The 125,395-nt window shown below is 35.0% G+C and overlaps 17 protein-coding genes, 4 long non-coding RNA genes and 1 pseudogene across 24 annotated transcripts; 13 read left to right on the plus strand and 9 right to left on the minus strand.

Annotated features, from left to right (window-relative positions):
• Window positions 1-5,635: 5,635 nt before the first annotated feature.
• On the plus strand, window positions 5,636-8,951 carry LOC131016839 (putative late blight resistance protein homolog R1B-23). The gene is made up of 2 exons (XM_057945608.1): window positions 5,636-5,998; window positions 6,719-8,951. Exons 1-2 carry the CDS (start codon window positions 5,639-5,641, stop codon window positions 8,774-8,776), a joined length of 2,418 nt encoding a protein of 805 aa, XP_057801591.1. The 5' UTR covers window positions 5,636-5,638; the 3' UTR covers window positions 8,777-8,951.
• Window positions 8,952-10,381: 1,430 nt separating this feature from the next.
• LOC131016955 (uncharacterized) lies at window positions 10,382-13,479 on the minus strand. Of its 4 annotated transcripts, XR_009099270.1 has the most exons (5): window positions 12,288-13,476; window positions 11,657-12,091; window positions 11,391-11,563; window positions 11,116-11,246; window positions 10,382-10,751 (listed from the first exon to the last, which is right to left on the minus strand). XR_009099270.1 is itself a non-coding variant. In XM_057945797.1 (3 exons), exons 1-2 carry the CDS (start codon window positions 12,668-12,670, stop codon window positions 11,893-11,895), a joined length of 582 nt encoding a protein of 193 aa, XP_057801780.1. In that variant the 5' UTR covers window positions 12,671-13,479; the 3' UTR covers window positions 10,382-10,751; window positions 11,391-11,892. The 4 variants fall into 4 exon arrangements, 1 of the variants encoding a protein (XP_057801780.1); XR_009099271.1 differs by lacking the exon at window positions 11,116-11,246 and having other exon boundaries at window positions 12,921-13,476; XR_009099269.1 differs by lacking the exon at window positions 11,116-11,246 and having other exon boundaries at window positions 12,288-13,475.
• Window positions 13,480-16,594: 3,115 nt separating this feature from the next.
• On the plus strand, window positions 16,595-23,085 carry LOC131018140 (receptor-like protein 7; annotated as a pseudogene).
• Window positions 23,086-31,547: 8,462 nt separating this feature from the next.
• On the plus strand, window positions 31,548-35,085 carry LOC131016884 (putative late blight resistance protein homolog R1A-4). The gene is made up of 2 exons (XM_057945668.1): window positions 31,548-32,099; window positions 32,180-35,085. Exons 1-2 carry the CDS (start codon window positions 31,812-31,814, stop codon window positions 33,251-33,253), a joined length of 1,362 nt encoding a protein of 453 aa, XP_057801651.1. The 5' UTR covers window positions 31,548-31,811; the 3' UTR covers window positions 33,254-35,085.
• A 2,599-nt stretch (window positions 35,086-37,684) lies between these two features.
• Window positions 37,685-38,883, minus strand: LOC131016911 (F-box/kelch-repeat protein At3g23880-like). The gene has a single exon (XM_057945713.1). It carries the CDS (start codon window positions 38,848-38,850, stop codon window positions 37,777-37,779), a length of 1,074 nt encoding a protein of 357 aa, XP_057801696.1. The 5' UTR covers window positions 38,851-38,883; the 3' UTR covers window positions 37,685-37,776.
• A 4,895-nt stretch (window positions 38,884-43,778) lies between these two features.
• On the minus strand, window positions 43,779-47,169 carry LOC131016902 (F-box/kelch-repeat protein At3g23880-like). The gene is made up of 3 exons (XM_057945703.1): window positions 46,996-47,169; window positions 45,748-46,916; window positions 43,779-44,017 (listed from the first exon to the last, which is right to left on the minus strand). The coding sequence occupies exon 2, from the start codon at window positions 46,914-46,916 to the stop codon at window positions 45,774-45,776; it is 1,143 nt and encodes a 380-aa protein (XP_057801686.1). The 5' UTR covers window positions 46,996-47,169; the 3' UTR covers window positions 43,779-44,017; window positions 45,748-45,773.
• Window positions 47,170-52,967: 5,798 nt separating this feature from the next.
• LOC131018141 (F-box/kelch-repeat protein At3g23880-like) lies at window positions 52,968-54,146 on the minus strand. The gene is made up of 2 exons (XM_057946860.1): window positions 54,132-54,146; window positions 52,968-53,795 (listed from the first exon to the last, which is right to left on the minus strand). The coding sequence occupies exons 1-2, from the start codon at window positions 54,144-54,146 to the stop codon at window positions 52,968-52,970; spliced, it is 843 nt and encodes a 280-aa protein (XP_057802843.1).
• A 2,638-nt stretch (window positions 54,147-56,784) lies between these two features.
• Window positions 56,785-58,581, minus strand: LOC131016957 (transcription initiation factor TFIID subunit 4b-like). The gene is made up of 5 exons (XM_057945799.1): window positions 58,566-58,581; window positions 58,308-58,448; window positions 58,156-58,221; window positions 57,821-58,079; window positions 56,785-57,252 (listed from the first exon to the last, which is right to left on the minus strand). Exons 2-5 carry the CDS (start codon window positions 58,383-58,385, stop codon window positions 57,086-57,088), a joined length of 570 nt encoding a protein of 189 aa, XP_057801782.1. The 5' UTR covers window positions 58,386-58,448; window positions 58,566-58,581; the 3' UTR covers window positions 56,785-57,085.
• Window positions 58,582-58,755: 174 nt separating this feature from the next.
• On the plus strand, window positions 58,756-67,381 carry LOC131018142 (uncharacterized). The gene is made up of 14 exons (XM_057946861.1): window positions 58,756-58,902; window positions 59,498-59,602; window positions 61,420-61,480; window positions 61,830-61,875; window positions 62,138-62,205; window positions 62,311-62,375; window positions 62,598-62,738; window positions 62,863-62,940; window positions 63,055-63,126; window positions 63,215-63,328; window positions 63,660-64,613; window positions 64,967-65,928; window positions 66,169-67,187; window positions 67,294-67,381. The coding sequence occupies exons 6-14, from the start codon at window positions 62,342-62,344 to the stop codon at window positions 67,379-67,381; spliced, it is 3,462 nt and encodes a 1,153-aa protein (XP_057802844.1). The 5' UTR covers window positions 58,756-58,902; window positions 59,498-59,602; window positions 61,420-61,480; window positions 61,830-61,875; window positions 62,138-62,205; window positions 62,311-62,341.
• LOC131016937 (uncharacterized) lies at window positions 67,321-68,295 on the plus strand. Its single transcript, XM_057945748.1, has one exon. It carries the CDS (start codon window positions 67,447-67,449, stop codon window positions 68,293-68,295), a length of 849 nt encoding a protein of 282 aa, XP_057801731.1. The 5' UTR covers window positions 67,321-67,446.
• Window positions 68,182-69,055, plus strand: LOC131016972 (replication factor A protein 1-like). The gene is made up of 3 exons (XM_057945826.1): window positions 68,182-68,325; window positions 68,509-68,666; window positions 68,761-69,055. Exons 2-3 carry the CDS (start codon window positions 68,520-68,522, stop codon window positions 69,037-69,039), a joined length of 426 nt encoding a protein of 141 aa, XP_057801809.1. The 5' UTR covers window positions 68,182-68,325; window positions 68,509-68,519; the 3' UTR covers window positions 69,040-69,055.
• Window positions 69,056-70,419: 1,364 nt separating this feature from the next.
• Window positions 70,420-72,768, plus strand: LOC131018143 (uncharacterized). The gene is made up of 10 exons (XM_057946862.1): window positions 70,420-70,591; window positions 70,668-70,715; window positions 70,835-70,924; window positions 70,990-71,049; window positions 71,128-71,223; window positions 71,412-71,489; window positions 71,747-71,803; window positions 72,167-72,241; window positions 72,318-72,410; window positions 72,521-72,768. The coding sequence occupies exons 1-10, from the start codon at window positions 70,420-70,422 to the stop codon at window positions 72,628-72,630; spliced, it is 879 nt and encodes a 292-aa protein (XP_057802845.1). The 3' UTR covers window positions 72,631-72,768.
• A 515-nt stretch (window positions 72,769-73,283) lies between these two features.
• On the minus strand, window positions 73,284-74,392 carry LOC131016912 (F-box/kelch-repeat protein At3g23880-like). Its single transcript, XM_057945714.1, has one exon. The coding sequence runs from the start codon at window positions 74,389-74,391 to the stop codon at window positions 73,327-73,329; it is 1,065 nt and encodes a 354-aa protein (XP_057801697.1). The 5' UTR covers window position 74,392; the 3' UTR covers window positions 73,284-73,326.
• Window positions 74,393-82,894: 8,502 nt separating this feature from the next.
• LOC131018144 (uncharacterized) lies at window positions 82,895-84,661 on the plus strand. The gene has a single exon (XM_057946863.1). The coding sequence runs from the start codon at window positions 82,895-82,897 to the stop codon at window positions 84,659-84,661; it is 1,767 nt and encodes a 588-aa protein (XP_057802846.1).
• Window positions 84,662-85,039: 378 nt separating this feature from the next.
• Window positions 85,040-87,330, plus strand: LOC131017043 (uncharacterized). The gene is made up of 4 exons (XR_009099360.1): window positions 85,040-85,174; window positions 85,316-85,405; window positions 86,462-86,533; window positions 87,046-87,330. It is a non-coding gene; the product is annotated as an uncharacterized LOC131017043 (long non-coding RNA).
• Window positions 87,331-87,534: 204 nt separating this feature from the next.
• LOC131018145 (uncharacterized) lies at window positions 87,535-88,896 on the plus strand. Its single transcript, XM_057946864.1, has one exon. The coding sequence runs from the start codon at window positions 87,535-87,537 to the stop codon at window positions 88,894-88,896; it is 1,362 nt and encodes a 453-aa protein (XP_057802847.1).
• A 269-nt stretch (window positions 88,897-89,165) lies between these two features.
• On the plus strand, window positions 89,166-90,711 carry LOC131018146 (replication protein A 70 kDa DNA-binding subunit B-like). The gene is made up of 7 exons (XM_057946865.1): window positions 89,166-89,321; window positions 89,416-89,650; window positions 89,784-89,880; window positions 89,970-90,094; window positions 90,180-90,258; window positions 90,342-90,471; window positions 90,541-90,711. The coding sequence occupies exons 1-7, from the start codon at window positions 89,175-89,177 to the stop codon at window positions 90,709-90,711; spliced, it is 984 nt and encodes a 327-aa protein (XP_057802848.1). The 5' UTR covers window positions 89,166-89,174.
• A 110-nt stretch (window positions 90,712-90,821) lies between these two features.
• LOC131017094 (uncharacterized) lies at window positions 90,822-91,500 on the plus strand. Its single transcript, XR_009099412.1, has 4 exons — window positions 90,822-90,902; window positions 90,977-91,163; window positions 91,240-91,287; window positions 91,420-91,500. It is a non-coding gene; the product is annotated as an uncharacterized LOC131017094 (long non-coding RNA).
• A 1,292-nt stretch (window positions 91,501-92,792) lies between these two features.
• Window positions 92,793-95,621, minus strand: LOC131017101 (uncharacterized). Its single transcript, XR_009099419.1, has 2 exons — window positions 95,276-95,621; window positions 92,793-93,106 (listed from the first exon to the last, which is right to left on the minus strand). It is a non-coding gene; the product is annotated as an uncharacterized LOC131017101 (long non-coding RNA).
• On the plus strand, window positions 94,135-95,271 carry LOC131016999 (uncharacterized). Its single transcript, XR_009099304.1, has 2 exons — window positions 94,135-94,691; window positions 95,052-95,271. It is a non-coding gene; the product is annotated as an uncharacterized LOC131016999 (long non-coding RNA).
• Window positions 95,622-100,856: 5,235 nt separating the features above from the next.
• On the minus strand, window positions 100,857-101,960 carry LOC131018148 (F-box/kelch-repeat protein At3g06240-like). The gene is made up of 2 exons (XM_057946866.1): window positions 101,830-101,960; window positions 100,857-101,730 (listed from the first exon to the last, which is right to left on the minus strand). Exons 1-2 carry the CDS (start codon window positions 101,958-101,960, stop codon window positions 100,857-100,859), a joined length of 1,005 nt encoding a protein of 334 aa, XP_057802849.1.
• A 14,605-nt stretch (window positions 101,961-116,565) lies between these two features.
• Window positions 116,566-117,743, minus strand: LOC131018149 (F-box/kelch-repeat protein At3g23880-like). The gene has a single exon (XM_057946867.1). It carries the CDS (start codon window positions 117,741-117,743, stop codon window positions 116,658-116,660), a length of 1,086 nt encoding a protein of 361 aa, XP_057802850.1. The 3' UTR covers window positions 116,566-116,657.
• Between the last annotated feature and the right edge of the window lie 7,652 nt (window positions 117,744-125,395).

Below are 125,395 nucleotides of genomic sequence, written 5' to 3' on the forward strand. Positions count from 1 at the left end.
AGTAAGAAACTTCCATATCATGTAGGTAAACATGTATCTTCTATGCCACTTCAATATGTACACTGTGATTTGTGGAGGCCATATAAGACCACCACAATAGGTGGAGGTTCTTATTTCATGTCTTTAATAGATGATTTCTCTAGGAAAGTCTGGGTTTATATTCTAAAACAAAAATCTGATGCATTTAACAAGTTTGTTGAGTGGTGTAGTGCTGTTGAAAATGAAAAGGGGTGTAAACTGAAATGTCTAAGGACTGATAATGGCTTAGAGTTTACCTCTGAGAAGTTCCAAGAGTTCTGTAAAGAAAGAGTCATAAAAAGACACAAGTCTGTACCTGGTAATCCCCAGTAGAATGGGGTAGTAGAGAGAATGAACCGACCACTTCTGGAGAGAGTTAGATGTATGCTAAACAGTTCAGGGATGCCACCTAAATTCTAGGGAGAAGTAGTGACTACTGCTTCTTACCTTATCAACAGATGTCCATCTGCAGCTATAGAGTTCAAAACTCCTGAGGAAAGGTGGAGTGGCAGGGTTGCTGACTATTCACATATAAGAAAGTTTGGATGCTTAGCTTATGTGCATATTAGGCAAGATAAGCTGGAACCCCGGGCCTTAAGATGTGTCATGTTGGGTTATCCAACAGGTGTAAAAGGATATAGACTCTGGTGTATAGAGTCTGGTAAAGGAAAAACTCTAGTCAGCAGAGATGTGGTGTTCAAAAAGAATGTCATGCCATTAAAAGCTCCATCCACCACCAGCAGTAAGAGTATAGAAGTTGAAGTAAATATGGAAAGGAATAAGACCAGTACAACTACTGATACTGAGATACCAAGAGCACCAGAAGCAGATGTAAAGCAGGAAGATGGTGATCAACATGACCTCAGTGAGTACCATTTAGCTCGAGATAGAGTTAGAAGAGTAATCAAGCCTCCAGCCAGATATTCTGAGGCAGACTAAGTGAGCTTTGCATTCACAGTAGCTGAAGAAATAAGCTATAAAGAACCAAGAAATTATAAAGAAGCTATTCAGAGTTCAGAAAGCAAACATTGGATCAAAGCTATAGAGGAAGAAATAAAATCATTGCTGAAAAATAAAACTTGGAAACCAGTGGATAAACCAAAGAATAAGAAGTGTGTAACTTGTAGATGGCTGTATAAGAAGAAGGTGGAGGTTCACAAAGGCATTGAGGTAATCAGGTATAAAGCCAGGTTAGTTGCTAGAGGTTTCTCTCAGCAAGAAAGTATAGATTTTAATGAAATTTTTTCTCTTGTTGTTAAACACTGTTCTATTAGACTTATACTTGCTCTAACTGCACACCTAGACTTAGAATTGCAACAGATGGATGTTAAGACAACTTTTCTAAATGGTGAGTTAGAGGAAACTATTTACATGAATCAACCAGAGGGTTTTGAGGTAGCTGGCTGTGAAGGTCAGGTATGTCTCTTGAAAAAATCCTTATATGAACTGAAACAGAGTCCAAGACAGTGGAATAAGAGGTTCGATGAATTCATGAGTATAGGTTTTAAAAGGACTTTGCATGATAGGTGTGTATACTTGAAAGAAGTTGCTAAGTTTGTGGTTGTTTACTTACTCTTATATGTTGATGATATGCTTATTGCTAGTAGTTCTAGTACTGAAATTGATAAAGTAAAGCAATCACTGAGTGCTGAATTTGATATGAAAGATCTAGGGGTTGCTAGAAGAATTCTTGGTATGGATATCAAGAGAGATAGGAAAAATATGAAACTTATGCTTGTTCAAACTGATTACTTGAAGAAATTATTGTTAAAATTCAATATGAATGAAGCAAAAGTTGCTCAGGTCCCTATAGCTCAACATGTTAAACTGTCTAGTAGTCAGTGTCCTGTTACTAGTGAAGAGCTTAAAGACATGAGTGTTATTCTTTATGCAAATGTGGTAGGAAGCATTATGTATTCTATGCTTTGTGCTCAGCCTGATTTGGCTCATGCTGTTAGTCTTGTAAGTAGATTTATGGCAAATCCAGGAAAACCACATTGGCTTGCATTAAAAGGAGTTTTAAGATACCTTAAAGCTACTATGAATAAAGGAATTGTATTTCAAGGTGGAGCTACTGATTTAAATCAAGCTCTAGTTGGCTTTACTGATTCTGATTATGCAGGAAGTATAGATACAAGGAAGTCCCAATCTGGATATGTATTTACACTTTATGGAACAACAGTGGTTGGAAATCTACACTACAATCTGTGGTAGCTCTTTCCGCTACAGAAGCCGAATTTATGGCTGTCACATAAGCAGTGAAAGAAGGCATATGGCTGAGAGGTATGCTATCTGAGTTAGGTATTAATCAACACGTAGTCTCTATTCTTTGTGATAACCAAAGTGCTATTCACCTTGTTAAACATCAATCTTTTCATGCGAGGTCTAAACATATACTCCCTCCGTCCCATTTATAATGGGGTTCGGCACAGAGATTAAGAAGAGTAGAATTAAGGGAATTAGATGTGTAGTGTTATTTTAATTAAAACACACACACAGTCACACACACTCGCTCTCTCTCTGCCTCACCGGTACACGGCGGCGCCGGCGCCGGCGAGTGCCGCCTCGTCGGCTCCTCTTCGTCCCCCCCGTCCTCTCTCTCCCTCTCTCCATGGCAGAAACCAAACAAAAATTAAAATTCTTCCTAAAATTGAAGAAATTGCAGAAACCAAATCGAAGAAACCAAACAAATTTTTCAGAAACCAAACAAATTTTTCAGAAACCAGATCAAAATTAATTCCAAACAAGTTTCGAAATTAAATCCCCAAATTAGAGCCCTATATTCCCAAATCCACGGCCTTCTCTCGAATCCACAACTCCACAAATCGGAGCCTGGAGGAGGGCGGCGCGCTGGAGAAAGGAGAAGATGAACGGCGGACGTGGACGACGTGGAAGGACGACGCGGGATGAAGGAGAAGATGAACGGCGCGCTGGAGGAAGGAGAAGATGAATGGTGCGCCTCTTCTTCTTGTCGGCGGCGCCGCCCTCCTTCGGCGATGCAGGTGCGGCCGGGTGGTGGGGGGCGCGAGGGCGATGGTGGCGGTGGAGACGACGGGCGGTGGTGTTTGAAGATAGAAGGGAGGCAAGCGGAGACTGGTAGGGCGGAGGAGAGAGAGAGAGAGTGAGAATAGAGATAGGCGGTGGAGTATGATTTATTTAAGGGTAATTAGGGAGTATTTTAATGCTTAATCCACCCCTTATTTTTTCCCAAAAAGGAAACGTGCCATGAATAATGGGACAACCCAAAAAGAAAAGTGTGCCATGAATAATGGGACGGAGGGAGTAGATGTTAGATTTCATTTTGTTAGGGATTTAGTTGAAAAAGGTGAAGTTGTGATAGAGAAAGTTTCAACTGATGATAATGCTTCTGATATGCTTACTAAAGCTTTACCAACTGTTAAGTTCCAAAAGTGTTGTTCTTTGATTGGTATGAGCTCTCTTGAGGAGAGCAAGTTGCTTGTGTAATTTGTGCAGGTACATGAAGGTGAGTTAGTGTGTTCTAACTGCATACAGATAAGGTGGAGAATTGTGAGTATAGGATCTATATGCAATTAGTTTATAGCTCAGGGGTTAGCAAATAAGTAAGAGTTAAGGGAGTCTTCTAAAACAAGCTGGTAAGATTGGTTAAAACAGATCTAACGGATCTATTCTGCAGTTTGAGAGGAACGGTTTCTCAGCTCTCTTCCAGCTGCATATCATCTCCTTTATAAGCTTAGTTTAGCTAGTTTTCTTGAGTTGGTATCTAGATTTTCATTACAGAATAGCATAGATAGAAAGTGAGGAATTATAGTAATCTTGATAGATTTGATAGCTATACACTTCATCTAGCTTGAGAATTCTCAATTTGTAATCTGTAAACAATCTTGAGTGTTGATAGTGAAATTGTTTCGTTTCTTCTCCGTGGATGTAGGATTGAAAAATCCGAACCACGTAAGTCTTGCTTGTATTCGTTTCTTTTCTATTCTTGATGTGTTGATTGTCTTCCCAAGCAATTACACAACAGAAAGAATTAATGATGTAATTACCTGAGTTGCTAGTATTTTCTTTGAGTTCTCTGCAATGACGGTTGAGCAGCTCCTCTTGCTGCCTCTTCAGGAATTCGGACAACTCCTGCAAAGCACCCCTGCAAGTACACTACACTCAATACGCCAAGTCTATCTCTATCTCTATGTCTGCTTACGTAATTTGAAAGAGGGATAAGTGCCGTAAATTACACAAAGTTTGGACGAATTTTGATTTTGCATACGACTTTTGAAATTTGAAATAAAATGCACCAAGTTTTAACTTTTTCCCGATTTTTCCTCTGATTTAAAATTTCCACAATTTTTTTCTTTTTAAAAAGTTGCTACTACAACCTAATACGGGAAGCTCATAACTCGTAGATATAATGCATTTAATGAACTCCGCAATTCAACAATTCAATATTAAAATAAAGCTTCGCTCGCAATCAAAACTTAATTCAAAATAAAATGAAAATATATTATAATAGTTTAAAATTTAGTGTATTTTATTTCAAATTTAAAAGTTTGTGAGTAAAATTAATATTTTTTTTCATGAATTAATGTTTGATTGCGAGAGAAAATTTTGTTTTCATATTGAACTCCAATGGTTTAAATTTAGGTGGATTTTTAAATTGGGGAAAAATTAAAACTTGGTGTATTTTATTTCAAAAGGTTGCGTGCAAGGCAATTTTCCCTTTCAAATATACCTGCTTTCTTCGAGTGCGTGTGATTGAGAGGCTGTGAGCAGACAAAGACCTTCAATGGCGGCCGTCTGCGCATTGAGAATCAGCTTCTGATTATCCAAATAAGTTGCTGTCAAATTCTCTGCTTTGTCGGAGGAAGACCACCAGGCGCCGCATGCGTGGTGGAGTTGCGATGACACAATTATGACAACTGCGATTACTACTCTCAGCAACTCCATTACTAACAAATATGTTCAATCAATTATTCCACTGCAATCATAAATAAGAATTTTAATCAGGAACAAAAAAAAAAAAATCGAAGAGAGCAAGATTAAAGATAAAGAGAAATTCTCTCAAGCAATTCGTCGAGCAAGTAATATGCACAACTTAAAAACTGGTTTCTAGCCATCATGAAGTGTGAAGAAGCTCACCAGCCAATACCACCAAATAAAAAATAAAAAAACCAAGATGAAGCTTTATGCGATTCTTGCTTACTCTTTATATAGAGTTGGCTTTTGTCATGAATGGAAATTTTTTGCCGTCAAATTGCTTTGAGTAAACGAAAGGCAACAAATTATTGATTCCAACCACAAAATATAAGTATAAATCTGTTGCTATAACAAGACCTTGTGAGAATGGAAATTTGAAGCCGTGAATTGAAGGTGTTCGCGTTCACTAAGGTAACAAATCTGCCGAAATCATGAAGATGATTTTCCTTAGTTGGAAAAAAAAAAATTATACATTGAGTAAAAAAAAAGGTAAATATTAATTAAATGAATAAAAAATATTTAGTTAAAAAAGGTAAAATATTAATTATTGATGTTTAGGTAACCTATATCAATATGACTCTATCTAGTTATAAAAGGAGGAACGTCTTGCCATTGAAGGAGATTAACAAAATTAGTTTAAAAGTTTTTGTATTTAAAAGTTTTTGAGATGGCGGAGGCTGCAGTGGAATTTTTGTTGGAGCAAGTGAAGGACGCGTTGAAGCAGTTGAAGAGCGACCTGGCTTTACTCAAGGGTTTCCTCAAGCAGATGGCGGAGAAGAAGCAAAAGGAAGATCCGTTGATTTTACTGGAGAGGCAGATGAGGGATGCGGTTTACATGGCGGAGGACACCATAGACACATGCTCGATCAACGCTATCGCCAACAAATCCATCCACAAGAATGTCAGACTCGCCAAGGAGGTGAAATCTATTAGAGAAGACAGAATCAAACCATTGCTTGATAAGTTTGCTACACTTGATTTCAAATCTGGAGGCGTCCAGGATTCATTGGCCGATTCAAAAGGCCGGGTAAATACGCATTCTCATACTATTAATTCTGAAATATGGCAAGTTTTACCCTGTTCTTTGGAACAGAACTGATCACCTACCCACCGTGGGCAAGCATAACGTGCCCACCACTGATGTGACAATTTTAAATCATGGTGGGTATGTTGTGCATGCCCACGGTGGGTAGGTGATCATTTGTTCGACAAAAAGTAATGTTAATTATTCATATGAATTTCCAACATGGTATGCCTCAATCGCAAGAAATTTTTATGCTGTATGATTATCTATACATTTAGGTACCATGGTTAAAATACGAATAGATAGATGTTATAAATGGTTAGATTATATACACAAGTCATGAACAGTATTCTCCATAAATCAGCAATTCCGTTGTTTGAGCATTAAGGGCATGCTTGTCAATTCATATAAAATGTTGTATATTTTATATGTTTTTAGTTTGGTGCTATATTTTTTCAAAATGAATATGTTTCACCATGAACCCTTTCTATTAAGTACATCATTGTGATTGAGCAACATCGATCTACTTTTATTCAATAACCACACATCAAGAAAACTTAAAACATCTATAAATTTTGCTTACGAGAATCATAAATTATATTCTATACATGCACAAAATCTTATCACTGAGGATCCGGCTTGCATGATATAGCTTATCCCTTGTTTGTTTCCATATTAAATTGGTGTTGTCGCCTATGCTTACATTTTGTAACATTCACACAGGATACACCAATCAGGCAAAACAAAGTAGTAGGATTTGACAAGGAGGAAGCTACCATTACTGGCTATCTCAAGGAAAAAACAGATAAGCTCGACGTTATCTCCATCGTGGGCATGCCTGGACTAGGGAAGACTACATTGGCACGGAAGATTTATCAGAGCAATGAAATCGGTTATCATTTCCCCATTCGTATTTGGGTTAACATCTCTCAAGTGTTCGACAACAGGGATGTGTTCCTCCAAATCCTGAAAAAATTCTTCCCTAGCCGAGACACGTCCAGCCTCAACTTGAACGACTTGGTTCAAACAGTTCGTGCGTGTTTAAAAAAAGAGAAATTCTTGTTAGTCTTGGACGACGTGTGGAGTGTAGTTGCATGGAACCAGATCAAGGAGGTTCTGCCAGTAGACAGTGCGGAGGGTAAAGTCCTCATCACCACCCGAGAAACAGACGTAGCAGAGAAATCTAGGGTTTACAAAGCTCCCCACAATCTGAAGTTCCTACAATATGAAGTGTTTGGTTTGGAAGACTGCCCGCCAGAATTGAGCACCGTTCGATCCACAGCTGCGAGTGAATGGGAGACGATGTCGCAGCGCATAAGAGAAGTTGTAGAGTTGAGCTACCAAAGGTTGCCTGATGACTTGAGAGAATGTTTTGTTTTCTTGGCTGTATTTCCAGAAGACTATGAGATTCCAGCTAAGATGTTGTGCGGGCTATGGATCTCAGAAGGATTTGTACTTCCCAGAAATGGAAGAAGCTTGGAGGAAAGCGCTGAAGATAATATGAATGATCTCATTTGCAGGAACTTGTTAAAGGCCGAGAAAAGAAATCACATGGGCAAAGTTAAAACGTGCCGGGTTCATGATATGGTACGTGCATTCTGCATAAAGATATCCAAGGACGAGAATTTATGTCACGAGATTAAAACATCCAAGACAGGCGCACTTGAAGCTCCAGTTTCTGAGATAAAAGACTCGCATCGTCTTTGTTTCCGCTCTGGTCTGTCTAAGTTCCTCGAGGAAAACCCATGTGGACCACACGTTCGTTCGTTTTTATGTTTCTACGAGCGGCCTGTCAAGTTGGAGCCACAATACGTTACAGTTATACCAGACGGCTTCAAAAAGCTTAGGATTCTGGAGTCCAGGTGCATCATATTCAACCAATTTCCAGCAAAGATTACCAAACTAATTCATCTCAGGTACCTCACCCTATATATTGAAACTCTGAAAATTATTCCGGAACCAATCACCCAGCTATGGAACCTACAATCCCTTGTAGTCGAGACCAAAACTCGTTCGATTACAATGAAAGCAAATATCTGGAATATGGTGCAGTTGAGGTATCTAGAGACAAGAGCAGCCATTGTCCTAGACAGTAAATGGAGTGGTGATGCAGGGCAGAACCTTCATACGTTGAATAGGTTGTCACCCGAATCTTGCACGGAGGTCGTCTCCAAAAAGCTTAAAAATCTCAAGACCTTGGGGATATCTGGCAAAGTGGCCACTGTTTTTGAAAATAAGTTCCTAGAAAATCTACATCATCTAGAAAAGTTGAAGTTGGTGAATAGTGTAGCTTATGAACAGACATCTGAAGATAAGCTGCACAGTCTCCTTCCACAGAATCGTTTCCCGCCATATCTCAAGAGGCTGACATTAACTAATACATTCCTGGATTGGCATCACATGTCCGTGTTGGCAATGATCAAAAGCCTCGAGGCCCTAAAGTTGAAAGACAATGCATTCGTTGGACTGCTATGGAATCTTGGTCTTGACAGCTTTCCTAATCTCCAACTCTTGCTCATTTTCTACACAGATCTAGTTCTCTGGGAGGCCTCAACCGACTCCTTTCCTAAGCTCAGGATTCTTGTGGTTAAGAACTGTGAAAACCTCAAAGAAATTCCAGAGTGTTTGGGAACACATCTTGAGAAATTGGAAATAGAACGCGTTCGCTTCTCTGCAGTTCAGTCTGCCAAGAAAATCGAGGAAGCAAAGAAGGGAGAACCAAAAGGCAAATTTGAGGTGCCATTCAATTTAATCGTGGGTCCTGCGTGTGATACCGAGTGATCGAGCTGGTAGCTACGCTTATGACGCAAGTTTTATTTTTTCGTATCAGCAATTTTGATTCAAAGCATGTGAAGTGTTTCAATTTTTGCAAAAGAGTTTCAACATTCTCTAACATTTTTGTCTTTATGCTTTGTGGTTCTGTGCTATGATGACTGAACAATCTAGTTTCACATCATTTCCGAAATTTTCTAGTGTTGTTTTCTTTGGTTTTCGATGAAAGCTAGTGCCTAAACTACCATCAATAAAGCACCCTAGCCTGAGGGGAAGTTGGAAGAATAATGGAGAACTATTCAGAGCTTGGCTCGAAAAAAGCTCGTTCAAGTTTGTTTAGAGAAGCTCGATAAATAAACAAACCAAACTTGAGCTTAGTAGTATTCGGCTCGTTAGCTCGTGAACATGTTCGTCAAGTGATTCAGTTTGAAAAATATAAATTATTAGTAGATACAACTTAGATTTATCCACTAAAATTAATAATAATTGTATTAAATCTTTTATTAACTTTATTTGTTATAAGAAAATAATTAATATATTTATTATTTTGAATAAAATAATTTAATTTTAAAATAAAATAATCAATATTTTGAATATAAATATAAGTTTAGAAAGTTCATATAGTCTCGTGAGCCTCAATTTAAAGGATTCGATCGATAAGTAAAGTTCGGGATTCGATTCGATACTAAACAAACCAAACTTGAGCAAATCACTATCCGGTTCGGCTCGGTTCGATTACACCCCTACCTATCATAATCTACACAAGGAATTAGACTATGACAAGATAAATTAAAATGATTCCTTGTAAAGCCAAGGTATGAAAAACAAACCATGTGTTTGAATACGACTACTTGAAGCATAAATTGCACTCAAATTCTTCTTTTCTCCATTCTTTCCGTTCGAGTCTTTCAACATCAGTTTCTCTAATTTCTGTATCTAAAATTCGAAGAAATTAAACTACATACATGCTGCCCCGACCACCACCAGCAAGCCACCGTCTATATACATTCAATTTTGGTAGTCTTTTTCCAAAATCAGAACTGAGGTGCAGTCCCACAACTGGGATATGGATGACGAAATAGATGTTCTTGGCTCTCATCAACTTGGACAGATTTTATTAAAATAGTTGCAAATAAGAAGGCAATGCACCCGAAAAGGTTTTTTCAATTAATTTTAAGGGTGATTGTGTAAATTTTATATTACATATTTAGAAGAATATATTAATTTATTAGATATTAAAATACTATAAAAAATATTTATTAATTGCATTGCCTTTCCAAAAAATATATTTGATGTATATTTGAAACTCTTTTTAGAATCCTAAAAATGATAAATATACTATAGAGGGGCTGGCGGCCGTCTTTTGCCGCCGGTATACGTGTCACCGACGAGCGAAATACCAGCGGTGAGGCGCCGCCGGTGATCATTATTTCGGCGGGATTACTATATTTACCAGCGGCAACTGCCGCCCGTAATCGCAATTTTTTTTGTAGCGAGTCCCTTTGTTCAAAAAGAATTATCCATTATTCTCAAAAAAAAAAAAAAAAGAATTATCCATTCTTCATTTAATCATTTTGAATTTCTTATAAGATTCCATGATCTTGTAAGTCCACATAATTTAACATGCACGTACACTACACATTCAAAATTGGAATTGAAAAGGTTTGAATTAAAAATAAACATAGTCATAACCTATACAGAGAGGCCGCTTGCTCTGCAGTTTTAAAAAAATAAAAACTACGGCGACAGGGCGGCATCGGCACAAAACTTGCCCACAACCAACAATATTATGAGTAGGGCGTAGAATACATAAGAGTTCAGCCCAGTCGGGCGGAAACCGACGGAAGCGCCACCCATGAAAAGCCGCAACGACGCTGGCTGACGTGTTGAGCGCAAGACTAACTATGCAGCGACGCTCTTGGAGTATTAATATGTAGCGGAAAGAGAGAAACCAAAAAATGTGGCAAATCAAGAAATTATTTCCCTGCAATCAATTAAATGAACAGTGTGTTAATTGTAAAAAAAAGTTTACATCAAAATTGAGTTGAAATTGTCAAAAAATATACTCCCTCCCACATTTATATCTTTTAGTATCTATATTTCTATTTTAGTCCATCATATATTTTGATACTTATTTTTATTTTTAGTAAAAGTAAGTGAAACTCTTACTCCACTTTAATCACTTTAACACTCTCATAAAAATTGAACTCTTAAGGCATTCTCAAATTAATACTAAAAGATAAGACTATATAGAGTTTTAAATCTTATGTTTTCTTCTTCGATTTGTTACTCATCTTAAGCATAACATACACGAGTATGCCCGGCCCATTTCAAACAAAAAGATCCACCTTCACATGTCATAAACCTCCTCTCATGCATTGTTGCCCTCTACCTATTCATGGGCCGGGGAGAGTAGGGATGTCTTTGATGTATGGCCCTTGAATAAGCTAAATAAATCCAGACCTTTATTGAAGCTTATCTGGAAAAAAAAACACAAAATAAAAAGGATCATCTTCTCCACATAAATGGACTTGGTTGCTCTAACAAGATATGCATAATAAAGACATAGGACAAAGACAAGACAATTATATATATATATATATATATATATATATATACATACCCTTTGTATGTCTCTGTTGTCAATCACTGGCATGTTCTCATTGTTCTGCAATATGTTGTCCCTAAAAAGATTTAAGTGTGACAAATCCTTTATGATGTGCCACTTTAAAGGAAAGCTTCCACTCCTTTTATCTAAATCCATATCTCTTTGGAAATCCACTTGGCCACTCATTTCTGTCATACCACACAACTGGCCAAACACATTAACAAGGGAAATAGCGATGAAAACATAATTATAATGTGAGAAAATAATGGTTATATACTGACAGAAAAGAAGAGGAAGATGGGGCAGCCAATTCTATGGACATCTTTGTATGCAGCATTAATCTTCTTGTTTCCATAGGGAGTGCATGACCACGCGTTATACTTAATACTCTTATGCACATCATCCTCACTATCTGACTTGATTAAGAAAAACTTTGTATTTGCATAGGGCATGTTCCCATCTGTCACAACCTGTAAGAAAAGAAGCACATATTTTTAATATCTTCAAACCAAATTTCCTAGGATATATCTTGACATAAAACAGTTACTCTATCATCAACGAGGTGCGTGGGAGCTAAGAAGATTGAACCAGAAAACAAATTTGAACAATAATACCTCCATAACGGAAATAATCTCCTCTCCTGATCCATACCAATAACGGCAAGGTATCTCCTCTCCTGCTCCTCCTCCAACTCTATATCATTAAGGACACGGAATCTGCAGACACACATGTTTAGTTAGTAAAAGAAACTATATAAGAGAAAGTTGCTTTTCATTATAAAACTAATCTAAAACACAGAGAGTATATTTATGCTACTTAACAAACTAACTTCATACAAACATAACACCATGGATATATGCATCACCTATACATTCAAAATTAGTTTCAATTGTAAAATGTCAGGAAACGTACCCATTAGCAGCAAAATCATCGAGATCTGCATCGCAGGCTTCATCGAAAGAGTGATACTCTTTCTCATAGTCATAAGGAGAAGTGTATATGCCTTGGCACTCATCCTCCTCGTCGTGTTCATCCTTGCCTAAATAAGGATAAGTAAAAACAGGGGATCCATTGATTGGCTTTCCACGGCGCATATAAACATTGCTCTCAACATAACAAAAAATCTCTATTGGATTGTGATAATTATAAATACCAAGTTCCTTGCACTCTTTCTTACTCCAATCATAAACTACTAGACGACAATTTTGGCCATCCCTTCCATGAAGAAACAAGAATCGGCCGTATTTCGTCCCCTCTACTCCATCTACAGCACCACCAAGAGAGACATTAAACATTGTATCCCAACACCCTTCTCTCCATACCCAAGCCTCAAAATAATAACCAGCTTCACTCCCCAAAATAATAACCAGCTTCCTCGTCGCCCACAGAAAACAATACCTAACAAATCTTCATCATAAAACTTGACAAGGCTAAAACGTACTAAGATATACGCCTCTCGTGGTAAAGGCAAGTAAGAGAAGCTTTCCTCACTATAATCGAACGATATAACTCTCGAGGCAGGCAAAGAAATCCAGTAACACTTACCTCTAACATAAGTAATATTACCAATAGCAGAATTGCAATCTCCTTCCAAGAATCGTTTCTCAACGAATACAACTCAAATGTTCGGATCGGGTAACAAGGCCTCGACGCGCAGTAATTACCATCCCAAATTCTTAGTATTTTGTAATCATCAGATTTGGAATCATAGCCAACACAAGCACCAGCCAAATAGGTCAGGTAATTTGGAATTGGAGAGGCTTCCTTGGGAGGAAAGATCTGAACCTGTTTGGTTGTGGGGTTGCAAAGATAACTATGGTCAGTGCGATCGATGAATAACAACAAACCCTCGCAACTGTTGGAACGAGTGGGTTGGTTTGGATCCAAAAAAGGGAGGTCGAAATTTTCTTCAGAGATTTCGGATAAATCTCGCGGAGAAAGAGGAGTTAAGTAACACATATCACGATTTACATTGCTACGTTTCACAAGAAGCCGTTTCTCGTCGGAATTATTCATCGTCGATCAAAAATTGATAGATTTAGAAGATGAAGAAGATGAAAGGGAATGAACCCTAAACTAACAGTCGTAGTGTTGAAAGAGACAAAAAATAGGAATGAGATTCACCATACCATATTTTATGTCCCATTTTGTGTTCCACTTTTAATTTTATTTATTTTTTTATATATTTTTTATTCAATTTCAACTTTCTATGCTGTAGTTTAATTTTGTGATTATTGAGTAGAGTTTATTCCATTAATTATTTTTTATCATTTAATTTCATTTTTATTAGCTAATAATATGTTGATAAATTCAAAGTCATGGTATATACTTTTAAAAAAAATTAATTTTTTGAAATAAAAATTATATATAATTCATAATATTATAATAAATTTTATTTTTATAAAAAATATTTTTAAAATAATAGATATATGCATGGGACATTGTGGGACACTGAATCTCATCCCAAAAAATAGCACATGAGATCCTCGGTACCCAAATATAGTGTGTACCACCGTGTACCACTCTGATTATGTTATAATTTTAAATTATTTTTGGTTCAATTTTAATTTATTATGCATTAAAATAATATAAAGATAATTAACAAGGGTTCACTCATTCAATTAGGATTTATAATTATTTTTTTTTATATTTATTTGAATTAATAATTATTATTTGGGTTCATTAATTCAATGTTAGAGTATATAATTATTTAAATTCCAAAATTTTAATGATAAATATTTATTAGAGTTCATAATATAATAATAATTTTTTATTTTTATAAAAGACAATTATAAAATAAAGAAATTAAGAGTGGTACACGATGGTACACACTATATTTGGGGAAAGAGGATCCCATCTGAAAAAATAGGGCTCCCAAAATATAGATTAATATAAGTATTTATATAATTATTGCAACCCTTATACTAATTTTTAAAGCGTGTAGTATAGCTTGGTGGTAAAGATATTTAATTTTGCTTGTTCTGGGTTCAACTCCTTCAGCAATTTTTCAGAGTTGTTGTCTTGTTGCCTAAATACGCGAACTTTAATTAATTTTGCTTTTTCCCACGAACTTTAACAATTGTCAAAAAAATACATAAATTTTGACTCATTTTATTTTTCCTACAAAATATACTGTTATGAAAAATTATTCAAATAATTATTTTATAATTAACTAGCTAGTTTAATTAATTTAATGAATGATAGACAACAATTATTCGTGACATGATTTTTTTTTAAATTATAAAATATAGTTCGTTTTCTGTTTTGAAGAAAATTTAAAATAAAAAAATATTTGGATAATTTTTAATAACAATATATTTCATAAGAAAAAATAAAATGAGCCAAAATTTGTATGTTAGTATATTAAATTCTAAGACCAATGACTTTGATTTTTTTTTTTTTTTTTTGGGGGGAACAACAATGACTTTGAAATTTGTAAGAGCATTTTAATGCAAAAGCCCTTGCATGTGGGCTGAATAGGGATGGCAATGGGCCAGATCTGGACCGGATCCTACTTGGTCCAGATTTAGATCCGCATTTTCTTACTTAGGCTCGGATCCGGTCCAGATCCGTTGGATCTAAAAAAATAGGATTCAGGTCCAGATCCATAAAGTCCACAGGGTCTCGGGTCCAGACCCAAATCCATATGTTTTTTTTCTTTTTAAAACATTTATAAATTTTAAATAAACTCAAATTAAAATTGAATTTGATCTAGACTTTCAACAATTATTAAAAATAAATAACTAAATCATAATCTATATAAAAAAATTACTATAAAAATTCATAATAAGTAAGAATATAATAATCAAGTACTAAATAATGAGATATACACTTATTGTAATTGTGTATGTAAAAAATGGTGAAATTTAATTATAACATCATTAAAATCAATTTCATCTCTATCTTCACCACAATATTTAGTAACAATGGAACAATGTGTCTTCTATTTTGACATTGAAAAAAGAATAATAATAATATCAATAATAATAATAATAACTAAAATTTAAATTAAGATATAAGTAAAATATTATCTTTAATAGAATTATATATTATTTATGAAAAGAGATGTATAGAATAGTAATAGATTTTATGGTAGAGTTCAATAACAATAAAATAAAATTATATATTTTTTATATATCACTGGATCCACGGGCCGGATCTGGACCGGATCTGGGTCTTAAAACTTTTGCTCCAGATCCAGATCCAGATCCGCAAATCCTAGGAGTGATCCGGTCCAAATCCATTGGGTCCATTTTTTACAAGGTCCGGATCCTTTAAAAAAGATCTGGATCCGCGGATTTGGACCGAGTCCAGGATCCATTGCCATCCCTAGGGCTGAACGGGGTGGACCTCTTCTTACAGCCACCCCTTTCACAATGAGGGGCATTATCGATTTTAATTTAATTATTTAAAAAATCAAATTCTAAATAAAGTAGATACCAAATTTTACAATCGAAAATTACAATAATTAAAATATAAAAAAAAAAGAAATTAAAAATTACAATTATAATGTGCAGTGTAGCATAAAAAGAGAAGCTACATTAATTTGATTTTGTATTAAGTCTTATATCGAAAAGTGTAGGCTTCTCTATAATGTATAGTGCACTATCAAAAGAAAAGCAAAAATAATTTGATTTTGTATTTGAAACTAGGGGTTATGAGTGCAGCTTAAATTAAAAATTATGAAAAAAATTAAATATAAAAGAAAAAATTGTGTTGAAATCTTTCTACCATATCTTGCATTGGCCTACATGTGAAATATATGGACATAAGATGACTCTGTTTTGTAGCAACTACCCAATCAACGCGCTAACATTAATGTGGGACGACCCAGACTTTGAAATTTTGATGCAAAGCATTGGAAAGTTTCTAGATAGGATAATATTGAAATAAAATAATATTTCCCCCGTCCCACTCCAATAGGCTCGTTTTCTTTTTTGGGATGTTCCACTCTAATAAGTTCGTTTTTCATTTTGAGTAAAAAATGTGTACTTAATTGGTGTGGACCACACTATTTTTCTACCACTTTCCTACTAAAAAATAAGTTTTCTTAATCTCCGTACTAAAAAAAATTAGCCTATTGGAATGGGACGGAGGGAGTACTAAAAAAGTTATTGAATTAAATATTAATATTAATTAGTCTTTCTTAATAAGACTTTTCAGTGGCAATATAAAGCTACATATCTCATTGCAGCAACTTAGTTCACAACACACTCACACAATGCTTCCAAAGCTATTCTTCATCATTTCTACACTAATTTCCTCCTTCATTTTCACTACTCATTCTTATAATACCCAATGCCTTCACCATCAAAAAACCTTGTTGCTTCAACTCAAGAATGAGTTGAACTTCGATTCTTCCGCTTCAACAAAACTTGTGCAATGGAATCAAAGTGATGAGTGCTGCAAGTGGCCCGGTGTGGAATGTGATCCTTCTGGCTACGTCGTTGGTTTGCAGCTCGATAATGAGTACATTTCTGGTGGAATCGAGGATTCATCGAGTCTGTTCAAACTTATGCACTTGCAGAAGCTAAATCTAGCCCACAATTATTTCGACACTCCCATTCCAAGAGGTATTCACAATCTGACTTATTTGACACACTTGAATTTGTCAAGTGCTGAATTTCGTGGGCAGGTTCCACTCCAACTTTCCTTCTTGAGGAGATTGGTTTGTCTCGATATCTCAGCCGAGTATCCGACAGCCCTCGGTCTTGAGCTCCCAAATTTGGAGATGCTTGTCCAAAGTCTAACACTGTCACGACCGGCCCTAATTAAGGATAATTAAGCCGGGGAAATCGTGACTAATGGAGGGAGATTAGAAGCGGGGTAGAAAGGGGATAATCAAACAAGGAAGGATCGCATTTCATCATTTAACAAAAGGGATATTTATAATATAACGGAGTTTTAGTCGTATAGACTCAAATAACTAGTAAGTTCGGATAACTCCGACTTATCCAAAATAGCATAAAACTTCTGAGTACGCAGCGGAATAAGGTTCTGATTACATGTATGAAGACATGTAACCCTAGAGTTCATTTATACATAATAAGACAAAAGAATCCCGCTCGTCACTTCATCACCATCGGCAGCTGCTCAACCTGCACATTTAGAAATATATGCAGGGCTTGAGTACAAAAGTACTCAGTGGGCACGTATGCCTAAGTATAAAAATACATGCTTCAAAACTGTAAATTGTCATGCCATAATAAACAGTACAGCAAGGGAGTTTTTCGCTAAAAGGCCCAAGCTTACTAAATTCATTTGTGATTCTTAAAGTTCGACTGCAGTCTAAGTTCTCTTGTAATCTATCATATCTGGAACTTTGTGCCGGAGAGGTGGCCACCTCTCACGGTCACTTGACCGGCCAACCCGCTAGATGACTCACGGTCACTGGTGTACACTAGCCCTGGCAGGATAGCTATCAACTGCTCAAGGCCCGAATTCGATTACATGATAAAAGTCACATCAGATAGATATCATACTGAAATTTAAATATTTTATGGCAAGACAATATTTGAAATAACTTCAATTAATTTAGTCATGAAATAACTTGCTTGAACGTAACATTTAAACTCATTTGATATATATGAAAGTAATGCCCACCTGCTAGCAAAGCTTTGCTACAGACTAGTGACTCCTTGACGAGCTCTTATTCTTGCGCTCGACCTTTAATCCGAGAAAATAACGTAAGACTTTAAATCCAGGGAAAATTCTCAATTAAATGAGAATGCGTAATTTAACTATGCATGAATCTCGTATGCATGAACTATTATTATGAGATAATAATCAGGGAATTTCTATTGTTAATCCAGGCTATCGGATTTAAACAAAAGCTAAGTCTCGTCTCATGAAGCCGGATAATTAACAAAAATTAATCCGTTCTCTTCGGGGTGTTCTAATCCGTCAATTAAATAAACCCCGTTCCTCGTAGTCAATAGAAAATAAATAAATATTTCAGCTTATTCGCTTTATAACCTCATAATTAATCGGGCTTAATAAGTAGGAACAAATAATGTTATAGGATTAAATAATTAAAAGGCTCAACATAAGGCAGCCTAATAATTAATTAAGTAGAAGTGGGCTTGAATAATTAACATGAGAGGCCCAATTGAAATAATTCATCGGCTCAAGTAATTAAATAAATCTTGTCCAATAAATAAATAATTTGATTAGCTGGGCTCAATTAAATAATTCAAACGAGGCCCATCTGAGTAAAATAAATAAGGCCCAACTGAAATAATATAACAAAGGCCCAAACTTCCCCAACAGTCGGCCCATTCGAATTACCTTAAAATCGGCCCAAGAAGAAGTATAACAAAAAGGCCCAAAGAAAATAAATAGGAGGCCCAATCGGAATAAAATAACAAAGCCCAATTTGAATAAATAACAAAGGCCCTAATGAATTAAACTAAAGCCCAAGGGAGGAGCCCAACTCTCAATAAAAAAATAGGAGCCAATCTTCTATATAGCACTCGGTTCTCTCTCTTCTCACAATTTCAGATCTCTCTCTCTCTTTTTCTTGGTTCTCGCCGAGAACTCGTCCCCGGCCCACCAAATTCGGCCAGCACGACATCACCACCTCCATCGTTCCCTCCGGCGGTGACACGACCGCTAGCTGCCTCTCCATCTCCCTCTGCTGGCAACGGCGAGGCGCCGCCGCCGCCGCCTTGTTCCCCTGTTCTCTCCCTCTCTTTCGGCCCTCCGGCTCAACTCCGGCAAAGCAGCCCCCAACGCTGCCTCCACCTCTCCCTTCTCCTCTTTCTCGCGCGACAGGTACCTCATGCGCCGGCCGGCCGCCACCGCTCCGATTTCGAACGGAGGCGCCGCTTGAGCCCTAGCCTAGTTCAGCCACCACTCCACCCGATTCACCTTTCCTTGCTCCGATTCCCGACGATAGCAGCTAAAAGCCAGCCACTGTCGCCTGAACTCCCTCTCCTTCATTCGTACCGGCGGACAGCAGCAGCAGATGAAGCAGACTGCCGCCATGGTTCTGCCGCCGTCTCACCGTCTGTGGAAGACCGGCGATTCAGCGTCGTTGTCCCATTCACGATGCTGCCGCCGCTGTCACCCGATTTCCGCCGAGCCTCGACGCCGCTGCTGCTACTGGAAGGCCGGCTTCGCCGTGCCGCTGCACTCCAGAATCGGCGAGATTCGCCGCGCTGCTACTTCAGAATCGGCGAGGACCATCGCTGAGGTCGGTAGTCTTCTACCTTTCACCGCTCGATGCCGCCCAGACGTCGTCTCTCGACCGGACTAAGCAGGGCAGCGCCCCTCTTTTCTAAAAGCTAAGTTCTTAACCTCCATTTTCTTTTCGTTGTTTATTAGAAATCAATATGCAAAGAGACTCCTTCAGGAGAAAATCTGAACTCATCGATCTAATAGTGAGCGTGCTATGGCTGTATTCGTTCATCTATTAGTGACAATGGTGAGCTAAAGTGGTTCCTTTCTATATGTTTGTGGAATCAGATTACAAATGTATAAACTGATCATGATCATGCTTTGATATGAATGCTCACTTGTATGAACAATAGGATAGCATGATTACCTCGAATGTTTTTGAACTGATTGCTTGCTGTTGGAGTTGAAAGAAATGTGTAATAACTTGAAGTATAACTGTTGGTTGGCTGTTGTGTTGCTATTGTAATCAGTGGGAAGAACTGAAATGAAAACTGGTTGTTTATTTTTTCCTCAATGAATGCAGGAGGAAACGGGGAGAGGTACTGGAAGAATCGAAGTTAAAGTTGAAGTTGGCAGGACACTGGATGAGGATTTCTCCTCCTCCAAAAGCTTCCAAGTGCAGAATGAGGAGGATAGTGAATTAGAGGCTGATTAGCATTGATTTACGTTGAATAATTGAGTGTAGTGGTGGGGATAGTTGGTGGAGTGGAAAGCAAAGTGTAGTGGTGGTAGTGGTGGTAGAAATGGGGAGCAAAGGTTGGTGGAAAGAAAAAGAAAGAAAAAAAATGTAGAGAAGGATTAATGATGTATTATCTAAGTCTCGGTGATTCTGTAACTGTAATAAAATACTGGCTTCGATTCTGCTTGATACTGTATATTTACATAAATCTCGATTTCGACATGTGATATCTCGCTAAAATCGATAAGTTATAAAATGAATCTAAATTAAATCCGCAGATTTAATTAACTCACGAGTCGGAAATAATCCACGACTTGAGTAAAAATAAATTCTAATTTCATCTCGCTTAAATAAATAACGTGACTTTGCTAACTCAGTTATAACTCTGAAATAATATCATTGACTGTTTTAACAATATAAATTCAGGATCATAAGCTGAATTCATATCAGGATAATAACCGTTTTCATTCACTGATGAACAAAAATAAACACTCATTACTGGATTTAAAATATATAAAAGAGCGGGTCATTACAAACACGGCTCACAGAGCTCTATCTTGGTCGTGTTAATGTTACTTCCTCTCATGAGAGGAGAAAATGGAGCCACATTATATCATCATATTTACCCAACCTCACCGCGTTGAGCTTGGCTGATTGTGGTTTATCTGGCCCTTTAGCTAAGTCCTTTTGGCAACCCCATTCCCTTTCCATCCTTCGACTAGATTTGAACGATCTTTCAACAGAAGTTCTGGACTCATTTGCCAATTTTCCAAGTTTGACCACCTTGAGTCTTCATGTCTGCCGTTTGAAGGGTTCGATTCCACCCACCTTTGCTAACCTAACCAACCTGATTCGTCTCGATTTGTCAGGTAATTCATTATCTGGGAACATAATTCCCCACTCTCTCTTTGCTCTTCCTTCATTGTTGGAACTTGATCTTAGCAACAATCAGTTTAATGGAACTTTGCAACTAGACAAATGTCAAAACCTTGCCAATCTAACCCGACTTGATCTATCTCACAATAGATTGTCAGTAGATGTTGGCAACCTCAATTCAACTTCATATGGAAGTCTCCAACTAAAAGTGTTAAGACTAACTTCTTGCAACCTGTCCCATTTTCCTAATTTCATCAAACATTTGGATATGGAAGAAGTGGATCTCTCAGACAATCGGATTGGTGGGGAGATACCTAGTTGGATTTGGGGAACACAGCTTCAGTATTTGAACCTCTCTTTCAATCTTCTAACACATCTGCAAAAGCCTTACCATATCCCTGCTTCTCTTGTATTCCTATACTTGCAGTCTAACCAGCTCAAGGGTGAGTTGTACCTGCCCATTCCACCTGCATCTCAACTCTTTTCCTTGTCTCTTGCTAATAACAGTTTAAGTGGATCAATTCCAACCTCCCTTTGCAGTGCCACAACTATCTCTGTTCTTGACTTTTCTCGCAATAAATTAAGTGGCGGCATACCCCCTTGCCTACTGCTACTTGAAAACATTTCAGAGTTAGATCTAAGCCAAAACAACATCAGCGGTAGCATTCCAGATAATTTTCCCATGGTTTATTGTAACCTAGAATATTTGGATCTTAACAATAATAGTTTACAAGGTAAAATCCCAAAGTCCCTTGAAAGATGCGAGTTGTTGGAGTTCATGAACGTTGGGAACAACAACATCAACGACACTTTCCCGTGCATGCTATCATCCAAGTTGCGCTTTCTTGTTTTGCGCTCCAACAAATTCCATGGAGAGGTGAGATGTCATGACATGAGCTGGCCAAAGCTTCAAATTCTAGATATATCTTCCAATCATTTCAGTGGAAATCTGGAATCAATTAACTTTTCTAGTTGGAAGACAATGATGCTACAGAGTGGTGAACAATTGAGGCAGGATAGTTCAATCTATTACTCACTATTGTGGAGTTCACCAAGCGTCACATTAATCATGAAGGGGATAAATTTAGAGTTTCAGAGGCCAGAGTTTTGTAACATTGATTTCTCTTGCAATAATTTCGGAGGAGAGATACCAACTGCCATCGGTAATCTTACCTTACTTCATCAGCTCAACTTCTCCCACAATGCCCTCAATGGAAGCATCCCAAACTCATTTGGTGAATTGAGGAACCTCGAATCTCTCGATCTCTCTGGAAACCGACTGACGGGGTTGATCCCCGTGGAGCTTGCAGGGCTCACATTTCTTCAAGTCCTGAATCTCTCCTACAATAAGTTGGATGGAGAGATCCCAAATGGGCGTCAGTTACAAACATTTTCAGCTGATTCCTTCAAAGGGAATGCGGGGTTGTGTGGTTTCAATCTCAACATAAGCTGCAGTCATAGTGATGGCAATGATCATTTGTCGCCACAAGGAGATAAAAATGAGGAAGAGAAGAGCGAGATCGAGTGGGAGTATGTATCTTCTGCGCTTGGTTATGTTGTGGGTTGGGAAGCATTGCGTGGACACTTTTATGCCAAAGAAGCTTCAGAGAAAGATATTTTGAGAAAATAGAAGAGATTGTTGACAAGATATTTTACGAGAGAGCGAGGAGAAGAAGACATGAAAGAAGAAGAAGAAGAAGAAGAAGAAGAAGAAGAGTAGAGATGAGGAATGAGGTTAGGAGACAACAGAGAAGTTGGTGATATGCAATTTAGATTCTTAAATAAACAAGGCTGTTTAGAGGTTAATGTAAGTTGAAGGTTTTGTTTTGCTTTTTTTTTTTTGACGTGTAATTTTCAAAATGACTAGAATTATAAAGTTGATGGAAGCAGCACTAGTTCAAATTGGTCTGCATTTTCTCAACTAAAGAAGTTGATCGAGCCTATCTTCCTGCAACCTACAAAGATTTCCCGATTTTCTAAAACAATCCAACTTGAACTTTTTGGACCTCTCACACAACCAAATAACAGGGGAAGTACCTAGTTGGATTTGGGAAATTGGAAATGGAGATGCTTAATTGACCAGCGAAATTAAGTCACAAATATTAATTATTGCCTTCTTAGACCTCCGAGCTTCTAAATACTCTTCATCATCAGAAGTTAGACCAACAGCAAATGAACTTATGACTGTCAATTAAACTCTAATTTCGTCAAAAGTCAAACTCATGTGAAAATTGCAACAAAAATATAAATTCATGTATTTTTTTTTTTTTGCTTAATTGACAATTCGGGTGAAAATTACAATTTTTTGGAAAGTTTGTGCATTTTTTTTTTGCCATATTCCCAATCTCTATTCAAGTTTAAATGATCATTATAAATCTTTATATATATAAAAAGCAAAGTAAATGTAATTTAGTTCAATTGCAAGGATATAATTGGAATTTATGGGAAACAAATACACCCACTACTCTAATTCAAACTGCCGAAAATATTGGAAAAAGAAAAACTAACAATAAAATTTATTTCTATGCATTTTTTTCGCTGTCATTTAAAAAACTTATAAAAACTGCCGATAGCTACTATCCTACAACACTGTCCAATTTTTTTAACTAATAACCAAGGCAAACAAAATAAAATGAGTTCGGTATTAGCAAAAATCAATCTTAAATGATTTGTGTGATTTTTTTTAATTATTGTCCCTTTCGAAAAGATAAATAAATATAAATATAAATATTAATAAATTGAACCTTTTTACTGTACTGTTAGCCTTTATCTCTCCAAATAAGTTAACTAATTCAATATTATTATTAAAATGCGATTATATAAAAAAGAAAAAGAGAACAAGAACCTAACAAATTCAATATTAAATAATCTTTTTACTAATTTAATTGAATATTAAATATTTAATTATTGATAAACACACTATCATGCGAATTCTTTTAACTACTTCCTACGTTTCACTATAATTGAGATTCTTTCTATTTTGGATGTCCCACCATAAGTGATACTCTTTTTTTTGGATAAAAGTTTTATTCTTTAAACACATTTTCACTTTTTCACCTATACACAAAATACACATTTCTTAATTTTTGTGCCCAAAAAGGGGTCTCACTTATAGTGGGACGGAGGGAGTATAAAATTTGAAGTATATTTACAGACTATACATAAGTTTTTAAAAGGGTTAATTGAAACATAAATACATTAATTTTGGACTAATTCTAATCTATATCTTTATATATATACAAGGAGAAGTGAGTGGAAATAAATTTAATTTGAAGAGTAAATTTGGAATTTAAAAAAAATGTATAATTTATTATTAAAAATATTGGTCCACTTCCAACAAAAAAAAAAAACTGCCGTGTATATTGAATTTTAATTTCTTTTAAAAAATTGTTTCTCATTTCTATTTCTTTTTTTATTTATGATAATTTGATTATTATATTTTTCATTTAAATTTATTTAATATATAAATTTTATTAATGGAACAAAATAATATTACTATCAAAAGACATCAAATTATAGTTTATTTTATGAAGGAAATTACAAAACGATGCATCATAAAAAGATTATGTTAACGTTCTTTAAAATAATATTAACAATAACAATAATATTATATAGTTTGTATTTTATTATTTATTATTATTTTAAATCTATAAATATTAAAAGTTAAATTTTAATATTGTTATATTTTAAATATATAATTCATATGGATCGTACAAATTATTTTGTTACTTATGGACTATTTAGATTCAATATACTTTTTTTTAATTTTCTTCTTTATGGTACAATTTTAATTTTTTTTTTGTATAATTTTCTTCATAATAAAATATGCAATATTTACTAATGTATCTTAAACAAAATATCATGAATAACCTTATTTTGATACATGAAAACTATAAATCAATTTAACGAGCAAGTTATGACCGTTTAAAATTTGTATATACTAATTTATCTATTTATTTTTAGTTTTTAATTAATTTTTTCCAATTTGAGACAACTGACATTCTTAAATATTTTTTTCTAAATATTGTTTGTTCATGGTTTTCTTATTTAATGACATTTCAATTTTCATAGTATGTAGTTCTATGTAGTTTTTTTTGAGCTCATGTAGTTCTATTTAGTTAACAACGAAAATTTGTTACAAGATATAATTTCACTATTATAAGAAGATAATATTATATATTAGTATAATTTATGTTAAGAAGGAAATAATAAAGTTGTCATGTTACAAAAGAATGTCTGCGAATATTTTAAAGATAATAATACGCATGGATCCTTTCTTATTGAATTGATTAATAATTTGTTTAAATCAATAAATATTAAAATAATTATAAGTTAATAAGTCAATAAAATTAATACATGCAATTAAATTTAAAAAATAAAAGAGTATTGATCAATTACTTAATTAGTAGATAATTTTTCAAAATAAGTTGATAACGAGTGAAGTTCAAAGTGAAATAAAGAAGGTTATGTGTTAATTATTATTAGTGTGATCTTTTTTGTCATTTTTGCACGTCCACAATAAGTGTAGTCATTCCATTTACAAAGATATATCATGATACTTTATCTCACTCACATACATTATTTACAAAAAAAACTCATTTCACGAACCATTTTATTTATTACCTAACAAAAAAATTCGGTGTGACCTTTCTCTACTTCATTCACATATACATCTCAATATTTTTTTAAATCTGTGTCCTTTCATCCACACCACATCACAATCACCGCGCATAGCGCGGGAGATACACTAGTTGAGATTTAAATTCAAATATTAATTATGTATTTGGATATTACATATAATAGCCTGGGTCAGGTTTATTAAATATTTAGGCCCAGCTCGGCTCAGGATAACCTTTATAGCGGGCCTTGGCTGGGCCCATGCTAGTGGATTGAAATGGGCATGTCCGTCCCTAGGTTCAACTTGGTTGAGTTTGGTGGGCTTCAAGTTGGTTTTTTATAGTTTTTTCTTTTACATTCTTTGGGGATAACACTGGTGTTAACTTGCTGTGTTTAAATGCACTCTTTTTATGAACTCTAGGGATGTATTTGACCAAGGTCGAGAATGGAGGTATACGTTCTAGGGGTGTCTAGTTTATGGGTGAATTTGTATATTAACCATTAACTTTAACTTTAATACATCATACCAAACAATAAATCTATATTTTATAAATTCCACAAGTAGGCCTAGATGATTGGGATTGGAAGAAAATGATAGAACTCAAATGTGGCTTTAACGTGTGGGGTACACAGTGTTGTCTGAGGTCCTTATTAAGTCCTTACTAAGAATTATTTGGAAAAAGCTTATAAGCTCGACCAATCAATCCTTATCTTAAATATTAGCATTAGAATATTAAATTGGTCTCCACATTAAGCGTATTAATGGGGTTAGCTGCTGATCAGACAAAACCATCTTTCACTATTTGTAATTTCAACATGCACACGTACACAACAGCGATATTTTCTTTTTCTTTTATTTTACTATTCAGATATTAATAAGTTTAATTTTCTGGTTGATAAGAATTTCCATAAATCATTTTATACTCAATCCTAAATATATTATCTTTTGCTTTTAATGCCAACCATTCAATGCATTGGGTTTCATTTGGTCCTGAGTTGTATGTATAATATATATACAACATTATATAAATTGTTTAATGATAGGCCTAAAGGCATAATATTTTTGAATGGTACTAGAGTCTCGAAGTGTGCATTCAGTTTTCAGTGCGATTTTTTTTAGGTGGTCTTGGGTATATCCGGGTTGATTCGTACCCAGATATTGACCTGCATCCTGATTCAAATCCGCATCCTGATTAAAATCGTGTAAATGATACTTTTTGTTATACAAATGACACTGTCTGTAATTGACACTATTATGTTATACAAATGACACTGCGTATAAATGACACTATAACATTGTAAACGACACTGTATAATTGACACTATTCAAAAATATAAATGACACTTCTTATAATTGACACTATAAAATTTTAAATAACACTATAAGATTGAAAATGACACTATAACATTTTAAAATGTTACAGTGTCATTTATATAATTGAATAGTGTCAATTATAAACAGTGTCATTTGTATAACATAATAGTATCATTTACACGATTTGGGTTAGAATGCGGGTTTCGATTAGCATACGAGTCAAGATCTTGGTACGGGTCAACCCGGGTGTATTGGAGATTTTATGTGTGTGTGTGTGTGTGTGTTTTTTTTTTTTTTTGCTAAGATCAAATCAAATTGAATTTATATTTAGTTTAAAAAAAACTATATATTTTGCAAAAAATCGTTCCATTAATTTTTTCTCATCAAGGAATCAACAAATTAATTGCCTACAACTCTACGTGATTTATTAGAGATGGAACTTTTTAGTCCACGGTTAGTACTTAAGTACAAAATGAGACACCAATTATGAACTAAACTATTAGTACTATATTTTTTTATAAATAAAATAACTGGATACATATATTAATATTATACACGAATTGCTTCGGTCTTCCAAGTCAACCATTTTTAAAAAAAGGTCTACCTCTCGTCACATCCACAAGCATATCAATTTCTTCTATTCCCCACTTTTTTTGTCTTTCTATATACTAATGTATTTCTCGCGCTATGCGCAGTGATTGTAATCTTAGACTCGTATAAATTGTGTATGTATTTTATATTTTCTTCGTCCACAAAAAATAGTCCTAGAAAGAGATGATACAGATTTTAATAAAAATGATTAGTGTATTGTAAAAGAATAAATGATCATACTTAAAAATTAATATAAATAATATTTAATTAATTATATTGTGAGTGAAGAAAAAGATCCATCATGTGATGCAAACTTTCCAAAACTATAATGAGACTATTTTTTTGTGGGCATCCTTAAATGGTAAAAATAGACTCACTACAAAAAAACATATCGGACACCGACGAAATTACCGACGGAAAATAATCCGTTGGTAATCACCAACGGAACAACGGCGAAATTCCAACGAAGACGTTTTCAAAATTTTACCGACGGAATTATTAGCGACGGAAAATAATCCGTCGTTACATTTTATTTATTATTTTTAATTTATATTTTGATTATTTTTTTAAATTTACCGACGGAAATAGCGATGGAATATTTTCCGTCGTTAAATATTATTTATTTATTTTTTTAATTTTTTTAATTTTTTTTAATTTTTTTAATTATTATTTTTAATTTTTTTAATTATTATTTTTAATTTACCGACGAAAATAGCGACGGAATTATTAACGACAGAACATATTCCGTCGTTAAATATTATTTATTTTTTAATTAATAATCCGTCGGTAATTCCGTCGGTAAATATTATTAATTTTTTTGTTATTTTTATTATTTTTTTAATATTTTTATTGTTTTTTAATTAATATTCTAATTTATTCTTATTTTTAAATTATTGAGAATATTTTAAATTTATTGTTATTTTCAACAATAATATATATTTTTTTAACTAACTATAATATTCATATTTTTTATTATTTTAAATTCGATCGTATATTTACCGTCATTCTTTCGTCGGCACCACAAGTTTTAGATATGACTTCAGCATATTCTAAGGTTATGAATAAATGATATTTTATATTGAAATAGAGTTTAAATGAATTAATACGTGATAGTTATATCAATAATACGCGTGTTCTGTACTGGTGACCATTCAAAAAGAACTTCAAGGTTAAGCGTGCTTGAATTAGAGCACAATTAAGATGGGTGACCCAATGGGAAGTTTGTTTTAACGTATGCAATTAAGTTCAAAATACATTAGAAATACCAAAATACTTGTGGAGAATAAAGCTAGATTGATATTTAAAATATATATATATATATATATATATATATATATATATTATTTTTTTCGTAAAAAAAATAGCGACGAATACCGACGGTCATTTTCGTCGCTATTTCCGTCGCTGGTCGTCGTGTGCTTACCTACGGACGATCCGTCGGTATTTTCGTCGGTAATTAGCGACGGATGCGAAATTCCGTCAGTAATTTTTTTATGACCACTTTTACAACGACACACGGCGGCCGTCGTTGATCCGTCGGTGATCGAAATTAGCGACGGAATTTTGGCGATTAGCAACGAAAAATTCCGTCGCTAATCGCCCAGTTTCTTGTTGTGACTGTTTTTGTGGGCGTAGAGAGTAATTATTAGTATAACCTAAAAATAATAATTTTATTATCAAATTTATTATTTGCAAATTGATCTAATATTTTAATATAATCATGTAATTTATGCAAAAATATAACATTTGTTTATATATAGATATAGTATCACTTATATAATAAGTTGCTAATGATATAAACCTGATTAACAACTACTTTCAGATTCAAAATTAATAGTCAAATCAAGTAATATATAATATAAAAAAATAAAAAGTTACTTCATTCAAATAATATATTACTTTAAATAATATATTAAATTTGATTTTTATTTGTTAACTCCTTATTTTTTTTAATTTAAATTTTATCCTTCCAATTAAATTTATTTCCACGCACTTTTCTTTATAATATATATATATATATATATATATATATATATATATATATATACCATTTTATGATAAATTACATATGTCCTATTAATAACTTTAAATACTATAAAATAAATAGGCATACATAATTTTAAAAAATTAAAATATTAGAATTAGAAAAACTATAGAAAATTACTGAATTTTAAAATATTGATTCTTGTTTCTAGAAAAATAATATAAATAGTTTAATATGTTAAAACTTTCATTTACTATAAGTTGCTCGTTTTAAATTCATTTTTTACATAGCATATATTAAATTAAGGGTTCTTTCATGATATTTTATATAACATGTATATTAGATATTTTATCCAAAATATAATTATATGAAAATAACAAAATAATATTTTATATTCAAAATGAGATAAATGGGAAGATAATTAAAATTTTAAACAACTTCTACAACACAAGCAACCAACAAATTAGTGGTGCAAAAAAAAAAAATCGGCAGTTCTAGTTAGGTAGTGGATATTTTTTTTTTCAATTCCAGTTATATTCTTCAAATTGAATTTAAATTGGAATATTAAATATGCTGAAGTGGTGAATATATATTTCCCATATTATTATCATTCTACAAACTATATATATATATATATATATATATATATATATACAATATTATTATTATTTTAAAGAATATTCACATAATTCTTTTATGATGCCATCGTTTTGTAATTTCCTTCATAAAATAAACTATAATTTATATTTTAATGTTTTTTAATAGTAATATTATTTTGTTCCATTAACAAAATATATGCATTAAATAAATCTAAATGCATAATATAATCAAAATATCATAAATAAAAAAAAAAGAAAGAGAAATAAGAAACAAAAAAGTTTTTTTTTTTTGAAGAAGAAACAAAAAAAGTTAAAAGAAATTAAAAAAGCAATATACACGGCAGTTTTCTTTTTGTTGGAAGTGGTCAACATTTTCAATAGTGGATGAAGCAATTTTTTTCCATAAATTCCAATTACACCTTGTAATTGAATTAAATTACATTTACTTTGCTTTTTATATATATAAAGATAAAGATTTACGATTACTAGCTACAAAAATCGTTACGCGGACTGGCCTACTTGTGGAATATATATATATATGTGGACAACTAAACTATCACCTAGACTTTGTAATCCTAATGCAACAACGACTTTTATTAGTTCGCAAAATCATTCAAAAAGACTAATTTTTAGTAATTACTCAACTCTCTTCCCAACTTTTAGCATCCAATTTTCCACTTTAGTTTGTCCCAAATTTTGTTATTCATTTTTATTTTTAATAAAAATAAGTGGAACCCTTAGTCCACTTTAATCACTTTAACACTGTCATAAAGGTGAGACCCTTATTCAACTTACAACACACTCAATTACTTTATTAAACTCGATGTCATTCTTAAATGAATACTAAAAGTTAGGACATAAGGAGTATTAAACTGAATTTTTGAGTGATGTTATGCAGCCAAAATATTGCTAACCATAAATTGTTCAAATAAAAAAAAACTCGATTCATTTAATTTTTGTTAAATAAAAAAAGGATTTTGCTATTTCACTATATTGTCTATAATTTAGCTATTTCTTAATTTTTTTTCCATAATTTTTTATTTAAAAAAATTGGTTGCAATGTAGATAATACAATAAAAAAACTAATTTTTTCTTATTTTAAAAATTATAAATAAAAACATCAATTAGATTCAAACAAAACAAATGGAACAAGACAACTTTCCCAACTTGCAATTTTTTTTTCTACAAAATTCAATATTTTATACAAATCTACCTATTCAGAAATTTCTAAGGTGAATACCAACCAAGTTGAACATCATTAATCATAGTTTATTCTTGGATGCATGAATTAGAACATGGAAATCCACATCGCTCACCTACACTACTCATATATTCTTATTTAAACACTTGAATCAGCGCATACATAAATGACTTCAAGAAAAGCACATGGTTTCTTCAATTAATTAATTACACAGAATACAGTGCTTTGGAGAGGATCGATACATCCATTATCATGTGCATAGCCATTTTACACATTGTTTCTGATAATAATTGAGGAGAGGAGATATAGCCATTTTACACATTGTTTTTGCTGAACCTAAACTAAGATTCCATCAAATTCTTTCTCAGAAAAATATACACTCGTTTTCCTTGGATCATGGCGGCATATGCAGCCATAGTTTCTGTTATACATATCATCGATACAATCGAGCATCACCATTCCCCTCCAATTTGTATCGACAAACAACAACTTGAATCTCTCACTCGAATTGTTACCTCTTTGCAGGAATTTCTTGAAGGTTATAAGTCCCTTGTTGCTGACGGAGATGAAGCTGATCCGCTGGAGATGCGTATTGTAGATGCAGCTCATGCTGTTGAAGATGTTATCGAATCACATATTGTGGATGTGATTAAACTGGGTAGATCTAGTCCCAATCCCAATGAAGTCAGTTTCATCAACTTGTATCAAGATCTACAACAAGTGATAGAAGAAATGAATCTCTAACTCAAATTTTTTACCTGCAGATATTTCTCCAAGGCTATGTTGTAGATGCAGTTCATGCGGCTGAAGAAGTGAATTCTGGAGAGGAAGTCAGTTGCATCGACTTCTATGAAGATCTACAGCAAGTGATAGAAGAAATGAATGTGATCAAGAAGGAAGCCATGGAGATTGCAGCCGAAACTCAGCTGCAGAGAAAGGTCTCCTCGACTCATGCTGGCTCCTTGACATCCTCTTCCAATGTGAAGGAAGGCATGATGGTGGGCTTTGACGACGTGCAACTTCAACTCTTGGATTGGCTCACTGGAGGGAACCGTAACCGCCAAATCCTCCCAATCACAGGGATGGGCGGGATTGGTAAGACCACTCTTGCCCGGCATATATTTGAGCATGCCCTTGTTAAGGAGCATTTTGATATTTGTGCGTGGACTACAATTTCTCAAACTTATAATATTAGAGAAACACTTGGTCAAGTTCTTAAACAAGTGACTGGAAATCTGGGTAGTGATGATTTGAGTGAGAACGAATTGGGAGAAAAGTTGTACAAGTATTTATGCGGTAGGAGATATATTTTTATATTGGATGATATGTGGAGTGTAGAGGTGTGGGACAAGATGAGGTTTTTCTTTCCCGATTACAATGATGGGAGTCGAGTAATAGTAACAACTAGGCTCTCAAACTTGGCTGCCGAGTTGACAGACTCTAACATCATTGGTATGAGATTTTTAGATGATGTTTGTAGCTGGAATTTGTTCTCCAAAACTGTATTTGGGGGTGACGGTTTTCCTCTTCAACTTGAGGAAATCGGAAAGAAAATCGTGGGTAAGTGTAAGGGACTTCCTTTGTCGATTGCTGTGATTGGGGGTCTTTTGGCAAAGTCCGAACTTACACTTGAATATTGGGAGCACATAGAGAAAAACTTAAGCACGATAGTGAATTCGAAAAATGATGAATATTGCTTGAGAGTATTGAAACTGAGCTATGACCATTTGCCTGCCTATCTGAAGCCTTGTTTTTTGTACATGGGGATGTTTGGGGAAGATGAGGAAATTAGGGTTGCAGAACTCATGAGGTTATGGGTTTCTTTCTTAAACCAATAATCAATAAAAGCTTGGAAACAATTGCCAATGAGTATCTGAAGGAGCTAGTTGATAGAAACCTTATTCTAGTTCATGAGTTGGGGGCAGTTGGGAATATAAAGCACTGCAAAATGCATGATTTACTGAGAGATGTATCATTTCAAGAAGCTGAAAAGCAGAGGTTTTATTATGTCTTAAGGCAACATTGTCCTCGAGGGATAAATAGCCATCGCCGCATTTTTATTCCCGAAAGCACTTCAAATAGGACATTCAAGAATGCCTTGGATACTATGTCACGTGCTCGTTCTTTCATATGTCATTGTTATAATGTACCAGAAAAATTTCAAAAGTTTGGATTTTTGAGGACATTGACTACAAAGTTTTCCAGCAAGTATTTAGAAGAAAATGTGTTTCAATTGGTGAACTTGAGGTACCTTTCAGCTGAATTTCGTGAGGGATTCCAAATCCCTTCTTCAATTAGTCTGCTCTGGAATCTACATACACTAATTGTTTCTTGTAGGGGTAAACCTACGACTGCACCAGTAGAAATTTGGAAAATGTATAAGCTTAAGCATGTCAAGTTCGGAAATAAAGGAATGTATCTCCCAGATCCTCGGAGCGGGCATAGTGATGTTATGATGGAGAATCTAGAGACGCTCAAAGGAGTGCTTGATTTCAACTTGAATGAAGAAGTGGTTAAGAGAATTCCCAATATCAAGAAACTGGCTATAAGATACCAGGATGAAGTAATGGACAGAGTGAAGTGCCTCAGCTATCTTCAATGTCTGAGTAAGCTGGAAAGCTTGTTGTGCCTTATTCGATATGGAAGTGAAGAGTATCCGCAGAGTATTAGCTTCCCGCGCTCACTCAAGAAGTTGTATCTTGGAGGCGTATACTTCGATTTGGAGGAAATTCTGGAAAAGATAGGTTCATTACCACTTCTTGAGAAGCTCCAACTGTTCGGTGGGCAGTTTGCAACACGCAGTTGGGAAATAGTTGAAGGCCAATTCCCCAGACTCAAATACTTGGAATTGTGGGAGTGTTGGGATATGGAATGTTGGACGTTAGAGGGCTCCTGCTTGCCACGCCTTGAGCAACTTAGTCTCTGCGTTATGAATTCGTTTGAGGAGTTCCCTTCAGAAATTGGAGAAATAGCAACACTCAAATTAATTAAGTTGTTCAAGTGCAGTGAATCAATGGTTGTGTCTTTGAAAAAGATAGTAGAGGAACAAGAGGAATTACAAGGGGACCCACCCTTTCATGTTCTAGTTAAGTTGAACAACGTCAACCAAGAACTGCAGAGCTTGGCAACTCCCAACTTTCGTGTAGTCAAATGGTAGTTTGATGTGATGAGGAATTAAATTGTGGGAATACTAATTTGAGTGATTAATTTTCAATATCTCTCTCTTCCTTCTTTTAAGTGCCGGATCAATTTAACCCGTCCCAAGGGTTGGTGGCCACATGGGATTGAGGCGATTAAAGAGCTTGTGGGGGTTCTCTTTACCTTTTGTGCGCGCCTGGTATGTGTGTTTGGTCTGCAATGGCGGCTGGCGGGTCACGTTTGTCTATGGGTTTGTGGTTGGGTGGTTGTCGTTGGGATGAGCCGAGGCGACTTGGGGGCGATGGTTAGGCCGGAGCTCCCGAAGTTGCTTCTTCCGCTCTCTCGGCGTTTATTTTTTGGACGTGGTTGTCTTTTACGAGTACTCTTTTTTCGATTTGTAATTTTCCCTTCGGGGTTTTCTTACAAAGCGGTTTTAATGAGGCTCAGCCCTTAGTTTGCTTCCGTGTGCTCTCAAGGGTTCCTTTTGGCTTTTTCTGTTTGGTTTATTAATAAAACGCTATTTCATTTCTAAGTGCCGGATCATGGCTTTCTTTTTATTTTACTAATAAATTAATTTATCACAAATATTTTCTATTCATCTTCTTAGTAACCTAAATAACTGGAGTTCAATCCTCAATTTTCTCGTCCTAAATCCAAAGAAAAAAAATATATACATAGATTTAATTTTTTTTCGCACGCTACCTCGCAAAAACACATGATTTTTACTTTTAACTTTGTATTTTTCTTATTTTTAATTATATTTATTTTTAGCAAGATAAATCATATGTTTAGTATCTATAATCTATACCTATTATAAAAGTGTCTTGTTTTTAAAAAATCTGCTAGACCTATGTTATTCAATCATCTCAAAAAACTAGTATGTTATTCAATTCAAGAGGAAATTTGATGAATATTTTGCAATTAATTAAATTTTAAGCAACTGCAAAGTCCAATGGGTTAGTTGCGCCTAAATACACAAACTTTCAACCAATTCTAGTTTTACACATAACTATATAAAATCTGCCTCCAAATACACATAACATAACTATATAATTCCTCTCATTTACCGCATTTAAAAGCCTTGAAGAGAGCCTTCACAGTGTTGTGGGGATTCCTTGAACCAACAACAATCATGACAAATTTGTAAATGAAAGAACATATGTTTTCTAAAGGACACAAAATGTAAATAAATTAGATATATTTTATTTAAACAAACAAAAATAAATAAATATATCCACTTCTAGAGGACAAGTTTTAATAAAGTAGTTAAATACTGTGACTGAGTGGATACATTTGTTTCTACTTAGGTTCCTTCAAGAAAAATATATGGGTCCTATTTGAATCTATCCTATATATGAAGTTATACTAATAGATAAATATATTACATATATGATTGAAATTTAGTGAGAATTACACATGCGCAAACTACTAAAATTCATTAATTTGAAATGAACTAATTAACGTGAGTACGAAACAATGTTTTTTTTTTTTTTTTCTTCTAATGCTGCAAATATATTGTAGATTAATTTTGGGTATATTTTGAAGAATGCGTCTACTGGATTGGAATGATGGGCCTATTTTTTGTTGAAAACTTTGGGCCCCTCGGCCCAATTAGCCCAATAGGTTGGATTAGTACGAAACGAACCGGGACAGATTGTGCCGTGCGTAGAATTGTGATCGTTAAAACATGGCTCAATCTTTTAAATGCTTTCAAAAAAATTATTAAAAACTAAAAACAGGATTTGTCTCGCTAAATGTATAAATAATTAAAATTAAGCAAAAATGAAATTGTGCCATGGGATGAAGATGTGAAGCTGTGAGATTGAACTTTAGGGGGCGTTTACTTTGCATAATTAATAAAATGGATGATTGAGTATTTTTATCCTCAACGATGGGATTACTCGAATCCCGCCTTTTTTTATAAGATAAAAATCAAACAAAATTAATTAATTTAAATGATAAAAATAAAGGGCTCAAAGTTTCAATCCAATAAAATAAAGTTTTTGACTGAGCTCGAATTATCTAAATAGAACATGAAAGGATGGATCTCCTCTTATTCCTCTACCATCTTTTTCAGCGATACAATCAGTGTTCATTGTCAGGAATTCGAGACACCGACAAGTCCTCTAAGAAGGCACGAAACACTGATGCATATGTTGTTTCGGTTTGCTTAACCGATCCTTCCCCAGGGAAAGGAGCGGTCAAGCTATCGAAAGCAACATACGCGCCGGTGCTTGTGCCTCCTTAGAGGACTTGCCGCCGGTGTCTCGATACCTAGCCATGGATATGGACATTTCTTCAATTTTGCCGGACGCTTCCATTTTCGTGTTTGCTATGCTCGAATAAAATAATTATGTTCTAAAAATTTACCCCAAAAGTCACGTCAAATTGATTCAATATAAACAATTAAATATTTAAAATAAATAGTGTAAATATGAGGATTTTTGTTAGATTTCTTATGGAGAATTATAATTCATGATACTCAAACAACATTAACTCAAGTTATTTTTCAGAAGACAAAATTATTAATTGCGTGCAATGTATATGTTAGATATTTGAATGACTTCAAATATTTTATTTATCAAAATCCAAAAACTAAGAATGTTAGGATGCAGTCAAATAAAGAGTATTTGCTATTTGATGGGCAACATAATATTCTTAGTTACCTAAGATATTATATTTCAAATTATAATTATTTGTCTTCATAAAAATAAATTAGTTATTATATTACACATCTGAATATATTGTGAATTAAATAAGGATCTAACTTTTATGAATTATGAGTATTATTAAAATAAGATTTTATTAAAAAGAAAAGAGAAAAGCAGAAGAACCTAAACCCTTGAAAGCACAGGAAAGCAAAGCAGACTAACCCTTGAAAGCACAGGAAAGCAGGAAAACAAAGCAGACTAAGGGCCGAGCCTCGTTAAAAGGAAAAAGAGTACTCGTCTATGAAGAGAAAAGTGTTGGAAGCGGAGATGGGAGAATCTCAGAAGCTCCGGCCGAACCATTTCTCCTAGATAAACTCGGCTTCCCGACGCAAGGAAAGAACGAGGAGGAAAGGAAACGCAAAAAAGAAAACAGAAAACCGAACAAGCAACTCAAAGGCGATCATAGAAAGAACCTCGGCCGGTAAGGCGATGATATATATATAGCATCGAAATAAAACACCTATCATCAAAAAAGCTATGAAACCGCTCACAATCATGTTCTAAGACTTGTTTCATAAATCTTCTGGCGAGACTAAACTTTCAACATAGACATCATGTGAAAATAAACCGACACAATCCTCGTGGCAGCTGATCCTAGTAACCTGATAACAGGGACAATAGCTGAGGTCACGGAACACGTTATCCCGACAATCGTAGACCCCCAAAATGGATCCACAATTTACCAAAATGTCTCCATTTAGACCTTTCACCAATGGTGGTTGAAGAAGCTCAAGAAGATGAGAAAGAGTCACCACTTTCTCCCAAGACTCCTTCATAACCCAAACTCGATAGCCTCTAATTTCATCATTAAAACATAGCACACAAAGGAAACCACCAAGCACACCCACAATGCCATACACCTCTTGATCAAAGGGAAGCTCAATCCTTCCAAACACCTCACTCTTCAAGTCCCAGAAAATAATAACTTTTTCAAATCCGTTCTTCAAGTAAAGCTTCCCACCTACAAACACATCTCTTGGCCAACAGCAATCTAAATCATCGCAGAGCTCAATTGTTTTCCATGATTTTGTCTTTGAACTATAAACTTTACCAAGGCTGGAGTTATAATCATCCACAATCACAAACACCATGTACTCATCAATCGATTCATCCCAACCAAATCCCAAATGATAAATAATGTCGGCATTAGAAATTTCTGTCAGTTTTTTGGAGATTCTAGTGGATGGGTTCCACAACTGAAATATATTTTCATCATTGACAATGCAGAGCAGCCCATTACAGCACCCTATAATTTCATATCCCGTCACTGTAGTATTTGTTGGATCAGCTAAAGGAGATAAAGGGATAGTATTTGTTGGTCCGCTCAAAATCGACAGCAGAGAACATTGCATAGGCCATTCATCTGAATTCTTCTGTGTAATGACCCTTTGTTGGGGGAAAGATGGGTTTTGCATCGAATTTTGATGATGGGTTTTGATGAATCGTTTGCTGCCAATTAAAGACCGCCATGATTTTGAAACGCACCTGAATCTCAACAATGATTTCACCGGCAGTCTTGGCAGTATTTCTCCAATGATTTCTTCCGGAAGATGGAGAGATGGCTGACTACTGCTTTCGATCTCCATACCCAAAGCTACGATGTATGTTTCCAAGTTTTTGTATACGAAGAGGCGAGGGTTTTTCTTTTTGTATTTATATCAATTAGTTTTATAGGTTTCACAAATCACAAAGATGGGCTCAATCTTAACGAGTAGGCACGGCCCCATAATATTTTAAACAAATAAATATAAATATTAAATCGAATATGAATTATTATTTATAAATAAAGTACTATCCTCTAATTACATAATAAAAAATTAAAATATAAAAATATATAAACACATCGATTTTTGTGGATCTGTTTTCCCCTCAATTTTTATGAGTCATTTTTCTCCACTTTAAACACATTTTTTAACTATTTATTTAAACTCATACCCTCATATTACAATATATACTCCCTCCGTCCATGAAAGAACTTCCTAGGAGCGAGTGACACAGGTTTTAAGAAAAAATATGGTTGAATGTATTGAGAGTTGATAAAAGGTAGTTGAGTGTATTGAGAGTGATGAAAAGATGTTATAATTAATATTGGGAGTTGTGAAAAGTGAAAAGTAAGAGGATTATAAGTGGTGGGGTATAGTCCAAAAATAGGTAGAAAGTTTTTTTGTGGACGTCTCAAAAAGGAAAGATAGGAAGTTCTTTCGTGGACGGAGGGAGTATATAGTAATTCTTATGGACGCTAATGACCCTTTGTTGTGGGAAAGATGGGTTTTTTTTATTGAATTTTGATGCTTGGGTTGAATGAAGTAGGGGTGTAAACGAACCAAGTCGCTCGCGAACTATTCGGAGCTCGACTTGAAAAAACCTCGTTCGAAATTCGTTTATTTTCTAAACGAGCTGAACCAAATCTTCACGAACCGAGCCAAAAATAAATTAATAAAAAAAAATTTAAAAATTATGTGGTGTTTAGCTTCATCACTTTTAAAACTGAAACTTGCATAAAGTAGCAACAGCATAGAAAAGGAAATATATGCAGTAGATCAGAGAACTCTACAGTGAGGTCTCTTGTAATGTTCTATGATAAGGAATTAAAGTGCTCTGTTTTATTCTCAAAAAGAAAGGAGAAGTTTTTGGCAGTTGTGGCGTTGAAAGATAGCAGGGTGGTGACGTTGGGATTGGCCGTGTCGGAGGCGGAGGAGTTGTCGTGTGCTAGATTTATGTTAGTTAACATTAACATTACCTATGGAAACGTCAGTCGACAAAAATTAATAAAAAAAATTAAAAAAATTACCGAATGTCGTTAAATCCATCGGTAAATCATTTCCGTTGGCATTTCCATTGTTGAAAGTGTTGACTTCATCCAAGCCAATCATTCGTGGTTAATACATCACTTTTTCGTCGGTAATCACTTATGAACGTGCGATCATCGGTATTCTATCGGTGTCCAACTGCATATCTTGTAGTGGATCTCAACTAATTATTAAAACGGATGCCCCCAAATTATAATACATTTTTTTATAGACGAAGATTAGTATTTTTTTTTTTCAATCAAATCTATCAAACAAAATAAACACCTTGAATTTTCTTTGCCGCCGGAACAAGACAAACTCTTGGATAAAGCAAACATTAACATTTTATTTGCAACAAGTCTCACCTAAATGTGACCAAGGTAAACTCGTGCTTCTGTATGTTAATCTTCAATTTTTAGATGATAAGATACACTTCTAAGAGCTGTCAAAGGAATCAAATGCGACAGATTCCCTGAAAAAGAGTTCTACAAAAGATATTAATATTTGCTTAATTAAATTCTGACAATTGTGGAGATTAATAAGGCATTGGATGTGACACGAAATAATCAAAACATGCCCCATCATAAGCCATGGACATAAATCACGTATTAAAAACGGGAATAAACATTATGATAAGGAATTAAAGTGCTCTCTTTTATTCTCAAAAAGAATATTAATGAAGTAGGGAGCTGAGGTTAAGAAGGAAATGAGCTACCTTTGCCACCAGTGTAGCTCCTTTCCTTCTTTAAGGAGTTGGGAGCTAGCTCCCTTCCATTGCAAATTGCCATGTTGGCTCAACTCCCTAAACCCAACTCCTACACATAGAACCCAACTCCATTCACATAAAGCAAGAAAATTGTGGGGCATGGCTGCAAATTATACTTTTGTTTCAGTTTTTTGTTTTTTTTTTTTTTTTTTTTTGTTTTTTCATGTTTTAAACTTTTGATTTATTTGATGAAATTATTGGCAAATTTGTGCTCCAATTGCATTTAATTTCTTTTTTTTTGTTTCAAATTTTTCATTTCATTTTTTTTAATGAGCATGCATTTCTATTTTTCTTTATAATGATATAATTTTGTTATTTCTACTTTTACCTATGTAATTTTCGTTTGAATTATGTATTTTCAATTATTAAAATTCTCCTTTAATTTTTAATTTTAAGTTGTGTTGATGAATAATATGCGCAAATATATGCTACTCATTAAATAAAATAAAATTAAATTTTAATAGAATTAAATTAAATAAAATTAAATTAAATTTTAATAGAATTAAATTAAATTAAATATATAATTATCCTGCATAATTTAAATGAAATACACATTTAAATTAATGATAATACATTTAAATCTTGCTAGAAGATTTATGAAACAACGGATTAGTCTATGCTGAAAGTTTCAGATCGAGTCTATGCTGAAAGTTTAGTCTTGCTAGAAGATTTATGAAACAACGCCTTGGAACATGATTGTGAGTGGTTTCGCACTACAAAAAAACTCACAATTAAAGACGGAAACGGATCCGTAGTTAAAAATGCAGCTTTAACGACGGATTAATGACGAATTGTCGACGAAATTTAATTCCGTCGTTAATCCGTCGTTAACTGGAGTATTTTAATTTAAAGTTAATTTTATTTTTATTATTTTCGTCGTTAATTTGTCATTAATTAATATTTTAATTTAGAATTAATTTATTTTATTATTTCCATCGTAAATCTGTCGTTAATTAATATTTTAATTTAAAGTTAATTTATTTTTATTATTCCCGTCGTTAATCCGTCGTTAATTAATATTTTTATAAATTTTTAATTATATAATTATTTTTATAATAATTTTTAATTTAAATAATATATATTTTTATTATTTCCGTCGTTAATTGTGTATTTATATATTTAAAAAAATACTTTTTATTTTCCTATTTATTTTAAAAATAAATTTATTTTTATTTTTGTTTTTTTTTTCTCTTATTTTTTGTATTTTTGAATGTTAAAACGATCTTTTTTGTAATTTAATAATATTTTTTTTGTTTATTTTAAAATTTATAATTAATTTGAAATCGATCATTATTAAAAATTAACAAGTTTTAGTTATACATGTCAACATATTTTAAGGTTTTGCATAAATGAAATTGTATATTGAAAGTGAATTTAAATGAATTTATAGGTACTATTTATAACAATTGTATGCCTTTTCTACACTGGTAATTACTCAAAAGAAACTTTAAAGTTAATCGTGTTTGTACTAGAGCATTATCAAGATGGGTGACCCACTGAGAAGTATACCAAAGTGTATACGACTGACTACAAAATACATTACAAAATTGAAAATAAAATTCATTCAATTGAAATTAATAAAATAAAAAATAAACTAAAATAATAATAAATAGTAAAAAATAATTAAAAATAAATAAAATTTTAAAAAAAATTAAAAAAATCGTCGAATTAACAACGGAAATTTCAGTCATTAATCCGTCGTTAAATTTAACGACGGGAATTTCCGTCATTAATTGAGTTAGCCAAGAAAGAATTACTTTCGGAACGGATCCGTCGTTAATCCGTTGATAATTATAATTAACGACGGAAAATAGTATTTTAGCGACGGAAAATTCCGTCGTTAATTGCGATATTTTTTGTAGTGTTCATACCTTTTTTGAGATCTTGTAGATCTTCGTATTTATGTATAATGTTAAACACAAATAATCCAAACACGAGGAAATTAAATTTCCTTATAAGCTATAGTTGTGGAAAGTCATGATATACTTTTTTTTTATTATCAGAAAAGGAAAAATAAGATAAAACTCCCCATGGGGTACCAGTGGTACCAAAGCGGCAAAGAGAACGTGATATACTATCACATGAGAATACATAAACCACATGAGGTTATAGAAGTCACATTATCAACTCGAAATATAATTTTCAATTTGGTCACGTTGTCGCTGTTTTAAAGTTTAAAAAGTATGAGTTTATGGATTTCAATGTATCGTACATAGTACATACTTATTTTACATTTGTATTATATAGCAAAGCAGTGAATATATTTGTGTTAAGGTTTACTTGGTTGCCGTTTCTCTGGTGGTTCTTCCTGGTATAATTCCGAGTGGTAGGCGCTTTCCATGTTTCGTTTCTGGGAGGATATTGCGGAGCTGCATTTTGGGGTGATGGTCAAGCCGGAGCTCCATGGTGTGGTTCTGCGATATCTACCATTTTTCATGACTTCTCGGCCAGGGCAATGGTTAGTCCGGCGCTCGTGTCGGTGCGGTCAGATTGCTCGTTTTCTTATCTTGTTCTTGGATTTGTTGTGGAAAACGGGTACTCTTTTTCCCGTTGGGTTTTTTCCTAACGGGCTTTCCATAAGGTAATTTTGATGAGGCTCGGCCCTTATTTTGCTCTCTGGTGCTCTCAAGGGTTTCTTAGATTTTCTTTTTTCTCTTTCAATAAAAACTTATTTTATATAATAGAAAAATAGTGAAATAGTGAAAATAGAAAATAGAAAGTGAACATTAATATGGGTTTTCTATTGAATTTAATTTGATGCTGGCTTTTGATGAAGCGTTTGCTGCCAAGAATAAACCTGATCAGCCAAACACTTATGTAAGACATGAACGCCTCTTTCATTCATAACCTAAAATCGAACTTGAATGCCTCTTTCACTATGACGATGGGATATCACAACATAATGAAACAGTAGGGGAAAAAAAAAAGAAGAAGAAGAAGAAGAAGAGCTAAACGCACGGTCGAATTTGGGGAGGCGAAATAGTTTTCATGCAGTACAAACACAAGAAGAGAAAAAAATACTAAATTAGGAATTAAAAGAAAATAGGCTAGAGCTCACAAGAAGACAAAATATCCAACAGAAATTATAAATTGAGAGAAAAGTCGCATAATGTAAATCAACTAAATTACTTCTTATTTAAGACCTTAGGAACTTTGACGTACGAATCTTCATAGTTGGAGCTACCAGTTATAGCATCCCTGCAATATCAAAAAGCCAGTTTATATTATAATTCAAAATTCTTTCGTTTTCATGCACAAATTTCACTACATATATATTATAAAATACAAGAGTCTAAGGTTCTTTATACACTTTCACAAGAAAGATAAAATAGAGCTAAAATTAAAAGAAAAAAAAGGATATTGTTCCGCCTACTATGTTTTTTGTAATCAAGGGAGAGAAAAGGTAGCATCATTAATTTTATATATAGTGGATGGTATCCATAAATGTTAGTAAAATGATATTTAACACATAATACCACCTGTTCAAATTGTATTATATTATAACCTATCAAAAACTGTAATTGGTCTACTAAAAAAAATATAAATTGCGGAGAAGATCTTCAAAGTTAGATTTGATTTCTAGGGATGTCAAAAAAACCTGAAACCGATGGGTCGACCCGAATAGACCGATAAAAAAAGAGGATTAGGGCTGAAAATTTTTAGCCCGAAAAAAATTTAGCCCGAATGGCCCGATTAACCGAACAATTTCTTAATAATTGATTTTTAAACTTTAATATTTTACTTTTTAATTCCATAATAACATTTTGATGCCTGTAGAATATGTTTTGATTTTTTTCAACGGTTAATAACAAGCATCTATGATATAAAAGTCAAATAAAGATAGTCATTTATGTTAAATCTATATACAATTTTTATCGAAAACGAAGTTAAAGTTAGACATTATGTAAATTTAAGTCAAACTAACACTATTTTTTGTATCTAAAATAAGACGAAATGTCTTGATTTAAAAAACACGACATATTTTTATTACAATAGTATGATTATCTATAATAAAAAATTAAACATATAAAAAAATCGTAAACTTGCGGGCCCGAATGGGCTAGCCCGAAACCGAGTGGGTTAGGGCTATTAGGGTTGAAAAAATTTAGCCCGAGAAATAAAAAAACCGACTAGCCCGAACTGAAAATAACCCAAAATCGAATGGGTTGGCCCGAAACCGAGTGGGTTGACCCGATTGACATCGCTATCTATATATGGTGTATCCCTGTCACATTCTTACATATATAACCTTAACACAAATATATTCAATCCTTCATGTACGATACATTGAAATCCATAAACTCATACTTTCTGAACTTTAAAACAGCGACAACATGATCAAATTGAAAATTATATTTCGAGTTGATAATGTGACTTCTATAACCTCATGTGGTTTATGTATTCTCACGTGATAGTATGTCATGACTTTCCACAACTATGGCTGATAAGGAAATTTAATTTCCTCATGTTTGGATTATTTGTGTTTAACATTATACATAAATACGAAGATCTAGAAGATCTCAAAATACATATATATATATAGGCCAAGGTTCAATGAAGAAGGCCTAAATGTAAGAAAGAAGAGAGAAGTAATCTCATCCGTTGATCTTATCTAATCTAACGGACATAATTTATTCACGCCATGTTCAACAGATTTTTTCGTTGAACATATGGGGGGTCGAAACCTAGAACCCCCAAAAATATTGTATATATTAACGAATGTTCAACGAAAAAATCCGTTGAACATGGCGTGAATAAATCATGTCCGTTAGATTAGATAAGATCAACGGATGAGATTACTTCTCTCTTCTTTCTTACATTTAAGCCTTTTTCATTGAACCTAACCCTATATATATATATATATATAAAAGCTTCAATTCTTAAGAAATAAACCACATATCATCAAGAAAAGGTATGAAACCACTCACAATAATGTTCTACGTACGACGTTGTTTCATAAATCTTCTGGCGAGAGTAAACTTTCAACATAGACACAATGTAGACGATACTTGTGGATGCAGAACCCAGTAACCCGCTGACAACAGGAACGATACTTGAGGCGGCGGAACACATTATCTCGACAATTATAAACCACCATAGTGGATCCACAATTTACCAAAATGTCTCCATATAGACCTTTCACCAATGGTGGTTGAAGAAGCTCAAGAAGATGAGAAAGAGTCACCACTTTCTCCCAAGACTCCTTCATAACCCAAACTCGAAAGCTTTTGATTTGATCATTAAAACATAGCACACAAAGGAAACCACCAAGCAAACCAATCTTTTCATACACCTCTTGATCAAAGGGAAGCTCAATCCTTCCAAACACCTCACTCTTCAAGTCCCAGAAAATAATAACTTTATCACGTTCGTTCATCCAGTAAAGCTTCCCACCTGCAAACACCCCTCCTAGCGAACAGTAAACTAAATCATAGGAGAGCTCAATTGTTTTCCACGATTTTGTCTTTGAACTATAAACTTTACCAACCTTGGAGTTATCATAATAATCAACCACAAGCACAAACACCTTATACTCATTAGTCGATTCAACCCAACCAAACCCAAAATTGCAAACATCAGAGTTGGGATTAGAAATTTCTGGCAGTTTCTTGGAGATTCTAGTGGATGGGTTCCACAACTGAAATATTATATTTTGATCATTGACAATGCAGAGCAGCCCATTACAGCTCCCCACAATTTGACATCCCGGCACAGTAGTATTCGTTGGAACAGTTAAAGGAGATAAAGGGATAGTATTTGTTGGTCCACTCAAAATCGACAACAGAGAACATTGCATAGGCCATTCAACCATATTCTTCTGTATAATAACCCTTTGTTGGGGGAAAGAAGGGTTGTTCAACGAATTTTGGTGGTGTTTTTTTATGAATCTTTCACTGCCAATTAAAGAGCCCCATGATTTCGAAACGCACCTTAATCTCAACAGTGATTTCACCGCAATTCTCGACAGTATTTCTTCGATGATTTGTTCTGGAAGATGGAAAGATTGCTGATTTCTTCTTCTTTGTCCTCTTCTTCTTCTTCTCCCGCCTATTCTAGCACTTCTTGAAAGAAATTGCTGAACTTTCTTCTCATTCATCTATGTTAAAGTTTCCATGACAATAATGAAATCAAAATAACGAAGAAGAATAGCAAATCAACTATTAGCTGGTGGTTACCTTAGCAAATCAAGGAAGATGATGGTATGGGTGTGGTGGCGTTGGATGGCGATGGACGGCGTCACTAGGGAGAAGCGGCAGTGCGGTTAAGTCTCTCTCTTAAAGAAAGGGTTACGCATGAGATTCAAAGGCATGGAACCAAAATAAACCCTAAAATTGATAAACTGCGGTGAAGTTCCCACGACTCTTTCGCCCCATAACATTATTGATACTATACTTTATGTTTTAAAATAGTAATAAATTTAATAAAAGACTAGTACATATTAAGGGGGTGTATTCGTTCAGGATTTTAATAGATTTATGCAAATTTTTAAAATATGGAAGTATTTATGGTTTGATCCCTAATTCTGCTAATTAAAGTCCACTACGAGATGTCAAGGCCCCTAAATTAATTTCCTAATCTAATTTACCAATAATTTATTGCAATACGACCTGTTCGTTTTCGTAAATTGGAAATTGTTGTCAAGTACACAGACACAAATGCATCACCTTTTGTACTTGATAATTTTGATGAGTATTTGTATCACTTTGACTTGGAATATTCTCAGTTTTATATTGAAAACATGTTGCTCATTTAATAAGTCTGCGACATTCGTTGTGAATTTGAGACATTTGGCAGTAAAATGGTTTTAGTTTTTAGATTTATTAGAAGTTGTGATGATCATTCTAGAGTTGAGAAATTATGCTTTAATTGATTGTGTCTTATTTATCGTTGCCAAAATTCTTTTTTATGTAAACGAATATGTTTATAAACAATTCTTGTTTCCGACTTCAGCGAGCAGTCTAACCTCGCTGGATATTAAATCTTATGAAGCCAGCGGTCGCTGGCACCCAGCGATCAATGGGCGCGGGGTCCAGCGCTCACTTAAAGCCAACGAGCGCTGGGATTTTTGGTTTCAAATCCGTAAAAATCACGTCAAATTCTTGTTAAAATCCGTCCAAAATCTGTGCAGTTTCCTGTTTAGAATTCCAAAATATATACATGAAAAATCTGTGTAATCTGTAGATTTTTAAAATCTAGAGATTTTAAAAATCTACAGAATTCCTGAACGAATACACCCCCTAAATCTCAAATAGTATATGAAAATTTATGATGGATACACTCTCAATATTCGTAATATTGTTACGTGCATCAATATTCAGGTGTGATACGTACATAATCTAAAAGATATGGATAGTAAATAATGGACCATTGTTAATTTATAAAAGGCTTTGATTTTTGAAGCAAACAATATATTAGGGTAATATAGGTATCTATCTCACACTTATCATGCATAGCAAAGCAGCCCTAAACATAAAACAAATGTTGCATGGACTTAAAAATAGAGTTGTAGTGTTAATTAGAGGTTGACTATATATTCATATAGGGTTTCTCTTAGAAGATGGAGATTTCTTTTGTTGTTTCGTAGACTAGTAGTGTGAATATATAGTTAAAACAAATATTTTTTTTTTTTATATAAATTACATAAGTAAATAAAGAAATTTATTATAGACCGCACGATGGTGGACTTGAACCCAGGCCTTGGGTGTTCAAAGCATATGACTGGAAATAGGAAGTTCCTACGCATATTCAGACTGTCACACAAGTATATATATATCTTTGTATCCCACAAGTATTTTTAGTGTATTTCTAATATATTTTGACCTTAATTGCATACCATTTGACGAACTTCCCAGTAGGTCACCCATCTTACTTGTGCTCTAAGTCAAGCACGCTTAACCTTGAAATTCCTTTCGAGTAGTCACCAGTACAGAACACTCGTATTATTAATATATATAGTACCTATTAATTCATTTAAGCTCTAATTCAATATAAAATATCATTAATCATTCGTAACCTTATAATATGTCGAGATAATAACTAAGATTTGTGGTGCCGGCGAAACATTGACGGTAAATATACGAATCGAATTTAAAATAATAAAAAATTAATATTATCGTAATTAAAAAAAAGAAAAGAAAATATGAGTATGAAAAATAACAATCAAATATACAATAAAATCAATATTAAATCAAATAATCAATATTAATAAAATTAATATTTTAAAAATAATTTTATTATTTTAAAATAATAAAATTATTAATATTTTTAAAATAATGAATCTAATAATTTATTATAATAAATCTAATAATTTATTATTATTTGCAAATAATATCACATTTTTATTAATAATCAATATTATCTATTTTTTTAGAATAATATTATGAAAATAACAATCATTTTAAAAATATTCTCTATTATTTGAAAATAATAATTAAATAGAAATTAATAAAAAATAATTAAATATTTATATATATAATCAAAAAATAAAAATAAAAATAAATATATATAATCAAAAAATAAAAATAAAAACGAAATTTAAAAATTTTAAAAATTGAAAAAATAATATTAACGACCGATTATTCGGTCGTTAATAAATAAAATAAATAAATAAAAAAATTAAAATAAATAAAAAATAAATAAATAAATAAATAAATAAATAAAAATAATTTTAACGACCGAAAAATTCGGTCTTTAAAAAAAATAATTAAAAAAATATTTTTTTATTTAAAAAATATTAAAAAAATATTTAAAAAAATTAAAAAAATAAAAAAAAACAAAAAAAATTAAAAAAATTAAAAAAATAATATTAACGACCTAGTAATTTGTTCGTTAACAAAATTTAATTTAAAAAAAAAAAAATATATTAACGACCGAATTTTCGGTCGTTAAAATTAAAAAAGTAATTAAAATATTAAAAAATAATTTGTACGACCGAAAATTCGGTCGTTAAGAAAAATAAAATATTAAAATAGAAAAAAAATAATTAGCGACCGAATTTTCGGTCGTTAAAAAAATAAAAAATAAATTCGGTCGTGAAACGGTCGTAAATCGGTCGTTAAGGCCGCAAAATTAACGACCGAAAATTTCGGTCGCTAAACGCGTGTTTTCTTGTAGTATAAGAATACATGTCTCAAAGTGCAAATCAACCTAAGCAAGACCTGGCACCAAAGACTTGGTCACACTAAGCCATTAGATGTTGATCGCTCATCAATGTTTAATCTTCGCGTATGGCGAATGAATTGGAGCGCCAGTTGGAGTTTGTTACAGCCACCATGGCTAGTCGCATTAAGCGTCAAGCTGCTCTTGAACCCCTTCAGCATTTATTTTGACAAGGGAGAGAAGTGTGTTGATAGTTAGATCTTTTCGCTTAGATCTTTTGCTTTTGTTAGTGTCGTTGTCGTTGGTTAGTTCTCTTTAGCTTAGCTCGTTGTTGCTTGGTGCTATTGTTTTCGATGAACTCCCTAACTTTGGTTTGTTCTTATGATGACATTATGTTCCGCTGCTCGTTGCTTTGATTGAGGGGAAGTTGTGTACATTAAGGGTAGGGCTGGTAAATCGGTTCCGGTTATCCGGTTAAAATCGTAATCGAACTGAAAAAACCGATTATCGGTTAACCGAAAATTAGATTTTACCGGTTCGGTTTGGTTACCAGTTAGTGTATTTTTCGTTAACCGGTTAAACCAATTAACCGGTTTAAGAATTAAATTAATTAATTACTCCCTCCGTCCACTAATTCAAGGCCTACATGAAAAAACACGGGTTTTAAAAAAAATGTATTTTTATTAGTTGAGTGGAGAAAGGGACCCACAAAATGTATTGTTTATTGATTGAATGGAGAAAGAGACCCACAAAATGTATTATTTATTAGTTGAGTGGAGAAAAAGTGTATTGATTATTGGGACCCACCAATTAAAATATAAATAAAAACTTACTAAAAATAGATAGGCCTTGAGTTGGTGGACGGACCAAAAAAGAAAGTAGACATTGAATTAGTGGACGGAGAGAGTAATTTGTATTTTAATATTATAATTTAAAAAATACTTAAAAATCACAATTACACAAACACAGCACCAGCACGCACCAGCCGCCTCCCACCAGCACCAGCACGCACCTCCCGCACGCCGTCGACTCCGGCAGCCTGAAGGTAAGTTTTTTTTTTCCAGTTCCATATAATTTACCTTTGTATCTTTTTTTTCTGAATCTTTATTGATCTCTATGGTTATTTCTTTGATGCAATTAGTATATTTTGTATGGAAATATAGAATGATTGTTTATGGGATTGGAGATGAGTTTTCATTAATTTCTCCGGCAGAACATATGGGGTTGTTTATGTTGATTCTCCCATGATATGAGCACTCTATTTTTATTTAAGCATTTATTTTTTGTGATGTTGTGCAAGTGATATCTTAGAAATTACTTGTTGATGCTTTTCATGTAGTAGTACGTATAATCACATCTTAGTAGCACTATAACTTGGCTCAATATACGTGACTTTAACAATTTTATTTGCAAATATTTCTAATTTGATTCAATCTATATATTCTTGTTTATAGTTTATAATGGTTTGAATAAGGGAATTTATGTCTTACAAAAACAGCCGGCCGGGGGTGAAAATAAATCTAGACCAAATAAAGTTTTTTGGATGTGAAATGCAAATATGTGTGTCCCAATTTTCTATTGTGGCTATATAGTTAATGATCACTCTTGAGACGTAGAAAAATTATTGCATCATATGCCTTATGTAATTAATTAAGATTCATGGCTTGGTATATCATGAGTTGAAGTAGAAACAGTAGGGAGTATACAGATTACTCTTTCATAACATATGTTTGTATTTAGAATCTTCTGCTGCACCTCTACATCAAAATCACTACCTCCTTGATTTTTTTATTAGATGGAGAGAGTTGAATATGGATCACAATCTATCACACAACAAGTTAGTAATAGGCTTGGAATTGAAGACGATGATATGTTTGAAGAGGTTGAAGTACGTGAACTAGAAGAAGACTCACGTGAAGAAGTTGAAGAACCAAAGGCAAAAAGAGCTCGGAAATCTTCAGGGACAAGGTCCACTTGTGTTACTTTATGTTTTAGATTATGTTTGTTGGTGGAGTTTAGACTAATTTCATTAAACTTTTTTATGGATTGAAAATAATTGACTTATTATTGTGGATTTTTGTTGTAATATGTGTTAGTTTGTTTACTTTAATTGTCGTTAATTGTTGCCTAGGTTGGGAATTCATTTATTAGAGGTGTTCTTTTTTTGTTTAATATAAAATTACAAGTCTCTATAAAACTTTTTTTTTGTTCTAAATAATTATAAGTTATAAGTTGGTGGAGTAGATAAGCCCTCATCCTTTCTTCCAAAGGTCAAGAGTTCAAATCTTATTGCTCACATTCAAAAAAATCGATTTTTTTAAATTACATAATCTGCCTCAATTAAACCGGTTAATTCGAACAAATTCAGAAATATAAAATTAATAGGAAACCGGTCCATTAACCGGTTCGATTACCGGTTAGGGAAATGTCAAATAATAATATTATTCAACATCACAAATAAATCATAAATTTCACAATTAAAACTCAAATATATCTTCAAATAAAAATTATATGAAACATATAAAAGTATAATCGGGGTGGGTTCGGGGCGGGTACCTATACCCCCGAACCCGACCCGAGTACAAGTTTCATACCCGCCCCCGAAATTTCACCCCCATACCCGACCCATTAGGGGCGGGTACCCGAACCCACGGGTATTATTGCCATCCTACACACATCTTTCATTCTTGGATCAATTTCTTTAGTCAAAAATCACATCGATCAATGATGTCGTTTTGCAGTTTGAGAAATAGGAAAAAACTGTATAAATCATCTTACTAATGCCGTTTGAACAAATAACTTTATATGTTTCAGAACTGTTAGATAGGCTATATCCTAATTAGAGATTGACTATATTCAATTAAAGTGCGTTTACTTTGTATGATTGATAAGATGTATGATTGAGATTTCTCCAATCACTTAAAAACAAAACGCAGCCATTTATGTAAAATCAAATCAAACTTTATATAACTGAAACATAATTGTCAATAAATAGCATGGTATGATTCTAATCACTCATCATCGTATCCTAAGATTTTGTTTCCATCTTTCATAAATCTTCAGGCGAGACTAAACTTTCAACATCAACGTAGACATGTACAGTACCGCAATGGTAAACCTCATGCTCGCGGAACACATTATCCTGACGATTGTAAGCTAACAAGATGGATCCACAATTGACCAAAATCTCTCCCTTATGATCCACCAGCAATGGTGATGGTTGAAGAAGCTCAACAAGATGAGCAAACGTCGCCACTCTCTTCCAAGCTTCTTCCTTCATAACCCAAACTCGAACGGCATTGCTATTAAGTTCAATATGACATAGCACACAAAGTAAGCCACCAAGCACATCCACAAACCAGTACCATTTCCTGCAAAACTCGTGATCAAAGGGAAGCTCAATCCTTCCAAACACCTCACTTTTCAAGTCCAAGAAATTAATATCTTGATATACACTACTCATCCAGTAAAGCTTCCCACCTGCAAACACGCCTCTTTCCCAACTTACAGGTAAATAACCGGTTGTTTTCCATGATTTTGTCTTTGAACTATAAACTTTACCAACCCAGTTATCAATCCCTCGATAATAATCATAATGAACCAAAAGCACAAACACCTTGTACTCATCACTCGATTCAACCCAACCGAATCCGTAACTACGAACATAGCCGGGACTAGAAATTTCTGGCAGTTTCTTGGAGGTCCGAGTCGATGGGTTCCACAAGTAAACTCTTTCTGGCCGTTCGCTGAGAACGCAGAACAGCCCATTACAGAATCCCCAAATTTGAAGTGGCAGCAATGTAGTAATCTCTAGTGAATATGGACTGATAGTAATCTCTAGTGAATATCGACTGATAGGTGGTTCACTCAGCAACGACTGCAAAGAACATTCCTCAAGCCTATCACACTTAGTCGTCTCTGTAATGAGCCTTTGATGGGGGAAAGATGGGTTTTTTAATGAATTTTGATGATGGGCTTGGATGAAGCGTTTGCTGCCTATTAAAGAGGCCCATGATTTCGAAACGCACCTCAATCTCAACAGTGATTGCACTGGCAATCTTGACAGTACTTCTTCGATGATTGCTTCCGGGAGATGGAGAGATTGCTGATTTCTTCTTCTTCTTCGTCCTCTTCTTCCTCTTCTTCGTCTTCTTCTTATTCTTCTTCTTCTTCTCCCGCCTATTCTAGCACTTCTTGAAAGAAATTGTTGAACTTTCTTCTCATTCATCTATGTTAAAGTTTCCACGACAATAATGAAATCAAAATAACGAAGAATCGAAGAATAGCAAATCAACTATTAGCTGGTGGTTACCTTAGAAAATCAAGGAAGATGATGGTATGGGTGTGGTGGCATTCAACGGCATCACTATGGAGAAGCGGCAGTGCGGTTAAGTCTCTCTCTTAATAGATGTAGATATATCAATAATACGAGTGTTCTGGACTGGTGACCACTCGAAAAGAATTTCAAAGTTAAGCGTGCTTGACACAGAGCACAAGCAAGATGGGTGACCCACTGGGAAGTCGGGTCACCGACTGGGAAGTTCGTCTAAAGTATGCAATACCGTATAAATACGGAAATAAATTGTGGATATACAATAAAATATATATATAAATAAATAAATAAATAAAATAAAAAAAATTAAATTAAAAAAATTACCGAGGGCTAAAAGCCGTCGGTAATTACCGACGGCGTTTTGCCCTCGGTAATTTCCCGGCCCCCTCCGGCGAAGCGCCACCGGACGGCGGTGGCTTATTACCGACGGCGTTGTGCTGCCGCCAATTAGCGGCGGCAAACGCAGTCGCTAATTTTCCGGCATGGCTCCGCCGGACTCCGGTGGCATTAATGCCCTCGGTAATTAGCGGCGGTGGTTGCTGCCGCTAATTCTCCAGCATTGCTCCGCCGTTTAACGGCGCAAATTCCGGCGGCGAAGCCGCCGTTAATTGCCGACGGCGGCCGGTCGCCGCCGGTATTGTCGTTACCGACGAGTCAATTAGCGACGGCAGCTTGCCGCCGGCATCGCCGCCGGTAACACTATTTACCGGCGGCCGTCTTTTGTTACCGACGATATTTTGTCGTCGGTAATTACCGATTTTTTTGTAGTGACTGATGATATCGAGAAAATGTTGAACTCTTTTTGGTGGGGGAATAAGGCTGGCACAGGAAGAGGTATAAAGTGGATGAAATGGGAGAGGTTATGTGTGGATAAAGCACTTAGAGGTTTGGGTTTTACAAGTTTACAACTCCTAAATATTGCGATGCTCGGCAAAACTGGTTGGAGACTCATTGATGAGCCGGATGCTCTTGTGTGCAGGGTTTTGAAAGCGAAATACTTCCCGAATTCGGATTTCCTTAACGCTCGGTGGGTCATAGCCCAAGTTTCTCTTGGAGGAGCATTTGTTTGGCCCAAGATTTATTTAAAAGAGGTGTTCGATGGCGGATTGGTGATGGGTCTCAAGTGCATGTATTCAATGATCCTCGGCTTCGACTTAAAGAGAATTTCAGAATTGCTGCTCTGGATATGATCGATATGCGGGTGAGATCTTTTTTATCCTGGGTCTTATTCTTGGGATTCTGATTTTGTGAAGCTCCTTGTTGGGGATGTCGATGCGAGGGACATTCTTGGACTCCATCCTCTTTCGAATTCGGGAGGCGAAAAGTTGATATGGCATTTTACCGATAATGGCCGATACTCTGTTAAATCGGCTTACAAACTTGCGAGCTCTTTAACTCTCGATGGCACTCATGCTGTGTCGGGTGACGGGAAGAAGCTCTGGAATTCTCAAGTTCCTCCGAAAGTTAAGCACTTCTTATGGCGTGCGGCTCGCGATTATCTTCCAACCAAGGCTAATTTGTTGTCTAGAGGGGTTGCGGTTGGTGGAGAATGCCCTACTTGTAAGGGTGGTTATGAAAATCTTTGGCACTCTTTCTTTCATTGCCAGTTGATTATTGAGCCTATTATTCATAACAACGAGTTTTTCCATCAAGCTCTTTTTAGCATTGCGGGGTTGTCTAATGGTGAGCTTCGGGCGCAGATTAGCATGGTCTTGTGGCAAATTTGGAGAGATCGTAATAATGTGGTTTGGAAGAATGTCTTTCCTTCTCTGATCCGTTTCGTGGAGTTGGCGAAAAGTAGCAAGCTGGAGTGGTTGTTGGCTCGGGAAAAACCTGTCACTCAGCGGCAGCCTCAGTCTCCAGCTGCGATCTGCTTAGCATGGCATACTATCCCGGAGGGCATGATTAAGTGTAGCGTCGACACTGCATTCTTTGCTGAGGATAATGCAATGGGAGTTGGCATCGTCATTCGTAGTCATGACGGCACTTTTCTCAGAGGTAAATCTATCAAGTTTCATGGTTGTTGCAGAGTACAAAAGGGAGAGTTAATTGGTATAAAAGAAGCGCTTTTGTGGTTGAAGGAGCTCGGTTTTTTGCAGGGCTGGTTGGAGAAAGATAGCCAAATTGCACGAGCTGCTATTTGTTCGAAAGAAAGAAGTATTTCAGAGATGGGACTTCTTGCTCACCATTGTCGTGCCATCTTGCTTTCTCTTCCGGGAATGAAGATTAGTCATGTTAAGAGAGTTCACAATGCTATCGCTCAAGATTTAGCGAAAGCGACGCGAGATATAACTTCACTTCATGTTTGGGATGAACCTCCAAAGTTTGTGGTGGGTCATCTTCATTTACCATGTATTTGTGATCAACAAAGTATCCTCGTCTTCTCAAAAAAAAAAAAAAAAAAAAAAACAAACAGATATACATGTAAATACACAATGACATTTGAATATCCAATAAGCCACTATCAGCATTTGGAACCAAAATTGCGTAGGACATTTTTGATAATTCAGGATATTTTATAAAGTGAAAATAGTTTGAAATTTTAAGTGATATTTGCTCTTTATATTAAATATATTCAACCAAACAATGGTTAAACAACTACATAAAGTACATGTGAGCATAATTTATGGCTGAAAGACCCAAAAACAAATCGAAGCATCCAAATCGTTTATTCTTTCTAAGCTATAAGGACTGAGACAGAAATTGATGAGAAACGAGATCTACAAGAACTGGTGATGTATGGGAGGAAGAAGCATCAGCATTGCTCTATGCAAGTGAAACTCCCAAAAATCACGTCTTGCCAACCAAACGTGCCCGTGCTCGTGTCTGTTGGATTATTCGCTGACAGCATCGGCGCTAACCTTGTGATATAAGCGGTAGAGCAGTGTGGATTTCGACATTTGAGGCTCTCTTTCTAATAATGCAATCACATCCTTCACTGAAATGCTCCGAGCCAGCCGTGGTACAACAACTTGATTTCGTCCCACTTTTCTGATCGATGCTGCATGCACTATACAAACTCAGCAAATCTCCAACAAGACTAGTTATGTAGAAAAATCAGCCTGAGGTATCTAATACATCCAATTTTCATGGAAGCTGACAATAAGAGAAACAAATATGCACTCAATAATGAAAAATTAGAAACAAGAAATTCAAACATTACAGTAACAAAAAGTAACTTTCTTTACGGCTGCTTCAGTAGAGAAAACGCAGTATCACACCAAGTTCGGGAAAATATCAATATTGTTTATGCACAATATGTTTCCTGGATGCTATGGGAAGTGTAAGCACTATTTTTGTGCCTTACGCGGTACGGGAACCTTACTTTTTGACAACCTAATGGTAGAAAGAGTCAAATTTCTATGTATGAACATAAGAAAGAGTCAAAATAAGCACATAGCCAAAAATGCTAAGGAAACCAAGTTTTTTTTTTTTTTTTTCAAATGCTAGTTCCTCTAGATTTTCTAGTGGAGGCTCATAAATCACAAATCATCCCTACTTTAAGATTCTAAGTACCAATGTACCAGCGAGCTGTAAGGAGTTACTTTAACTACTTATTACCAACTTACCAGGAGTTGTAAGAGCAACAGAAGAATCCCGCTTTTCGGATTCTTGATTTTCCCTTGTGTTTCTTGTAGAGGTTGCTAAAGGCTTTCGTCCCACGTCTTTGTTAGTCTGAGGACCGGATGATATGTCAGTTCCTCCCTGTTTCTGGTTGGCCTCGATCATTAATTGCCATCTTGATGTAATATCACCCACTCCAGTAGCAGCTCGAACAGCAACATTTGCAGCTGTCGCACGCATTTTATCATCTTCCTCTTTGTTAACCTGAAAAACAAGATAGGGCTTCAATTAATGCTATTACACATCATATGCAGCACTAGAGGAATTTCAGTATCAATACCTTCACTAATTTTCCACGATTTTCATCCTTCTCCTTATCAGCATCAGCTCCTGTACTGCTTTCAGACTGCAAATTAACAAAATCAAGATACAAAGTTCACACCAACTCTGCAGAGATCACATAAACTGAAAATGGTAAGACTTGATGTTTACTTCACTCACCTTCTGGGACTTTTCAGTTTCAGCCTGCTTTTTCTCCCAATCTTCACGAGCTTTGGAATTTATGGCCATAATCTGTTGTCGAACATCGGAAGTGATAATGGTCTTGTGCCTTGGCTTTTCCACATCCACTCGCTGCAAATTTGACAAGAAATCAGGCAGATAAATATTTTATGAAGATGCATACTTCGCTCCAGACATATAATAAGGGACAAAAAAGGCATGTCATATAAAGTGAAGCATGGAAAGTACCTGTTTTGAAAGTCTGATTATTTAACAATCTTAATGAGAGAGAACTTTCTTACTATTGGGAGGAATAGTACTATTCAAAAAATAGTGCCCAGGGTATTTTGGTCATTTTTTTTTCATTTGTGGGTTTTTTGCAAAAAACAAAAAAATGCTTTATCTTTGTCTCCACACATTTTTCTTCTTCACATTTACTTTATACCACCTGCCGACCTGCGTTTAGCTTCCTAGCAAAAACAAAGAGATTTCTTGTCAGAATATTTGCCTGTGAAAGTGTGAAATCCGATCTTAGTTCAACAAAAAATCACACTAGACAAATCCATAACACCAACAAAACAAGGAGGTAAGCTTTGATTTCTGCACCTTGCTTTTATCATTTTTCGTTTTTATAACCCTAGAATTTTTATGAGAAATTGAGCTGAGAATAACACAATCGAATTAGTTTTGGGGCTGGGTTTCTTGCTTTGTTGTTTGCTTGAGCTCAGAATAACACAATCGAATCAGTCTTGGGGCTGGGTTTCTTGCTTTGTTGTTTGCTTTGAGGGTGCCGATCGGGAACATCGAGTCTTGGTTGAGTTTTAGCTAAGTTGTGGTTCAGTTTCTTGTGTTTCTTGTCCATATTGAGGGCCGGGTTAAAATTCAACTCGATTCTTTGCTGGCTTGTTCAACTGGATATTCAATATAACTGATCGATCGCAACTTTAATATAGATAACATAGTTGTAATATTTAATTATTTGCAATATTGTTTATAATAATTATTAATTAGGTTCGTATCTAGAGAAGAAAACAGATCTAGAATACTGTCAAACACATGTGGCTAAAGAAAGGAAAATTAAGTCCGAATTTTATTATCTTTTTTTGGCATCTTCTTTGTATGCTGAAGTTTGAGCTCCCTCTCAATTTCATATCTCATTGTGGTTTTCGTGTTGGTCGAAGGGAGGATTGAATCGGTAGATCCATATAAGAAAATCGAGACGAGCCCAGATAACAAGCAAAACGTACTGCAAAAAGAAAAAGGAAAAACAAAGAAGAGAAAAACAGGTATTTTCCCTTTAAATAATTTAAATTCAAGTTATTACTATGAAGATGTTCCCATATATGTTGTGATTTTACATTTGTGGAGTGTTCTCTTTATTAAAAGGGTGGAAAACATATATTTTCATCATTTTTCACTTCCTTTTCACATGTTGTAGTGTGAATATTTTTCCATTAGCAGGATGGAATTTTTTTTTTCCTGAACATTCCTTTTGCTTCATTTTTATTCAAATTAATTCATGATAATATTATCAAGAGGTATTGATGTGATAATATTTTTCATATTTATTTATCCTAGAAAACATAATAAAGATGGAGACCATTAAATGTGATAAACTTTGTCCTTTTCTTATGATAAATTAGTAACCAAAGAAAAGACTCTAGCTCCTTTATAGTTAAAGCCAATTGAGGATTGTAGGGTGTCTTCTCTTTGATTGATAATTAAATTAATTTATCATATGAAAATGAGGGATAACAAAAAATTCACACTTTAAATGTATTCTTTCTTTTTCTTCATTTAGAATTTGACCTTTCACCTTTATCATTTATCCTTTTTACTTTGTCACACAAAAAATGAAGGGATAATATTATCCCTCTTTGGAATTGAAAGAATAAATGATAAATGATGAAATTCTCTTTTGTAGAAAATGGTGGGTAAAAAAAATAAGGCATTTAAAAGAGGAACTTTTTGTTTTTCCACTTTTTCTAATGATAAATTTATCAATCAAATAGAATACACTCATATAGAAAAATTCAATATATATAGAAAAGATAAACACAAAGAAGAAGGCTAGGAAGATATAAACAGAACATTTATGCAGTCAGCTAATCCCCAAAAACTCGAGGTGACATGTCCTCAAACGATATTCAAATTATTGTATCGTGGAAATTTCAAATAGAGAATCAAGAAATAGAAAGTAGCAAGAAGACTAAAGTATATAGAAGTACATAATAAATTTAAGACAAGTAAAGCGATGACTTATTTTTAAGTTTGGGGCTTATATAATTAGTTTCTTTTTAAGATTTAACTAATAGTACTTGTTTATCCATAGCGTATGTGTTTTTAGGGGTTTTCAAGTTCCTTTTCTATCTTTTTTTTTTTTTAATAAAATTTCTATTTCGGCAACTTGTTTATCCACTAATTATTGTTGTTATTTTATACTCCCTCCGTCTACAAAATAATTTCTTAGGAGGGAGTGACGCGAGTTTTAAGAAAAAAATTGTTGAATATATTGAGAGCTAGCTAGCGGCTTCGGTATCAGCATCAGCAGCGGCTTTCTGGTTATTCATTTGAAATTAAGAAAAAAGGAGAAGAAGAAGAAGGATTTGGGATTGAGATTTACTCTTTATTGCAAATGTGAAACGTACAGAGAGATATGAAGGTGTGAGAGAGGGTAGAGAGAGAAAGAGAGTTACAGGGTAGAGAGAGGAAATTGTGGGTGCAAGTGTGCAGAAGAAAAAACGCAGATGGAGTATATTGTGTGGATTTTGACTAGGACTCTATTTTTAATTGATGATAATAATGTATGGTTCTTGCTCATGAGTGCAGGTGATGGTAATGAATTATATATGATTGGAGGAATGGGCCTACATTTTTAATTTAAATTTATTTTAATTGATTAATTGAATATAACTGATTTAATATAATTATGTATAGTCAGTATTAATTGTTCTATTCAATATGTAAGTTAGGTTAGTTTTTTTTAGACCTCTACATATATTGATATTTCACTAATCTTGTAGTACATTATTTTGAGACCTCTAGGTCCTCTACATATATTGATATATTCATTCTAATTTTTTTTTTTCTAAATTATTCTCAGACACATGCTCGTTCATTGACATTCACTTCTTCAAGAGTAGTGAGTATTGTCTGACACTTGAGTAAGTCTCCACAACATGGATTTTCTCTCTTACGTCTTCAAATCTCTGTAAATTAAAATGTATTAGTTTTCAGGTTCAATGTTAAAAAGTATAAACAACTTGAGCTTGCCTATGAAACATCATTTTTTCCAACACACCCACCCACATATTATGTACTAATGCACCATCATAAATATAGAACTGTAATTCTTGAGAATTAAATGTATACTCTCAAGACCTTCATCATTAAATAAGGAGTACGACAGTTGATTCCTATTAGGTTACTTGCTCATATGTTTTGTTTGGTTTTTTGACATCTTATGATCTCCATCATTTTTTTACTTTCTAATTTTGTGTTTTTTCTCCCCAGCGTGTTTCTACTCCAAGAAAGCTATTCCGCCTCTCCAAATTCAACTGTGCGCTTGGTTTTGTTCTATTTTTTATTTGTGTTATGATCTTTGTCTTCATGTGTTTTGGCTCTTTCATTGTATTTAAATGTCATGTCGCACTGTTTCTTCGTTATAGTTATTGTTTTGAAGTTTAGAGAATGAGGTTCATTATTCTAGGACTAGGAGCAAATTGGGTTATTGCCTTTAGCCTGTAGGTTTTTTAAGGATTCGTTACTGTTTTATACGGGATTATTATTTTTGGTTTCTGGTTTTCAACGGGCGGCCTCAGCGTCCACTTGTCTTTGCTCCCATCAAATTTCTTTGCTGGAACACTTTCATCCGTTTCTTGCAGCTTCGGTGAGTCGTTGCCCTACTTTGATCTCATAATAGTATTTTCGAGTTTCATTTTCTTTTCATATTTTATTATATCACCAGCTAAATTACTTACTTCTCATGTGTCAGGACTTTTACCGCATTATTCATATATTTTATTATGGCAAAAAGAAGATGTGTGCTTTCAACGGAAGGTTACGTACTGTTGAGCTTTCTGTGTTTTTATTTTATTTTATAACTCATTTGTATCACTTGCACACTTACCTTTATTTATTTCGTGTTTTTATTTTAAACTATGGTGTATGGGAATTTTAGTTATTGTATAAGGCATGTTGCTAGCTGTGTAGTCACACCTACTATTTACTTTCCAATTCTTTGTTGCTTTTATGCAAATTTAATATTATTTTTGTGTTCAGATGGCTCAGACGGCTCTGTGACAACTTCAAGACGTTTATTGTTTAGTTTACCTACTCCATCAGCAACTGATATGGCTACGCCAATTATCTTTGGCCCTGAGTGTTCACATGCTCTAACTACTCAGTCGAGAAGTTTGCGAGGTGCATAATATTTGATGAATTGTGTCTAGATTTGCACAATTAAATTTAATATTATATGGGATTGCTTAGCAAGTGATGTTGCTATTATTATTATTTTTTTGTGACTATGGTTTGTAATTTTCAGATAAGACTTCGAAAAAAAGAAAGAGGCGTGTTCTTATTGTTGACACTGGTGGGAGTGTTCCAATCTCACAAGTGACAGGTTATGATTTCTCTTGTATTTGTTTTAAATTTTTTTAGAGCTTTTGAGAATTTAGCATATATTTGAAAAACTAATTTCTTTTATATTAACAATCGTTTTGTTTTCATTTGCCAGGCTCTTCTTCTAAAAATGGTCAATTTTTCCTTGGGCCAACAAATGTGATCCCTCGTTCCATATTGTCAAAAGGTATTGTTATAATTAATTTTATTTAGTGTTATTGTTTATTTACTTATCTTAACTTTGTAACTACTCTTGCATTTTGATGGTTTTGCAGGCTGCTTGCGCCGGTTGGGTTCCGATGTGACGCAACTGCCTTTGTCTAATGATGTTAATGTTTCATGGTCTAAACGTTTATCTAAAGGTTCTTGTGGACAGAGGCGCTCAAAAGGTATGTGTTTATGTCTGTTGATTACCTTATTAATTTATTAACAGTTGCACCTTTGTTTATAAAGAATATTAGTGGTTTTTCTCTCCAAAAAAAAGGAATATTAGTGGTTAGTGTGGATTGGATGATGTAAAATTTTGGCATATTGCTTGTCTGTAAATTAATGTGACTTTTGCTCAATATGGATAGTTTGATTTTTTAAGGAGAATGCTAAACATATTCTCAATCAAAGGCTTTCACTCTTTTTTATGTTTCTTGTTTATTTAATTTGTTTATTATAATTTTGATATGCACATTGCTCACTTTTGTTTTTTTTTCTTTATTGCACAATTAGGCCGCACATCAACTTCACGCTCGGCTATGCAAAAAGATATTGAGATGTTCAGAAGATTAATTGAAATACCCAATGAGGCTTATGAACTACCACATAAAGACCCTTGTCAGCATTGTAAAGCTATTCGATTCCCTAATGAACCTCCTGGCTTCTGTTGCGCGTCAGGTAAAATAAAGATGCAGTTGCCCAAAATGCCAGATGAGTTATGGAACCTCTATGTAAATGATATGACAACTTTGGGGGTCGAGTTCCGTCGGCGTTGCAGGACATATAATAATTCTTTGGCATTCACATCTATTAAGATGACTTATGATCAAGCTTTGGCTAAAGCTAACAAAGGGGTTTACACCTTCAAAGTGCAGGGTATTGTTCGGCATTATATCCATGAACTAACACCTAAGGATGGTGTTCCAAGGCATCTGCAGTTATATTTCTATGGCACTGAGAGAGAGTTGGATAATCGTGTATCTCAATCTGAAGGATTAGGCCGTGTTATAGTTTCATTGTTGGTGAACATCTTGACTAATAATCCATACCATAATTTCTTCACCAATTTGCAAAACAAAGATGACCTAGATAGTTATGCTATAGTGTTGCGTGCCAATCCTAAACTTGACCAACGTGTTTATAATTTTCCAGTAGTTGACCATGTTGCAGCAGTTTGGAATGAGGGTGTGGGAACATCTATGGAACAACCTCGTGATATTAGGGTCAACCTAAGATCAGGTGGTGTTCGCTACGTGCATTATTACTATAGATGCTATGATCCGCTTCAGTATTGTCTAATCTTTCCGTATGGCGAGCCGGGTTGGTATGCTGGAATACCCAAAACTATAGACAACATTGATTTGAATTTGGACCCAACTGAACAAGATACTGAAGATCATGAAAATAATACTGTTGATCCGCATATGCACGAAGAAGCTGACACCCTACTTGTTGCTGAGCAAAATAGTACGTTTTAATTGTTTTGCTATATGTTCATTTGTTAGGTCTTCTGCAATGTGGTTTATGTTTCTCCACTACTATATTTTTCATATTACTTTTTGCATTCTATGATGTGTTGCATTGATTTCATTATTAACTTAGTATTATGTCTTTGTGCTTATATTAATATACTAGAAATTTTTGTTGCTTATATGCGAGTTATTTAGGTTGACTTCTTTTTGTAGAGCAATAGTATTTTTTTTGTTGTTCATGAAAAAGGGTTGGCGCTTGAATCAATTAGTAGGAATATTTATTGATAATTTTTTGTTTTATATTGTTTGTTCTACTTTTGATAAGGACTTATCCATTACTCAATGCAGATTTGTTGAGGAATTTCAAAGCTCTTTCATGTGTTGCTATGAGAGAATATTATTGCTATCTGTTCCAAATACGCACCGACGATATAACAAATATCCTTAGAACTGGTCGAGTAATTCAACAGTTTCAGATTGATACTTATGTTAAGATCGAGACACAAAGACTAGATTTTTTTCGCCATAATCAGTCTAAGTTTGAAATGAGGGCTGAATCGTATCAAGGGATAGTTGAGAGTATAACATCTAATGGTGTTATTAGCGCAAAATCTGTTGGTAAGCGTGTTCTTCTTCCTAAGACCTTTACAGGTGGCCCGCGTGATCTACGTTGTCGTTACATGAATGCGTTGGCACTTGTCGCAAAATTTGGACGCCCGGATATTTTTCTCACAATGACTTGTAATCCAAAGTGGGTGGAAATTCAAAGTGAGTTATTTCCTGTTGAGAAAAGTCATAATAGAGCTGATTTGTATGCAAGAGTTTTTAGGGCCAAAAATGAGGAACTAAAAAAGGAAATTGTAAAAGACTCTTTGTTCGGGGTAGTTGCTGTTTATTTTTATGTGATTGAATTTCAAAAAAGAGGCCTTCCACATGTTCATTGGTTGATAATATTGCAACCACGATATAAGGTAACTTCAACTGAGGCCTATGATCGATTTGTATCAGCTGAGATTCCAGATCTTGACCTGACTCCGCATCTACATTCTTGTGTTATCAATCATATGATGCATGGGCCATGTGGTGAACTCAACCCAAAGAATGCATGCATGATAGGGGAAAAATGCAAAAGTTATTATCCAAAAGAGTTTAAGTCAAACACTGAACATCGGTTGGACTCATACCCCGACTACAAGCGTAGAGATGATGGAAAAAAGGTTTTGGTGCGTGGCAAGTGGTTGGATAACAGATGGGTGGTCCCTTATAATGCTTATTTGTTGGCAAAGTTTGATTGCCATATTAACGTCCAGGTTTGTACAGATGTTAGATCAGTGAAGTATCTTTACAAATATGTTTGTAAGGGTAATGATCAAATAGCATACAATATTGTTGATGTTGAATCTACTGAGCAAATAGATGAGATTTCTGATTTTCAAAAGTCACGGTGGCTTTGTGCTCCGGAAGCTATGTGGTGAATTTATGGATTTGATATTTTTGATATGTATCCATCAGTTTTGCAATTACACGTTCATTTGTCGGGGTATCAGCAGGTATTCTTCGCGGCCAACCAATCTCTTCCGAAAATTGTAGATTCTGATCGTGCTAACAGGACACAACTTACAGAGTTTTTTGAGATGAATAAATTTGTTGAAGTTGCAGCACTAAATTTATTGTATCGGGAATTTGTTGAACATTTTGTATGGAGCTTACAAACTAGGAGGTGGACACCGCGCTCTAGGTTAGGGACAATCGGTAGACTTGTCTCGGTCAATATTACAGAAGTGGAGCGTTTTTATTTAAGGTTGTTGCTGAATCATGTTAGGGCTCCAACATCTTTTGAAGATTTGAGAACATCAAATGGCGTATTGTTTTTGTCCTTTTGCGAGGCAGCTCTTGATAGAGGCTTGTTGGATTCTGACAACGATGTTAGGCATGCGATTCAGGAAGCTGCAACTTATCAAATGCCGTCTGCTCTGCGAAAATTATTTGCGATTATACTTGTTTTTAATTCCCCTTCTGATCCCAAAAATATGTGGATTGAATTTAGAGAAGCTTTATCTGCTGATATAATACGGGATTATCTGTTAGACCATGCAGAGGGTTATCGGTTATCTTTAAGGTCCATTGATTCTTTGTTGCAAATGATGGGTCATGGGATAGATGAGTACTCTGTGGTTGATTATATAGTTGGGTTGACTCGTGAAGAGATAAATAGTCGTGAGTTTGCAGCAGAAATTAATATGCCGATTGCAGAATCTGATTTAGGTTCGGTGGGTCATTTTAATGAAAGACAACGCTTTGCTTATCTTAAGATAATGTCCAGTCTTGCTTCACCAATTGGGTCAGGCTTTTTCATTGATGGTCCTGGTGGCACTGGAAAGACATTTTTATATAAGGCAATCTTGGCCACTGTTCGTTCAACTGGTGACATTGCTCTTGCAGTTGCTTCATATGGTGTTGCGGCTTCTTTGTTACCAAATGGTCGAACAGCTCATTCTAGATTTAAAATTCCGTTAAATTTAGATGAATCTATGTCATGCTCGATAAGCAAGAATACTGCGACGGCAAAGTTAATAATTGCAGCCAAGCTAATATTGTGGGATGAGGCATCGATGGCAAATCGAAAGGCAGTTGAAGCATTAAATTTATTGTTGCAAGATTTGATGGAAAACCAGTTATTGTTTGGTGGCAAAACAATTGTTCTTGGTGGAGATTTTCGGCAAACTATACCAATTGTTCGAAGGGGTTCTCGTGAAGAGATAGTGGATGCTTGTTTGGTATATTCATCCATATGGCTTCTTATTCGAAAAATTCATTTGACACAGAATATGCGGGCAATGGAGGATCTTGTTTTTACAGATTTGTTATTGAGGGTTGGTGAAGGCATAGAGCCAAATGTTCGTGCTGATTATATTAATCTTCCTGAAGATATGTGCCTTTCTTACCATGGTTCAGATTCGCCTCTTGACACACTGGTTAATGAAATATTTCCGTCGTTTGATGCATATTCTAGCGGTTCTTCGAGCCTTATAAATACCGCTATTTTAACTCCTAAAAATGAATGCATGGGAGAAATTAATGAATCATTGATTGGAAAATTCCCAGGCAATATGGTTGAATATGTTAGCACGGATTATGCAAACGATCCAAGCCAGCAACAATACTATCAAGATTATATGAATGCAATTAGTGTTGGTTCATTGCCACCACATGTTCTTAAATTAAAGGTTAACTGTCCAGTTATGTTACTTCGCAACTTAAATCCATTGGAGGGGTTGTGTAATGGAACACGTTTAATTGTGCATGATCTTGGTAGGCACGTGATCGGAGCCGTCATTGCTGTAGGGACTCATTCTGGTGAATATGTTTTAATCCCAAGGATTCCATTGGAGTTGGATGATACACACATATGTCCAATTACTTTTAAGAGGCTACAATTTCCGCTAAGATTGTGTTTTGCAATCAGCATCAACAAATCTCAAGGCCAAACATTGGATCGTGTCGGTGTTTATTTGTCTCATCCTGTTTTTTCACATGGACAGGTATATGTTGCTTTATCAAGGGTCAGAACATCAAGTTCAATAAAATTCTTAATTCGACCGCCAGTTGCTGATATGGATTCAACATGTGAAACAAGAAATGTTGTGTACACTGAAATTTTGCATGCGGCGACATGATGATAAATCTGGGTACTTTGTAGAAGGCAGGTATTTATAGGGGTGTACTCTTTTTTGGGGTAGTCTTAGTTTGAAATAGAGATTAGGATAGAATTAGTTAAACATTTAGGATCATATAATATTGAATTCCAATTAGTTAAGATTATGATCTAACTGTTATTGCTTGTTTTGTAATTCAAATGCTTTTGTTACTTACTGCCATGATCCAATTAGGTTGTCAAGAAATGGAAGAGCGTTTGATTCCAATGAATGAGATTCTCCCAGGAACGAAGGAATGGAAATGCAAGGTGAGAGTGATCAAGAAGCAAGAACCTAAGCAAGCTAACAATAATCCTAATAAATTTCAGAAATTAATCTTGGGTGATGGCTTGGTAAGTTTATGAGTATCCCTTACATTTAAGCTGTTGTTGTGAGTTTTTCTTACCTTTAAATGGTTACATATATTAATTTTTTTGTTCTTTTTAGGGCCACACTCTTGATGCCGTGATATTCCATGATAATATAGATAGGTTCAAACATGTGCTTCAAGAGGGTAATGTTTACATGGTGAAAGGAGCCTATGTTTCTGATCCAAAGCAATACAGGAATCCAATTATGACATGTAATTACCAATGCACGTTCAGAAAAGATACTTCGGTGAATGAAGAACCAAATGATTCGATACCTGCTGGTGGACTAAGTTTTAGAACAACTCCAAGTTGCGAGTTCCACAAATTCCTCTCAACAAAGACATTGATCAGTTAAGCTAAGCAACTTAATTATTGAAGAATTGAAAACGATATTTTTATATTTATTTTAGCAATATTTTGTGTAAGTTTAGGAAAAGAATTATTGTACTTATTATATTTTAGAATGGGATTATTTTACTGTGACTTAAATGTTAATTAATCATTTTCTTCTCTTACTTAGATACTGCTTGTGTTATTATTGGTACCCATGAACCTCGGGTTGTCACAGTCAAAGGACAGGGTAAAGTCATTCGTGAGTATGCTGCCATTGATACAGAGTATGTTAGATACACGATGAGTTTATGTTTTTTTATTTCTTTACATATGTTTAGTTTATTTTATAATAACATAATTCATGGAAATGTAGGCTGGAAACGTTTGTGGTGACATTTTGGAAAACTTCTGTATCCGATGAGATCTATGCTAAATTGGAACCTATTTCGAATAGGACACCGTTGCTGTTGTTGAATTTTTCAGTCGTGCCATATTACGGTATGCATGATTTTACATGGTGTGATAAATTATACATACATAAATTGTTAGGCACAATCGATGATGGTTTCTCTTTAATGTTCAGGATTGAGTCTGACCACCAATGCTCAGTCAATTGTCTTGGATAGCTCTGAGAATGAAATGCTAATTGAACTAGAGAGATGGTATTGTATAATCTGTATAACAATTAAGAACCTTATCGTGTAAATATTTTTGTTCCTAACTTGCTTATAATTATCATAAATAGGAAGCAAGAGAATGAAGAGGCCATCAACATGTTAGTACAAACTGGTGGTTTTTTTGAAAAGAAAGTGTTGCGCTCACCTAAGCAACCCCTGCAGATTACTAAACTGGAACAAATGTTGCAGAATCAAGAGGTGACTTACTTTATATTGTACTTGCACAAGTAACGTGATTTTAATATTTTTTTTTAATTTCTTTTCCAGAATACATACTTTAATGTAAAAGTTAAAGCAAGATTGGAAAATGAATACCAAGACTACTTTTACATTGGTTGTCCAATATGTTCCACAAAGACAGTTGCCTCATATGGTACAGAGTTCATGTGTTACTCAACTCCATGCAAGAATATGAGAATAGCCAATCGGAGGTGCTAATCGATCAATACCTCTTTTCTTAGTTTGTATTGATTTGTACAAGTGTGTATATTAGAACACTTGATTTTACTACAGCTTCAGATTTAGTCTCATGGTCTTTGATGCGTCTGGACAAGTGGAAGTCACTTTTTTGGGGAAAGAAGCTCAGAAACTTCTTGGCCTAGATCCTTCTGAGTTTTATGAAAAACAAAATCAAGTGAGTATTCTAACTAAACAATGGTCGATTATTATCACGTTTACAAAAAAAAATAATACCCTTTTAAAAATTATAGGGACCCATAACGCAGATGGATTTTCTTAGGCAACGCCTATGCAATATTGTCTTACTCTTAAAGATAAAAAGTCGAATATTTAAAGATATTTGTACTTTCACTGCGGATGCTATTGAGATTTTACAAGATGATGGTGCAATACCATCTGAGAAAATTAGCATTGAACCTGAAGTTCATCTGGAGCAAAGTTTGTATAATTTTTTCTTCTACTCCATGTATTATTAAATTAAGATGATAATAATTTAAGTATTTTATTTCTTCAGGGCTGCTAAAAAGTGCGACGAGACAATTGGTTTTTCATGATTCATTAGGTGAATAATTTTGTGATGGCAACCGATTAATATTTGCTGTAATTTAATATGAACATTTTAGTTAAATTAAGTTAAATTATTTTTGTTTTTTGTAATGATGATTACTGCAATTATTATAGATAATGATAAAGTCATTCGAGCAAAGATTGCTGCCAAAGCTAAAGGCAAGGGGAAAGTGTCCCAAGAAAGCCATATTGAACATATCAAAGGTGAAAATGATTATGATATGCTACTCTTGCTTGAAAGGATAATAATTATAATTTTGCAACAACAGATACAATTGGAAGCTCATTTAAAGATAGTCTTTCTTCTGATGATGATAAACCAATATCAGGTATAACATCCACTATTATAAATAGATACTTGATATTGCAAATTCATTTAATATAACTATATTTCTTCTCCATCACAGAAATCTTCAGGGGTAAAAAGAAAATTTGCTCTATTGTTTTGTCTGAAGATTCAAGCAATGATAGTCTGAATTGTGTAGTGGAATCGGTTGAAAGAGGTATATCACCAAAATTTAGAAATTTATTTTCAAAGAATCTAGGTTACACGTGTATTTGATTTTTTACATATATAATAACAAAAGTATATGTGATGAAAAAATGCACACACCCAATAAGAAATTTTCTAAATTTAATTTTCATATTTTATTCATCTAAGAAATCGGGTTCAATTCATATACTATATCAGGTAACATTGGGAAAATCAAAAGAAGATTTGTTAGCAAAAGGAAAAAAGTTGTGCACTTAGATCTTTCTGAAGATTCAGGTATTCAATTATTATTACAAGATTTAGTGCATTTTGCTAAAGATTTTGATGATATGTTTTCCATCAGAAAATGATAATCATGGCTTAGTGAAAATGAGGATTCTTTTGATCACTTTGAACAAATGTTGGTGAAACTTTTTATTTTCTTTTCCATGAGTAGTGAGTTTTTGACTTTTTTATTGCAATGGAGAAATTGTATAACCAATATAAGAATAATGATTGATCTAACAATATTTATATTGGTTTTGTAATGTTAGATGATGTTGATACACCTGAGAATTTTGATGATGCACATTTGGATATGCCTCTATCAGGTAATAGTTAGACATGATAGATAGTATTTTAAATCTTCTAGAATTTATTAATCGAGCAAATGTTGAAATATTATTGTGCCATTGTTAGAAATTTCAAAAATAAAAAGAAAGCTAAAAACATTAGCATGAGGTCATAAAGTCACGTGAACATGAAGATCAAAGATCCTCAAGCATGCACATCTAAACATTCTAATTTTAAATTGATATCGCCTATGTTAATCTATCATGTTTTGAACTACCACTTGGTACCATTGTGTGTAATTACTATGAAATCTGAACCAGTACACATGTGTACCAGCTACTTGCTTAGCTCCAACAATTTATAAAACATATACAAATATAATTAAGCAACTTTATTTGTAGATGAATTAGTGGGGAGAGCAACTGATTGCAAACTTGTTGAAGATTCTCATATGGAGTCATGTCTACCTTTGGCAGGTAATTATTCAACCAATTAGATAAATTTTCGTTTCCAATATTCTTCGTTGTTAACAATATTAACTCAATCATTTAGGCACACTATACCATGAGGAGAAACAGGACCTTGTGGCAAAAACATCAAAGAAGACTAAAATAACTCAAGCTAAGGACAAACAAGTAGCTAAGGGTACAAAACAAAAAAACTAGAGAACAACTAACTATTGTCATTATATAAACACTTAATCTTTAATGTGTGTTCTCGTATGATTGATGAGAGTTTTTGTGCAACATTATCAGCAAAGAAGGCGAACAAAATGAAGTCTAATATCTTAAAAGACAAGATACAAAGCATATCTGATTCATCCCACCAACTTAGCGAAGTGGTTATTGAGCATAATAAAGGTTAGAATTCTACATGAGACAACAGTGTGAATAGTTCTAAATCAAATCATCAATGATATAGGATATTATATATGCAAATACATTATGTTTGTCATTAACTGATTTTGTTAATATTATCATCAACTTTTAGGCAAAAGAGTTCCACAAACACCAACACTCAACTCAAGGAGTGGCAGAACAATCAAGCGAAGAATATTGGACTGATGAAGTGAAAGATTTTATGAGACTTTGAAGCAACTTTTGTATGTACTTTGTACAATTCTCTAGCTATGACTTTTGGCTCTATTACACCGTGTTGGTGACATTCTACTAGCATTTTGAGGTTACCTTTTGTATGTACATTGTATATGCCTCGATGCAGTTTTTGGTTTAATGTGCTATGTATATATAACGCATAATGTCTGAAAGGATACTTAAATAGTTTATATATAAATTGTATTATGTAGATTGTTGCTCCTAGTTGTACAAATTAAATACTCCTAAATGTATTACAATCGTGACCTATAAGTCAAGTATAATATGTCTACACTTAACAATGATTCGACCAGCGCCGTTATTGGTCCCATAATTCACGGAGCAATTATGGAAACACCGCGTCCTACGCGGTGCAAAATTTCTAGTATATATATAAAGCATCGAAATAAAACACCTTTCATCAAAAAAGCTATGAAACCACTCACAGTCATGCTCTAAGACTTGTTTCATAAATCTTCTGGCGAGACTAAACTTTCAACATAGGCATCATGTGAAAATAAACCGACACAATCCTTGTGGCAGCTGATCCTAGTAACCTGATAACAGGAACAATAGCTGAGGTCACGGAACACGTTATCCCGACAATTGTATACCCCCAAAATGGATCCACAATTTACCAAAATGTCTCCATTTAGACCTTTCACCAATGGTGGTTGAAGAAGCTCAAGAAGATGAGAAAGAGTCACCACTTTCTCCCAAGACTCCTTCATAACCCAAACTCGATAGCCTCTAATTTGATAATTAAAACATAGCACACAAAGGAAACCACCAAGCACACCCACAAAGCCATACACCTCTTGATCAAAGGGAAGCTCAATCCTTCCAAACACCTCACTCTTCAAGTCCAAGAAATTAATAACTTTTTCAAGTCCGTTCTTCCAGTAAAGCTTCCCACCTACAAACACCACCAATGGCCAATGGTGAACAAAATCAGAGAAGAGCTCAATTGTTTTCCATGCTTTTGTCTTTGAACTATAAACTTTACCAACGATGGAGTTAGAATCATCCACAATCACAAACACCTTGTACTCATCAATCGATTCAACCCAACCGAATCCCAGTTGATCAATAAAGTCGACATTATAAATTTCTGGCAGTTTTTTGGAGATTCTAGTGGATGGGTTCCACAACTGAATATTTTCATCATTGCGAATGCAGAGCAGCCCATTACAGCACCCTCTAATTTCATATCCCGTCACTGTAGTATTCGTTGGATCAGCTAAAGGAGATAAAGGGATAGTATTTGTTGGTCCGCTCAAAATCGACATCAGAGAACATTGCATAGGCCATTCATCCGAATTCTTCTGTATAATGACCCTTTGTTGGGGAAAAGAAGGGTTGTTCATCGAATTTTGGTGGTGTTTTTTTACGAATATTTTGCTGACAATTAAAGAGCCCCATGATTTTGAAACGCACCTGAATCTCAACAGCGATTTCACCGGCAATCTTGGCAGTATTTCTTCGATGATTTCTTTCGGAAGATGGATCTGATTACTGCTTTCGATCTCCATACCCAAAGCTGCGATGTATGTTCCGAGGTTTTTGTATTTACATCAAATAGTTTTATAGGTTTCATAAATCACAAAGATGGGCTCAATCTTATCAAGTAGGCACGGCCCCATAACATTTTAAACAAATAAATATAAATATTAAATCGAATATGAATCATTATTTATAAATAAAGTAATTCCCTCTAATTACATAAGAAACAATAGGGCCGAATGGCCCTATTCAACATACAACATCAAATTTTGTCCACCATTTGAAAAAACATAAATTTTAGCCATTTTTTATATGTCATGACTATTCTACCCTTCTCTCTCTTTCCTCTCTCTTTCTCATCTCCCTCTCTCTCTCTCCAGCGGCTGCGCTATCTCCTCTCTCCTTCTCATCTCCCTCTCTCTTTCTCCAGCGGCTACGCGGCAGCGGCGCCGAGCAGAAGTCACCGGAGCAGATCTGATCGCAGCTGATCTGATCGCAGCGGCGGTGCCAAGCAGATCTGATCGCAGCTGATCTGATCGCAGCGGCGGAGCTGATCTGATCGCAGCGGCGCCGACAGAAGTCAGCGGCAGAATTCGTCGGAGTAGAGGATGAGGCGGCGGCGGTGGAGGAGATCCGATCCTCTAAAACGCGTGGAGGAGGGATTGGTCAGGTGGCGGATGATGAGGCGGCGGCGGCGGCAGATCTGATCTGATCTGATCTGTGCTGATCTGATCTGTGCTGCACGTATGGCACTTATGGCACTAATAGTGCCATAAGTGCCATAAGTGCACACTTCTCCCTAGGGTTTAGATGTTCCATTTAGGGTTTAGATGTTCCATTTAGGGTTTAAATGATGTTGTTGTTTCTGTATTTGTGCTGCACGTATGGCACTTATGGCACTATTAGTGCCATAAGTGCCCAAATGACCATTTTACTTAGTTTTATTTTGAATTTTCGTTGGCACTTATGGCACTATTAGTGCCATAAGTGCCAAAATGACTATTTTACTTGGTTTTATTTTAGATTTCCGATGGCACTTATGGCACTATTAGTGCCATAAGTGCCATCTTGGCACTTATGGCACTAATAGTGCCATAAGTGCCTAACCCGACCCGGCACGCGACCCGCGTGCCTGATCCTACCCAGTCCGCCTTATTAAGGGCAAAAACGTCCAAATCAATAAAAATGGCCAAAATTTGTGTTTTTTCAATGTGTGGCCATAAATTGTGTTTTATGCTTCATTTTGGCTACTTCAAAATTTTACTCATTACATAATCTATATATTATAGCAAAATAAATCTTATCCTACGTGGCATCGTATAATCACTTCATTCTAATTTTTCTCAATTCTCATTCATTCTTATTTAACAATCTTAATAAGAGAGAACTTGGCTAGCTACTGTTGATAGGAATAGTATACTGTAGAAAAAATAGTGCCCCATGGTATTTTGGTAATTTTTTTTTCATTCGTGGGTTTTTTGCAAAAACAACAAAAAAATATCTATTTTTCTTTATCTCCTCTGCACATTTTCGTTTTTCACTTTTTACTTTCTATGTTTACAGTTTCGCAAGAAAAAGAGAGAGATTTCCTGTAGAATCTTTGCCCGGTGAAAGTGCAAAATCTGATCTTAATCCAACAAAAGATCACACTAGACAAATCCATTATACCAACAAAACAAGGAGGTGAGTTTGATTTCTGCACCCTGCCTTTTATCATTAATTTTTTAAATAACCGTAGAATTTTTACAAAAAACAGAGCTCACCATAACAAAATCGAATTAGAGTCTTGTGGCTGGGTTTCTTGCTTTGTTGTTTGCTTTGAGAGTACCGATCGGGAACAGAGAGTCTTGGCTGAGTTTTAGCTGATTTGTGGATCAGTTTCTTGTGTCGTTGTCTGCGTTGAGAGTATTGGCCGGTGTCGGCGTCGGCACCGGCATCAGCTTTAGCTGAGTTCTGGCAGTTTCTTGTGTCGTTGTCTGCATTCAGAGTACTGGCCGGCGTTGGCATCGGCATCGGCATCAGCAGCGGCTATCTTAGCTGTTCATTGTCGGGCCAAGGTGAGAAGAGTGGGTCGATGATAGGGAAGACAGTGAGGTCTACGAGAGAACAAGCTATTTTCTGGTTATTCATTGGAAATTAAGAAAAAAGGGGAAAAAGAAGAAGAAGAGGGCTTTGGGGTTGAGATATACTCTTTATTGCAAATGTGAAGTAAAGAGAGAGATGAAGGTGTGAGAGAGAGTAGAGAGACCGAAAGAGTTACAGGGTATAGAGAGGAAATTGTGGGTGCAAGTGTGCATAAGAGAGAACGCATATGGAGTATATTAATTGTGTGGATTTTGATTAGGGCTCTATTTTTAATTGATAATAATAATAATATATGGTTGGGCTTGCTCATGAGTGCACGTGATGTTCATGAAATATGATTGGAGGATTGGGCCTAGAGTTTTAATTTAAACTTATTTTAATTGATTAATTGAATATAACTGATTTAATAATGTATGGTTGGACAAGCTTCAATGCATTTTTCTTTCAAATTAATTTGAATGTGGATTTATTTTTGTTGTGTCTTATTTGAAAATTACAATTTAAATACAGTAAATAAGTAGGATTTTGATGAAACTTTTACATTCTTATTTTTTCATGGGGACTAATTTTTATATAGAATAGTATTAATATGATTTCCTTTTTTTTTTCTATGTGTAATTTGAATATTCATTCTAATTTTTTTATCTAAATTATTCTCAGACACATGCTCGTTTATGACATTCACTTCTTCAAGAGTAGTGAGTATTCTCTGACACTTGAGTAAGTCTCCACAACATGGATTTTCTCTCTTATGTGTCTTCAAATCCCAGTAAATTAAAATGTATTAGTTTTTAGGCTCAATGTTAAAAAGTATAAACAACTTGAGCTTGCCTATGAAACATCATTTTTTTCAACACACCCACATATTATGTACTAATGCACCATCATAAATATAGAACTATAGTTCTTGAGAATTAAATGTATAAAACTATAGTTGATTCATCATCAACACACCCACTTATGATCTCCAACATTTTTTTTACTCTCTAATTTTGTGTTTTTTCTCCCTTTTTGTTTCTACTCCAAGAAAGCTATTCCACCTCTCCAAATTCAACGGTGCGCTTTGTTTTGTTCCATTTTTTTTTTTGTGTTGTGATCTTTTTAAAAGTCATATCGCAATGTTTATGTTGTAGTTATTGTTTTGAAGTTTAGAGATTATTCTAGGACTAGGAGCAGATTGAGTTATTGTTTTTAGCCTCTAGCTTTTTTAAGGATTTGTTACTTTTTGGCTATACGGGATTATTATTTTCGATTTCTGGTTTTCGACGGGTCCCCTCGGGGTCCACTCGTGTTTGCTCCAATCAAATTTCTGTGCTGGAACGCTTCCATCCATTTATTGCAGCTTCAGTGAGTCGCTGCCCTACTTTGATTTCATAATAGTATTTTTGAGTTTCATTTTCTTTTCATATTTTATATCACCAGCTAAATAACTGACTTCTCATGTGTCAGGACATTGACCGCATTTTTCAGATATTTTATTATGGCAAAAAGAAGACGTGTGCTTTCAACGGAAGGTTACTTACTATTGATTCTATGTCTCTGTGTGTGTGTGTGTGTTTTTTTTTTGTAATTCATTTGTATTACTTTTCAATTCTTTGTTGCTTTTATTTGTTTTAAAGCAAATTTAATATTATGTTTGTGTTCAGATAGCTCAGACGGCCCTGTGACAGCTTCAAGACGTTTATTTTTTAGTTTACCTCCGCCGCCTGTAACTGATATGGCTATGCCAATTATCTTTGACCCTGAGTGTTGGCATGCTCCAACTACTGAGTCGAGAAGTTTGCGAGGTGCAGAATATTTGTTGGATTGTGTCTAGATTTTGCACAATTTAATTTGACATTATGTGGCCTTGCTTAGCAAGTGATGTTGCTATTACTTTTTTTTATTGACTATGGTTCGTAATTTTCAGATGAGACTTCACAAAAAAGAAAGATTCGTGTTCTCGTTGTTGAAACTGATGGGAGTGTTCCACTCAAGTGACAGGTTTATGATTTCTCTTGTATTTGTTTGAAATTTCTTTAGAGCTTTTAAGAATTTAGCATATATTTGAAAAATTGATGTGTTTTGTATTAACAATCGTTTTGTTTTCATTTGCTAGGCTCTTCCTCTAAAAGTGGCCAAGTTTTCTTTGGCCCAACAAATGCAATCCCTTGTTCCATATTGTCAAATGGTATTGTTATAATTAATTTTATTTAGTGTTATTGTTTATTTACTTATCTTGACTTTGTAAGTACTCTTGCATTTTGATGGTTCCGCAGGCTGCTTGCGCCGATTGGGTTTCGATGTGACGCAACGGCCTTTGTCTAATAATGTTAATGTTGCACGGTCTAAATGTTTATCTAAAGCTTCTTGTGGACAAAGGCACTCAAAACGTATGTGTTTATGTGTTTATAATGAATATTAACAGTTGCACCTTTGGGATGATGTAATGTAAAATTGAAAGCAGTATGAAGACGTCTCTCTCTCTCTCTCTCTCTTTTTTTGCCCTAGCCGCCGCCGGACGTGACCTCGTGCTGCTGTCTCCTGCCGTCCGATGGCTACCTCGCCGGCCGGAACTCGTGATAAGGGAGTTCTCAATCTCCCTCCTGTCTCTGCGAATTTTCAACAGCCTCAATCAAGAACTTCTCCCTCAAGCTTCAACACGACGACGACTCTTGCGGCTGCCCAGGCCACCTCGCCGGCCGGAACTGGCGATAAGGGAGTCCTAAATCTCCCCTCTGTTTCTGCGAATTTTGAACACCCTCAACCTAGAACTTCTTCCGCTCGGTCTCTATCTCCCACGGTTTTTCACAGCGCTTCATGTAACAGCACGGTGGAGACTGCTGAGGCCCAGGCTGCCGCTGGGAAGACTGCAAATCCTAGTGGTGCCGATTGCACTACCGTTGAGAAGAATTCTGTAAATACCTGCGTGGCTGGTAACACTAGGATTTCTGGTAACACTAGGATTTCTTATGCTAGTGCTACTGTTAAGCGACCTATTAAGCGGCAAGATTTAGCCGCTCATGTTTTTCATGATTTGCGTCCAATGAAGGACGGCGATCAATTCTCTCTCAAAATTCCTAAGGCTTTATATTTAAAGGAGGTCCAAGCTTTTGAGCATGCACTAACAGGACGACTTCTGTTGGGAAAAGGCGATAAGCCACGTTCAACTATGGAGTTGAAGTCGGAGCTTCAACAGATTTGGGGTATAAATTCTGACTGGCAACTGATTCCGCTGGGAAAGGGATTTTACACGCTCTGTTTTACTACGGCGACTGATAAAGCTATAGCCAAGGAGAAGGTGATCTGGGAACTTTCAAAGGGTCTTCTTCGGCTTCGAGAGTGGGCTCGCAACTTTGATCCGTTCAAGGAAAACTCACCCTTGGCTAATGTTTGGGTTCGAATTCATTATCTTCCTATCGAGTACTGGAATCCACAAGTTATCTCTGGAATTGGACGTTATTTGGGCCATCCTCTAAAGATCGATGGTGCTTCGGCAGGGAGAGATTTTGGACAATTTGCCCGTATTCTTGTTGAAATAGATATGTCTCTCCCTCTTCCTAATACTCTTCTTATTGATATGGAGGATTTTTCTTTTCATATTGAGTTTGTTTTCGAAAATCTCCCTCTATATTGTGGTCGTTGCAAGATTACGGGACACTCCCCAAATAGGTGCCGCAAGTTAAAGCTTGGGTGGATGGGAGAACATAATGACACTGTGAATAACAAGGCTAAGATTACGCAAGTTTACAATGGGCCGCATTGGCAGGCGGCGATTAACTCAAATGAGCAGGCTGCAAACAGAAATGTCCAACAACAATTAGCTTGGAAGCCGGCACAGCCAGAGTTTGGGCAGCAGCAGGCTGCCCCTTTGACGATGCAGCAGCAGGTTGCTCCAAAGGGATTGGCAGAGAAAGATTCGGTTGTGGGTTCTCCGGCCTCGAGGGGGAATACTACAGCTAAGGGAAATAGATTCGACGTACTTGCTATTGATGAATCGGTTTTGTTGCTTGAGAAGGATGTGGCTACGATGACAGGACCGGATTTTTTGGAGGTTTCCACGAAGCCGGTACAACATTCAGTTTATGACAAGCCTCTTAGGGAGTATAGCTCTGAGGAGGAGGAGACGATTATTGCGGATAGTGACACCAACATGGGAATGGTGATGCACGATGATATTCGAGAGACTGTTTCCTCAGTTCCCGGAGAGATTGGAGGAGCAGTGGTGGAGCAGCATTCGGTTGTTGGGGCAGGTATTTCTCCGATTAAGGAGGTTGAGGGAGAGATGCAGCCCAATCCCACTCCGAAGGACATTGCGAATCGTATAATTCGATTAGAGGAGCAGGTTAATCAGGGGATGCAACTGCTCTCGGAGCAGAAGCATGGGCGTGGCCGTCCAAAGGGCTCGGGAAAGGGAAGAGAGCCTGTACACACACTTCCGGATGGATGTATTAAAAATCGCCTTAGGAATGCGGAGGAAATGGGTTACAAGCCGAGGGAGTTTGTGGTTGACCTTTCCAATAGGCCTAGTATTATTGCAATGAATAATGTTGTCCATGGGCGTTGGTCAGATGAAATGGATGATTATCCTGAGTTTCGTTATTAGTTTTTTTGTTCCTTAGTTTTTTCTTCTCTTTTCGAGATTTGTACCCATAGTCTGCTTCTTTGTGCTTTCAAGGGTTGTTTTTTCTTTTTCTTTTTTAATAAACCTCTATTTTATTGTATTGAATATTAGTGGTACAGATTGGATGATGTAAAATTTTTCCATATTGCTTGTCTGTAAATTAATGTGCCTTTTGCTCAAAATGGATAGTCAGATTTTTCAAGCAGAATGCTAAAATTATTCTCAATCAAAGGCTTTCATTCTTTTTTATGCTTCTTGTTGTTTATTTAATTTGTTTATTATAATTTTGATATGCATATTGCTCACTTTTGATTTTTTTTTAATTATTGCATAATTAGGCCACACATCAACTTCACGCTCGGCTATGCAAAAAGATATTGAGATGTTCAGAAGATTAATTGAAATACCCAATGAGGCTTATGAACTACCACATAAAGACCCTTGTCAGCATTGTAAAGCTATTCGATTCGCTAATGAACCTCCCGCCTTCTGTTGCGCATCAGGTAAAATAAAGATGCAGTTGCCCAAAATGCCAGATGAGTTATGGAACCTCTATGTAAATGATATGACAACTTTGGGGGTCGAGTTCCGTCGGCGTTGCAGGACATATAATAATTCTTTGGCATTCACATCTATTAAGATGACTTATGATCAAGCTTTGGCTAAAGCTAACAAAGGGGTTTACACCTTCAAAGTGCAGGGTATTGTTCGGCATTATATCCATGAACTAACACCCAAGGATGGTGTGCCGAGGCATTTGCAGTTATATTTCTATGGCACTGAGAGAGAGTTGGATAATCGTGTATCTCAATCTGAAGGATTGGACCGTGTTATAGTTTCATTGTTGGTGAACATCTTGACTAATAATCCATACCATAATTTCTTCACCAATTTGCAAAACAAGGATGACCTGGATAGTTATGCTATAGTGTTGCGTGCCAATCCTAAACTTGACCAACGTGTTTATAATCTTCCAGTAGTTGACCATGTTGCAGCAGTTTGGAACGAAGGTGTGGGAACATCTATGGAATAACCTCGTGATATTAGGGTCAACCTAAGATCAGGTGGTGTTCGCTATGTGCACTATTACTATGGATGCTATGATCCTCTCCAGTACTATCTAATCTTTCTGTATGGCGAGCCAGGTTGGTATGCTGGAATACCCAAAACTATTGACAACGTTGATTTGAATTTGGACCAAACTAAACAAAATACTGATGATCATGAAAATAATACTGTTGATCCGCATATGCACGAAGAAGCTGGCACCCTACTTGTTGCCGAACAAAATAGTACGTGTTTAATCGTTTTGATGTATGTTCATTTGTTAGGTCTTCTGCAATGTGGTTTATGTTTCTCTACTACTATATTTTTCATATTATTTTTTGCATTCTATGATGTGTTGCATTGATTTCATTATTAACTTAGTATTATGTCTTTGTGCTTATATTAATATACTAGAAAATTTTGTTGCTTATATGGGAGTTATTTAGGCTGACTTTTTTTTATAGAACAATAGTTTTTTTGTTGTTGTTCATGAAAAAGGGTTGGTGCGTGAATCAATTAATAGGAATATTTATTGATAATTTTGTGTTTTATATTGTTTGTTCTACTTTTTGATAAGGACTTATCTATCATTCCATGCAGATTTGTTGAGGAATTTCAAAACTCCTTCATGTGTTGCTATGAGATAATATTATTGCTATCTGTTTCAAATACGCACCGACGATATAACAAATATCCTTAGAACTGGTCGAGTAATTCAACAGTTTCAGATTGATACTTATGTTAAGATCAAGACACAAAGACTAGATTTTTTTCGTCATAATCAGTCAAAGTTTGAAATGAGGGCTGAATCGTATCAAGGGATAGTTGAGAGTATAACATCTAATGGTGTTATTAGTGCAAAATCTGTTGGTAAGCGTGTTCTTCTTCCTAAGACCTTTACAAGTGGCCCGCGTGATCTACGTTGTCGTTACATGAATGCGCTGGCACTTGTCGCGAAATTTGGACGCCCAGATATTTTTCTCACAATGACTTGTAATCCAAAGTGGGTGGAAATTCAAAGTGAATTATTTCCTGTTGAGAAGAGTCATAATAGAGCTGATTTATATGCAAGAGTTTTCAGGGCAAAAAATGAGGAACTAAAAAAGGAAATTGTAAAAGACTCTTTGTTTGGGGTAGTTGCAGCTTATTTTTATGTGATTGAATTTCAGAAAAGAGGCCTTCCACATGTTCATTGGTTGATAATATTACAACCACGATATAAGGTGACTTCAACTGATGCTTATGATCGATTTGTATCTGCTGAGATTCCAGATCTTGACCTGACTCCACATCTACATTCTTGTGTTATTAATCATATGATGCATGGGCCATGTGGTGAACTCAACCCAAAGAATGCATGCATGATAGGGGAAAAATGCAAAAGTTATTATCCTAAAGAGTTTAAGTTAAACACTGAACATCGGTTGGACTCATACCCTGACTACAGGCGTAGAGATGATGGAAAGTGGTTGGATAACAGATGGGTGGTCCCTTATAATGCTTATTTATTGGCAAAGTTTGATTGCCATATTAATGTCCAAGTTTGTACGAATGTTAGATCAGTGAAGTATCTTTACAAATATGTTTGTAAGGGTAATGATCAAATAGCATACAATATTGTTGATGTTGAATCTGCAGAGCCAATAGATGAGATTTCTGATTTTCAAAAGTCACAGTGGCTTTGTGCTCCGAAAGCTATGTGGCGAATTTATGGATTTGATATTTTTGATATGTATCCATCAGTTTTGCAATTACACGTGCATTTGTCGGGGTATCAACAGGTTTTTTTCGCGGCCAACCAATCTCTTTCGAAAATTGTAGATTCTGATCGTGCTAACAGGACACAACTTACAGAGTTTTTTGAGATGAATAAATTTGTTGAAGTTGCAGCACTAAATTTATTGTATCGGGAATTTGTTGAACATTTTGTATGGAGCTTACAAACTAGGAGGTGGACACTGCGCTCTAGGTTAGGAACAATTGGTAGACTTGTCTCTGTCAATATTACAGAAGTGGAGCGTTTTTATCTAAGGCTTTTGCTGAATCATGTTAGGGCTCCAACATCTTTTGAAGATTTAAGAACATCAAATGGAGTATTGTTTTTGTCTTTTCGGGAGGCAGCTCTTGATAGAGGCTTGTTGGATTCTGACAACGATGTTAGGCATGCGATTCACGAAGCTGTAACTTATCAAATGCCGTCTGCTCTGCGAAAATTATTTGCGATTATACTTGTTTTTAATTCCCCTTCTGATCCCAAAAATCTGTGGATTGAATTTAGAGATGCTTTATCTGCTGATATAATGCGGGATTATCTATTAGACCATGTAGAGGGTTATCGGTTATCTCTACGGTCCATTGATTCTTTTTTGCAAATGATGGGTCATGGGATCGATGAGTACTCTGTGGTCGATTATATAGTTGGGTTGACTCGTGAAGAGATAAATAGTCGTGAATTTGCAGCTGAAATTAATATGCCAGTTGCAGAATCTGATTTAGGTTCGGTGGGTCGTTTTAATGAAAGACAACGCTTTGCTTATCTTGTAAAATCCTCAAATTTTCGATAGCAATTTAGAAATTGTTATTAATTTATTAGTACTTGCTAATCATGGTTTTGGCATCCATAGGATATAATTTATAAAGTTTTGGAATTCGAGTAATTGTTGTTAATTATGTGCTTTATATGCGAATAAGAATTATTATGGTCAACATTAGTATTTATCCTCTAACTTTCCAAACTGATTTATGTTCTTAATTTCTTTTGTGTAATTTTTAGCTATTAATTTAGGACTTATGGTTTGATTAGTATATTTAGTTGTGTACATTGCATATGTTTATGTAATAATATAATAGTGCTTTTAAGTATTTTTATTTTTAAAACAATCTTTTTTTTTTATTTGGAAGACATTTCTTTATATTGAAAAAAAGGGGTGACCCATCATCTACCTCACTCAAACTTTTTCTTTTTACCCAAACCCTTTTGTAGAGAGAGAGTGAAGATTGTAAAAGAAAAATCCTCCATTTTGGACAAAAATCTTCAAGCCATGGGTTGAATCTCTAGTTTTTCCTCCGATTAACAGGTATTACATGAGCTTCTATCATTTTCAAACATCCAAATCAGTTTTTAATTAGTAATGAAACTACAAAATCTCTCTCTAAAAATATACATATATACCTATGTGTATATATGCCTTTTTAACTTCATATCTTTCTTGTTCTAGCTACTGGAGTATTATGAAATAGTTTTTGGAGTAGAGATCAAGGAGATACATACTAACCCCAATTTCGAAAAAAACCCTAGCTTGATTAAGGTATGAAATTTTGTTTTGTTTCACCAAATTCAGGTTATATGTATTGTTTGTATATATATATGAGTATATTTGTGTTTTCATTTGTTGGACTGCTAGATAAATTTGGGAAAATAGAATTTCCACAGTCTTTTTCGACAGGCCCTTGTTGTTCAAATGTCTTGAAAATTTTATGGTGTATATATTGGAGTATTTTGAACTTACACACAAATTTTTGAGTCTTTTGGATAATGTTTACTGCTCTTTTAAAATCAAAAACTTTTACTGGCAATCTCTGTCAAAATGTTCTGTATGACAGAGACTTGAGCCATCCATTTCAGTAGTTTCCTGTTGACAAATACCTCCGAATTTTTTTTTTTGTGTAAAGTTGAAAGTGTTAAGGACCCACTTGAAAATTTTGAGATCATTTAAGAAACATTTCCTATATTTTAAAAATTCAAACATTTCGTTGCCAGAAACTGCCAGAATCTGGTAGGCAGTAGGAAAATGGCCATATCTCTTAAACCACTTGGAGTTTTTCAACGTACTTTTTTTTAAAGTAAACTAGACTCATAGAGGTTTCTGTGCATATAAAAATAGAATCTTGAAGAGCTCTGGATCAAAACAGTTTATTATTGAAAGTTGATGCAGTGCAGAAAGGTTGAAATATGGTGTTACATTAAAATGATTTGTAATATGTAATTATGAGTTATCTCAAGTTTATATGTTTTAATTAGGAATTTTTGTTAAAGAGATGCCTAAGTAATATCTTGAATCATCTGCTTTTATGTGAGAAGAGTTCGGGCTTCTGCCTCCCAGACATTTTTGAATGAATTGTTGGGGAAGAGCACGCTTCTGTATTATCGACCTCTCTATATGTGGTGTTTTCTATTTTGTTAGCTATGGAAGACCATCGTTTATAGACTCAAGCTTTTTGTTCTTGTGAGAACTCGGTGAGAGTTAGAATTTAGTCTAGTATGGAAAGTTGGATGCAAACCCTAAGGATAGTAAGAGATGTTTTGTTTATGCAACTAAGTCTTATGAACTTTGCGACTCATTTGTTAACCCTATATAATGAAGGTCCGACGAATCTTTGACGACACCATTGTGAGGAAGAGGAAGTATACTAGTGATTGAGTAAGCATATCACAGGTGGGCATTTATTTACTTTGATAATAGTGAAAATCATATTCTGTTTCGATAAAGCATTTCAGTAAAGTGACGATGCAAACATATCATGCCAAAATACTTTATGATTTTGAGTATGGTACTGAGCTATTAGGGGCTGATCACCCTGTATAAATCGATATCGGTCTCTATGCTAGACGATTATGCTAGTAAGGGACGGGCGCTCAAGGTTGTTTGACTGGGAGCCGTCCTTCGGGTCGGCCGGTCGTGGTGACAGTGGGAGGAGGCCTACTCCCCGTCACTTGGCTGAGGTTATTGTGGATGTGATGGTACATACTCTTGTGAATTGTCTGCAGGCATTTTAATGATATATTGTAATAAAATATTTTGGTAGGCACAGGTTCTTTACAATAAAATCCCTGTGTGCTGCTAATTTATGGCATGATAATGTTAAAGTCTTTTATATATATTGTATCTTTCGGCACATGTTCACTGAGTATTTGTACTCAGCCCTGCATATATTTCTAAATGTGCAGGTTGAGAGGGAATGGAAAGCAGGTGTGTTGTGCAGCGGAGTTTTCTTTTTGCCAGATCTACAAATGCTATAGAATATGTAAAAGGCCTCATATATGTACCTCTTTTGTTGAACATGTCCGTCGCACGTCTTTTGGGCTATAAACTTATTATGTTTTGCTTAGCAATTAAACCCAAATATATTTTGGGAGAATAGTTGTATTTTAGTCTTGTTTCCGCTAGTGCCCATGGGATGTAAATTAATCTACTTAAATTGTGTGATATCTATCTTCAAGCTTAATCCCTCATCGATGTTGTAATATTCCCATGTTACCTTAGCTCGAGTTCTTGAGAATATCCATCTTCATTTCTATTCTAGTTTGCAAATCATTTGTATCTTGTAGTAAAAGTAGTTAATTGTTATTCCTCGTCGATCCTAATCATAGTTCACGGTCCAAATCGATCAAGCTAATTACAATTTGCTCAACCGGGCTGTGACATATCTTGAGATAATGTCCAGTCTTGCTTCACCAATTGGCTCAGGCTTTTTCATTGATGGTCCTGGTGGCACTGGAAAGACATTTTTATATAAGGCAATCTTGCCCATTGTTTGTTCAACCGGTGACATTGCACTTGCAGTTGCTTCATCTGGTGTTGCAGCTTCTTTGTTACCAAATGGTCGAACAGCTCATTCTAGATTTAAAATTCCGTTAAATTTAGATGAATCTATGTCATGCTCGATAAGCAAGAATACTGCGCCTGCAAAGTTAATAATTGCAGCCAAGCTAATATTATGGGATGAGGCATCGATGGCAAATCGAAAGGCAGTTGAAGCTTTAAATTTATTGTTGCAAGATTTGATGGAAAACCAGTTATTGTTTGGTGGGAAAACAGTTGTTCTTGGTGGAGATTTCAGGCAAACTATACCGATTGTTCGAAGGGGTTCTTGTGAAGAGATAGTGGATGCTTGTTTGGTATTTTCATCCATATGGCTTCTTATTCGAAAAATTCATTTGACACAGAATATGCGGGCAATGGAGGATCCTGTTTTTACAGATTTGTTATTGAGGGTTGGTGAAGGCATAGAGCCAAATGTTCATGACGATTATATTAATCTTCCTGATGATATGTGCCTTTCTTACCATGGTTCAGATTCGCCTCTTGACACACTGGTCAATGAAATATTTCCATCATTTGATGCATATTCTAGCGGTTCTTCGAGCCTTATAAATACCGCTATTTTAACTCCTAAAAATGAATGCATGGGGGAAATTAACGAATCATTGATTGGAAAATTCCCAGGCAACATGGTTGAATATGTTAGCACGGATTATGCAAACGATCCAAGTCAGCAACAATACTATCAAGATTATATGAATGCAATTAGTGTTGGTTCATTGCCACCACATGTTCTTAAATTAAAGGTTAATTGTCCTGTTATGTTACTTCGCAACTTAAATCCATTGGAGGGGTTGTGTAATGGAACACGTTTAATTGTGCGTGATCTTGGTAGGCACGTGATTGGAGCAGTCATTGCTGTGGGGACCCATTCTGGTGAATATGTTTTAATTCCAAGGATTCCATTGGAGTTGGATGATACACACATATGTCCAATTACTTTTAAGAGGCTGCAATTTCCGCTAAGATTGTGTTTTGCTATCAGCATCAACAAATCTCAAGGCCAAACATTGGATCGTGTTGGTGTTTATTTGCCTCATCCTGTTTTTTCACATGGACAGCTATATGTTGCTTTATCAAGGGTCAGAACATCAAGTTCAATAAAATTCCTGATTCGACCGCCAGTTGATGATATGGATTCAACATGTGAAACAAGAAATGTTGTGTACACTGAAATTTTGCAAGCGGCGACATGATGATAAGTTTGGGTACTTTGTAGAAGGCATGTATTTATAGGAGTGTACTCTTTTTTGGGGTAGTCTTAGTTTGAAATAGAGTATAGGATAGAATTAGTGAAACATTTAGGATCTTATAATATTGAATTCCAATTAGTTAAGATTACTATTTTGCTTGAATTTGTACTATAAAATATATATATTTGAATCTGTTTATTTAATCTAACTGTTATTGTTTGTTTTGTAATTAAAATGCTTTTGTTACTTACTGCCATGATCCAATTAGGTTGTCAAAAGAGATGGAAGAGCGTTTGATCCCAATGAATGAGATTCTCCCAGGAATGAAGGAATGGAAATGCAAGGTGAGAGTGATCAAGAAGCTAGGAGCTAAGCAAGCTAACAATAATCCTAATAAATTTCAGAAACTAATCTTGGGTGATGGCTTGGTAAGTTAATGAGTATCACTTACATTTAAGTTGTTGTAGTGAGTTTTTCTTACCTATAAAAAGTGGCATATATTAATTCTTTTGTTCTTTTTAGGGCCACACTCTTGATGCTGTGATATTCCATGATAATATAGATAGGTTCAAACATGTGCTTCAAGAGGGTAATGTTTACATGGTGAAAGGAGCTTATGTTTCTGATCCAAAGCAATACAGGAATCCAATTGTGACATGTAATTACCAATGGACGTTCAGAAAAGATACTTCGGTGAAGGAAGAACCAAATGATTCTATACCTGTTGGGGGACTAAGTTTTAGAACAACTCCAAGTTGTGAGTTCCACAAATTCCTCTCAACAAAGACATTGATCAGTTAAGCTAAGCAACTTAGTTATTGAAGATTTGTGAATGATATTTCTATATTTATTTTAGCAATGTTAATTAATCATTTTCTTCTCTTACTTAGATACTGCTTGTGTCATTATTGCTACCCATGAACCTCGAGTAGTCACAGTCAAAGGACAGGGTAAAGTCATTCGTGAGTATGCTGCTATAGATACAGAGTATGTTAGATACACGATGAGTTTATATTTTTGTATTTCTTTACATATGTTTAGTTTAGTTTAAAGTAACATATTACATGGAAATGTAGGCTGGAATCGTTTGTGGTGACATTTTGGGAAGATTCTGTATCCGATGAGATCTATGCTAAATTGGAACCTATTTCGAATAGGATACCATTGTTGTTGTTGAATTTTTCAGTCGTGCCATACTACGGTATGCATGATTTTACTTGGTGAGATAAATTATACATACATAAATTGTTAGGCACAACCGATGATGGTTTGTTTTTAATGTTCAGGATTGAGTCTGACCACCAATGCTCAGTCAATTGTCTTGGATGGCTTTGAGAATGAAATGCTAATTGAACTAGAGAGATGGTATTGTATAATTTGTATAACAATTAAGAACCTTATCATGTGGATATTTTTGTTCTTAACTTGCTTATAATTATCATAAACAGGAAGCAAGAGAATGAAGAGGCCATTAACATCTTAATACAAACTGGTGGTTTTTTTGAAAAGAAAGTGTTGCGCTCACCCAAGCAACCTTTGCAGATTACTAAAGTGGAACAAATGTTGCAGAATCAAGAGGTGACTTACTTTATATTGTACTTGCACAAGTAACACGAATTTAACATTTTTTTTTAATTTCTTTTCCAGAATACATACTTTAATGTAAAAGTTAAAGCAAGATTGGAAAATGAATACCAAGACTACTTTTACATTGGTTGTCCAATATGTTCCACAAAGACTGTTGCATCATATGGTACGGAGTTCATGTGTTACTCAACTCCATGCAAGAACATGAGAATAGCAAATCGAAGGTGCTAATCTATTAATATCTCTTTTCTTAATATAGATTTGTACAAGTGTGTATATTGAACACTTGATTTTACAATAGCTTCAGATTTAGTCTCATGGTCTTTGATGCGCCTGGACAAGTGGAAGTCACTTTTTTGGGGAAAGAAGCTCAAAAACTTCTTGGCCTAGATCCTTCCGAGTTTTATAAAAAACAAAATCAAGTGAGTATTCTACTATACAATGATCGATTGTTATCACATTTACAAAAATGAATAATACCCTTTTAAAATTATAGGGACCCATAACGCAGGTGGATTTTCTTAGGCAACGCCTATGCAATATTGTCTTACTCTTAAAGTTAAAAAGTCGAATATTTAAAGATGTTTGTACTTTCACTGCGGATGCTATTGAGATTTTACAAGATGATGGTGCAATACCATCTGAGAAAAGTAGCATTGAACCTGAAGCTCATCTGGAGCAAGGTTTGTATAATTTTTTTCTTCTATTCTATGTATTATTAAATTAAGATGATAATAATTTTAGTATTTTATTCTCCAGGGCTGCTAAAAAGTGCGACGAGACAATTGGTTTTTCCCGAGTCATTAGGTGAAATATTTCCAACTAATTTTGTGATAGCAACCAATTAATATTTGTTGTAATTAAATTTAAACATTTTAGTTAAATTAAGTTAAAATTTATTGTGATTTTTTGTAATGATGATTGTTGTAATTAATATAGATAATGATGAAGACATTCGAGCAAAGGATGCTGCCAAAGCTAAAGGCAAGGGGAAAATATCCCAAGAAAGCCATGTTGAATATATCAAAGGTGAAAATGATTATGATATGCTATTCTTGCTTGATAATAATTATAATTTTGGTTAAAATGATTATGATATGATATTCTTGCTTGAAAAGATAATAATTATAATTTTGCAACAACAGACACAATCGGAAGCTCATTTGAAGATAGTCTTTCTTCTGATGATGATAAACCAATATCAGGTATCACATCCACTGTTATAAATAGATACTTGATATTAATTGCATATTCATTTAATATAACTATATTGCTTCTCCATCACAGAAATCTTCAGAGGTAAAAAGAAAATTTGCTCTATTGTTCTATCCGATGATTCAAGAAATGATAGTCTGAATTGCGTAGTGGAATCGACTGAAAGAGGTGTGTCACCAAAATTTAGAAATTTATTTTCAAAGAATCTTGGTTCGACGTGTATTTGATTTTTTACATATATAATAACAAAAGTGTATGTGATGAAAAAATGCACGCACCCAATAAGAAATTTTCTAGATTTAATTTTCATATTTTATTCATCTAAGAAATCGGGTTCAATTCATATACTATATCAGGTAACATTGGAAAAATCAAAAGAAGATTTGTTAGCAAAAGAAAAAAAGTCGTGCACTTTGATCTTTCTGATGAAGATTCAGGTATCCAATTATTATTAAAAGATTTAGTGCATTTTGCTAAAGATTTTCATGATATGTTTTCCACCAGAAAATGATAATCATGGCTTAGTGAAAATGAGGATTCTTCTTATCACTTTGAACAGATGTTGGTGAAACCTTTTATATTCTTTTCCATGAGTAGTGAGTGTTTTACTTTTTATTGCAATAGAGAAATTGTATAACTAATATAAGAATAATGATTGATCTAGCAATATTATATTGGTTTTGTAATGTTAGAGGATGTTGATACACCTGAGAATTTTGATGATGCACATTTGGATATGCATCTATCAGGTAATAGTTAGAATTTATATCCAGCAAATTAAATGATGAAATATTATTGTGTCATTGTTAGAAATTTCAAAAATAAAAAAGAAAGTTAAAAACATTAGCTTGAGGCCATAAAGTCAGGTGAACATGAAGATCAAAGATCCTTAAACATGTGCATCTAAACATTCTAATTTTAAATTGATATCGTCTATGTTTACTCTATTCATGTTTTGAACTACCACTTATTACTATTGTGTAATTACCATGAAATCTGAACCAATACTGTCACAGCCCGACCTAAGCTAGTGAATAGTTAAGTCGGGAAAAAGTGTGACTGAAAACAAAATAAGAAAATAAAAAAGAAAATAGATCTCAATAAAAATCACTAACCTGCTTAAACAATAATTTACCAAAATATTTGGTAATCATAAACAATCTTTTCTAAAACTCAAAGGCAGACAACTCGCAATACATAACGACAAGTTGTCTAAGTATCAAGTGACATAATTCTGTAAGCTATTAGTTTGAAATCTTTGCAACACATCAATAAAGTAAAACGCACTAAGCGTTGCAGCGGAATAGCTTAAGTGGATTACATGTATGAAGACATGGAATCCTGAGCCTAATTTAGTACTTATATATCAAAAGCTTTGCTCTGCTGACATCCATCTGCATCACAGCTTAACCTGCACATTTAGAAAACATATGCAGGGCTGAGTACTAAAAAGGTACTCAATGGTCACATGCCGAAATAACTTTAAAGCTTTCTCTTAGAGCTATATATTGAACTTGCCATCTCAAGCATCACACATGAGTTTTATTTAAATAACCTGTGCACGCAAAACTGTAAAACTTTCCTGTAATTATCATAAACTTCATATACGTCTGCAGACATACTTCTTTGTACTCTACCATATCTGCAATGATAACTGTGTGCCGAGAAGGTGGCCACCTTCTACGGTCATTGACAGGCCGATACGTTAAACCGGCTCACGGTCCTAGACCGGCCGATACGCTAAACTAGCTCACGAACCTAGACCGGCCGATACGCTAAACCGACTCACAGTCCTAGGCCGGCCGATATGCTAGATCGGCTCACGGTCCCTTGTGTACACTAATCCTGTCTAACATCTGGATAGAACAGGATCCGAATTCGATTAACTTCTGGTGCCAGATAGGTATCATACAAGCTCATAAAAGTTTTGGCAAGTCAATAACTTTAATATAACTTTATTCATGTAAACATCATGAAATAGTGTGCACTTCAGATTTTGAGTTTAGAAAGCCCACCTGATCGTGGTCTGACAACACTAGTAATTCTAACTATTGCTTTGCCCTTGCTTGTATCCGACCTTCAGTATAAAAACTGACTAATAAATAATGAGGAAAATGATATGGACTGATTTATAAAGAATGCTTATGTTGGTTTTAAGGTAATAGCTCTACTGAAAATTTTGATATAAAGACTAGATGCTACTTGACAAACTTATCAAAATACCAACAAGGAATTAAACTGTGATATCATAACTCTGTCATTAGTCATAACTCTACTTGCACTAATTAATAAATAACTATGAATTTAGAAATAATATAAACCTCTTTTTCTCTTCTTTAAAGACTTGATTCTGGAATACTTTAATGTGTAACTATTAGGCTCACATTGAAATGATTTAAGCTTAGTTAAATAAATTAAAGACTCAAGTATATAAATTAAATCCATTGTCTAATTAACCATCGAAGCTAAGAATTAAAACTAACCCAACTCAATTGAATAAATGAAGAGCCCAATTAATAAGTTGAGTCCATAATTAACTTATTATCCTGGTCCAATATCAATCTTATTTAAACCAAGTCATCCGAAATAGGGCCCAAAAATAAATAGGCTTAAGAATTTACTTAGCCTAATTAAATTAACCACTCTTATAACATAAATCTATATAAAATGAAAACTAGAGTCTTCTTAAAATAAAGGAAATCAGATTCCTCCTTCTCTCCTCAGACGTGGTCTTTCTCTCTCTGTTCACTCACCCGCGTCTGTCACTCTCCCTTTCTCTCACGCTTGGCGACGTCGCCGGTCATCGCCGCCTCCGGCGCGGCGAGGCCAGCGCCTCTCTCTCCCCTTCTTCTTCCTTTCCTTCCTTTTTCCTTAATTCTAAGATTCCCAATTTCTAGGGTTTTCTGCCTCCCTTCTTCCCCTCTGGAATTCGTTTCTCCGGCGAGGCCTGCCTCCACCGCCGTCGTCTCTGGCGCGCGGCCGCCCCTCTAACTCAGGTAAGCCCCCTATTTCTCTCTTTATCTATCTCTGCCTCTCGATCTCTCTTTCTGCTCTCTCTGTGCTCTTAATCTCGGTCTCCCCCTCTGTTTCGCTCTACTTCTTCTCATGTCCGTCCCTCTCTGTCTGTATCACAGTCTCTCTCTCTCTCGTTCAAACTCCCTCTCTTGTTGTTAACAGCCACCGCGGACCGGCGTGGCGCGGGCTGCATCGGCGGTCGCCGCTGCCAGTCGCGCCTCCGCCGCAGTGGCTCGCGGCTGCTGCCGTCCCCCACCCCCTGTTCTATCCCCTTTTATCCATCTAATTCTCAGATTTTTACTTCCTCAAACTAATAAGTCTCAAACTATTTCCCATTTCAGGAATCGATGATTCAGGGGATCTCCAGTTCGTCTACGGCTCAAGATTCAATTTTTATATGTTATAAACCTATTTTCCTTTATTGCTTATTGTAAAACTGGGATTTTGATGGTGAGGAAACAATACTGTATCGTTACTATGCTTATGTGTAGCTATGTCTTTTCTGCTGTTCTTAATTGTTCCTTTATACACAAGGAATTGATTGAATTGTATACAAGAAAACTACCTGCTTTGCTTGATGCTGCTATGAACTGCTGGGGATTGTAAATGATCGTGGTTGAGTCGGATTTGGGATGGTATTTTGCCGGCTTGCAGAATGAGGAAAAAAATGAAATTATGTAGTTCACCAGGTTTATACTGATATAAGTCGGTTGGTGAAGCAGCTGACTAAAAAGTGATGAGCTACGTGTTGATCTGATGAGCTAATCTGCCTTAATAATCTTAATACTCTAATTTACGCTAATAAGGCTGATTAATATTTAGTGATGGGCTTGGGCCTCTTTTATATTTTAACAATGTTAACAAAGTCATTGGCCCAAATAATAACTATTGGGTTTTCTTTTTAATATTTCTTTAACACCCTCTTGGTCCAAATAATAGCTACTGGGCTTATCAAGTTTGCTCACAAACTTGGCATTCGAAAATAAATTTGAAGGTACTTGAACTTTGAATAAAAATTGAGATTATAGCCCATCTCTTAACTCAACATAATTTGAGTTTCTAAATAAAATAATAAAGTATTGGACTTAACTATACAAATTCACATAATCACTTGCCCAAATAATAGTTATTGGGCTTTTTGCATAAAATTTGAGAATTCTCTTTCTTTTTTAAAATAATAGAAAACAATATTAATAATATATATACTGCAGTGAAAATGCTGGGTGTTACAAATACACATGTGTGCCAGTTACTTGCTTAGCTCCAACAACTTATAAAACGTATACAAATATAATTAAGGAACTTTATTTGTAGATGAATTTGTGGCGAGAGCAACCGATGGAAAAATTGTCGAAGATTCTCATATACAGTCATGTCTACCTTTGGCAGGTAATTATTCAACCAATTAGATAAACTTTTGTTTCTAATATTCTTCGTTGTTAACAATATTAACTCAATCATTTAGGCACACTATACCAAGAGAAACAGGACCTTGTGGAAGAAACATCAAAGAAGACTAAAATAACTCAAGCTAAGGACAAACAAGTAACTAAGGGTACAAAACTGAAATACTAGAGAAAAACTATTGTCATTACATAAACACTTAATCTTTGAAGTGTGTTCTTGTATGATTGATGGGGGTTTCTGTGCAACATTATCTGCAAAGAAGGCGAAGAAAATGAAGTCTAATAGCATATCTGATCCATCCCACCAACTTCCTGAAGTGGTTGTCAAGCATAACAAAGGTTAGTATTCTACATGAGACAATGGTGTTAATAGTTGTAAATCAAATCATCAACGATATAGGATATTATGCAAATACATTATGTTTGTCATTAACTAATTTTATTAATATTATCATCAACTTTTAGGCGAAAGAGTTCCACAAACACCAACACTCAAGTCAAGGAGTGGCAGAACAATCAGACAAAGAATATTGGACTAATGAAGTGAAAGATTTTATGAGACTTTGAAGAAACTTTTGTATGTACTTTGTACAATTATCTAGCTATGACTTTTGGCTCTACTAGCATTTTGAGGTTACCTTTTGTATGTACATTGTATATGCCTCGATGCAGTTTTTGTTTAATGTGATATGTATATATAACGCGTAATGTCTAAAAGGATACTTGAATAGTTTATATATAAATTATGTTGTGTAGATTGTTGCTCCTAGCTATACAAATTAAATACTCCTAACTGTATTACAATTGTGACCTATAAGTCATAGTATAATATGTTAACACTTAAAAATGATTCGACCAGCAGTGTTATTGGTCCCATAATTCACGAAGCAATTATGGAAACACCGCGTCCTACGCGGTGCAGAATTTCTAGTATATATATATATATATATATATATATAAATAGGGTTGGGTTAGGGTGAAAACACCCCTTAGTGTTTAAAATAGAAATGAATATTAACCATAGATCTAATTAATCTTGCGGTCCAGATTATATTGTGAATATTTGATCGGTTCAAGATATAAGATACTGTGATTCATACATGAAATGACCGATAAGGATATTTTTGTCCAAAAAAATTTCGGCTGATTATCTTCATCAACCTCCCTCCAAAAATAGCGCCCCATTTAATTGGAAATTAAATTACCGTATTATTTCTCTGCGAACTCAAAGGATATGATTTGATCTCACGAATCTTTGAACAATTAATATAATATTATTTCTAAGTGTATGAATTGGAAGTTGGAGGGTTTTAATTTGGAGATCTCTCATTTCAGCATTTGCGGCGGCGATACAAGTTTCTTGGGTTTGCGCAGAAAGGGGGGGATTCATACTAAGGTTCTAGGATTTTTTTTTTTTACTACTCTCTCCTTTCCTCATTTCCTGTGGTGAGGGCGAATCATACTAAGATTCATACGATTTTCTTGGCTTTGCGCAGGGAGACGACAATTCGTATCGAAGATCTAAAAAACCCTAGGATCTTACATATTTAATGGCGATTACCAAATCAAAGAGAGCTGGTATGTATATGTTGATGGTGTGGTTCATTTTTTATGAGCATTTTTTTTTCTGATGCGACCTGGATATGAACACTTGAATGTGTTTTCCGATTTGTGTTCTGGTTTCAAAATATATGAATAAGTATTGATAGGTGTGGTTATAAAAGATAAATTTGCTGATGAGTTGTAATATGTTAAGTCCAACACCGATCTATGTGTGAGACAGTAGAATGTTCCTTGAATTGTCTTTATCAAAAAATTGAATTTTATTAATGCGGGGGCCTACTGTTTTGTCGTTTGAAGTGTAGGTATAAAAAATTGAAGCGTCGTTAACTAGCCGTAGATTTTTTAGCTTTTTGTTGGTGAACCCTATATTTGTTTACTATTTGTGCTTGTGAGATACTATGTGGTTCACTAGTGAAGCCGAATGTGAATTCTAGTGAAAGTAAACAATTTTTTGTTTTAATGTGAATTCTAGTGTGCTTTGCGTCGGGGATTGGAGCAAACCTATAAACCCTAACTCTACTTGTCTATGTATGAATCACGTGTATGTGTTGGTTGAACCATATGTGATTTGAGCAAATATGTATGTACTGAAATGGGTATAAACTCTTTATTAAATTGTAATATGGTTAGGGCAAGGTGGTTCGAAGGAGAAAGGGAAACAGATTGCTACCAGCGACCCTGAAGATGACGTTTTAAAAGGTTATGTCTTCGTGTTTGTGTTTTTAATTTGGGTGTGCATGCTTTCGGCTGATAATAGTTGAAGTATGAACCAGCTAATGTGCAGTATGAATCATCATCAATTTGTTTCATTTGTTGTGATGTATGCACCAGCCCATTGGTAATATATAGATGTATTAACAAATATGGAGACTGGAAAATATGTAATATATGTTTGAATCAGTTTTGGGTTTTGTATTAACCATATTATTTGCAAATTTGGTTCATTTGTTGTGATGGATGCACCAATTTATTTTAAGCATGAATCATGGAAAATATATATTAAAAAAATTTGTGCGTGGATCATTTGCATGAATCATTTATAATACTGTCATCTAACGTTAGGAATTGTCGTGTGAATCACAGCATATATTGCCCAGAAGAAGGGTAAAGGTATAATGATTGGAGATAACAACTATGATGCAGATGAAAATAGAAAGAAAGAAGGTTTGGATAAAAATTCATATATAAATTTTTAAATATTGTTTTTAAGCAAAGAACTAAACTAATTTGCTCACCTTGTTGCAGTAAGGTCAAAGCATAGGAATGATGAATTCATGACGGCGATGAAGCGTGCTTTGATGGAAAGTATATTAGACGGTATGTGAAGACATTATGCTAATTTATACATTGATCTATATTTGCATTGTTAGATGGTTTAGTTGGTGGTTCTTGTGATGCAGGGGTTCTGAATAAGAGGAAGAAAATGGATGTCATGGAGAATCCCGAGCAGGAGACATCCGATGATTCGATAAAGGATGGTGGCTCTCCTGTTGCAGTTGTAAAAAAGACAAGGTATGAGAAACGAAAAGAGGGGATGGTGAACTATGAGGATTTGGTTGTAAGACCGTACGCTGATTATCCGACATTGTTCACGAGGACCACTCATTCTGTGTTAGTTAAGGCTATGGAAGATATGAACGAACAACAAAAGAATGCAGTGTCGTCTTTGGGTTTTGACCATTTACTGGATCTGACAATTAAGGAACTACCTGGGAAGTTGAATTACTGGTTGATTCATAGCTACAATGCTCGGGCATCAGAGATTGTTCTACCATCTGAAAAGACAATTCCAGTTAAACGATGATGCAGATGAAAATAGAAGGAAATAAAGTTTGAATCAAAATATCATGTATTAATTTTTATATTTTTAAGCGTAGTAAGAAATACAATTGTTCGTCTTGCTGCAGCACGGACAAAGCATAGGAATGATGAATTCCTGAAGGATATGAAGCGTGCTATGATGGAAGTATGTTAGAAGGTATGTAAACACATAATTTTAATTCGCAAAGATTAATGTATAATAGCATTGCTGGAATTTTGAATTGGCCTTCCTTATGATTTAGGGGTCTTGAATAAGAGGAAGAAAATGGATGTTGTGGAGAATTCTGAGCAGGAGACGTCAGATGATTCGATAGAGGATGGTGGGTCTCCTGTTGCAGTCGTCAAAAAGACTAGGTATGAGAAACGCAAGGAAGGGATGGTGAACTACAAAGAATGGGTTGTCAGACCGTATGAGGATTATCCGACATTGTTCACAAGGACCACTCCTTCTGTGTTAGTGAAAGCTGTGGAACAGATGAACGAGCAACAAAAACATGAATCACATAGTTCATTGCATGAATAATTTTACATGATTCTGAATTCATACATTTGATTCGTGTTGTATCAACGATTGATTCGTGCAATGTATTTTTGATTTGTACAATATCAAAACATAATTCATGCAGTTTACTGTGTATGAATCCAGACTTTGTTGATTCGTAGCGTTTTTGTTCACGAGAAATATTATATATCTATCCCATATTACATGTTACTAATTGAACGTTTTTTCTCCCCAAGTAAGATAATGATGAACTAATTATTTGAATGAATCCAAACAGTTATTACAGAAGCAAGTTTTTGTATTCAATTCTATGTGATGTTGCCGAATTAATCTGGAAAACAAATAAGTAGACATGGATAGTTAGAAGAGAGAATTGATGAGATTAATGTACAAGACGACTCCATGCGAAGCTGAAAAATTACGAATTGATTTCTGGATTCAAAAGTATTCTGTAATTTGCGTGTGCGGAAAAGATAATCTAAAAAATAAGTAGGTATTTTACGTGTAGCTTAGGATTTAATTTGCAAAGATATATTCTAATCTTTTTGATGATGTAAGGATATATTTTGATATGGAAAGAAAATAATGAATATATGGTAACCGATTGTGACAACTTAAAATGACAAAATAATCCTCCCATCTAATAGGCGTTAGTTTTAAAGCTTATATCTAGGATGAAATCAAGCCATAGGATCTAGGAAAATGAAAGGGCGAGATCCATTTTTATTTTATACAAAAATTTTTGTTTTTATTTTAGCCCACCTCTATATAAATATATATATAAAGCATCGAAATAAAACACCTATCATCAAAAAAGCTATGAAACCACTCACAATCATGTTCTAAGACTTGTTTCATAAATCTTCTGGCGAGACTAAACTTTCAACATAGACATCATGTGAAAATAAACCAACACAATCCTCGTGGCTGCTGATCCCAGTAACCTGATAACAGGAACAATAGCTGAGGTCGCGGAACACGTTATCCCGACAATCGTATACCCCCAAAATGGATCCACAATTTACCAAAATGTCTCCATTTAGACCTTTCACCAATGGTGGTTGAAGAAGCTCAAGAAGATGAGAAAGAGTCACCACTTTCTCCCAAGACTCCTTCATAACCCAAACTCGATAGCCTCCAATTTCATCATTAAAACATAGCACACAAAGGAAACCACCAAGCACACCCACCTTGCCATACTTCTCTTGATCAAAGGGAAGCTCAATCCTTCCAAACACCTCACTCTTCAAGTCCAAGAAATTAATAACTTTTTCAAGTCCGTTCTTTAAGTAAAGCTTCCCACCTGCAAACACCCCTCCTGGCCAACAGCGAACTAAATCATCGCAGAGCTCAATAGTTTTCCATGATTTTGTCTTTGAACTATAAACTTTACCAACGCTGGAGTTATAATCATGCACAATCACAAACACCTTGTACTCATCAATCGATTCAACCCAACCGAATTCCAAACGATCAATAAAGTCGGCATTAGAAATTTTTGGCAGTTTTTTGGAGATTCTAGTGGATGGGTTCCACAACTGAAATATATTTTCATCATTGACAATGCAGAGCAGCCCATTACAGCACCCTATAATTTCATATCCCGTCACTGTAGTATTTGTTGGATCAGCTAAAGGAGATAAAGGGATAGTATTTGTTGGTCCGCTCAAAATCGACAGCAGAGAACATTGCATAGGCCATTCATCTGAATTCTTCTGTGTAATGACCCTTTGTTGGGGGAAAGATGGGTTTTTCATCGAATTTTAATGATGGGTTTTGATGAATCGTTTGCTGCCAATTAAAGACCGCCATGATTTCGAAACGCACCTGAATCTCAACAATGATTTCACCGGCAGTCTTGGCAGTATTTCTCCAATGATTTCTTCCGGAAGATGGAGAGATGGCTGACTACTGCTTTCGATCTGCCGCTCAATCTTAACGAGTAGGCACGGCCCCATATTTTAAACAAATAAATATAAATATTAAATCGAATATGAATTACTATTATTTATAAATAAAGTACTTCCCTCTAATTACATAATAAAAAATTAAAATATAAAAATATATAAACACATCGATTTTAGTGGATCTGTTTTCCACTCAATTTTTATGAGTCATTTTTTCTCCACTTTAAACATATGTTTTAACTATTTATTAAAACTCATACCACCCTCATATTACAATATATATATAGTCTTATGGACGATAATGACCCTTTGTTGTGGGAAAGATGGGTTTTTTTTATTGAATTTTGATGCTTGGGTTGAATGAAATAGGGGTATAAACGAACCAAGTCGACTCGAAAAAAGCTCGTTCGAAATTCGTTTATTTTCTAAACGAGCTGAACCAAATCTTCACGAACCGAGCCAAAAATTAATAAAAAAAATTAAAAAAATTATGTGGTGTTTAGCTTCATCACTTTCAAAACTGAAACTTGCAGAAAGTAGCAACAACATAGAAAAGGAAATATATGCAGTAGATCAGAGAACTCTACAGTGAGGTCTCTTGTAATGTTCTTGTCGCAGCCCGCCCTAACTAAGGATAGTTAAGCCGAGTGATCTACGACTAGGGATGGAGTTAAAGAATAAGGGGAAGAAAGGGGCGTCATTTGGAAACGTAAAACTTACTCAACTTAAGAAAACTCATCATAAATACTCATTTAAACAGTCTATGAAAGACAACATAAAACTTAATTAATATCATTAATCAAGTTGTACATCATATGAAACCATTCTCTTAAGACTCAAAGTATGACATAACATACTATAACATCAACAACATCTTGCAGCGGAAAGTAGCTAGACATATGTATGAAGACATATTCTAGACAGGTTAACTATTTATTAACAACCCTGGAGACTCCGCTCATTGCAGCACCATCACCACATCAGCTCAACCTGCACATTTAGAAAACATATGCAGGGCTGAGTACAAAAGCACTCAGTGAACACATGCCAAACATCTCATCTCATCTCATGCTTATAAAGCTATAAATATTGTCATTGCCATTTCATATGCATAATACAAGGAATTTGTAGAAAGGCCCTGTATTAGCTAAACTCATTTTCATTTCCTCAAAGTTGTCTGCGCAGACTTTTCTCATCATGTAAGTATCATATCTGTTATAACATCAAGTACTGAGAGGGAGGCCTCCCTCTACAGCACTGTGATCGGCCAACCCGCTTGATGACTCACGACCACCTCAGTGTACACAAATCCTTACTAGTATCTACACTAGCATAGGACCGAATTCTTCATCTCAAGCAGATAGATAACATACCAAAACATCAAAAATTTGGCAATGCAATAACTTCAATATAGCATCCTTCATATAATAATTCCCTTCATTTCATTTCATAAAGAACCATTCATCATTTGATCATTTTCATAAAATCGAAACTTAACAATTATATCATATCATTCATTTCATTTCATATAAGAGGCCTGTATGCAGGGGATCTCTATATACGTGTTTAAGAAAGCCCAATTTGGCAATGCAATAACTTCAATATAGCATCCTTCATATAATAATTCCCTTCATTTCATTTCATAAAGAACCATTCATCATTTGATCATTTTCATAAAATCGAAACTTAACAATTATATCATATCATTCATTTCATTTCATATAAGAGGCCTGTATGCAGGGGATCTCTATATACGTGTTTAAGAAAGCCCACCTCGTTGTGTCTCTGTATCAATGAGTAACGTCACTCTCTCCCTCAAGTCGTTACTTCCCAAAAGGACCTTCATCGTTATGAAGAATCACTAAAAATTTCGGCATGACCTATTCATACATAATGTCAGCCACGAGATTTCAACGCGTGAATCTCACTACGTGAACTCGTCTCTCGACTCAAAACTTAACATCTTGACATCTCTTCAACGCAAACCAACAATTCAAAAATCATCTAAACTCTTTATCAGTAAACTATCATTTATACTCGAAACCAAATGTTCGAGTGTCAGATACCAACATTTATGTGCGTTAATCATAACTCTCACACTCACTCCAATTAGACACATAATCGATATCAAACTCAAATAATAAATTATATTTTTAACAATTTATCATGCTCATAATTCTAAATTAAATCTACAACTTAGTAATTAAATACTAAATTCAAACTTTAATTAATTAACATACTTCTCTAATTTATTTATCTCATTGAAACACAATATATCTAATTCATGCTATCTTCTCATACTTGGTCATTTTATATGCATTTCTCATGCAACTCAAAAAGCTCAATAACTCACTAATCATGCTCATCTCATAAATACTTAAATAATTCATATAGTCTTACTAACATAGCATTAACTCATATGCAGTACTAGTTCACTTACATGACTTCACATACTCCACATATCTCAACTTAATAAACCATCGAATAATTAGAAAATTTGTATTTAATGGAAATAAATTCCCAAAATTTAAATACAAATATTTTTAATTATTCTAAACACATTGGCATGCTCAAATTAACTCAATTAAAATCGAGCATCGCTCGTCTCTGGCCTTATGACTCGCGGCCTTCATCAAATTTGAACCTCGGTGTTCAAATAAATTTAAGTAAATTATACGTGCAATATTTAAATAAATATAACACATATATGTAAACTCAAATCATTCAAATAAAAATCAAATATTCACATCCGGGCATCAAACCATTCGGTCCTCATGCTTCTCGTTTCTAACATTTCTCGAAAATTCCCAAATTAATCTAGCATGCTCATGTGATATCGTAGAACACATATACGCAATAATATTAATCATGCAAACGTCCCAAACTTCACGAATTTAAATAATCATACTCTAAAAACTTATACAATTTTCGTGCTTGGAAAAATACGAATTTAATATATATCGATCCTAGCATGCCCCTAAGCACAAATATCAAGTCAAAACGATCAAATAAAAATCGAAAGACGAGCTAACGGACAAAAAACGGGGCTGCCCTCATGAGTTTCATAGCTACGGTTCGTTCCGTTCTTACTCTCTTCATTAAACATGCTCAACATCTACCCAAGAACAACATACTAAAATTTCACGACGATCCGACGTCGTTTCAAAATAAAAGTCGAGAATCGACGTTTTTCGACGTCGACGAAAATCGAAAAGAAAACCATCAAAACGTAGGTAGAGATGTTACCTACTTAAATACGTGATCGAAAAGATGATCGGGGCTCGTCTCGGCACTCAAATCGGAGCTCAAAAGCTCAAGCTTCTCAACAATGGTGTTACGTGAAGTGTGTGTGTGTTTCTAATGTGTTTTAGTGTGTGTGCAGCACAAATTAGTGTGTGTGTGTTGTGTGCAGCGTGAGTTAAGGGTAGTGGGTGGTTGGGGGGTGGTTTTGGTAGGGTAGGCCTAGATATTTAGTCGTTAAATATCTCGTTTCGTCTCGTCTCGTTTTAACGACTAACTACCCATACTCTTCGTTACTCGCCCTCTCAACTCCTACTCACTTTTATTACACTCGTAATTCTATATAAATATAGAAAATACAAGCTCGTTCTCGAAATTCTGATAAACGAGATCTACACGTTTATCGAGAAATCCCGATTCACTATTCACTCGTCGTCCAAAAATAAAAACTTTCATTATTGGACTCGTATCGAAAAACTAAGAATATTTCTCGACGACGTGCACGTAAGATTTTGAAAGTCGACAAAAAGACAAAATAGCAGTATTTTACTATTCATCGTCAAAAAGTCAAAAAATTCAAAAACGTCTTAACGGACTCAGATCTCACTTCCGAGTTCACCGTTCTCATTCAAATAATTATATCGAATTATTCAAATACTCAAACTCAAATACGGATATAAAATCCCACATCATTCTCACATCATCAAAAGAACATCTCAACATCTTAAAAATATAACAACAAAACTTCATATAACTCCTCATCTCTATACAAAATAAATAAAACAAGGGATCTAAACCCTAATTACTCAAACTCAAGCAATTAAACACGTCATCAAAAGCCCGGGTATTACAGTTCTATGATAAGGAATTAAAGTGCTCTATTTTATTCTCAAAAAGAAAGAAGTTTTTGGCGTTGAAAGATAGCAGGGGTGGTGACGTTGGGATTGGCCGGGTCGGAGGCGGAGGAGTTGTCGTGTGCTAGATTTATGTTAGTTAACATTAACATTACCGATGGAAACGTCAGTCAACAAAAATTAATAAAAAAAAAATAAAAAAATTACCGAATGTCGTTAAATCCATCGGTAAATCATTTCCGTTGGCATTTCCATTGTTGAAAGTGTCGACTTCATCCATGCCAATCATTCGTGGTTAATACATCACTTTTTCGTCGGTAATCACTTATGAACGTGTGATCATCGGTGATTCTATCGGTGTCCAACTGCATATCTTGTAGTGGATCTCAACTAATTATTAAAACGGATACCCCCAAATTATAATACATTTTTTTATAGACGAAGATGAGTATTTTTTTTTTTCAATCAAATCTATCAAACAAAATAAACACCTTGAATTTTCTTTGCCGCCGGAACAAGACAAACTCTTGGGGAAAGCAAACATTAACATTCTATTTGCAACAAGTCTCACCTAAATGTGACCAAGGTAAACTCGTGCTTCTGTATGTTAATCTTCAATTTTTAGATGATAAGATACACTTCTAAGAGCTGTCAAAGGAATCAAATGCGACAGATTCCCTGAAAAGAGTTCTACAAAAGATATAAATTTTTGCTTAATTAAATTCCGACACTTGTGGAAATTATAAGGCATTGGATGTGACACGAAATAATCAAAACATGCCCCATCATAAGCTATGGACATAAATCACGTATTAAAAACGGGAATAAACATTATGATAAGGAATTAAAGTGCTCTCTTTTATTCTCAAAAAGAATATTAATGAAGTAGGGAGCTGAGGTTAAGTTCAACCAATCTCAACTCTATAAAAATTAACTTCTCGACAATCACTTTAGGCTGCGTTTACTTTGATGGATAAATTTATCCATGGAAAATGATGGATAACACAAATTTATGCTTTTAAATGTCTCTTTCCCTTTCCAACATTTAACACAAAAAGAGATGCTCACAATTTTTCCTTCCTTATTTTCACTTCAAAGTGGATAATATTATCCCTCCATTTTGGTGTGATAATATTATCCATCCTTGAAGTGAAAATAAGGAAGGAAAAATGGTGATCGAGCATCTCTTTTTGTGTCAAATGTTGGAAAAGGAATGAGACATTTAAAGGCATAAATTTGTGTTATCGATCATTTTCCATAGATAAATTTATCCATCAAAGTAAACGCGGCCTTAGAAACAATACGCATCCGTTTAGGTATATTAATCAAATCGAACTATATATAAGTGAACATAATTGTGAAGAAATAGTATACTACAAAATCACTCATGATCATACTCAAGGTTTTGTTTCCATCTTTCATAAATCTTCTGGTGAGACTAAACTTTCAACATGGACACGTGAATCGTAACAAACCTCATGACGACGGCGGAACACATTACTTCCGGGATCGTAAACCAACAAAGTGGATCCACAATTGAGCAAAATCTCTCCCTTGCGACCCACCAGCAATGGTGCTGGTTGAAGAAGCTCAACAAGATGAGCAAAAGTCGTCACTCTCTTCCAAGACTCCTTCATAACCCAAACTCGAATGACTTTTGTAAAAACGTCAATATAACATAGCACACAAAGTAAGCCACCAAGCACACCCACAAACCAGTACCATTTCGTGCAAAACTCGTGATCGAAGGGAAGCTCAATCCTTCCAAACACCTCACTCTTCAAGTCCCAGAAAATAATATATTCTTTATTTCCGTAATTCCTCTAGTAAAGCTTCCCACCTGCAAACACCCCTCCTCGCCAACAGTAATCTAAATCATCACAGAGCTCAATTGTTTTCCATGATTTTGTCTTTGAACTATAAACTTTACCAATGCTGTAGTTATCTATCCCTTGGTAATAATCATAATCAACCAAAAGCACAAACACCTTATACTCATCACTCGATTCAACCCAACCGAATCCGTAATTACGAACATGGCCGGGACTAGAAATTTCTGGCAGTTTCTTGGAGGTCCGAGTCGATGGGTTCCACAAGTAAACTCTTTCTGGCGGTTTGCTGAGAACACAGAACAGCCCATTACAGCATCCCCAACTTTGAAGTGGCAGCAATGTAGTAATCTCTAGATTATCAAGTGAATATCGACTAATAGGTCGTTTCCTCAGCAACGACTGTAGAGAACATTCCTCAAGCCTATCACACTTAGTCGTCACTCTAATGAGCCTTTGATGGGGGAAACATGGATTTTTTATTGAAATTTGATGATGGGCTTTGATGAAGCATTTGCTTCCTAGACCGCCATGTTTTCGAAACGCACCTCAATCTCAACAGTGATTTCACCGGCAATATTGACAGTATTTCTTCGATGATTTCTTCTGGAAGATGAAGAGATTGCTGATTTTTTCTTCTTCTTCGTCCTCTTCTTCCTCTTCTTCTTCTTCTTCTTCTTCTTATTCTTCTTCTTCTTCTGCCTATTCTAGCACTTCTTGAAAGAAATTGTTGAACTTTCTTCTCATTCTTCATCTATGTTAAAAGTTTCCATGACACTAATGAAATCAAAATAAAGAAGAAGAATAGCAAATCAACTATGAGCTGGTGGTTACCTTAGCAAGACCAAAACCGGCAGTGATCATGGGCGATGATGGTACGGGTCAGGGGCTGCGCTGCAGCGCTAGGTAGCGAGTCGCGATGGTGTTAGGCGGCTTTTAGGTTTTAGGATTTTTGCTCTTGAAGAGGCCATCGTTTGGTTTTTGTATTTACAATAAATAGTTTTATGAGTTTTAGGAATAAGAGAAATGGGCTCTATCCGATTAAGAAGGTTTTTCCCAATTTCAAGATTTTTAGTGTGTGTGATTTATTTTTGTTTTTTTTCATTGAGAATGAATATGGGCTCCAAATTCTAATCCATAATATAAAAGTGATACTAATTGTTATGAGTAAAAGTGAGAGGCACCCACACCCAAAGACTCTTCTTTGTGAGAGGTCTTGGGTTCTATCTTGTCTGCGTACAATGATGTTTTCCCACTTTTATATGGTGTTATTAGAGATCTAGAAATTTATTTTTCATTGTTGTAGGGGCAATTTTTGTTTTATTTGGTATTGCATCTACCGCTCCTTCTCCAGTATTTACGATGGGTGTTCGCGGTGTTGTAGGGGCAATTTTTGTTTTATTCTGTATCGCATCTACCGCTCCTTCTCCAGTATTGACGATGGGTGTTCGCGGTTTGGATTGATGCGGGATGACACTAAAACCAAACCAAATCATAAAGTATTTTTTTAGATTTTAATAAACCAAACCAAATTATATTAGTATCGAAACCAAACCAAACAGAAACGTATTAATACAACTAGTATACGACCATTCGTGCGATGCACGACGGACATCGAAATTAAGAGGTATTCAGACTATAAAATTTAAGGAGATGGGTAAATTTTAAATAAAAATATCCTTAAATTTTATGAAAATTATTTTAATACACATAATTTTATGAAAAATCTTTTAATGTAGGGGATTCAAATATTACATGAAAATTATTTACATGCCTAGTTTATATATGGATTGGTTATTGTGAAAATTATATTTTTAGTAAGAATGTGAGAATATTGTATTGAATTTATAAAGGTATTGCATTTAAAATATATATATATTACAAAAAAAATTATTGTTAGATTAAATAAAGAGTTAATATATAAAACTATCCACTTTCATATTGTAAAGATAAAAATTGTCCACTAAGATTAAAATAATAAAAACTGTCCACTTTTTGATTGAAAAGACGGAAATACCCTTCTTTAAAAATATGTACTATCTCTCTTTCTCTCCAGGTACGCATTCTCTTTCTCCTCTCTCTCTCTCTCTCCACTCTCTTTCTTTCTCTTCTCCCTCACGGTACACTCCCTTCCCCATTCTCTCTCTTTCTCTCCCTCCCTCCCTTCGAGCTCAGATCGTCGGCGAAGCGCCGCCTCAGCCTCGTCGCCTCCGCCATCTCCTGCTTCGCCCCCCGCCGCGAAGCGTCGCCGCCCCCGGCCTCGTCGTCTATGCCCTAGCCTCGTCGCCTCTGCCATCTTCTGCTTTACCCCCCGCAGCAAAGCGCCGCCGCCCCGGCCTCGTCGTCTCTGCCCCGGGCTCGTTGCCTCCGCCATCTCCTGCTTCACGCCCCGCCGTGACTTTAGCCTCCGTCCGCCACCAATTCCTTCAAAGTAGAGGAGGATGAGTGTAGCGGCGCTTCGAGTTCCACGGGGTTTTCCCCCTTCGCCGCCAGCAGTTCGGCGCCTTGTCGCCGATTTTCAGTTTTCCGTTAATCTGAGGCAAGGATCTGGTGGTTTGGGACGAGAAGCTTCTCAAACTTCACTCTCATTTGTTTTTGATTTTGGATCTGATTTGTTGTTTTTCGTTCATATGACTTTTTTGTTCATCTGATTTGTTTTTGATTTGTTTCTAATTCAGTTTTCCGTTCATCTGATTTGTGCTTATATGCACTAACAGGTTCTGATTCAGTTTTCCGTTCATCTTGTGTTTATCTGAATGTTCAATAAGGATCAGGGGAAGGTTGAAGAGTGCAAGTTGAAGGTTGTGTATGTTACACCTAAACAACCGCCATCTCCAGTTGCAGAGGAAGCAGATGAGGGCTTTTCGTTCTAAGATCTGTTGAGATTGTTGATTCAGATATTGAATGCTGAGATTGTTGATTCGAAGGAATTGTTGTATTTTGATCGTAGATTGAATTGATTCGGATAATATTTTATTGTATTTTGATTGTTGATTTAGATGAATTGATGTATTTTAATGGTAGATTGAGTTCACAACGTAATTTTCTTGAATTCACAATTAGATTTATGAATTCACAACGTAATTTTCTTAAATTCACAACTTAATGTTTTTAAATTCACAACTAGATCCATGAATTCACAATCAGCTTGATGAATTCACAACTTAATGTTCTTGAATTCGCAACTAGCTCGTTGAATTCACAACTTAATATTTTTGAATTTACAACCAAATTTATAAATTCACAACCAAAATAAATTCTAATTTTAATTGTGAATTCAAACTTTAAAAACCCCAAATTCACAACTATTTGAATTCACAACCAAAATAAATTCTAGTTGTGAATTAAATTTTAATTGTGAATTCGACTGGTTGTTAATTCACAACCAAAAAATTCTGATTGTGAATTAAATTTTTGTTGTGAATTCGACTAGTTGTGAATTCACAACCAAAAAATTCTAATTGTGAATTAAATTTTAGTTGTGAATTCGACTGGTTATGAATTCACAACAAAAAATTTCTAGTTTAGGGTTTAGGTTTGAGGGTTTAGGGTTTAGGGTTTAGAGTGGGTTTAGGGTTTAGAGTGAATTTAGGATTTAGTGTTTAGTGTTTAGGTTTAGGGTTTAGGGTTTAGGATTCACAACTAGGGTTTACGGTTTCAGTTCAGTTCAATTGTGAATTTACTGTTTCAGTTAAGTTGTGAATTCACAATCATATTAATTCACAACTAAGGTTTAAGTTTAGGATTTAGGGTTTAGGGTTTTAGTTCAGTTCAGTTGTGAATTTACTGTTTCAGTTCAGTTGTGAATTCACAATTGTAATAATTCACAACTAGGGTTTAGGGTTTAGTGTTTCAGTTTAGTTCATTTGTGAATTCACAATCGTAATAATTCACAACTAGGGTTTAGGCTTTCAGTTCAGTTGTGAATTTACTGTTTCAGTTCAGTTGTAAATTCACAACTAGGGTTTAGGTTCAGGGTTTCAGTTCAGTTCAGTTGTGAATTCACAATTGTAATAATTCACAACTAGGGTTTAGTGTTTCAGTTCAGTTCAGTTGTGAATTTACTGTTTCAGTTCAGTTGTGAATTCACAATCGTAATAATTCACAACTAGGGTTTAGGTTTAGGGTTTAGGTTTTAGTTCAATTCAGTTGTGAATTCAAAACCAAAAAAATCTGGTTGTGAATTAAATTTTGATTGTGAATTCGACTTGTTGTGAATTCACAAACAAAAAATTCTGGTTGTGAATTCGACTGGTTGTGAATTCTCAATTCACAACCAGTGTGAATTTACAACCAAAAAATTTTGGTTGTGAATTCATACTAGTTGTGAATTGCGGGATTTTTTAAAGGGGTGATGTAAAGTGGACATTTTTTTAATTTTTAATGTGGAAGGGTATTTTGGTAACAGTGGCCATTTTTTAATATTTTTATCTTAGTGGACAATTTTTAATTTTACAATATGAAAGTGACCATTTTAAAAATTCACTCTTAAATAAATATAAATCATATGTTCAATTCTACTTTTTTTTACATGAAAAATAAATTGTAGATCTATGAATTTATCTCTTTTTTCTATTAGGTTAAAGAATTCTAAAATAAACCAATATAAATTCCTACACCAAGTTGGATTTTAAAAAAAATATTAAAATTAAAACTCATGTAAAACTCAATTGTATATCATTAAATTTCATATTTTTATATACAACCAATACGAAATAATCTATTGAAGCAATCCAAACATACGAAAAAACATATGAAAATAATTAAATGCACTATGGTCCGTATCTCTCTACACTAATAACAATAAAAAAAACCATAAGTATAACACAAAAACAAATTATGAAAATTAAACTCATGCAAGTTTAAAACATGAATATAGTGAAAAAATAAAGTAAAAACTTGAAATAAAAGAGTAATAAAAATAATTGCAGCCTTGCATAATAAAATGTACATAATTTTCATGATTTCATAAAATATTTTATGCAAATAACAAAAGATGAAAAAACTAATTTTCTTTATAAAATAAGAGAGAGAAATAGATTAGTTTAAAAAAATTAATTTGAATATCTTCTTTTTATTTTAAAGTTTTTTATATACTTTTAATTATAAATTAAATTAAAGCTCATGTCGTGATATTTAATATGATATGCGTATCAAATTTTAAATTAATTTAACTGTATAAATTTTAGGAAAAACAAAAATTCAAAATGTAAAAAAAAATTAAAGAAAAAAAAAACAAAAATTGAAAACTTGCAAAGAGAAAGAAAAAGAAAAATAGAGAGAGAGAGAGAGAGAGAGAGAGAGAGAGAGAGAGAGAGAGAGACGGTGAGTTGGTTAGAAGTGAGAGAAGTTGGTTAAATTTAGAGAATAATAGAAGAGAGAAAATTTGGCGTTAAAAAATTACCGTTCTATTGATCTTTTATTTTATATAGAGATTTGGTTTGCGGTCTACATATATTTTTTCATTTTTCTATTTAATAATAATTCAAATCAAATATCTATAAAGTACTTTAAAAAATGAATATATGATATCATACAAAAATAAAAATAAAAATATTGAAACACATGAAGAGCAATCTAAGACATAAATTAAATATGTCAATGTGTCTCTAACACAAAGGGAGCAATCTAAGAAAATTGTCTCTTCTTTAAATCCACGCAATGCTCTGTAATTATTGTTTTCCATGATTTTGTCTTTCAACTATAAACATTACCAATCCCCTGGGAATCATAATAATCAACCACAAGCACAAACCCCCAATTCCTAGCATTGCCGACATAAGAAATTTCTGGAAGTTTCTTGCAAATTCAAGTGGACGTACAAGTGGATTCCTCTTGATTGATTGATTGATTGAAAGCGAATTATTATTGTTTAGCAATTAGTTGGCAAAATAGTATTTTTTATTTAATTTCTTATCAATGGTAATTAAAAAAATGAAAGCAAATAATTCAAATTGTCAATAATTTAACATATCAAGTCAAATCATAGTATTTTTTTAGTTGAATAAATTCAATGATAGTAAGGGGATTCTTCGAATTTAATTGGTCCGTCAAAGAACATTTTAATTAACAATAACTTAAAATATCAAAATTTTATTTATCTAAGTGATAAATTTTATTAAATTTTTATTATCTAAAGATTAATATTTTTTATACTATATATTTATATTATTTGAATGACTTCTATTCTACATATTGGAGTAATAAGTTGTGTAATAGTGAACTAAAAAAAAGTAGATTTAAACATGAGAATTAATTAATAAAATACTATTACTCTCTCTGTCTTATTACAAATATCTCACTTTTCATAATCGGATGTTCCGTTACAATTGTCTCATTCTTTTTGTGACACATATTCTCTCTCTATACCTATTATTAAAATAATTTACACCACTCACTTTATCTAATAATTACACTTTTTTTAATCTTGTGACCAAAAGTAATGGGACATTTGTAATGGGATGAATGAAGTATATGATTTGATATATTAAGATATTGACAATTTGGGTTTTTTTGTTTTTTGTGTTAATGTTTTTATTAGCTTGATATTTGGCCAAAATTTGGATTAGTAGCTAAATCAGATAAAATTAAAAGTTTAGTAATTATCAGTTCAAAGTTTGTGTGCAATATCAAAATTAGACGAAAGTTCAGTATTTTATACAATTAACCATATTACTAAGTTAATTCATGTGTATTGATTTGTACCTGTCAACTTTGGAAAGGTGATTTCATGGAAGAGTAGAAACAGAGATCAGAAAGGAGAAAGTTTAATTGGATTTCCATGTTTTGGGAGAGCAAATAATGACTCCATTGAACATATTCTCGAGAAATCACATACTGCGAAATTGTTCATTATCATTTTCTAATGAACAACGCCGCACGCCGATTTCTGCGCAAGTCTTAACGGAGGCAGAAGAATGAATCAACACCGCAAATTGTTCATTAGAGGCAGCTTTCAACGCCGCACGCCGATTTCTGCGCAAGTCTTAACGGAGGCAGAAGAATGAATCAACACCGCACGCCGGCCGTCTAATTGACACGCCGCACGCCGGCCGTCTCCGCTGCTGCTGTGCTCATATCTGCGGCTGGCTAAGGGATTCTTCGTTGTTAAATTTTTTACGATGGAAGCGAAAAAGAAAGCTAAGGGGAGTTCTTTTCTCCAACTGTCAATCGGCCACGTACGCTTCCGTGAATGGACTAGGTATTTCGATCCGTATAAGGAAGTGTCGTCTCTGGCTCAGGTATGGGTTCGGATATATTATCTTCCTGTCGAGTTATGGACTCCGGTGATTATTGCTGGTATAGGTCGTGTGCTTGGTCATCCTATGCGAATTGATAATGCCTCCGCAACTGGTCATGTGGGACACTTTGCGCGGGTTTTGGTGGAACTTGACATGGCTTTGCCTATTCTCAACTCGATGTACATTGATGACGGCGATAGATCGTTCTACATTGAGTTTGGTTTTGAATCTATGCCCCTTTTTTGCTCGCGTTGTAAACTTACAGGTCATTCAACGGATAAATGCCGGAGAGCTGATAGGGCCACGAGCAAGCAAAAGATCTCTGAGCCTCCTGCTGTGGTTGTGAAGAATCTTGATAAGGGAGAGGGTCCGATTCCTGCATGGCAGCCCAAAGTTGATATTCTTAAACCTCTATCAGGTCCTGATCTTCTAGACGCGGCTACAGTAAAAAATGATCTCCCTCTGGCGGGGGATGCTAACCGATATCAAGCGCTAGATGAGGATGAGGAAGAGGAAGTGGAGGAGACTATCATTGCGGACTCCAATTATGAAGCAGAGGCTTTACATGAGGAAGAAAATGATAGGTCGCCTTACACGGAAAAGGCTAGTGATAAGGAGGGCTCGAATGTAGAGGGAACTTTGGAGTTGGATTCTGGAACGAATAGTGGAGCTGTGGTAGAGCAACAAACGGTAGTTGGGGCAGAAGATTCAGCGAGCCAGCAGGTTAATTCGCCGATTAAGGAAGTTGATTTTGATAATAAATCCATTCCTTCTCCGGATGACATGGCGAGTCGTATTATTAGGTTAGAGGAGCAAGTTAATCAGGGGATGCAGCTGCTCTCGGAGCAGAAGCGCGGACGTGGTCGTCCAAAGGGCTCGGTTAAGGGACGAGAGCCTATACATGCAATTCCGGAAGGTTGTATTAAAAGTCGTCTTAGGAATGCGGAAGAAATGGGTAACAAGCCGAGGGAGTTTGTGGTTGACGTCACCAATAGGCCTAATATGATTGCAATGAATAATGTCATCCATAGGCGTTGGTCGGATGATTTGGATAATGATCCTGACTTTCCTTTTTAAGTTGTTCTCCTTCGCTTTTTAAGTTTTGTGCCCTTAGTCTGCATCTTGTGCTTTCAAGGGATGTTTTTTCTTTTTCACTTTATAATAAACCTCAATTTAATAATAATTTTCTAATGAACAACCCTTATAATTAAAACCTTAGGAACTTTGACGTAGGAATCTTCATAGTTGGACACTGCAGCAATCACTTATAGCATCCCTGCAATATCAAAACGCCAGTTTATATTATAATTCAAAATTCTTTCAGTTTTCTTGCACAAATTGCAGTACATATTGATATAAAATACCTAAGAGTCAAGGCACTTTCACAAGAAAGACAAAATAGAGCTAAAATTAAAAGAAAAAATGATATTGTTCTGCCTACTATGTTTTTTGTAATCAAGCAAGGCACTTTCACAAGAAAGACAAGATCTCAAAATATATATATAAAGCTTCAATTCTTAAGAAATAAAACACATCATAAAAAAAGGTATGAAACCACTCACAATCATGTTCTAAGACGTTGTTTCATAAATCTTCGGGCGAGACTAAACTTTCAACATAGACACAATGTGAAATGATATTGAGTTTGCAGAACACATTATCTCGACAATCATAAACCAGCACAAAGGATCCACAATATACCAAAATGTCTCCATTTAGACATTTCACCATTGGTGGTTGAAGAAGCTCAAGAAGATGAGAAAGTGTAACCACTTTCTCCCAAGACTCCTTCATAACCCAAACTCGAATGCCTCGAATGCCTGTAATTTGATCATTAAAACATAGCACACAAAGGAAACCACCAAGCACATCCACAATGCCATACATGTCTTGATCACAGGGAAGCTCAATCCTTCCAAACACCTCATTCTTCAAGTCCAAGAAAATAATTTCTTTATCTTGGTGGTTCTTCCAGTAAAGCTTCCCACCTGCAAACACCCCCCTTCCCCAACTTACACGTAAATAACCGGATAGCTCAATTGTTTTCCATGATTTTGTCTTTGAACTATAAACTTTACCAACCCAGTTATCAATCCCTCGGTAATAATCATAATCAACCAAAAGCACAAACACCTTATACTCATCACTCGATTCAACCCAACCGAATCCGTAATTCCGAACATGGCCGGGACTAGAAATTTCTGGCAGTTTCTTGGAGGTCCGAGTGGATGGGTTCCACAAGTAAACTCTTTCTGGCCGTTCGCTGAGAACGCAGAACAGCCCATTACAGCATCCCCAAATTTGAAGTGGCGCCAGCAATGTAGTAATCTCTAGTGAATATCGACTGATAGGTGCTTCACTCAGCAACGACTGCAGAGAACATTCCCCAAGTGTAATGAGCCTTTGATGGGGGGAAGATGGATTTTTTATTGAATTTTGATGATGGGCTTTGATGAAGCGTTTGCTTCCTATTAAAGACCACCATGTTTTCGAAACGCACCTAAATCTCAAGAGTGATTTCACCGGCAATATTGACAGTATTTCTTCGATGATTTCTTCTGGAAGATGGAGAGATTGCTGATTTCTTCTTCTTCGTCCTCTTCTTCTTCTTCTTCTTCTTCTTCTTTTTCTTCTTCTTCTTCTGCCTATTCTATTTTCCGCATTCTTCATCTATACAATAATGAAATCAAAATAACGAAGAAGAATACCTTAGCAAGATCAAAACCGGCGATAATCAAGGGCGATGATGGTACGGGTCAGGGGCTACGCGGCTCTGAACAACGGTGCGACATGGAGAAGCGGCGGCGCGGTTAAGTTTGCCCCTTAAAAAAAGGGTTAAGCATGAGATTCAAAGGCGTGGAACCAAAATAAACCCTAAAATTGATAAACTGCGGTGAAGATTTTTACTAGAGAAATAGTTTTATCAGAGAAATGGGCTCTATCCGATTAACAAGAGGGTTTTACCCAATTTCAAGATTTTTTAGTGCGTGTGATTTATTTTTATTTTTTTCCGTTGATAATGAATAAGGGCTCTTCAACATTTGATCATCATTCAAATCAGAAGTTTCTTGACCAATGCTTATATTTTTCTTTTCTTTCATCAACTCCTTCCATATAAATATAATTGATCATTACTTCTTTTGATACCGCTATATTTCTATTTAATTTTTTTTACTTTATCTTTAATTAATAGGGCAAATAGCATCAAAATCCCCATACTTTCCCCGTTTTCGCATATTTCCCCTGACTTTTGAATTTCGCGATAGAATGCTTAACCGTTGATAAAATTCGCAATTTTCTCTTAATGAAGTTTCCGGCAACTAACTACAATGACGTGTCACCTATGTGGCATTATTTTGCTGAGTCATTTAAGTAAGATTGCTGAGTCACTTAAATGAAACGAAAACGTCGTCGTTATCCTCTCCAATTAATTAACTTGTCGAACACCCTCTCCACGCCCAGCCACCTCCCTCCTCCTCTGGCAGCCTACTGCCTCCGTCTCCCTCCGCCGCCGAAGACCGCCAGCAAAGCTCCCATCCATCTAGCTCTCTCACTCACATACAAACCACCATCTTCTCTTTTCTCTCCTCCATCTGGTGCTGTCTCTCTCCCTCTAGCGCTTCACTACCATCGCCGCTGGACTACACCACCGGTTGCCGCCTTCTCTCCGCGCACCCCGGTCAGCCGAGTCACCGTCAACCGCTGCCGACGCCGCACAAGCTCGCGCCCTAGCTGCTGCCCTCAGCCTGCCCGACGTGCAGCCGGACTCCAGCCGCTCGCAGGTCCCTCTCGTTCCTCATTCGAAGCTTCAAGGTATTGAAGCTTGGAGTCCATGGCTGCACATAACTCGGCCCTCGTGGCTGAAATTCCACCGGGATGATGACGAGAAAGACTTGGATTTGGCTGAAGAAGAAGAAGAACCCAAGAAGAATAACCCTAATTAGAGTAACAAATCAATTTTCCCCTAATTTTCTATGTTGGATTACATTTAAATCCCTAAAAAAGGATAAAACGACGACGTTTCACGGTATTAACTAAAACTACGTCGCTTACTACGCCGGAATTTAATCCTACGTGGATTTCCGGGCTCCATGTCAGCATTACTTAAATCGCCGGCCAATTTTAAGGGAGAAACACGAACGGGATTTAAGTTCAAGGATTCTATCGCGAAATTTAAAAGTCAGGGGAAATATGCGAAAACGGGGAAAGTATGGGGATTTTGACGCAATTTGCCCTAATTAATACTCCCCCCTCCCATTTAACATGACATATTTAGGGATGGCAATTTACCCGCGGGTAATGGATATCCGCGAAAACCCGAACATATTAGGGTGGGTTTGAGAGGCATTTGATATCCACGGATAGTTTCGTAGTTGCAATTCACTATCTATTTAGTTCGTGGGTATGGATTTGGATACTTACTATCCATACCCGCGAAACCCGTTTACCCGCAAAAAATATCCACAAAAATACCCGTCAATTATCCGTGAAATACCCATCAAATACCCACAAAAAAATCCTAAAAATATGGGCCTTGAATATACATTTGAGATATAGGCCAACATATCATATCTTAAAAAAAGACCCTAACATAATCTAAACCTAAGGCCCAAACACTAATTCAGCCATTGGAATTTTATATTTTAGTTGATGAATTTGGATTTAAACTTTGTTATTTGTGTATTTCAACATGGATGAAGGATGTGGATTTGAACTCTGTTATTTGTGTTGATTTTTTTATTTTGTATTAAATTTGTTATAAATTTATATTTAAATTTTGTTTCGTGGGTATCCGATGGATAGCGGGTGGGGGTATCCGACGCATAGCGAGTGGCGGATACCCGACGGATAGCGGGTTGGCGGATACCCGATGGGTAGCGGGTATCCGCGGGTAGCGGGTTTGGATACCATTTGATATCCATGGATAGTTTCGTGGTTAAAAATCACTATCCATTTAGTTCGCGAGTATGGGTATGGATAGTCACTATCCGTACTCGTTGTACCCGATTGCCATCCCTAGACATATTTGTCATTATGAGATGTCCTATTTTTCCATTTCGAAAAAGAAAACCCATTATCTCATAAAAGTTGTGGACTCCACTAATTTCTATCAATTTTATCTTTTAATCACTCTTGTTTTCAATAACTGTGGAAGTATACTTAATGGGACGAAGAGAGTATATGCTAATATTTTAAATCAAACTTTTATTTCATACACGAGATATTATATAAGGACAAGATTTCCATGATCTTTTTATGGAAGCAAAAGCTCCCATGCGCTCTGACTTGCCGTACGAGCGAGTCGGGTCGGCCCAAACTCGATACGAATCAAACCAAAATTTTATCCAAATTCTAATCCATAATTTGCTAATATAAAAGTGATAATTGTTATGAATATATATAAAAATATTATAAAAAAATAATTTTTATTTTCTTTTACATGTTGATGTATAATGATGTTGAATTTAATATATAATTCTGACAATGACTCATATTTCAACATTTCAACTTTTGTTTTATTCGGTATTGCGTCTACGGCTCCTTAAAGGGAGCAATATAAGAAATTAAATCACCTACAAAGCACCTTAAATTATTGTTTTCCATGATTTTGTCTTCGAACTATAACCTTTACCAATCCCCTGGGAATCATAATAATCAACCACAAGCACAAACACCTTATACTCACCACTCGATTCAACCGAACCAAACCCCCAATTCCTAGCATTGCCAACATAAGAAATTTCTGGAAGTTTCTTGCAAATTCGAGTGGATGGGTTCCACAAGTGCATTCCTCTTGATTGATTGATTAATTGAAAGCGTATTATTATTGTGTAGCAATTAGTTGGCAAAATAATATTTTTTATTTAATTTCTTATCAATAGTAATTAAAAAAAAAAAATGAAAGCAAATAACCCAAATTGTCAATAATTTAATATATAAAATCAAATCATAGTATTTTTTAGTTGAATAAATTCAATGATAGTAAGGGGATTCTTCGAATTTAATTGGTCAGTCAAAGAACATTTTAATTAACAATAACTTAATATATCAAAAATTTATTTATCTAAGTGATAAATTTTATTAATTTTTTATTATCTAAAGATTAATATTTTTTATACTATATATTTATACTATTTGAATGACTTCTATTCTATATATTGGAGTAATAAGTTTTGTAATAGTGAACTAAAAAAAAAAAGTAGATTTAAACGTAAGAATTAATTAATAAAATACTATTACTCTCTCCGTCCTATTACAAATGTCTCACTTTATCTAATAATTATACTTTTTTTTAATCTATGTGACCAAAAGTAATGGGACATTTGTAATGGGACGGATGAAGTATATGATTTGATATATTAGGATATTGACAATTTGGGTTATTTGCTGTGTGTTTTTTTTATTAGTTTGATATTTGGCCGGAATTTGGATTAGTAGCAAAATCAGATAAAATCAAAAGTTTAGTAATTAGTAGTTCAAAGTTTGTGTGCAACATCAAAATTAGACGAAAGTTCAGTATTTTATACAATTAACCTTATTAATAAGTTAATTCATGTGTATTGATTTGTACTTGTCAACTTTGGAAAGGTGATTTAATGGAAGAGTAGAAACAAAGATGAGAAAGGAGAAAGTTTAATTGGATTTCCATGCGTTTCGGGAGAGCAAATAATGACTCCATTGAACATATTCTCAAGAAATCACATACTGCGAAATTGTTCATTATCATTTTCTAACAGAGACCGAAAGCATAAATCTCCCAGTAATGCAAAGTAATGAAAGTGTGCAAAATATGAAGATGAGATATCACAACATAAAGAAACAGCAAAAAAAAAAAATCTAAGCGCACCGTCGAATTTCGGAAAGCGAAATAGTTTTCATGTAGCAGTAGTACAAACACAAGAAGAGAAAAAACACCAAATTCATAAGATTACAAAACATCCAACATAAATTATGAATCAAGAGAAAAGTCACATAATGAAAATCAAGTGAATGACTCCTTATAATTATATAAGACCTGGGGAACTTTGACACACGAATCTTCATATCGTTGGAGCTACCAGTTATATAGCATCCCTGCAATATCAAAAGTCAGTTTATATTACAATTCAAAATTCTTTCGTTTTCATGCACAAATTTCACTACATATATATTATAAAATATAAGAGTCTAAGGTTCTTTAGACACTTTCACAAGAAATTAAGATAAAATAGAGCTAAAATTAAAAGAAAAATGGATATTGTTCTGCCTAGCTACTATGTTTTTGTAATCAAGGGAGAGAAATGGTAGCATCATTAATTTTATATATAGTTGATGGTATCCCTAAATGTTAGTAGTAAAATATAATCTTAACACAAATATATTCAGTCCTTTGCTATATAATAGTACAAATGTAAAATAAGTATGAACGATACATTGAAATCCATAAACTCACTAGAAATTCTGCACCGCGTAGGACGCGGTGTTTCCATAATTGCTCTGTGAATTATGGGACTAATAACAGCGCTCTGGTTGAATCATTTTTAAGTGTAGACATATTATAGTATGACTTGTAGGTCACAATTGTAACACATTTAGGAGTATTTAATTTGTACAGTTAGGAGCAACAATCTAGACAATACAATTTATATATAAACTATTTAAGTATCCTTTCAGACGTTACGCGTTATTTAACAATCTTAATAAGAGAGGAGTGGGGTACTATTGGGAGGAATAGTACTGTAGAAAAAATAGTGCCCATGGCATTTTCGTAATTTTCGTTCCATTTGTGACTTTTTTCCAATATTTGACTCTGCTTTATATCTGATTTGCAAATTTTGGTTTTTCACTTTTACCTTTTCACTCTATGTTTCTCTGTGATACAGTTCCGGCAACGAAAAGAAAATGAGTTCTGCCGTAAGAATCTCCCCCAAATTTAACGGTGAAAGTGCAAAGTCTGATCAAAATTCAACCAAAAATCACACTAGAGAAATCCATTACACCAAAAAAACGAGGTGAGCTTTTATTTCGTAAACCTGCATTTTGTCATTAAATTTTCTGATGAACCCTAGAATTTTTTCACAAAACTGAGCACACCACAACACAATAGAACTATTGTCTTGGGGCTGGGTTTCTTGCTTTGTTGCTTGCGTTGAGGGTTCCGGTCGGCGTTGGCATCGAAAGCTACTTAGGTGTGCAGGGTGGGTCGACGATTGGGAACGACCAGCCTTGGCTGAGTTGTGGCTCAATTTCTTGTGTTGTTGTCTGTGTTGAGAGTGCTGGTCGGCAGCGGCATCCGCACAGTTTTCTTAGCTGCTGATTGTCGGGCCGAGCTGAGGAGAGTGGGTCGACGATAGGGAACGGCGGTGAGATATAGGTGGACGGCCGATTGATGGAGAGAACAAACAATTCTGGTTATTCGCCGGAAATTAGAAGAAGGGGGGAGAAGAAGAAGAAGAATTTGGGATTTGATAGTTGGGGATGAGATTCACTCTCTGTTGCAAATGTGAAGTGCAGAGACAGATGAAGCTGAGAGAGAGAGAGAGAGAGAGAGAGTTAACAGGGTACACAAAGAGAGGAGACTATGGGTGCAACCGAGAATGAGAGAGTAGAGAGAGAACCGTGGAACAGGGGCAGTATATTGTGGGGATTTTAAATAGTGTATGTTTGGAATGGATCATGAGTACAAATGATGATAATGAAATATTGTTGGATTTGATGATAAGGATTAAGGAATGGGCCTAGAGTTTTAACTTAAACTTATTTTGATTAATTAATTGAATATAATTGATTTAATTATTGTTTATTTTTTTACTTTTACAATGTTTACTAATTGAAGTAATTTCCAGAGGTATATTGGAAGTACTAGACAAAAATATAATCGGGTGCTTTAGGATTTTAAATAAACTTTGATATTCTTAATTTTTCATGTACTAATTTTTGTAAAAAATTGTAACACCCAGCATTTTCACCACAGTATATATATTATTAATATTGTTTTCTATGATTTTAAAGAAGAAAGAGAAGTCTCAATTTTTATGCAAAACCTGAACTTAGTTATCTCATGTATCATTGGTGCATAAATACCGTCTGTAACAAACCCTATATAAGGGAGAATGCAGTATAATGGAAATAGCTTTTCATTCATAATCTCTATCTCAATATGCAGTTATCTTCATAATTCAACATGGTATCAGTTGCTGCAGCATAACTGCCTTCTCTCGATCCTTCTTCCATCTACTTCCGCTCAAATCTCTCTCTCTAAACTGCATTCTCCTCCATGGCTTCTTCTTCAACATCTCTCCCATCAGCACTCACATCCATACATCCTATCAGTGTCAAGTTAGATAGATCTAACTACAGCTTCTGGAAGACACAAGTCTATGCCACAGCCTGCGCCTATGGCTTCAGCGATCTCCTTGATGGTGATACAGCACCATCTCAGTTTCTTCAGGATGGATCCACATCCAACTCCGAGTATCTCGTGTGGCTACGCAGAGATCAATTTGTGTTTAGCTGGCTTCTCGCCTCTTTATCATCTTCGATGATCGGTTACGTAGGTCGCTGCACTACGTCTCTTCAACTTTGGAAAGCATTTGAGAAGATTTTTCACTCTCAATCCAAAGCGCGCGCCGCGCAACTGTGTCTCCAGCTACAAACTTTGAAGAAAGGAGACTCCTCCATTGACGACTACATACTCAAGTTTCGTGGAATTTCTGATCAACTGCATAGCATTGGTCAACCAATACCGGAGACAGATCTGGTGATTACATACTTGCTGGCTTAGAACCAGAGTATGAAAGTATCTCGGTGTTTCTTCAATCCAAATGCGAAGAAATCACAATTGATGAGGTTCAGTTTTCTCTGCAAACACATGAACTTCGTCTTCATCAACAATCGTCCAATGCTTCTGCCACAGCATTTACGGTAAATTCTACACCTTCTCAGCCAAATCCTCAGGCAAATATGGCGTATAACAATCAGAATAATCGAGGTCGTGGTGGTAAAACTGGATATAGAGGATCAGGCAACCGTGGTGGCCGAGGTGGAGGCAGGTATTATAGCAATAACAATCAAAATAAACCTATATATCAGCTATGTGGAAAGTAAAATCATGTTGCTCTTAAGTGCTTTCGTGGCTTTGATGTAAGCTTCACTTGACCAGATTTCACTCCAACCTCTGCACCACAAGCCAACTATACTCAATCTGAAACTATCTCCCAAACTCACATAAATCAACCTCCTTCAACCACCTCACCCTCTGCATACACTATCTCCCCTGTTTCTACTAACAATGCAGGCACAGACTGGTTTCTTGACTCAGGCGCCACAGCTCATGTAACTTC

Source organism: Salvia miltiorrhiza, chromosome 3 (genome assembly GCF_028751815.1).
Source record: "Salvia miltiorrhiza cultivar Shanhuang (shh) chromosome 3, IMPLAD_Smil_shh, whole genome shotgun sequence".
NCBI classification, from domain to species: Eukaryota; Viridiplantae; Streptophyta; class Magnoliopsida; order Lamiales; family Lamiaceae; genus Salvia; species Salvia miltiorrhiza.

Excerpts from the sequence above, each read along its gene's own strand:
- LOC131016937 (XM_057945748.1), top strand. The coding sequence starts at position 67,447 with ATGCGGGCAATGGAGGATCTTGTTTTTACAGATTTGTTATTGAGGGTT.
- LOC131016902 (XM_057945703.1), bottom strand. The coding sequence starts at position 46,916 with ATGAATGAGAAGAAAGTTCAGCAATTTCTTTCAAGAAGTGCTAGAATA.
- LOC131018142 (XM_057946861.1), top strand. The coding sequence starts at position 62,342 with ATGGCAAAAAGAAGATGTGTGCTTTCAACGGAAG. Across the intron at positions 62,739-62,862 it reads TCAGTCGAGAAGTTTGCGAG|ATAAGACTTCGAAAAAAAGA; the intron begins GTGCATAATATT and ends TGTAATTTTCAG. Across the intron at positions 64,614-64,966 it reads ACTTGTTGCTGAGCAAAATA|ATTTGTTGAGGAATTTCAAA; the intron begins GTACGTTTTAAT and ends TACTCAATGCAG.
- LOC131016955 (XM_057945797.1), bottom strand. The coding sequence starts at position 12,670 with ATGTTTAATGTCTCTCTTGGTGGTGCTGTAGATGGAGTAGAGGGGACG. Across the intron at positions 12,092-12,287 it reads GATGATTTTGCTGCTAATGG|ATTCCGTGTCCTTAATGATA; the intron begins GTACGTTTCCTG and ends GTGTGTCTGCAG.
- LOC131016911 (XM_057945713.1), bottom strand. The coding sequence starts at position 38,850 with ATGGAGATCGAAAGCAGTAGTCAGCCATCTCTCCATCTTCCGGAAGAA.
- LOC131018146 (XM_057946865.1), top strand. The coding sequence starts at position 89,175 with ATGGAAGAGCGTTTGATCCCAATGAATGAGATTCTCCCAGGAATGAAG. Across the intron at positions 89,322-89,415 it reads TAATCTTGGGTGATGGCTTG|GGCCACACTCTTGATGCTGT; the intron begins GTAAGTTAATGA and ends TGTTCTTTTTAG. Across the intron at positions 90,472-90,540 it reads AAATGTTGCAGAATCAAGAG|AATACATACTTTAATGTAAA; the intron begins GTGACTTACTTT and ends TTTCTTTTCCAG.
- LOC131016972 (XM_057945826.1), top strand. The coding sequence starts at position 68,520 with ATGGAAGAGCGTTTGATTCCAATGAATGAGATTCTCCCAGGAACGAAG. Across the intron at positions 68,667-68,760 it reads TAATCTTGGGTGATGGCTTG|GGCCACACTCTTGATGCCGT; the intron begins GTAAGTTTATGA and ends TGTTCTTTTTAG.
- LOC131016912 (XM_057945714.1), bottom strand. The coding sequence starts at position 74,391 with ATGGAGATCGAAAGCAGTAATCAGATCCATCTTCCGAAAGAAATCATC.
- LOC131016957 (XM_057945799.1), bottom strand. The coding sequence starts at position 58,385 with ATGGCCATAAATTCCAAAGCTCGTGAAGATTGGGAGAAAAAGCAGGCT. Across the intron at positions 58,080-58,155 it reads ATCGTGGAAAATTAGTGAAG|GTTAACAAAGAGGAAGATGA; the intron begins GTATTGATACTG and ends CTTGTTTTTCAG. Across the intron at positions 57,253-57,820 it reads TGTTGCTCTTACAACTCCTG|CATCGATCAGAAAAGTGGGA; the intron begins GTAAGTTGGTAA and ends TAGTGCATGCAG.
- LOC131018144 (XM_057946863.1), top strand. The coding sequence starts at position 82,895 with ATGAGGGCTGAATCGTATCAAGGGATAGTTGAGAGTATAACATCTAAT.
- LOC131018148 (XM_057946866.1), bottom strand. The coding sequence starts at position 101,960 with ATGGGGCCGTGCCTACTCGTTAAGATTGAGCGGCAGATCGAAAGCAGT. Across the intron at positions 101,731-101,829 it reads AAATCATTGTTGAGATTCAG|GGTCATTACACAGAAGAATT; the intron begins GTGCGTTTCGAA and ends CCCCCAACAAAG.
- LOC131018145 (XM_057946864.1), top strand. The coding sequence starts at position 87,535 with ATGTCCAGTCTTGCTTCACCAATTGGCTCAGGCTTTTTCATTGATGGT.
- LOC131016839 (XM_057945608.1), top strand. The coding sequence starts at position 5,639 with ATGGCGGAGGCTGCAGTGGAATTTTTGTTGGAGCAAGTGAAGGACGCG. Across the intron at positions 5,999-6,718 it reads TGGCCGATTCAAAAGGCCGG|GATACACCAATCAGGCAAAA; the intron begins GTAAATACGCAT and ends ACATTCACACAG.
- LOC131018149 (XM_057946867.1), bottom strand. The coding sequence starts at position 117,743 with ATGAAGAATGCGGAAAATAGAATAGGCAGAAGAAGAAGAAGAAAAAGA.
- LOC131018143 (XM_057946862.1), top strand. The coding sequence starts at position 70,420 with ATGGATTTTCTTAGGCAACGCCTATGCAATATTGTCTTACTCTTAAAG. Across the intron at positions 70,925-70,989 it reads CCATATTGAACATATCAAAG|ATACAATTGGAAGCTCATTT; the intron begins GTGAAAATGATT and ends TTGCAACAACAG. Across the intron at positions 71,224-71,411 it reads AGTGGAATCGGTTGAAAGAG|GTAACATTGGGAAAATCAAA; the intron begins GTATATCACCAA and ends ATACTATATCAG.
- LOC131016884 (XM_057945668.1), top strand. The coding sequence starts at position 31,812 with ATGGCGGCATATGCAGCCATAGTTTCTGTTATACATATCATCGATACA. Across the intron at positions 32,100-32,179 it reads CTAGTCCCAATCCCAATGAA|ATATTTCTCCAAGGCTATGT; the intron begins GTCAGTTTCATC and ends TTTTACCTGCAG.